The following is a 137,937-nucleotide window of genomic DNA, read 5'->3' on the forward strand; positions in this document are numbered from 1 at the left end:
GAAGGGCAGCCGTCATGGTGGTGGTACTCGGTGAAGACACTCACAGCCAGGACTCACAAGGGAGGAGGCAGCAGGGCTGGGCCCAGAGTCCAAGACCCTGGGCCCCCCTCTTAAGGTTCCAACACTCCCAACAGTTGCAGGTGGGGACCCCCCTCCACACATGGGCCCTGGCGCCACTGCAGACCCAGTCTGCAGCGGGCACACAGGAAGGGCGTCATGCGGCAGCAGACCTGGGTGGTGCCAGCCTCAGGAGGTCTGGAGGGAACATGGTGCGGCCCTCAGCCCCCAGAGCTGAGCTCCACATAGGCAGCGTCCACACAGGGCAGGAGCACGGACCCTCCAGGGGAGGAGGGACAGGTGTGGCATCTGGAGAGCCTGCCTGTGGGGTGCTGCTGGGGCCCCACCGCACGCGGGACCCCTCATCCGCCTGCCGAGGTGCAGCACCACCAGCCTGCATCTCACCTGCCCGCAGGACCTGGGCGGCCAGCCCCTGCTAGCCTGAGGTCACCGTGGATCAGGAGGAGCGGGGCTCCACGGGACCAGCCTCCTCGACCTGCCTACTTCGTGCCACCCAGTTTTCTGCTACAGGCTCCACCACCAGTTGGCATATGAATCCCACTCGGGGCACTCGTAGACCTCAGATAATGCCACCTCCACCCTGGCAGATGTGGGCAACGGCACCTCACGGCACGTGTACAGCGTGTCCATAAGCCCACACTGGGCCGGGCACGGTGGCACACTCCTGTGATCCCAGAGGCTCGGGAGGCTGAGGCAGAAGGATGGCAAGTTCAAAGCCAGCCTCAGCAACTTAGCAAGCCCTGTCTCTAAATAAAAAGCCCAAAGTGCTGGCTCAGGGGTTAAGTGCCTCTGGTTCCATCCCCAGTATCAAAAAATGTCCACGCTGGGCAGGGCCGGAATGCCAGCCCACAGCCTGCTCAGCATCAGGAAGAACCTTCAGCCACAGACTCTGGCCTCAGGGAGCATGCTGAGATCACGCGGAGTCCCGCAGCCCCAGTACCTGCACAGCGATCGTAGCTGGGGGTGGGCGGCTGCAGGCGCCATGGGAGCTTGTGCCCCTGTGATGGCAGGGGGGACGGACATGGCCCGAGGTGCACTGGGGCAGGAAGCCCATGACAGCAGAAAGAACAGAGACCGCCTGAGGTGCACTGGGGCAGGAGGCCACGGGATGGCAGAGGGGAGACTGGGCCATGGGCCTGTGGGCCTGGGCACACAGGGGCTATGGTGGCCACAGGGCTCAGGGTGGCCATGGGGCTGAGGTTGGCCACAGGGCTGGGGGTGGCCACAGGACTGGGCATGGGCACAGGGCTAGAGATAGGCACTGGGCTGGGAGTGGCCACAGGCTGGGGATGGGCACAAGGCTGGGGGTGGCCACAGGGTGGAGGTGGCCACAGCACAGGTGCTCCCAGGAGCAGCCCTGTGACACCTCGGCCTCAGATCTGCAGCCCAACAAAGCACTCCCATTCTTTAAGCCACCGGTTTGTAGGAACTGGCCCCTGAACAACTGGGGTCAGGGAACCCAACACTGCAGAATCAAAATCTGCATGAAACTATTAAAAATGTGTCCAATGTTTTTATTAAGAAGGGCTTGTAGTTTGATCACAGTTTTTGAAAAATCCAAGTCATAAATTTTAATACAAATTTAAAATGAAGTCCTTAAAAATCTCAACTTGATAGGAAACATTTAAAAGCAAAGGTGGATAGAGAAGACCCAGGCTTTTCAATACCCAAAGAGGCAGCTTGAGGTAGAACTGGCAGGACCGCAAGCCCAGAGCTGTCCGGACAATGCAGACCATCCTGCCCGGCCCTCTCCAGCCCTCTCTGGCCCTCTCCTTCCTCTCCTGGCCTCTCCCACCTAGCTCTTGCAGCTGAGCTTCTGAGCTCACCCTGTTGTGGTGGGTGGCCTGGCAGAGACCCACGCACAGCGGCGGAGCAGCCAGAAGCTCAGTGGGTGGACAGCCAGACGCTGTTGCCTCTGCCATCCCAGAGGAGGGTGTCTGAGGGGCAGTAGAGGTTGTGTAGCACTGAGGGTCTGCTGTCCTTAGGTCTCCTCGTCCTCGGTCACCTCTCCAGGCTGCTCTTGGCACACTGCTGCAGCTCAGCCTGGTGAGAAAGTGACGGGCTGCAGTGCTCAGCTGTCTAGGGTCTCCCCTGCACTTCCCCCACAGCTTTTCAATGTAAGTACCAACGGCCTGCGGTCGGCCAGAAGCCTTGGCCATCAGCACACTCTGTACCTCACTAAGAGACGTGGGGAGCTTGCGAGGTGCCTGACCCTGGGGTGCAACTTGCTGGAGGTGAATCGCTCACCTGAGCAGGTGCGTGCCACCCAGCACTTGAAGGGACACGCCAAGACACAGGCTCACACGCTGCAGGAGGCGGCTGGGATTACACAGGCGCACACCGTGCCACACCAATGCTGTGTGGCTGCGGTCAGTGTCCCCTTCACGTCCCTCTCACGAGTTCCATGACCCGCGCTCTGAGGGAGGCCTGTGCTGACCGGTCGTCCACCTGCGAGTCACATACTCACGCACCTTCTCTCTAGTTCTCGACACGCAGGGCTCTGTGGTCTTCTGGGAGCATTTCAAAGTGTCCACATCCCCAGGCACACCCGATGTTCAGCAGAGTTCGACCCTGCTGTTCAAGGTGCACCTGTGCTTCGTCCCCTGGCCACGGGAGCCACAGGCGGTAGGCTCTCCAGGTATCAGAAAGCAGGTCACCTGGACGGGGACTCTGGCCCCAGGGACCCTCCTGTCTGGACATCTTCCTTGTCCATCCACCCTTTCCAGACTCCACCTCCAGCCCAGCCTCCACTGCGCATCACCTTTGGACATCTGCTCTGACCCCAGCTTCTAGGTCCTGGCCCCTGGTCAGGCCTCCCTAGCAGGTGTCACACAGGAGACTGCTTGTCCTGCTCCAAGTGTGGGACCTCACTGGCTTCTGGGGGTGTCTGGCAGGTGCCTGGTCCCTGGCAGGTAGTGGAGCAGGTTTTCAGACAGGTGAATGAGTGGGCAGCTGGATGGACGGAGGACCTCCCCACGTCTGCCTTCTGGCCCAAACCCAGTGCCTGGCAGCACTAAGGGCGCGGAGCTGCGTTTGGCACTTGTTCCTGAGGGAATGGTGGCTCTTTCACGTTAGTGAGACGAGCTAATACCGGACATCCGAGGGTTCTCGTCCCAGCGTCAGAAGCCACCATCCTGGGCCCGCCACCTGGGCCCACTCTGCCGCCCGGCAGGGCTCCAGCCGCGGTGCCCACTCTGCTCTTCACCGTCGGATTTGTGCTCTCCACTGAGTGACCTTTAGACACGCAGTCTGGGAGGTAAAGCCCAGCAAAGCCAGCGCTCCTCTGAGAGAAGCGTTTTAATAAAGGCTCCGCAGCAGCGAGAAGCCTGCTTTAAAGGGTAAACGGATTCCTCGTGTTTGGCTTTTTCTGTTTTTTCACTCCACGGTCCTCCTTTGATCTCTGTGGATTCGTCCGACCAGACCAAAGGGCACCGCAGCTACCTGGTCCTGATTTACAATTACAGGAGGGGAAAGTGCCCCTTTTCTGAGCCCCGGCTGGTGGGCCAGGCCTGCGCTCCTGCTCCCTTCCTCCCGGCATGTGCCAGGCACAGGCAGAGCTAGCCCAGCACTGCCACCCGCGACCAGCAGCCCCCGTGGTGGCCAGGGAAGCTCGTGCCCTCCCACCCCACCCCCTCTAGCACCAGGGTGCCTGACTCGGAGAGCTGCCAAGGCAGAAGCAGAGCCGACGGCCCCGCCTGGCCTCCCCGACCTCCCTGAGCCCAGTCCTTCACCACTGGCCAGGGAACGGGGCTGAGGAGGTGGCGCCCAGGCTGCTCCACCCGCTCTGCGTGTCCAGCTACAGCAGGCCAGTGTCATGTGTCCACTCAAGAGCAAGGTGTGTGGGGTGGACTGAAGGGACACCGAGTGCCCCGTCTCTGCCAGGGGAACCAGCGCACACCAGCTGGGTGTGGCCAGGTAACAGAGCCCAAGGCAGACCACAGCATGAGGACCAGCGAGGTGCACCGTCCAGAGTGGTGCTGCTGGCCTCACCACCCTGCTGTGCACCACGGAGGGCAAGCTGCGCACGTGGCACTTCTGGTTCCTCCTCTTCCCCTCTGAGAAGCTAGGAATGTAGACATCGATGTCTGGAGTCTAGCCTCCACCCGAGGAGTCAGGGTTCCGTAGCAAGAGCAGCATCAGAGACGTCCCCACAGGGGACATGTGACCACTCATCGGAGGCTCCCAGGAACCTGCTTAGAGGCCAGCAGGGGGTGAGTGGAGCCAGCCTGGGGGTGCAGCTCTGCATCCCAGCTGCCTCACAGGGACCGCAGCCCAGGAGCCTGGGAGCCCCCTGCATGTCATCCACATGGGGTCCTGCAGGGGGCAACGGAGCTGGTCCAGACAGCCCCCACAGGACAACAAATGTCACCACTGTGACTCGTCCCACAAGGACCACCCCAGGAGGCAGGCCCAACTCAGCACGGGAGCCTGGCTGTTCCAGTGGCCTCCGCCCACCACTGGGAGGTCAGGCCACCTTCCAAGGACCACCTGTGGGCGGTGCTGGGCTGGGCGGCAGCATCAGGACCACTGGCCGGCATCACCTGCTTGTACCTTCACTTGGCAGAGCCCCTAGGAAGCAGAGAGGCCCATTCAGGCTTGCCTCTGAGATCCGGGGATCACAGAGTGGCTCTCGAATCCCCAGCCCAGGCCGTGAGTGTCCACAGCCTGAGGACAGAGGGCGGCCTGCTCCTGCTCTGCCTGCCTTCCCAAAGGGCTTCAAGGAATCAAGGAAGCCAGTGCTGGAGGAGCCCCACACTGTGCCCCTCCCCCTGGAGATGTCACCTGGCGGGTCACCAGCCCTCGGAGAGTCGGAGAGTCGGAGGCCAGTGGACAGATGGTGTGCCACAAGAGTCCTACACTCTATTTGCCCCCAGGCTTTGCTCTCCTGAGGGCATGCAGGAGATCCCACTCAGGTAACTGAACTTAGGGCCCAGCTGGGGTCCGCCTGCGAGGCTGAGCATATCACTGGAGTCTGGATGTCTTCCTCTCCCAGAGCTGGGCTCCTTTCTCCTGGGAGCTCTTTGCCAATGGGTGCGGGCCCCTGGACAGGACGCCCACCTGCTGGCCCTTGGACGGTGTGCGCTCACACAGCGTCGGAGGCAGAAATTCCACTCTCATCTGTGCCCTTGCCTCTGGGGACCGTGGGCCACGCCACCGCCGCCACCCCCGCAGGTCAGGTTAAGCCCAAGGCACACTCTGAGCCAAAGGATGAGGACGCTGGCCTGAAGCCTGGTGTGAAGCGCGGCAGCCACCTGCGCGCCCTCCACAGGGGAAACCATAACCTTCCAAAGGTCTCTTGTCCCACGAGAGCTGACGTCCAAGGCTTGGAGGAAGAGAGGCAGTGCCAGCGCTCCAGGTGGCGCGGACCTCTCGGATGCCCGGGCTTCTCTCGCACTTGTTCTGCCCTGGCTTCATCCACCCCATCGGGGGTTCTAGGGGCAGCAGGCAGGAGGGCAAGGGCAGGACTCAGTAGGGCGGCCTGGGAAGGACCTGCTCTGCCCCTTCCCGGGCAAGGCTCCCAGCCCTCATGCCTCAGTTTATCCTTCTGTCCTGGGAGCTGGCGCCAAGCTCGGGCAGCTGTAGAAAGGACTGGCAAGTGCTTAGACGTGAGCCTGCACCACGTGACACTGGTGCAGCTTGGTCTTGCGTTCTGGCCTGTGTTCTGAGCAACCGGACACAGCTCCCTATTCTGGAAGTGAGATCAGGACACTCTCCGATTTAGGGCTGCACAACTGCCCTCCAAGGAAATGGAAAGGGCGCTGATCCCGTCCACGTGGCCCTCATGACCACCCCGGCCCCACTCCTCGACACCATCACCCTGGGCTGGGTCCCACCACATGCACCACGATGGCTCCCTAGTGACAGGGGCTGGTGTGTCCTGGTGCCCGGGGCCAGGTGTGCCAGCAGCAGGAATGACCTCTCTACCCAAGCTCTGCCCCTGAGAGCCCCAGCACAGGGAGGTGCAGCCTGTGGTCCTGCACCACCAAGTGCAGAGGAGGGCAGCTCGCCCCGGCCCACCCCTGCCCAGCCCCTGTTCCTAGCTGGGCATGCCCTGCATGGCTCTCCCACTTCCCCTGCACCAGGATTCCACCCCACCCGAACCCTCTGCCTTAACTGGATACTCCTTGCTGGGCTGGCTGGAGTGACACGGGGACACAGCCCCACACCTGCCCAGGGCACACTCACACTGAGAATGTGTGGCCAGCCAAGAAGGCACCTGTCCCCTCCCCCTCCCAGTGAGGGTCTCCCTCGCAGCAGGAGTGAGGGTTCAGGGGTGAGAGGGCCAGAGGAGCGACAGGACAATGGGGTCCTCGCCTGGCCTTGGGGAGCACGTGCTGGTGCATCTGGCTCGCTCAGGCCTTGGTGCTCCTCGAGGGGAACATGGGATGTATCACACACCCCCAAGTCAGAAAATGGCTAAAATCAACCAGGTTGGGAGGAGCCCCAAGATGGAATCTGGCAGCAACAAGTGAAGTTTACTGAGGGTGTGGGGAAGAGAGCCTGGCACACAGGGAGGGGTGCTCCGGGCAGACCCGGAGGGGAGGGGGCCGTGCGTGAGGGTGTGGGGAAGACAGCCTGGCACACAGGGTGGGGTGCTCCGGGCAGACCCGGAGGGGAGGGGGCTGTGCAGATGCTGCCTTGTTAGTAAGTCTGTTTTGTACGGAGACCTGAGTTAGCAAACACGAAATTACTTTGTGTCTATTCAACAACCAAGCAAGCAAACAAACAGATTATGGGTAATCAGAACCAGCTACATAATTGCAAGACCCAGTGCAAAATGAGAATGCAGGCCCCTAAGGAGGCAGACCCCACTCAGAGCTCATCAAGGGCTCGGAGCCCAGCGGGGACAAGTCCTTCCAGGTGTGAGGCGTCCAGTGGGAGGAGCCAGAGGGTGGGAGGCAGCCCAGACCCTGGGTGGTGTGGGCAGTGCAGTGGTCACTGGTTAGGGAGGGGCCACAAGGCACAGACTGTCACTGCCCACATACTGGACCATCCCTGGGGGGCTGGTGCTCGGCCCGCAGCCTGAGCACACCCAGGGCGTGAGTTCTAATACCAGAGGCCTCAGGACTCCTGCACAGAGCCGAAGAAGTGACCATGGGCTGCAGCACCCTGCACCTCACGGGCAAGGCAGGCCCCCAGGGTTGTGCAGAAAGGACACAAAGCCAATCTGCAGGCCTGGGATGCCAGACCCAAGTCCCTGGGGGTGGGGGTGGGGGTGGGGGCCAAAGTGAATATCAACAGCAATGGGCTATGACCCACCTAATGCCCACAGGTTCACAGCAGGCAGATGAGTAAATGGGGAGAAGGGAATTCTGGTCCTCTCAGAATTTCAGGGACCAACCCAAAGGGAGGAGTGGGGACTGAGCCCAGTCCTTTGGCACAGAGCACATGAACAGCAGCTCCGCCAGAATCATCAAGGGCCACTAACGTTAGCAGGCAAAACTGATGAGAAGTGGAACATCGCTTAGTCTCACAGTCCCTCCCCAGGAAACGGAAAAGCAAGAGCAGCTACAGGGAGCAGCTGTGGACACCCCTCACGGGGCTGCGTGGCTGCACAGGCCCACACCCAAGACCTCCTGGAAGACACCCTGTGGAGCGCCCAGCCTGGATTCCGTGGGTCCCACCCCAAGGCAGGTCCAGATCTGGCCACAAGGAAGCAGCAGACAAGCCCAAGCTGAGCAGAAGAGTGCTCTCCCTGGATGCATTGGGGCCCGTCCTGTCCTCGTGGAAGCCACCAGGGACATGGGAATGCACCGTGAGGTCCTGAGTTGGAGGCTGGATGGGAGACACTTAAACAAGGCCTGCAGAGAACTGTGGCCCCACACCAGCACCCACATCCTTGTTTCGGGCACTACTCTGGCTACAGAAGACACTGACTTCCAGGGACCCTGCGGGACGTGCTGGAATTCTCTGTCACAACTGCAAATGTTTTCATAAGCCTGAAATCATTTTAAAGTGAATAGTTAAAAAAGAGTAGTAGATAGCACTAAAAAATAACAAGTTCATGGCATTTGCAGGGAAATGGATGGCATTAGAGCAGATTATGCTAAGAGGAGTTAGCCAATCCCAAAAAACAAATGCCGAATGTCTTCTCTGATATAAGGGGGTGACTCAAAATGGGGTAGGGAGGAAGAGCATGGGAAGAAAATTACCTCTAGATAGGGAAGAGGGTGGGAGGGAAAGGGAGGGAGATGGGGAATTGCATGGGTGGTGGAAGGAGATCCTCATCGTGGTACAAAATACATGTATGAAGATGTGAATTTGGTGTCAACATATCTTGTATACAGAGATATGAAAAATTGTGGTATAAAGGTGTATTAAGAAATGTAATGCAAATAATAATAAAAAATAATAATAATAATAGAGATCATGTAAAAATAAATAAATAAATAGAAAAAAAAAGAGTAGAAGAATTAACACGAGAGATCCCCTTTTGTCCTTAGAGTAGATCTGGCCAGGGGTACAGTGTACCCTCTTCCCTCAGTGTGGTCACATCCTGGCTGCTTCCCCCCAGTATGGGAGAACCTCAAAGTCGCCTTGTCTGGAAATAAGGTCTTTGTAGACACACCAGTTAGGATGAGGTCATGCTGGACGGTAGTGGGCCCCAAATCCAGGGACTGATGTCCTCATGGAGGTGCAGCAGCCCTGGGAGGAGGGAAGGCCACTGGGGTGGGAATGTGCTCTGGGCCCAGGAGGGGCAGGGCTCACGCCTACACACACAGCAGCAGGGGGCTCTTCCCAAGGCTCTCCCTTCCCGGGAGGGGGTCAGCTGGGGAGCTTGAACATTCTCATCTCCCTGCCTGCCCCATGTGCTGTTTGTCTTTGACTTGATCATTGCAAATTTGTTCATGCAAACATTCACTCTTTTTGCAAAAATGGATGTTATATTTTAGAACAATTTTATGTTCACAGCAAAATTGAGCAGAAAGTACAGCGATTACCCAGGTACTCCCTGTCCCCACCCCACAGGCCCGGCTCCCCGAATGTCAACATCCCCACCTGATGGTTTCATGTGTCACAGCTGGTGACACACATCGACACATCATAATCACCCGAAGCCTTAGTCTACATCAGGGTCTCCTCTGGGTACTGCATATTCTGCGAGTTCAGAAAACGTTTACTGACAGATTCCCACAGCCACATATGGTGGTTTTCTAAAAAGACAGAGAGGGCTGGGGTGGAGCTCAGTGTGGAGTCCTTACCCAGCATGCACAGGCGCTGGGTTCAATCCCCAGCAGCACGGAGAAAGAAGAGACCAGAGGACACACACGTGTTCCTGTGTCTCACTGTGTGACACCCTGAGCTGCTTGGGACTCACCAGCAAGAAGGCTGCCACCAGTTCTGGGCCCTGGCCCTGGAGCAGAACCATGGACACTCTTAGCCGTGGGAGACAGCCAGCAGAGCTCTGCGCTCAGCAATGGGCACAGAGTGTCAGGACTTCTGGTGGCTCCATGTGCCTGCCTTCTCCCCTGAGGGACGTCTCGGCCACTTCCACAGGTGGGCAGTTGTGAATTCCAGCTGCTTTTGCACATGCCTTGGGTTGACTGCCAACTGCCCGGGAAGAGCTCACTTGGTTGGTGGGGAGCCCTGCCCATCCCCCAGCCCGCGGCATGCTCTTGTTCTGGGTCCCGCCATGTTGGCAGTGTGTGGTCTCTGGCTGCTCGACTTTGAGTTCTGACAACAGGTGATGCAGAACATATTTGGGGTCTGCTGTCTGCCACCGTGTATCCTTTGGGGAAGTGTCTACTAGGTCTCTTGCCCACATCTGATCAGGTGACTTACTTTCTTACATTGAGTTTTTTTAATATTATTTTTTATAACTTTATTTTATTTTTATATGGTGTTGAGGATCAAACCCAGCACCTCGCACATGCCAGGCAGGTGCTCTACCACTGAGCCACAACCTCAACCCCTTACATTGAGTTTTAACAGTGCTTTATACCAGGCCTGGCAGCACATGCTCATGATCCCAGCCATGGGGAGGTTGAGGCAGGAGGATCCTGTGCTCGAGGACAGCCTAGGCAGTGCAGACTCCATCTTGGAGAGAGTTCTTTTTGTATTCTGCACAGCATTCCTTGATCTGATGTGCCCGTCCAGCCCTGGTTTGTCTTCTTGTTCTCTTGGTAATGGCTTGAGGACCAGAAATGTTCAATCTTAAAGCCTGTCTGATTGTCCCAGGAACATCTCATCTGTGCCTCTGATGTTGTACACAAAGGGTCACCTCCATGCCCAGGCATCCAGGGCTTCCTTGGTCATCTCCCAGGAGTGTCGCGGGTTCCATTGCCTGTTCGGGACTCTGGTCTGCACTACGCTTGCTCTTGAGTAAGGTGTGAGGTCTGCATCTGGTTTGTTTCTGCGCATGGACATCCAGCTGTCCAGACCCGCCCTCCCCCACCACATGCCTTTGCTCAGCGTCCCAAGTGGATTCTATTCGTGTAGGCTCATCCCAGCGCCCTACCTGCTCTGTGGGCGTGTGTGCCTGCTCCCTGCCAATGCACCTGGCCCTGGTCACGCAGCTGCAACACAGGTGCTGAGCTGGCCAAGGTGGGTCAGTGCCAGCTCCTCCCCCTGCACATGGGTCCTTGGGGTAAGCCTGACATTGAGCAGGAGCTCAGTTGCACCTTCTCGAAGGCCTGTCTGATTGTCCCAGGAACATTATCATTAAAGGGGCACCTCTTCCCCCTCTGCACACTTGGAATCTCCTGCACACATGACCACACCTATGGACTTCCTGTTCTCTTCCACTGCTCACTGGATCCACAACATGGAATTCAAATCTCTGCAATCACAGAAGGAGTCTCACAGGCCCCTACAAAGTGGCCTCAGTCTCTCTCCTGGTGCTGTGCCATTCTGCAGGAGCCAGGGCGGGGGTGGGCTGCGGATGTGCCCTCTGTGCTGAAGGAGAGTGAGCCCGGAGCTCTCATGGGACCCGTTCACACCTGAGGAGCGGCCCATCCGCTCCCAGCCCTAACCCGGAGGCTCATGGATGGAATCGACGGACCACTTATCCTCCACCGCTGATATTAGCCAGACCCAGGCTTCTCTTTGAAATCATTATTTCAGATTTGTCATGGACACAGTGTCACCAAGGCCAAAGCTTGTCTCCTTAAAAAGATCACTGACTCCCTAAAACAGAGTTTAGTTCACCTCTGCCTGGCATTTGGGTTCCACCAAAGCTTTGATCCCCCCTGGTTCTCGGGTAGAGGCCTAACCATCTGCGTGGAGTGGAGACCAGAGTCATTTCCCCCTGGGCGTGGGTCCCCAGCTCCTGGAAGTGCGTCTTCCTCTGGTTTCAAGAGAAGCTCCTGAGAGCCAACCCGGAGTTGCCTGGGGTACCCTGGTTGGCGGCTCCCCTCGAGTGGCCTGTGCCACACACCATCTCAGTGCTGGGCATGACTGTTTCTCATCTGCGACACTCAACGCCCTGCCATTTAGAACAAGCTCTCCCGACGTCCCCTTAGCCCACAGGTGGAATGCAAAGCAACATTAACAACTTGTAAAAATCATTTCAAAAATCAATCCCAGGGCCTGTCAGGGAAGGACGGTGATTACTGCTACGGTACATGTATCGACTTTGACACCAAAATGGACGGCATCTAGTGACTTTCACCCCAAAGCACCTTGCTGGAGGAGGTGATGTCACCTCCCAGACGCCAGAGGCCCTGGCAGCCACAAAATGGACAGCCTGGCGAGTGAGCCCACAGCCATGCAGGGACAAGAGCCAACAACAGGTGTTCCAAGCAAAGCCACAGCCCACGCCACTGACCCCCAACAACACTGTGGTCACAGTCCTGGGAGAGTCTGAGTGCAGGAGAGTCGTGCACGTGCTTGTGTGCATGTGTGTGTAGGTATGCCTATGAGCATGTGTGTGTGCATGTGTGCACGCATGTGTGTGTGCACATGCCTGCTTGTGTGCATGCATGTGTGTGCATGGGTGTGCCTGTGCATATGTGTGTGCGCATGTGCATACATGTACATGTGTGTGTGTGTGTGCACATGTGTGAGTGCAGGTCGGAAAAGGCCAGGCTCAGGCAGGACCTTGGAGAGGTGGGGCAGGACAGGAGGCCTGTGGATCCGCGTGTGGTCTGCATCAGCCTCCGACAGCACTCACAGGTCAACCTGGTCACCAGGACCACAGGACACCAGCATCTTCCAGTTCCCAAGGGGCCTTCCAGCAAAGGTCCTACCCTGGGGACAGGAGTGTGTTGACACAGGGTGGAACAGCAGGTGAACATGAGCCAGGGAGCAGTGGTCACCAGGCTGCCGGGACCTGCTTCTGAAGAGACCATGGCCTGCGAAGGTCTCTGCAAGGCCAGTTCCTTCCTTCTCTCTAAATCTCACTCTGCAGAGCCCAGCTTCCTGGCAGGTCCTGCCCACTGGCTTTCTGGCCCCAGCCCGCCCCTGCTCCACCCCTGCCTCCCTGCGCCGGGGCCTGACAGCAGAACAACAGACCTCCCACCTCCCGCTGCCCAGGCCCTGCCCCTCCTCACTGTGCCACGGGGCGCTGAGCAGGTGTCCACACCACTGGACGCCCCTCAGCCCCTCAGGGGACTCACAGCTGAGCCTTTCTGCAGACTCAGGCCTGGCCTGCTCTTCTCCCACTATTCCTCCCACCCTGTGGCCTGGGAACACGCACACCCACGGGGACCACGGTGCTGGCCGCTCAGTTCATGCCCTCTCCCCGGAGCTCCCACCCTCCACCCACAGTGGCTCCACCTGCACCAGCCCTCTTCCCCCAGCATCCAAATCCCCCTTCCACACGCTGGTTGTCCAGCGCTCCTGGGCCTCTGGTCCAGTTGTCCCCTCCCACACCAGCCATAGCGGGCTGCCTCCACACCATGGAAGGACGCCACAGAGAGCTCCTGCTCCTCCTGGGGCCCCAGCCCTGTCCTTCTCACTACTCTGGACTCTTGGCCAGGCCCTAGGTCCACCTTGCACCCTCTGCTGTGGTCCTACCTGGCCACCCCAGTCCTGCTGAGACTGGGTGCACCCCCTATCTGCTGGCACCCAGGACCCCAGCGTGCCCAGGACACTGAGCATGGGTGTCTTTTGACGTCACCCTGACCTGCCACCACCTGGTGGTCAGCTGTCCTGTGATGTCCTGACACTCCACACCTTCCTGTCCCCAGGGGCCTTCCACACGCCCTGGGCCCACAGTCCTCCTGCTGGGCTCTCAGGCTTGCCTACAGCTGCCCCACACACACCATCATCCTCTCCTCTCCACCAGACCCCAGCAGCGTCCCCAGCAGCCTGTTCCATCCCCGTCTTGGGTGTGCGGCCCTCCCTGCCTGTGGCACTGCCTCACTGCTGCACCTCCGCCTCCTCGGAGTCGGCCTGCAACCCCCCGCTCAGGGTGACCCTCTCCTACCAGGGCCGGCAGGAGCACGGGGCCTGGGTCAGTTCAGTGGGGGCTTCTGGGCCCTGGAGGTCGGTGATGGTCACATCTGGAAGCCTTGCCAGGGTGTGGCCGCATCACACCTCCATGCCCAGCTCCCAGAAGGGCCACTGCATTGGCGGTCATGGCCTGAGCGCCACGCAGCTCAAGTGGGGAGAGTCTGAGAGGAAGGAGGACAAACTCAGCACCCTCAGAAAGAAGGGGAGGAACTGGAGCAAAACTCGAGAACAAACTAGCAGGAAGCAGCGGCCATGGGCAAAGGGCAGGCAGCCTCCTCTCCCCCAGCCGAGGACACATCAGAGAAGCCTGAGGGCTGAGGACATGCTGTGCGTAGCTGGACCTCAGGCCCTCGGGGCACCTCCAGCTGCAGGTGTCCACAACGAAGAAGGCCTTTGCAGGCCACGGAGGACGGCAGTGACATGCAGCCCGAGGACTCTCTGGGGCACAAGAAGCTGCTGTGGAGTCTCCAGGACACTGCTGATGGGGTGCAGAGAAACACTTAAAATCTCCAGAAATGAGAGAAAGAAAATGTACACTAAGTGGAGGAAGGCAGAATAACGCTGCATGTAGAATAAGATCAACAGTTCTATCATTATACTATTATATTCCATCATAATACTATTTTATATTCTATCATAATACTATTATATTCCATCATAACACTATTACCATCATTTTGGTACTGGGGACTGAACCCAGGGGCACTACCCACTGAGCACATCCCAGCCCTTTTTACTTTTTGTTTTGAAACCGGGTCTTGCTAAGTTGCTCAGAGTCTCACTAAGGCTGGTTTTGCTGAGGCTGGTTTTGAACTCGTGGTCCCCCTGCCTCAGCCTCCCAAGGCACTGAGATTGCAGGTGTGCGCCACAGCACCTGGCTCCCTCAGTTACAATTATATCCAAGGTCTTAAAGCTAGAAACCTTACTGCAGGCGGGAGACGGGGGTGGGGATACAGAACTTGGACCTTCAGCAAAGCACTCTGTGTCCCTGCTGTTCAGGGGACAGTGGCCCAGGCACCTCCAGAGAACCCCGGGTGTGGTGTGCTTGGGAAGGATGGCTACAGGCCCTAGTGGCCCTGGGGAACAGGTGACGATGTCAGCTTCTGTGGAGGAGGAGCTACATCTGTGCCAGGTGTGGTATTTACAGGCCCCAGAGTCAAGTTTGGGGACTGTCATTCAATTACCAGGAGGAAGGTGGGGAGAGGCCCTCGCCCCCTGCTGCTCTCCAGGGACACTCTCAACGACAGGGTCATCTTGTAGTTGCTATGTAATACTCTTCTAAGGAAAGAAATTCTGGGAAATGGTATGGAAATCCAGCAGGCCCTCCTGGGCATGCATCCAAGGAAATGAGATTGTGTGGAAGAAAAGTCTGTACTCCATGCTCCCTGCCACCAAGAGACAAAGGCCACCAAGGGGCCAGCAGCAGGTGGGTGGGAAAAGAAGACATGCTGCATATGCAAATGGAATTACTATTCAGCCATAAAAAGCGAAATCCTGGGCTAGAGTTATAGCTCAGCGGTAGAGTGCTCGCCTCGCATGTGGAGGGCATTGGGTTTGATCCTCAGCACCACATTAAAAAGACAGAATAAAGATATAAAAAAATGAGATCCTGTCATTTGTGAAATCACGGATGGAACTGAATATCATAGGTTAAGTCCAATAAGCAGACACGGAAAGACAGGCCCCCTGTGACCTCATTCCTGTGGAATCCCGAGGTCAGTCTCCCAGCAATCAGGAGTAGAAGTCAGGAATAGAGGGCGGTCACCAGAGGTGGGCTGCTGCGCAGGAGGGTGACAGCAGGCAGCACACTGTGACTTCACAAAGCTGAAAGAAAGCACCGGATGTTTCCAGCACAAAGAACAGTGTTTACAGACGTGAGAGGAGTCTACCTGACTGAACCCCACCCACAGCGTACACTGGACACATCACAAGGTGTCCACAGATAGGTGCAATCTTCATTTTATTATGTGTCAGTTCATGGTGATCACTCCTCCTGTGCTGGGGCTTGAACCCGGGGCTTGTGCGTGAGCTCTATCACTGAGCTGCATCCCCAGTTCTTTGTATTTTGAGACTGAATTGCAAAGGCTGGCCTTGAAATCCTCCTGCCTCAGCCTCCAAGAATCAAGGATTACAGGTGTGTGCCACTGCACCCAGCTTTAAAATTTTTAATTAAAAAAAAAAAAAACCTGAATTTTAGAATCATACAAATTTTCCATCCACCTTTACATGGTCCTTTTTAAAATGTGAATAGGGGACTTTAGCCGGTGCTTGAGGTCAGTGGAGGCACTGCCCTGGTGCTCCCGGATGGCAGCAGCCCGAGCGTCCTGCTCTCTCAGGACAGCGGCTGGGGAAGGCTGGCCAGCTGCTGCTGCGCTCCCCGGTCCCAGGGTGTGCTGGTGCATGAGGAAGGCTGGGGCTGGCGGGGGGCTGGTCTCTCGCAGGACACTGGTCCTCCCTGCTGTTGGGCCGAGGGAGCGGGGGGGAAGGCCCAGACCCGCTGGCCCTCGCCAGCCTGGCCCGCCACTGGCACACCACGAGGAGACCACGGACAACATGCCCATGAGACAAACCCAAAGGAGCCCAAAGGCCGTCTGTATCAGAGAGAGCTGAAAGGCGCTTCCCTCAGGATACAGTCCTGCCACCTCTGGCCACAGAGGGACACTGTTGGGAAATGTCCCTGGACCTAAGAACCAGAACACTTTGTAGTGAAAGTCTGGAGAGGGGAACACCTTCATGAAGATGTAGATGGAACCTACATTCGCTGTAGGTGAGAGGGCAGGGTTCCACGCCTTAGGAGCAAGTCGGGGTAGGACCGTCACCCTCAGGAGAAGGCCACCACTCCCGGCAGGACCCACGAGGTCCAGAGGTTCCACCCAGCTCTGAGTCGGGGTCTCACCTCACATTCGGGCATGTGGAGTAGTCTCCTGTTGGTTAACTGATTGACCTCCCCGTCCCACACCCCCATCCTCGCCCTGTGACTGGACCTAGGACATTTCGGAATACTCCCCTTATCAACAGGGCATCACAGAGCTCCATGGAGCAGTGGCAGGAAGCCACGTGTGCACAAGGCTCGTGCCCATTCTGTGGCCCTGCCGACCCCATGCATCGCCAGCTCAGCCTGGTCAGCTGTTGGTGCCCTGAGCTTCTGGGCAGGTGAGGACAATGTTAACACTCCCTGCTTCTCTGTCTGCCTTCAGGGGACATGGGTCCGGCCCATCTCCTGAACTGGGTCCCCTGCCCCTGGAGGCCAAGACCGGAGACACCTGCTGGGTCCTTCTGTGTGTCCCTGTGGGACCCATTCCTGTGCTCCTGGGGCGGGGCTCAAACCCCTCCTGAGACTTAAGACCTGTGGAGGGCTCAGGTGCCCATGAGGTTCAGGTCCTGAGTCCTTGGAATGGCAAGGGGCACAGGACAGATGGCTTCCCATGTCCCCTGCCCAGCTCTCTTGCACACTTTCAGGGGGTGGCCCGTGGGCAGCTCAGCAGTGTCATAGCCACAGCCCAGACCCAGGAGTCCCGCCTGTTTCCTCATCAGCATAAAGGCATAACCATTGCCCCTAAACTGGGGGCCCTGTGGGCACTGAGTTGAACTGTGGTATGAACAGGCCTCAGGATGGGGCTACCACGTGGTGATTCGTCTTCCTAAGCCACCTAAGGCCGTTTTCTCACCAGGGTCTCTGGGGTGCCGCATGCTGGGACAGTCTGTGACTTGGGGCGTGCGTCAGGAAGGTAGGTGCTGTTGGCACCCATGCAGTGCCTGAGGAGCCCATGGCGCTCTCCCATGGCTGGGGCTCGAGAGGCAGATCCAGAGAGGTCACCATCGTGCCCCATCAAGGGGCAATCACAGCAGCAGTAGACAAGCCGGACACAGGAGGGCTTCCACAAGCACTGGATCCGCAGCAACGCAGCCTTGTAGGGAGGAGAGCAGCTATTTCCATGAGCCTGTCAAAGCTGTTTAGCTCCCCATTGCTCCAGAGAAGAGAATCTGTTATTTGTTCAAAATTAGGCTTCTTGAGGTAACTACAAAACCCCCGATACCAATTCATACTAAAGCTCTACAGGAGGCTGGCCTGGCTCTTTGTAAGACAATAACAGGGCTTGTGTGCTCCAGAGCTGAAACCCGCAATCTCCTTGGTTTTCCTCCTGGGGAGCTGGACCATCACTGGGGTGACAGCATCCATGCTGCATTCACTGCTGACCCAGTGGGGTGGGAAGTCTATCTGATGCCTGAGAGCCACCTCCCACCCCAGAGCCAACCACATCCAGCCTCCCTCTCCGCACCAGCCCCTGGTTAGGAACATGACAGCTGCTGCTGCCCTGCAGCGCTGGTGGGCTGTGGACCACCCACAGGGCCCGGCTGCAGAGGTCAGAGGTGGAGAAGCCCCGAGCTCCAGATCTGCAAAGGCATGTTTAAACACCACCAAAGGCGGGTTCACGTGCTGCTTCATGCGTAAGGCCATGGTCTTCAGAATGCACATGCCAGAAAACCCAAAGCCTGGGCGAACACACGGCAGCACCCCACACGCCCTCCCCTGGGGAGCCAGGTGTGGTCCCCGGCCTGTCAGGCCAGAGCAGGCTCCTGGCAGCCCCTTCCAACCGGTGCTGCAGACTCCCTCCCCTGCCCAAGGCCTTGGCCCAGGGACTTCACAGAGAGACCAGAGGTCTTGGAGTCTGCACTTCCCCAGGCATCCTGAGTTACCAGTGAGCCACTGTCAGGGTTCACAATGAATGAGGACAACAAGGTCCAGCTATTTCACCTGTCTTCTGGAACGTTCTGTCCATTTCATGTACTAAGCCTCCTTTGCCTAAGGCTCCTCAAGTGATGGAGTTGATAAAGCATTTAAAAAGTCAATCATTATCTATTAACATGTCCATGAGCATGAATGTCCCGCTCTCACAGGCCTGGAGATTTAGAAGCCGTGCCAGAAATGTGGCCAGCCTTGTCTCCATGGGTGGCTGGAGCTGGGCCACTGTCAGCTCACAAGGCTGAAGCCAGTGCTGGGAACAGGGACAAATAATTCCCACTGCCTGGGAGGCACAGCTACCTTGCCTTTAATTGCCCCCAGGGAGCCTGGCTGGCAGTGGGACGAGGGAGGCCAACTGAGTCTAGGACAGACTTCCAGGAATTGAGAAGCTGCCATGCAGGGGAGGAGACCCAGAGGTGAGAGGGGACTTAAGGAGCTCTGCTGGGTGACAAACAGCAGCTCCCCATGCTCTCCAAGGGACTTGTCCAGATTCACGTTTCCAGTCCCTTTTCTTTCTAATGTTGCCACATGCTGTTGCAGCGAGCAGCAGCCCAGGCTTGTGGAGGGGAGTCTCTGAACTGGTTCAAGTGCCCTTCCCCCAAGTGGACCTAAACAGGGCAGGCAGTGGTGGAAATATCAGCTCGACCCTCTGCAGCAGATCTGACTGTCTGCTCGGCTGCACAGGTCCCTCTTCTCTCCACTATCTCCATCACCAAGGCAAATATCTTCTGCCACAGGCCACCATGGATGACCCGAGGGGAACACTGACCGAGGTGGCACCAATCTGATTCCAGCTCTGAGAACAGGCCTGGAACCTAGCAGGAAAACAAGGCATCTGAAGACCAGGGAGAAATGAAACCACACCTCAGAGTTCCTGGGGCTTTGCAGCCCCAGCCCTGGCAGCTCCCCGGCCCTTGGATTAGGTCAGACCCCAACCCCACAACCTGCTATCCCCACATCCAGCTGTTGCAACCGATCATCGCATCACATGCAGACCTCAAGGCCCAAGACATCACCCACGGGTTGCCTGCAGCAGAGTCATGGCTGATGGGGGTCAGAGTTGGGGCACATCTTTACCCATAAGGGCCCCCACTTACCCCTAGGGAGCAGGCAGGATGCCTTACAGGCAAAAGGTGGCCTGCAGACATTAGCATGGCCACCTTGCTTGTGAGCCTGCTCAGGATGGATGTACATGGGTACTAAGAGTCTGCAGTTTTTTAACAGGTCTGCTGAGCAGTGAGGCTGATTAAGGGAAGGACGGGGACCCAAAGTTCAGCTAGACACCATGACAACACTGATGCAAACATCACAGCTCTGTAGGGTTTGGTAACCTGGAACTGCCCCTGCCCTCAGCCTTCCATAGCAATCCTTCTCCCACCCACTCAGAGCGCCATCAAGCCTTGGAGAATGGGAGCCCCAGCTTCCCTCTCCTAGGGGACCTCGGCTGACCACTGCTCTGGGCCTGCCAGCCGGCTCTAGCTGTTTCACTCTAGGAATTCTGTGTTTGCCTATCTCCATGCTGGGTTTGTGTTATAAACCTAGAAACCACGAAGGAGGTTAAAACGAAGCACAGTTTATTTGGGTGCACAACAGATTTGCAAATTGGGACAACAAAGATCAGCTAGACACTAAGCCACCCTCTGCGGAGCGTAAGCAGGATCCAGGCTTCATCACAAAAAGAAGCCATGCCTTGCGGAATATGAACAGGAACGAGGTAAATCCAGAGGTTGGAGATTGATTTAAAAAAAAAAAAAACACAAAAAAACAGGATGCTATAAATTCTGCAAGTCTGTTAGAGGTCAAGAGGCCACCGGGCCACTCTAGTTTTTCTCAATTGCAAAGTATCATTAGATTCTGGAAAAGCGTTCTCCTTGGAGCCTCTGCCCGCGACACTAGGTCTGTGTGGCCAACTGCCTGTCAGAAGAGCCCCCACGGCTCAGAAGGGATCTCTGCTCTTCTTCAGGCCACACTGCAGCCATTCTTATTTTCGTCCCCAACATCGTTAACCGCCGCCCGCACTCAACAACTCGGGCGACTGACCTCGGTCCCCTGTCTGTCTGGGGCCTGGGGACCGAACCCGGGGCGCTCTACCACTGAGACACCTCCTGGCCCTTTTTATTTCGAGACAGGGTCTAAGTTGCCAGGCTGGCCTTGAACTTGGGATCCTCCTGCCTCAGCCTCCCGAGTCGCTGGGCTCCCAGGCGTGACCTCCGCGCCGGGCTCGCTCTTAACTTCCTGAAGGAATCTCGGACGCAGAGAAGGTGCGCGAGGTCAGCAGCAGCCTCCTGTGTGGCCTCCTTCCAGTGTCCTCGCGCCACGCTCTGCACGTCGTGAGGGTCAGCTTGAAAGCCTGGCCCCAGGTCCCCGCCTCGGCCGCCGTCCCCGTCCCCCAGGCCGTAGTCCGAGGACCCGACGGCCGAACAGTCCCGGACCCGCGCACCAGCAAGGGCCTGGACTCCCGGGCATGCCGGGAGGCCGGCGCAGGTGAGTGACGTCCCCGACGCGCCCCCGACGTGCGGACGCGCGTGCGTGCGCCGGCAGCGGCCGAGTCCCCGCTCCCAGGGGGCCGCGCGCGCGTCCACTTCCGGCAGCGGCGCAGAGCCCGGAAGCGGCGGCCGGCGAATCCTGCGGCGCCAGGTGTGGGCGGCGGGAGTATGCGGGGCGGCCGGAGGCCCGCGCGCGGCGCGTTCTTTCCCCCGCGATAGTGGCGGCGGCGCGCGGCGGCTCTCGCGTGAGCGGCAGCCGGCTGCAGGGACAGCGGGGCGGCGCGCTCGGGCCGCGGGCGGCGGCGCCATGTGGAGCGGCCGCAGCTCCTTCACCAGCCTGGTGGTGGGCGTGTTCGTGGTGTACGTAGTGCACACCTGCTGGGTCATGTACGGCATCGTCTACACCCGCCCGTGCGCCGGCGACGCCAACTGCATCCAGCCCTACCTGGCGCGGCGGCCCAAGCTGCAGGTGAGCCGGACCGGGCGGGGCCCCTCCGGATTGTCCCAGTGCCCCGCCGGGGTGGGGCCCAGGCTCCAGGCCCTGTCTCCTGGTATCACAGCCCGGTGTCCTGGTGGAGCCCCATTGAGAGCCGGAGTGGAGCTCCTTCCTGGCCTGTCCTTCCGGGGTCTCCATGTGCCGCCCCCTGGTCGCTGGTGCCGGTGCCTGCTGTCCTGCAGTGGTGCTTCTGGTGTCACCCCACTCAGACACCCTGTGGGTCTCCTAGCCTGTGGGTCTCCAGCCACTCTTGGGCATTGACGTTATTTTCTTTACAAAGACACGTTCTGCACTTGCACCCTGACCAGGCAGGAGTTCTGTCTTCTAGGAGGTAACCTGTCAGATTGCCTGCTCTCCGCAGCTCAGTTATGTTTTTTGCCAAGGGCCCTACAGACTGACTTTCTTGTCACTCTTTTCCAGCTGAGTGTTTACACCACCACAAGGTCCAGCCTTGGTGCAGAAAACAATGTGGACCTCGTCTTGAATGTGGAAGACTTTGATGTGGAGTCCAAGTTTGAAAGGTGTGTGGCACAGATGCTGCAGGGGTTGGTGTTGCGTGCATAATGAGACTAACTCAGAAACACAGTCTTGCTGGTATCTTCAAAACTATGGAACACATGTAAACATTCAAACCAAAAGTAGCAGATGGAGCTTATCCCATGTCTAATGCAGTGAGCAGCAGTCAGGGGAGTCTCCAGAGGAGCAGGTGTCCACCTAGTGGAAGTAGGGAAAAGAGACAGGGTGGAGGAAAGAGCTGTACAGGAATCTAAGTGACCCTAAGTCAGTGAAACTGTCCACCTATACAGAGGAGCTTTTTAAATTTAACATGCAGTCTAGCAATTGATACATAGTACAGATGTAAAAGTCCAACTTTTATGTTGTAACTTTTAAAATGATTTGCTCCTAAGATTCTGCCGTTCTTGTCTGCACCGCCTAGAAGGTAATGGATGTTTTCTAACCAGCCAGCGTCATCAGATAGCTGGAGGGTTTCGTGTGAAGAAGACCATCATAGGTCAGGCCCACATGCTGTCACCTGTATGTAGCCCACCACCTCAGGCGAGTTACAGACCTCCCTGAGCCTTGTGAAGCAGAGGCAGGAAGTGCCAGCTCCTTCACCTTCAGTTGGAGCTGCCCACTTTTTAAAATACTCAGGTCATGTCTGTGTTGGGTTTAGTTTCACAGATATGGACACTGCCATTGTGCCTGTTATCAAAAGGCAGGTAGTGAGGGTTTTAATTTCTGAGCTTGGCAAAAGGAGAAGAGTCTGAAACGGACTCCCATCGCCGCCTCTGAGCTTTGCTCAGGAGTGTGCATTCACCTGAAATGTCCCTGTGGAGGAGGGGCCTAAAGCCCAGCCCACTGACAGGAAAGCCACTCAGAGATGTCCTGGTAGTGATCTTTTGTTGACATGGTAGCAAGGCATCCTCTGTTCCTGTGTTTCTTCTAATAACAGGAATTACTTAGAACTTTGGCCCCAAGATTTGTAAAAGAAACCAGGAAGCTCTATTGTGATAAGTAGTATGTGTGGGTTTCATGGAGTCCAATGTGGTGTTTGAGCTGTGATATGCAGGTGAAGAGCTGGGCACCTGGGCCAAGGCCAGGGAAGCACACCGCCAGTGAGATCTCCATCTGGCTTGAGAGTCAGAGCTGGTAAGAGGCCTGAAAGTCTGTCTTATGGCTAATCTCTTCTTCAAAAAATGCAGCAAAACCAAATAACTACCCACATGAAATATTTCTGAGCTTTCCTTATAGTGCCAAAGAAGCACTTCTAGATTTGTGGTTATTGTACTTGGTTTGTGAGACTGGGCCTGGACTTTGCCTCTGTGACTCTGGAGTCATGTTATCTTAGAGGGCTGTAGAAATCAGCTGGTCTGTTGCCAGGCCCGGTACCAGTTGCCACCTGGCCTCTCAAGTGAGTTACTGTCCTTTCTGAGCCTCATGAAATGGAGGTAGAGAGTACCAGCTCATTCACCTTCAGTAGTAGCCACCCACACTTTGCAAAATGCTCAGGACACATCTGCATTCAGGGCTCAGTTAAGTCAGGAGCAGGTGAGTTTCGTTTTCAGTAGTTCTGAAACAAAATTAGTTGATGTGAAACACATTATCTCTAAAGGCATCTTGAGTAGGCTCCATGTGAGTGTAAACACAGCAACACACAGATTTGAAATGACCGTTTGTTTTGTTCCAGGACAGTTAATGTTTCTGTACCAAAGAAAACAAGAAATAATGGGACACTGTATGCCTATATTTTCCTGCATCACGCTGGGATTCTGCCTTGGCATGACGGGAAGCAGGTCCACCTGGTCAGTCCTCTGACTACATACATGATCCCCAAACCAGAAGAAGTCAACCTGCTCACTGGGGAGTCAGCTGCACAGGTGAGGGTCTTCACAAATGACTGACAGCAAGCCTGTGCCTCCTGCTCAGTGTGTGTGCGCCTGAGTCTGCAGAGCAGCTTCCATCTAGAGCCGTGGTGACTGTTGGAAAGTAAAGCACTATAAGTAAATGGTCTTTCATCTGAATCGTTTCCCTGGGTTTTCAGATACATTTTACATCAAACTGAGGACATGCAGTGGAAGTGATCCCTAATATTCTTTACTCAGAGTCCCTCTTAGGCCATGGGCCCCCTGTGTCCCCTCCCACTGGAGGTTTGGGAGGCCATCTTTCAGAGCTTGCCTATACCTCTGTCTTCAGGAGTCACCATTTACGGTTCTATTCAAATTGTGCTGCTTATGGGACCAGACATATATGTTAAGCTTATAATTCAAAACTATAGAAAAAGTACAGGCACAAGTTACATTTTTTCACCTGTAGAAAGCCATATATGCCAAGAAAAACTGGATATCACCCACCTGATGACTGATAAGGCCATGGATACAGCAAGGGAAGTGTGACACACAGGCTCCTGTTGAGTAGAGGAGAGACGACTCACAAAACAAGAAAGACAGCATCTGTTAGGAAACGGCTATGGGGGTGTCCCGGCGCAGAGAGGCGGAGCATCTCAGGGTGAAGGGCAAGGTTCGAAAGCCCTTCCTGCTTTGTTCTTGACCTTATATGCAGAACCTTCATGTCCTCCTCATGGGGTTGGTGGCCCTCTTGGGGCATCTTAGGGAGTCTATGAGCCATGGGTATGGAGTGGCCTTGGGAATTCTATAGCGAATGCTGAATGAATGTAGGCTGTTACAACTTGGAAGACCATTTTCAACGTAAAATATTATGGGTCAACTATTGTTTGGAAGAAAATAAGATGAATTTATGCTTCGTGAATTTATTAGCTGGGTCTGAGATAAAGTTACGATGTTCCCATGGCTCAGTTTCCTTCTGAGTATATTTAGAGTAGTTGCTGATCCTCAGCACATCTTCAGACAGCTCCTGTTGGCTTGGCAGCTTCTCCTTCGCAATGTCCTTGAAGCCCACAGGGCCATGTTAGCTGCAGACCTACACTGCAACTGGGTCTGCCCCCACAGGATCTGTCCCATCAGGATTGTAGGAGTGGCCCCCGCTTAGCCTGAGGACCCCAAAGGTGGAGTCACTGGGATCCTTGACTGCATGACCATTGGGAAGGAGGGAGGGTGTGGTCAGAGCAGTCCATGGTCCCCAGGCCCCCCACTGGGTTCTCCTTCCGATTGTGCCAGTCTGGACAACTACTCTTGGGGTGGAGACACTGACTACCCAGCTGCCCTGGGCCTGCCTCAGCCTGGCCTCTGTTTCTCTCATTTTAGCAACAGATCGAATCCGAGAGGAAGCCGTCAAGTGCCCTGGACGAGCCTGTCTCTCACTGGAGACCCAGGCTGACGCTGAACGTGATGGTGGATGACTTTGTCTTTGACGGCTCCTCCCTGCCTGCTGATGTGCACCGGTACATGAAGATGTAAGTGTTGTGTGGGACCTGGTGAGGGAAATTGCTGCTGGACAGACCGTAAGCTGGGACCCCCGCAACGGGGAGTGGGCTGCCCCTGTCCCTGTGCAGTGTCATCGATGCTGCCTTCCACCCCTAGCTCCTTGCCCAGCTCTTGGAGGTCACTTGATCAGTATTGCCCAAAAGGATGGGGCGAGGGCAGATCCCAGCTGGCTCACTCTGCCGTTGCCCTCTGCAGAGGTATCCGTGGGTAGAGATGGGAAGCAGCAGTGAGGGCCAACTGCCCTGTGTCCCTGGCTTTATGCACTTGTGCACCTGCTGGCCGGGAGTTGCACAGGCTTTGTAACTCAGCTAGTTCAAACTTATTAAAAATTCACCTGCGGCTGTGACTTGGGTGTCGCTCGCTTTGGTCAGCTAGCTCTCACTTGCACTGGGGGCCACAGGGGGCGTCTGAGGGGCTGAGCTGTGTGGGTCCACTGTTCTCATAAGTAATGGCCCTACGGTAGTCATAGGGCTTTTATGCTCTTCAAGACTTGTCTTATTTTTGAACACGTCATTTGTGTACCTGGTTCGCAGAGAGGGTCGCCTGACGCAAAGCCCCTGCAGCCGTCAGCCTCCCCACGTGGCAGCCCAGCACAGATGTAGGTCGTCTCCTTCCAGGTCCCCTAGCACACAGGTGTCATCTTTCTCCTTCTGCCTCATGGGTTCACTGTGTCATCACACCAAGTGGTCCTTGGCCTGTGTGTGTGACTGTCCCCATTAGTTCCCACCATTAGTGGCCTCGTGGGGCTTACCACGTGGCTGTCACTATCATCCTACCCCCTTAGCATCTGCTTCTGTTTGAAAAAGCTGTATCTTGGAGTTTCAGTGAGGGTACATTCAAGGCCAGTGCTGGGTCGGGGACCTCAGGGAGCCTGGTCCCCAGGGTGCAGATACCCACACTGACCAGGACACCCTCCACCACCAGGGTCCAGCTGGGAAAGACCGTGCACTACCTCCCCATCCTGTTCATCGACCAGCTGAGCAACCGGGTGAAGGATCTGATGGTGAGCCCTGCTCTCTTCTTGCCTTGCAGCTGCTGTTCATGATCCACCAGGGAACCAGGCAAGACCTGGGACCCGGGTCCAGAGCATGTGCTGGGGTGAAGCACTCGGGACCTGGCTTGCTGGTGGCTGGCACTGGGTCCCCTGGGCATCCTGGCTCACTGGTGAGGCCTTTTGTTAAGGGTTTAGGTGGTAGCACTCAGAAGTCTGTTTGAAAAGCTGTGTGTCTGTTCATCACATGAGTCCTGGTTTCATTCAGAAGCATCTGCCAGACTCCCCTCCCCAGGGCTGGTCGTGCAGCCTGGCCAGAGGAGTGTCCACCTGGGAGGAAGCCACTACTACTGTGGTGGCTGTGGGCAAGACTGAGATGCCCTTGGAGGTGGAGAAATGGCTGCTGGTGGGCCTGGTGCCCGTCATAACAGGCAGTAAGGGCACTCTTCTCTTCTCCCAAAGATAACAGGTTTGTTTTGAGAATGGGAAAAAAAACATAGCCAACCTTTGGTGATAGGGGAATGGCTGCTCCCTCCATCCAAGGCTGCCCGCACCTCTAACAGTCCTGCCACCAGGAGCCGCGCGCCATAGTCCTGATTCACAGTGAAGTTACTCAGGGTTAGAACATGGGGCTGGGATTGTGAGTGAGCTGCCCTGCCTGCCTCTCCTGGGGCTGTAGCCATTGCTCGTGAGCCCTAGATAGGAGCCAGAGCCGGTTGCCACGCAAGCCTTCAGTAACTCTGGAGTGAGCCCTTCCCCTGCACAGATGAGGATGCTGAGGCTTGCAAAGTGGGTGGCTTGCCACAGTGTGTCCTGCCCCCGCCTGGATTCTGCTGCTAGCTGCAGCTCAAGATGTCAGGCCCTCTGTATGGCTTTGCTCAGACCCTAAGGTCCCAAGGCGCAGTGTCCTCTGCTCCCTGGGGTGCTGACTGCCTCCATGACATGAAGGCTGGGGCTGGGGGGCAGATGTGCCAGCAAGCAGATCTGATTGGTTCCCATCCCACCTTCCCCAGACTTGGTTTCTGCTGAAACACAGACAGTACTTTGTAAAGCATGAGGGCAGCCTGTGGTCACCTGTCATGGCCCAGTGGTGCTGGCTCCTCAGAGGCCCTTGGGAAGCAATGCCTGGTGACTGCATTGCTACAGGCGAGGCCCTCGTGTCTGTTCACAGGTCCATCTAGGTAGAGGACCAACATCTGCAGCACACTCATGTTGTAATGATTGGTCATATTGCAGTAGTCCCGTGTTACGTGTTGTGGGAAAGGTCCTGTTGGGACAGGAGAACGGGTGTGCAAGCAGCTGGTCTCCACCGCAGCACCCTCTCATGTCATTTTCTGCATCTCACATGAGCCACTTCTCAAAGGAATGACATCCTGGGAGGGCAGCTAAGCCTGTGGGGTGCTGCAGCCCATGGCATCCCTGGGACAGGCCTGGTAGCTTGAGGGAGCTAGAGGCTTGCCACACGCTTGCAGAAGGTGCCTGTGCTCTGAAATGCCCAGCTTCTGGCTGCTGCGCCAGGGTGCACAGGTGTGGGCAGGTGCATCAGATAGTGTGGTGCTTGTGTGCATGTGGTCACAGCTGTGCATGCTGCAGGTATGGGTCAAGTGCTTCATTTCCTATAGCTTCCACCATCCCACACAGCCAAAGTCTAGGCTTAGAGTTTCCCTGTACATCTTGGGCTCTTTTAGGACAGGGCTAAGGCCCCTTGGGTGGTGCTCATGCCTGTTCTGCAGCTCAGCTTCGAGCCTAGTGGGCTCCTGATAGATGCTAGTGGTGAATCCCATCCAAGGCATTGGAGCTTGTGTGGCTCAGAAAGACAGGAAGTGCATGTGGAATGGGTGGGCCGTGCCAGGAGGCTCTCAGGACTCCTGGGGATGTGGATAGGAGCACGCCTGGGGCTTAGGGTGTGGAGAGAACAGGAGCATTGCATTTGGGAGGAGCTGTGAGCAGGCAGCCTGGCAGGCATCTGTGCTGCCTTAGGACAGGCCTGGGAAAGACTCCTATGTGCACTAAAGGCCCAGGACAAGGAGCAAGCTCTGGAGCAGGTGCTCCTGCAGGACCTGCTGCAGCTAATGAGATGTAAGAGGTGGCCCAGAGTCCCCATGTGTCACGGCCCTAGCTGTGCGGGGACTGGAGGTAAGGATTGTCAGGGGTGTCAGCTGTGGTGAAGGTGTGCACAACTCAGGTGCTCCTGGAGGCTCACAGCAATGCCCTTGGTCACAGTCGGGTGGGTGCTCATCTGTGGACCTCTCGGTGGCAGGTCATAAACCGCTCCACCACGGAGCTGCCACTCACTGTGTCCTATGACAAGATCTCGCTGGGGCGGCTACGCTTCTGGATCCACATGCAAGATGCCGTCTATTCCCTGCAACAGTTCGGTGGGTGCCTGTGGGTCCTGGGCTGGCTGGGCCGGGCTGGGGTGTTTGGTGGTGGGAGCCCTGCTTTGGCTCCGTGTATCCATGGAGGATTTGTGGGCATCCTGCAGCTGCCCCAGTGCAGCGCTGCCTCACCCTTCCTGGTGTGGCTCACTCTGTGTCCTTGCTGCCAGAACTGGCCAGCACCTCCTCACCATGTTGAAAGTGACCTGGGTTGTTCAGGACCCAGTGTTTTGAGTGCCATTGTTCCAGAGGCACTCGCACTGCCAAGGTGGGGTTGTGTGAGCACAGAGCTGCCTTAGTGGCTGGGGGGGGGGGGTGCGCTGGCATCACGGTGCGTTTCTTCCCTACAGGGTTTTCAGAGAAGGACGCTGATGAGGTGAAGGGGATTTTTGTAGACACCAACTTGTATTTTTTGGCCTTGACCTTCTTTGTTGCCGCATTTCATGTGAGTCGTCACCTGGTGCTTGTTGGGGAGTGACAGAGAAGGCGGGGTGCTCATGGGCAGTGCCCAGCCCATGGCCACCTCTTACGTCAGCCAGCAGTCAGCATGCCCGAGTGTTGGTGTCCCGATGGCCTCTCTCAAACTCAGGAAGTGTATGTTGTCCGCAGCCTGAGGGATGCTGGGCATTAGCTGCTTTGGAGACATTTTGCAAAAGAAATGCCAAAATGCTTTGAGCAGTGCCTGTATTAGTAGGGTTAGTTAGGGACCTTGTAAAGTAGCATTTTTCACCACATAGTCGTGTGTGATGATTTTCAGGTTTAAAAGTTCGTTCTGTGCCTGTAGTCGGGTTTTGTACAGGGAGTCTGAGAGCTGCCAGAAAGCCATGCCACGGGGCAGTCACAGTTGGGATAGAGGACAAGGAGGTACCTCTGAGTGCCAGCCAGGCCAGAACTTCTAAGTCAAGATGAGAAAGTAAATGTCACTTTTATTAAAGAGTCAGTGGCTGAGAACAAGCTGGTGTTTTCTGCACAGACCAGGAGCCACTTTCCTGGGTAATGGTGGTGGCCCAGAACAGCAAGGACTCCAGCTGGCCTCACCCCTTGGGCACCCCAGACTTCAGCATAGGAGAGAGGCACCACAATGCCTAGACATGCTCCCCGCCATTTGACTCAGACCCATGTTTGGCGAATGCTGTGGTGAAGCCCCCTTCCAGGTTCCTTGGCTCGGGCACATGGAGCCAGTGTGGGTGGTTTCTGCAGGGCACAGGCGTGTCTTGTTCAGCCCGAAGCTTGGGCCCAGGGTTCTACAGTACAGGGGCTGAAGGGGCAACTCGGTGCGGGTGACTCTTGTCTGTTCTTTACAGCTGCTCTTTGATTTCCTGGCATTTAAAAATGACATCAGTTTCTGGAAGAAAAAGAAGAGTATGATTGGAATGTCCACCAAAGCAGGTAGGCCAGGAGCGGGTCTACCTGCTCACAGGCACACTCTGCTCCCATGAGGCCTGCAGCTCACGCCCATGACGGTGCTTGCCTGGTTGACTGAGATGCCTCTTAGATCAGGCAGCCCAAACCCTGGCAGTGTCTCAGTGGTCATTGAGCATCTAGGAAACCTGGGAATACCACAGAAGAGAGGGCCACTGAGGCCACAGGCAGGGAGCTGGTCTGATCTTGGGCTGGTGGAGGACGAGTCTCCTGGACTTCTGGTTGCTTCTGGGTGTGGGTATGGGGCCAGAACCTTACACCCCTACCTTGGTGAGCAGCATCATCTCTGACCTTCCAGGAGAGGCCGTGGCTGGCCAGTCCCAGTTGGTTAGGAGTTGGGTGTGGCTGCCGGAATCAGACTAAAGCGAGTCTCTCAAACATAAAAAGCAAGTTTTTTCTTTTTTCCAAACATAAAAGGTAGGGTTTTTCCGCATGAGTACCCGGATAGCCCTACACAGTCACCGAATCTCCTGGGAAGGAGGGGCCTGCTGTTGAGCCCAGAGTGGCTGTGGCCCTGTCCATGGTGTCTGCAGCCCTTCAGGTCACCAGGCACCCACAGAAGGCAGAACAAGCTAGAGTTGTTTTCATAGCACAACTCATGAAGGAGAAAATACAGCTTTGTCAGAGAAACAGACTTGTCACAGAAAGCAGAGAGTGAAGTGGGGTGCAAGAGAGAGTGAGCATCCCAGTCCTGGGCTCTGGTCTCGCACCCTGTCACATTCACACCTGTGCCTGCGGATGTCACTCACACGTGCACCTAGCTGGGTGTAGTTCTGTGGCCTCCAGTAAATTTTTTTTTTACCTTTCTTTTATTTATTTTCGTGTGGTGCTGAAGATCAAACCCAGAGCCTCACACGTGCGAGGCAAGTGCTCTGCCACTGAGCCACAGTCCCAGCCCCTCTAGAAATCTTTTTAGAATGTTTCCCAGAATGGAGTAATTGTGCACTGTTGGTTTTCTTTCTGTGAGTCACGGGTGTGCGGCACACGTGTTGCTGGGGTGGAGCCTAGGGCCTCCTGCACCCTGGGCAGGAGCTTGGCTGCCAAGCTACCTGGACGAGGGGGGCATTCAAAGCTGTGTGGGCGGGTGGGTGACAAGCGGGGTCTGTGCCAGTGGGCTTGGCACTGCCTTACTGTAGCTACCGTGTCCCCAGTACTGTGGCGCTGCTTCAGCACCGTGGTCATCTTCCTGTTCCTGCTGGACGAGCAGACAAGCCTGCTGGTGCTGGTCCCAGCAGGCCTCGGGGCCGCCATCGAGGTGAGTCTGGCACCGCTCGGCTCTGGGCGGACGCTGGGGCTTGTGGGAGGCCCACAGACTTCAGTGTATGGTCAGGCGCCTGATTCTGACCCACAAGGCTCCCCAAGGACCCGCACACCTGCCCTGAGGACTGGCGGGCTCGCCCAAGCAGGCTGTGTGTTGTAGAAATGCCTGGGTGTGGGGGCAGTCCGGCGAAATGCAGGGAAGGCCGTCTCTGGCACAGACTTGTGCAGTGGCGTCCGCCAGGCAGGACTGTGTCGGCATACTTGATGAGCTGCAAGACATTCATGTGGCCCCAAGGAGTTTGAGGTTTGGCTGGGATTTGAGACAGGATGGCCATGTGGAGAGTAGCTCAAGTGTGGGTCACCTGTGGTTTAGCCCTGTTGGTCAGCAGAGGAGCTCTGTGGGAAGGGGCTGTGAAAAAGTTGCTGGGCTGGGCACAGGGAGAAGACCCAGGTGGCCCTGTTTTGAGAAGCCAGGCCATCAGAGTCGGCAGCCCCCTGTGGGCCTGGCTCATGTGGCTGCAGATACTTGCTGAAGGGTCATAGCCTCCAAGACACCAGAGCTTCACGGGCAGTGACCACCCCATCACGTGTGGAAGCCCACCCCGACATGCTGGGCCTGACCTCAGTAAGTGATGTTGGCCCAGGTTGTAGTAAGGGTGTCCAGGAGGGAATGTGTCCAGGGAGGTCCAAGGACAGGCTCAAGTGGCATCTTTCTTAGTCGGCTTCGCAGTGGCTGCAGGTCCACCTGGCAGACGGCCCCTGAGTACAGATGCAGACCCCGTGAGAGGTGGAGGGAGGGGGAGCTGCAGGCGGGCAGAGGTGGGGTGGGCTGAGAAGCTGCACCCTGAGCGCCAGGTCCCATCCCGTCGCGTTCCCGCACATTGGCTCTGGCATCTCAGAATTGTGAATGGGCAGCATCTCGTTTTCTCCCCACAGCTTTGGAAAGTGAAGAAGGCCCTGAAGATGACGGTGGCCTGGAGAGGCTTGAGGCCTGAGTTCCAGGTGAGATCCCCAGCTAGCTGGCTGCCCCAAATCGCCTCCTCTGCTTCCTCCCTGCCCCTCACGCTCAGCAGGCTGGCCTCTGTGGGTTACGTGCCCATCAGAGCTCAGCTCTCGGAAGACAGGTTGTCGTGGGGTGGGCACTCAGACCCCAGCTGATGGCCTCCTGGGCAGGGCTCAGGTTGGCTTCTGCATGAGTTGCTATTTTTCTTCCCTAAAGATTCCTTGGTCAGGAAACTTAGTGTCAGCCTCGCTAAAAGCAGGGCCACACCTCCATCCCTGAGCAAGCCTGCAGGAAGGGACATGCTGGTCTGCAGGGCTCAAATGCTCTTGTGTTCCCGGTTGTCATGCATTCCCATGCTGCCCAGACCCAGGCCAGATATTGACCAGTCTCCTGGGGACGTGGTGCGTGAGTGAAGTCTGTGCTGATGGCACTGTGCTCTGTGGTGGACCTTGACCGCCTTGGCCCTCAGAAATCACATGGCCCTGCTCCAGGCTGAGACGGGCTGATGTCTCCCATGTAGCCCAGTGGCTTCTCCACCTTCCCTGGCTAGAGTGTCAGTGAACTCAGCAGCTCTGGGAGTGGGAAGCAGCCCAAGAAGCTCCAAAGGTGGCCTGCACAGTCCGGGCCAGCCATGCATGCAGTCCCAGTCCTGTCCCCATCAGCCTGGACTGGGGTCTGTTGTGGTGCTGTTGAGGCTCACTGGCTGGATTGAGGGTGTGCCGTGGCCATGAGACCGTTCACGGCTCCATTCTGGCCTGTGCCAGACGTCCTTGCTGAGTCAGGTAATGTGTTGTATTTGACTTTCAACAGTTTGGCACCTACAGTGACTCTGAGAGGAAGACCGAGGAATACGATACGCAGGTAAGCCCGAGGGCTCGGCAGGGCATTCGAATGCCTGGCAGACAGTCTGTAACCCTGGGCACTGGGGCCCTCATGAACTGACCTGTGGGGAGTGGTCTCCTGGGAGGGTCTGCATTTCTAACCGGGGAAGGAGGGCCTCACAGGAACTGCCCAGCTCCCAGCCCTTGCAGGTACCTTCCCACCTGTGCAGCTGGGAAGGTCATCCACGGGATTGTCCCACTAGCAGCTCGTTTCTGCATGGCTGCTGGGGAGCTGGAGGTGGCAGATCTAACGGGCATTTCTGCACAGAAACGGTTTTAGTTTTCTGTTTTAATATTCACCAGCATACGTTTCAATTTTTATAGAGGTTATAAGAGCTCAGTTCAGAAAAATACACTTGGTGACAAGACTGTGTCACGTCGCCAGCAGCCTCAGCGGGGCTCTCAGGAGTCTGGACTCCTTCCTTGTGCTCACAGTCCTCCGTGGGTCTGTGCGTTGGTCCTGCATCAGAACCAGGAGGCTCTGCTCAGGACCGCTTGGGGTCACAGGTCCTGTGGTATTGGCAGAGGCATGGTAACGCGTACCCACCTTTGCCAATCAGTGGAGCCCCTGCCCTAAAGTTGTGGTGACATGTCCACAGAGGCATCTGAGGCATGGCTTGGTCACTGGGAGTTTCCTTTGTCCCTTACAGGCCATGAAGTACCTGTCATACCTGCTCTACCCCCTCTGCATTGGGGGCGCCGTCTACTCACTCCTGAACATCAAGTACAAAAGGTGGGGTGCTGTATTTCCCTGCCAGGCAACCTGCACTCAGTCCTGGGCTGAGAGCCACGTGCCTGGTGGCAAGCTTCCTGTCCATCCCCAGTGCTGGGCCAGTCGGCTCTGGCCTCCTCGCCTCTGTAATGTGGGGATGTCAGGACCCGCCCCCCCGCCCCAGGGTCCTGAGTGCTCATGGGGAGCGGGTCCTAGAAATGCAGGCACAGCCTGGGCTGCAAGGCTGAGGCGTCCCTGGCTCCTGCACCCCAGGCAGTGGGCACAGCTGTACCTTCCAGCCCAGGAAGTGAGGCATTCCCTGCCATAGCAGCGCTGTTGAGGGCAGAGGTGGGAGGGTTTGGGAGTTCCCCAAACCAGTCACACAGCTGCTTTGCTGGACGTGAGCTTGCAGAGGGGCTGGGCCAAGTGGGGTGGGACCATGGCGAGACGCTGGCCAGGGACGGTGTGTGCAGGCCCTGGAAGTCTTGTAGGAATGGGATATGCAGAGTGGCCTCTCCTAACCTGAGCCTGCATTTGGGTGAAGAGGGTTTTGTTTGCAGAGACCCTTTGGTCTGACCAGGCTCCTAGGAAGGGTTAGGATTTGATGAGGAGCACGTAGGGAGCGCTTGGCCTCCCTGGGTCAGCAGGGCCTGGTACTGCCTCTTGAACCACCCCACTTACCACAGATGCCCACACGCGTTTTGGTATTTACGAGAGGGTTGTCAAGGAAAGTGTTTTTTTGTCAAGTTACCACACTTTCCGTGGCGCCGATCACGATCCTTCCTTTCTCTTGCAGTTGGTATTCTTGGCTAATCAACAGCTTCGTGAATGGTGAGTTCCTGTTTCCCATTCCAATAACAATATTTATAGCAGGTGCTACTTTTCTTGCTCCTGTCTGTGACCCAGTGTGACAGGCACCACATCTGTTCAGGCAACTCTGCAGCGGCCAGTGCTCTGCTGTGCCTAAGTTGGGCGTCACGGCTCCCCTGGACTTGCAACCTCAAGCAGATGGCCTGTTATCCCTTCTGTGTGGAAATGAGAAAGCAGGTGTCCAGAGCACCAACACCATGCAGCCCGTGTGCTGCGCCAAGCTCAGGGGTGGTCCTCCTGTCTCGGGGGCTGCCTTGTGCATCCTGCCTGCCCCCGACCAGCCCTGGTTGCAGCTGGGATTCCTTGCAGGGCACTTTGCCTGCCATGCTCCCAGGTTGTAGGCCCCACGGGGCCTTGTCCTCATAGCCCCCAGACACCCCAGCACCTGCATTTGCTTGGTCCCTGTGGGCAGAATTTCAGGGCCACCAGTCCAGAGCATCTTGCTTGGCTTTTGGCGAGTTTGCCAGCCAGCAGGTGCGTATCTGTCACCTGGCTGACAGGCTGTCTGGGCACAGTGGGCAGAAGGGGTGCGGACCCTCTGAGCTCAGCTCTGTTCCCACAGGCGTCTACGCTTTCGGCTTCCTCTTCATGCTGCCCCAGCTCTTTGTGAACTACAAGGTGAGGCCTGCCTGCATCCTCTACGTAGGTCTGTCTTCTGCTGCCCCTGACTGACCTTGGTCGTCTCTCTGTTGCAGATGAAGTCTGTGGCGCATCTTCCCTGGAAGGCCTTCACCTACAAGGCAAGTGCTGCGTCTGCACCCCTCAGCGTGTGTGGACAGGGCCTACCTGCCCCAGGTGCTTGGCTGCTGTCCTGCCCATAGGCTATGTCAAGAAGTCGCCTTTATGAGCCACCCGTAACTGAGGACCGCAGCTCTCGCTGTCCTGGGAAGGGGAGCTTTGTTGAGTGAAAGGCTGTGCTCCGTCTCGGCAGCATTGTTAGAACAGGTGGACGTCGCCCGCAGCCTTCTGGGCAGCCTGCGGGGGCTCCGGGAGCAGGGTGGGTGGAGCTGGGTGACCAAGTCAGATCCCAAGAAGGGCCGGCTCCAGAGGGTGTGCTCCATGTCCAGCAGTCTTGGGTTCCAGGTGTGGAGAGCCAGGGGGTGGGGCACACAGGTTCCTGGGCTCTAGGCTGCAGCGTGGTTGCACTGGATGGTTTCTGCCTCTGAGTGTGCCACAAGCGTCACAGCGACAGTCCTGAGTCTGCTGTGGGCACTTGACTGGCAGGGCACAAGAAGTGATGGGATTCCAGCCCTGGTGTCAGCCTCTCCCCCGTCTGGCCCTACAGGCTTTCAACACCTTCATCGATGACGTCTTTGCCTTCATCATCACCATGCCCACGTCCCACCGGCTGGCCTGCTTCAGGGACGACGTGGTGTTCCTGGTGTACCTCTACCAGCGGTGGTGAGTGAGCCGGCACTGCAGGCCTCTCCTGGCTGGAGGCCCTTGTGCCTTTGCAGGAGGGGTTGCAGGTCATTTTCCTGCTCGCCTGTGCTAGGGCTCCAGTGCCAGTGATGGTCAAGACCAGGGATCGCTCCCCCTCTTCATCTTGAGGGTGTAGCAGCCCTGGGTTCTGTCCTGAGTGTCTGTTTGGCACCCCTTGAAGCATCTTGTCCTGATTTGCATGTGAAGCCAAGCACAGCGATGGCGCCTCCCACCAGGGCTCATCCTGGTCCCGTGGCTGGGGTTGTAGCTCAGCGCTTGCCTAGCATGTGTGAGGCACTGGGTTTGATGCTCAGCACCACACAAAGAGAGAGAAATGAAGGTACTGTGTCCATCTACAATTAAGGAAAAAAAACTTAAATTTAAAAAAAAATTTTTTTTTTTAATGAAGTGTTTGATAGACAGAGAACAGGGGTCTCCAGCTTCGGGGAGGCTTTGGGCTGCTGGGCCATGTACCTGCAGGTAATGGGGCTTTGGCTCTCTTGAAGCACTCCTCCTGGGCACTGGCCACACACAGAAGCACCAGCCACCAGGGCCTAAGACTAAATCACACTGATGACCCAGTTGGCCCAGGACAACTTCTGGACACTGAGATGCAGATGCTCACCCCTGGCCCCCCCATCCTGGGCACCTGGCCTCTGTGCAGACGCTGCCCCTGCCCCTGCCCCTGCCCCGCCCAGGATCTGGGGTTCCCTGGGGCAGCTTTGCCTCTGCAGAGGCTGTGCCGTGGACCTCCACAGAGATCAGTGACGACACAGGCTGTATCTTCCCCTCCCTGGGCACTGGGCAAGGAAGGGGCTTCTCTGGGACAGTTTGCTCTGCAGTGACGCCGCCAGGCTTCCCCAGCCCTCCAGGCTTCCCCAGCCCTGCAGGTTCCTGCTCCAGCCCCTCCTCAGGGTGTGCACGCCTGGGTGTCTGGGAGAGTGCAGCATGCAGCCCACCACCACCGAGCTGCCCTGCGGCTCCCTGTGGGCACCACCCACCACTGGTTCCTCACAGCTGGAGGTGGAGCGCTGTGAGCCCAGACGCAGACGCAGTGGGGACTTTCTCCTCCGCCAGCAGGGCCCTTGGGTGACTGCCGGGTCCACGTACACTGCCCCAGGAGCCGCTGACCCCTCCCCCTTTCCCTTGAGCCCTCAGGAAAACCCGCAGACTGAGTTCAGTCAGTACCGGGCTCAGGGGAAGTGGGTCAGTTACAGCGGGAACGTGTGGTGGTCTTCACACTGCGTGTTAGGTCGCCAGCACTGTGTCCTCCCTGCCTGTCTTCACCCTAACCAGGACAGTGCTGTCAACGTCCCCAGGGTTTGGGATCAGAGGAAGTGACCACTTGCAGGGTGTGTAGAGCTGGACTGGAGCGCTCGCTGCTGGCCTTTTGCTGTATATGTAGTTTCCACAGGTCACTACAGGGCGGTCTCTGGCCTGTCCTGCTCCAGGACTACCATCCTCTTCTGGTCAGCTGGGCTCTTTGGTGACATGGAAGTACTTCAGCGAAGGGTGGAGGCAGCCCAATGCCCAGGCAGTAGGCCCCTGGTGACTCTGCTTCCTGGCTGCCGAGGCAAGGCAGCTCGCTGGAGAGCAGTGCCAGAGGCCTGTGCTTTGAGGGCAGAGCAGTGCCTGGGCTCCCTGGCAAGTGCCCGCTCTCTGTTATTGCAGGCTTTATCCTGTGGATAAGAGCAGAATGAACGAGTTCGGAGAGTCCTATGAAGAGCAGCCCCAGCGGAAACCCCACGCAGACTGAGCCCCGGCCTGGGCCCTGAGGCTGCCACACGAGACAGGACGTGGCCACCAGTGGGTGTCCTGGAAGCTGGGACTTTCTAGATATGCCTTCTGCATTGCCAAATCCCTCTGAACGTCTCCAGCATCTTCTAAGCTCCACTTCCATCTGGAAGGGGCCAGAAGCACTAACTGCGTCCCCCCCGACAAGAACAGGTGCCACACACGGTCGCAGCAGCCAGCACTGGTGGCCACATGGCAGCCGTCGGCACAGGAGAGTCCCCAGGCAGGGAGGGTAGCGATCCCGTCCCAGTTGTTTCTAGGTTCTCCTGTGTGAATTCACCTGCATCTGGGGACTCACTCCTCTGGACTCTGGACCAAACGGCTCCTTTTTCCCTTTTGTTTAAAATTTGATTGTTTAAAGCTTAATGTATGTATGTTTCTATTTTAAAATAAATTTCTCTGGCTGTGACGATTTTCTTGACCAGGATCAACATGGAAAGCATTTCAGATACTTAAGTTTGACTCTGTCTCAGAACTGACTCGAGGTAGATGTATTTATGCTTCGGAAGGAGGCAGCGCCTCCGGCGGCCTTGGACTCAGGAGTTTCGTAGGTGAGGGTCCTGCGGTCCGTCTAGAAGTGTCCTGGCGGGTGTGCTTAAGCCGTGGGAGCTCAGCCGCAGCTCCATCCTGGACCGTGGCCTGCAGCTGTCCCTGTGGGCGAGCTGCCAGCGCTCACAGGCTCAGCCCCCCGAGGCCTGCTCTGAGTAGGGCACCTGTGGGTCCCCCTCACCCAGGCAAAGGTAGATGCTCACCAGGAATCCGCAGGTGGCGACGAGGTGTTGGAAACCTCCCCGGCTGGCTTGAAGGAAGTGCAGCTTGGTTTTCAGGGGTCTCTCTTCCTGTCAGTGCCAATGTGAATGCACAGTCTCTTAAATCAGCGCGCTCCCTGGGGAGCCGCCCCCTGGGGCTTTATGGGTGGCCCCAGCACAGCTGCACAAGGCACCTGGAGTTGGGGAATTGTGAGACCTAAGGTGGGTGGGAGGGAGGCAAGGGGAAGAGCCCCCTGGGAGAGGGCTGGGCAGGAGCCTGCACCACAGGCAGGCCAGAGCTCCTGTGGGGTGGTGGCACCAGGAATGTGTTGGCAGCCACCGGGGCTCCAGCACCCTCCACCACACACCCAGGCTCTGCCACCCCAGGGACTCTTCCATGCCTGTGGATTTCAGAGACCCCTGGGGCAGAGGGCGTGCTTCCTAGGCCAGGGCAACCAGCACACAGTGGGGGTGGGGGGCATCAGGATCACTGTGAGCAGAAGAGCCAGCTTGGCCTGAGGACCACCATGCTGGTCGTCCCATCACTGCTTGCCTGTGGGGACGTCCCCAGGGCTCTGCCTGTGGCCAGCCCCCACAGGAGTGGTGTGTGGAACTGCCTCTTGCCTCTGACCTCTGGTGCTCCCGGAAGCAGACAGGGTTGTCGGAGGTTGTCCCCATCTTGGCAAGGGCAGGACCACACCCCGACTTCAGCCCCATGCCAGGCTTAGTTGGCATCGCTGCAGGGCGGCTCTTTGCCATGCTGTCAGTCCTGCACTGCACCAAGAGCCCGTCCGGCCGCTCTCGGGGGGGGCACTACGGGCCCTGGGGTGTGGTGTGGGCAGGGGCTGGGGTGCCGCTTTCCCTCCTTCAAGCAGGTCTGTGTGGAAAGGTTTAGAGAAGGGGACAGAGGTCCTTGGGCTTCAAGATGCGGCTTGCACGCTGCTGGCTTCCGCCTGTGTGCCGGAGCTGACTGTCCTTGGACAGTTAGTAATGATCATGGTTGTCACAAACACCCCGCTGGCACCTTGGGAGGCTGGTTCGAATCCCTCAGATATGATGTCTGACCCCTCTGCTGGAGTTTGGTGCCCTGTGCCCACATTTGGCTATTTCACCAGTTTCTGCACCGGCTGGGACATGTGCCGGGACTGGTGCTCTCAGGAAAGAAGCTCTCTGAACAGTCAGCCGTGGAGAGCATGGGCCCCTTGACAGCTGTGTCTGTAGATAGGCAGCCTCGTGGAGACGGACCAGGGCCACAGGGCAGGTGGGTTCTGAATGTTCATGGAACATGATGTTCTCTGACCACCCTTGCACTGTCTCCTAGCTGAGCTTTCGGGGACACTTCGTATCTGAACCGTAACAGAGTCCCATTGAGCCTGTCAGGGACTCGCTCTGAGAAACATCATCAGGCCAGTGTCACGCAGACATCATGGAGTGCACCGACTAAGATGGCTATGGTGGCACAGGTGAGGTGATCCATGGACCACCAGTACAGTGGTGACCAAACCGTGGTGGCGGCGGTCTGCGAGACGATGTGATGTAAACAGAAGGCAGGCGGGGATGGGCCAGAGCAGTGTGCTCTAAACCTTGAGCAGCTTGTCAAGTAAGACAAAGCAGGGAGCTCCGTCATCATGGCAACATTGGAAATGAGAGGGGATCACCAACACACCCAACCATGCAACGGGGTGACCCTGGAACATCCTAATTCATGTTCCACACCAGAGAGGTCTGGTGTGAGGTCTGGAGGGTACACGGACACATCCAAGATGCCCCCACACGCCTCACCCAGCACAGGGACTGAGCCTCAGAACCAGGGGTGCAGCTCCATCTGGACCTGTCCACAGACTGCCTCGTGATGCTGGCCAGAGCACTGAGAGTCACACTCCTGTTCCCCGCATGGCAGCCAAGCCAAGCTGAGGGTGGGTTCCGCTCTGAGCAGACAGCAGGCTCCCTGTGCAGCCAGCCACCAGGCCAGGAGGGGCAGAGCACAGCACCACGCTGCCCTGCGAGCTGGGTCAGAGCTGAGCACAAACAGTGCCACGGTGTTTGTGTTGCACGAGCGTCCTCACAGTGGAGATTCTAAGTCTAGACCCTGGAAAGAAAGATCTCCACTTTAAAACCTCAGCAAGAAGCAAAACAGACCTTTCTGTGACCGCTGTTGCTGGTCTGCTCTGGGACCTGGCGTGATGACCCTGTTGCTGGTCTGTTCTGGGACGTGGTGTGATGGTCACTGTTGCTGAGATGCTCTGGGACCTGGTGTGATGACCACTGTTGATGAGCTGCTCTGGGACCTGGTGTGATGGTCACTGTTGCTGAGATGCTCTGGGACGTGGTGTGATGGCCACTGTTGATGAGCTGCTCTGGGACCTGGTGTGATGACCACTGTTGCTGGTCTGCTCTGGGACGTGGTGTGATGACCCTGTTGCTGGTCTGTTCTGGGACGTGGTGTGATGGTTGCTGTTGCTGAGATGCTCTGGGACGTGGTGTGATGGCCACTGTTGATGAGTGCTCTGGGACCTGGTGTGATGACCACTGTTGATGAGCTGCTCTGGGACCTGGTGTGATGGCCACTGTTGATGAGCTGCTCTGGGACCTGGTGTGATGGTCACTGTTGCTGGTCTGCTCTGGGACCTGGTGTGATGACCCTGTTGCTGGTCTGCTCTGGGACGTGGTGTGATGGCCGCTGTTGCTGGTCTGCTCTGGGACGTGGTGTGATGGCCGCTGTTACTGGTCTGCTCTGGGACGTGGTGTGATGGCCGCTGTTGATGAGTGCTCTGGGACGTGGTGTGATGGCCGCTGTTACTGGTCTGCTCTGGGACGTGGTGTGATGGCCGCTGTTACTGGTCTGCTCTGGGACGTGGTGTGATGGTCACTGTTGCTGAGATGCTCTGGGACGTGGTGTGATGAACCTGTTGCTGGTCTGCTCTGGGACGTGGTGTGATGGTTGCTGTTGCTGAGATGCTCTGGGACGTGGTGTGATGGCCACTGTTGATGAGTGCTCTGGGACCTGGTGTGATGGTCACTGTTGCTGAGATGCTCTGGGACGTGGTGTGATGGCCGCTGTTACTGGTCTGCTCTGGGACGTGGTGTGATGGCCACTGTTGATGAGTGCTCTGGGACCTGGTGTGATGGTCACTGTTGCTGGTCTGCTCTGGGACCTGGTGTGATGACCACTGTTGATGAGCTGCTCTGGGACATGGTGTGATGGTCACTGTTGCTGGTCTGCTCTGGGACGTGGTGTGATGACCCTGTGGCTGAGCTGCTGGGGACGTGGTGTGATGGCCCCTGTGGCTGAGCTCCTGGGGACGTGGTGTGATGACCCTGTGGCTGAGCTCCTGGGGACGTGGTGTGATGACCCTGTGGCTGAGCTCCTGGGGACGTGGTGTGATGACCCTGTGGCTGAGATCCTGGGGACGTGGTGTGATGGCCCCTGTGGCTGAGCTCCTGGGGACCTGGTGTGATGGCCCCTGTGGCTGAGCTGCTGGGGACGTGGTGTGATGACCCTGTGGCTGAGCTCCTGGGGACGTGGTGTGATGACCCTGTGGCTGAGCTCCTGGGGACGTGGTGTGATGGCCCTGTGGCTGAGCTGCTGGGGACGTGGTGTGATGACCCTGTGGCTGAGCTCCTGGGGACCTGGTGTGATGGCCCCTGTGGCTGAGCTGCTGGGGACGTGGTGTGATGACCCTGTGGCTGAGCTCCTGGGGACGTGGTGTGATGGCCCCTGTGGCTGAGCTCCTGGGGACCTGGTGTGATGGCCCTGTGGCTGAGCTCCTGGGGACGTGGTGTGATGGCCCCTGTGGCTGAGCTCCTGGGGACGTGGTGTGATGGCCCCTGTGGCTGAGCTCCTGGGGACGTGGTGTGATGGCCCCTGTGGCTGAGCTCCTGGGGACCTGGTGTGATGGCCCCTGTGGCTGAGCTGCTGGGGACGTGGTGTGATGACCCTGTGGCTGAGCTCCTGGGGACGTGGTGTGATGACCCTGTGGCTGAGCTCCTGGGGACGTGGTGTGATGGCCCCTGTGGCTGAGCTCCTGGGGACGTGGTGTGATGGCCCCTGTGGCTGAGCTCCTGGGGACGTGGTGTGATGGCCCCTGTGGCTGAGCTCCTGGGGACGTGGTGTGATGGCCCCTGTGGCTGAGCTCCTGGGGCCGTGGTGTGATGGCCCCTGTGGCTGAGCTCCTGGGGACGTGGTGTGATGGCCCCTGTGGCTGAGCTCCTGGGGACGTGGTGTGATGGCCCCTGTGGCTGAGCTCCTGGGGACGTGGTGTGATGGCCCCTGTGGCTGAGCTCCTGGGGACGTGGTGTGATGGCCGCTGTGGCTGAGCTCCTGGGGACGTGGTGTGATGGCCCCTGTGGCTGAGCTCCTGGGGACGTGGTGTGATGGCCGCTGTGGCTGAGCTCCTGGGGACGTGGTGTGATGGCCCCTGTGGCTGAGCTCCTGGGGACGTGGTGTGATGACCCTGTGGCTGAGCTCCTGGGGACGTGGTGTGATGGCCCCTGTGGCTGAGATCCTGGGGACGTGGAGTGATGGTCCTGTGGCTGAGCTCCTGGGGACGTGGTGTGATGACCCTGTGGCTGAGCTCCTGGGGACCTGGTGTGATGGCCGCTGTGGCTGAGCTCCTGGGGACGTGGTGTGATGACCCCTGTGGCTGAGCTGCTGGGGACGTGGTGTGATGGACGCTGTGGCTGAGCTCCTGGGGACGTGGTGTGATGGCCCCTGTGGCTGAGCTCCTGGGGACGTGGTGTGATGGCCCCTGTGGCTGAGCTCCTGGGGACGTGGTGTGATGGTTGCTGTGGCTGAGGTCCTGGGGACGTGGTGTGATGACCCTGTGGCTGAGCTCCTGGGGACGTGGTGTGATGGCCGCTGTGGCTGAGCTCCTGGGGACCTGGTGTGATGACCCTGTGGCTGAGCTCCTGGGAACCTGGTGTGATGACCCTGTGGCTGAGCTGCTGGGGACGTGGTGTGATGACCCTGTGGCTGAGCTCCTGGGGACGTGGTGTGATGACCCTGTGGCTGAGCTCCTGGGGACGTGGTGTGATGGCCCCTGTGGCTGAGCTCCTGGGGACCTTGTGTGATGACCCTGTGGCTGAGCTCCTGGGGACCTGGTGTGATGACCCTGTGGTTGAGCTCCTGGGGACGTGGTGTGATGACCCTGTGGCTGAGCTGCTGGGGACGTGGTGTGATGACCCTGTGGCTGAGCTGCTGGGGACATGGTGTGATGGCCCCTGTGGCTGAGCTCCTGGGGACCTGGTGTGATGACCCTGTGGCTGAGCTCCTGGGGACGTGGTGTGATGGCCCCTGTGGCTGAGCTCCTGGGGACCTTGTGTGATGACCCTGTGGCTGAGCTCCTGGGGACGTGGTGTGATGGCCCCTGTGGCTGAGCTCCTGGGGACGTGGTGTGATGACCCTGTGGCTGAGCTGCTGGGGACGTGGTGTGATGACCCTGTGGCTGAGCTGCTGGGGACGTGGTGTGATGGCCCCTGTGGCTGAGCTCCTGGGGACGTGGTGTGATGGCCGCTGTGGCTGAGCTCCTGGGGACGTGGTGTGATGACCCCTGTGGCTGAGCTCCTGGGGACGTGGTGTGATGGCCGCTGTGGCTGAGCTCCTGGGGATGTGGTGTGATGACCCTGTGGCTGAGCTGCTGGGGACCTGGTGTGATGACCCTGTGGCTGAGCTCCTGGGGACGTGGTGTGATGGCCCTGTGGCTGAGCTCCTGGGGACGTGGTGTGATGGCCCCTGTGGCTGAGCTCCTGGGGACGTGGTGTGATGGCCGCTGTGGCTGAGCTCCTGGGGATGTGGTGTGATGACCCCTGTGTCTGAGCTCCTGGGGACGTGGTGTGATGACCCTGTGGCTGAGATCCTGGGGACGTGGTGTGATGGCCGCTGTGGCTTAGCTCCTGGGGACCTGGTGTGATGACCCTGTGGCTGAGCTCCTGGGGACGTGGTGTGATGGCCCCTGTGGCTGAGCTCCTGGGGACGTGGTGTGATGGCCGCTGTGGCTGAGATCCTGGGGACGTGGTGTGATGGCCCTGTGGCTGAGCTCCTGGGGACGTGGTGTGATGACCCTGTGGCTGAGCTGCTGGGGACGTGGTGTGATGGCCCTGTGGCTGAGCTCCTGGGGACGTGGTGTGATGGCCACGGTGGCTGAGATCCTGGGGACGTGGTGTTATGGCCCCTGTGGCTGAGCTCCTGGGGACGTGGTGTGATGGCCCCTGTGGCTGAGCTCCTGGGGACGTGGTGTGATGGCCCCTGTGGCTGAGCTCCTGGGGACGTGGAGTGATGGCCCTGTGGCTGAGCTCCTGGGGACGTGGTGTGATGGCCCCTGTGGCTGAGCTCCTGGGGACGTGGTGTGATGGCCGCTGTGGCTGAGCTCCTGGGGACATGGTGTGATGGCCCCTGTGGCTGAGCTGCTGGGGACGTGGTGTGATGGCCCCTGTGGCTGAGATCCTGGGGACGTGGTGTGATGGCCCCTGTGGCTGAGCTCCTGGGGACGTGGTGTGATGGCCCCTGTGGCTGAGCTCCTGGGGACGTGGTGTGATGGCCGCTGTGGCTGAGCTCCTGGGGACGTGGTGTGATGGCCGCTGTGGCTGAGCTCCTGGGGACGTGGTGTGATGGCCGCTGTGGCTGAGCTCCTGGGGACGTGGTGTGATGGCCGCTGTGGCTGAGCTCCTGGGGACGTGGTGTGATGGCCGCGGTGGCTGAGATCCTGGGGACGTGGTGTGATGACCCTGTGGCTGAGCTGCTGGGGACGTGGTGTGATGGCCCTGTGGCTGAGCTCCTGGGGACGTGGTGCGATGGCCGCGGTGGCTGAGATCCTGGGGACGTGGTGTGATGACCCTGTGGCTGAGCTCCTGGGGACGTGGTGTGATGGCCGCTGTGGCTGAGATCCTGGGGACGTGGTGTGATGACCCTGTGACTGAGATCCTGGGGACGTGGAGTGATGGCCGCGGTGGCTGAGATCCTGGGGACGTGGTGTGATGACCCTGTGGCTGAGCTCCTGGGGACGTGGTGTGATGACCCTGTGGCTGAGCTCCTGGGGACGTGGTGTGATGGCCCCTGTGGCTGAGCTCCTGGGGACGTGGTGTGATGGCCCCTGTGGCTGAGCTCCTGGGGACGTGGAGTGATGGCCCTGTGGCTGAGCTCCTGGGGACGTGGTGTGATGGCCCCTGTGGCTGAGCTGCTGGGGACGTGGTGTGATGACCCTGTGGCTGAGCTCCTGGGGACGTGGTGTGATGGCCCCTGTGGCTGAGCTCCTGGGGACGTGGTGTGATGGCCCCTGTGGCTGAGATCCTGGGGACGTGGTGTGATGACCCTGTGGCTGAGCTCCTGGGGACGTGGTGTGATGACCCTGTGGCTGAGCTCCTGGGGACGTTGTGTGATGGCCCCTGTGGCTGAGCTCCTGGGGACGTGGAGTGATGGCCCTGTGGCTGAGCTCCTGGGGACGTGGTGTGATGACCCTGTGGCTGAGCTCCTGGGGACGTGGTGTGATGACCCTGTTGCTGGTCTGCTCTGGGATGTGGTGTGATGGCCCCTGTGGCTGAGCTGCTGGGGACGTGGTGTGATGACCCAGTGGCTGAGCTGCTGGGGACGTGGAAAGCGTCCCTCCTCTGTGTTCTTTCAGTCTCTCCAATCTCACGGGCCTGTTGGGGGCAGGACCCTCCAGCAACACCTGTCCTTTCTGCAGGTTCTTCCCCTCTGCTTTGTCTCCCTTTCCTCCCAGGTTTTTCTCTTTTTTTCTTTTCTTTCTTTTTGGCTCTTTTTACTTTTCTTTTTTCTCTTTTTATTTTTATTCCTTCTCCCAATTCCATTTAGTATAATGTCATTAATACCAACACCTCGTCTTCTCAGCCCATTCTGTACTCCACCCTCTCGTTGGTGGGCGAGTGGCAGCAGGCATTAGTGATGGCTTCTGAGGAGGTGTGCATCTGTTTTGCTCTTACACGACCACTGTTCGCTGCCACTCTCCTCTCAGAGCGGCACAGTGGTGGAACTTAGCGCTTTGATTGGGCTAATCAGATGTGTTGAAGCTGATACACCCCAGCTCCAGGCTCAATGAAAGACCCTCACATAAAAAAGAAAGGACTGCATCATGCAGATGTGAAAATATAGGACCTCAGAAAACACAAGGAGACAGGCCAATAGCTGCCTCCCAGAGTTCACCACCCCTGGGAACTGAATCCATAATATCAGAGTGGGTGAAATCCCAAGACCCAAAGAGTTGACTGTGACATGATTAATTAATTAAAGGAAGATCTAAAAAATGGACTACGGCAGAAAATGAAGATTATGAAACAGCATCTCAATAAGGAGGCGTTCTGAAAAAGAACCCCACAGAAATCTCAGAAATGAAAGACTCAATAAGTCAAATAAAATGTTCAGTTTGAAAGTCTCTCCAATAGATCAGGTGAGGCAGAAATCAGAACCCCAGAACGTGAAGACACGGTGACAGCCTTGGATATCAGACAATATTAAATAAAAAATTGTAAACTGGGAGCAGAATATGCAAGAATCCAGACAACATTAAGAGACCAAATTTGAGATTCGTTGGCATTGAGGAAAGAATAGAGACAGAGGCCATTGGCACTGATGACCTGTTCAGTGGAAACAACGGCAGAAAATATTCCAAATCTTGGAAATAAATGAGCGTCCAGATACCAGGGACATTTAGAACCCCAAATAAACAACACAAAAAAGGGCCTTTCCACAGCTGCTGTCCCCTCACAGGGGTCCCAACAAGTAGCTTCCAGGGGCAGTGGGACCTCAACTGGGCAGGTTCTTGGCTTGTACCAAGAAAAAATTTCAGAACATGTTGAAAACAAGGCACAAGGAAGGATTCATTAAAGGGCAGCCATGCTAGGTATATAAACCCGGAGGCAGGGTACCCGCCAGCCCGGAGAGTGGTGCCGCCAGGGTGCGCGCTCACTGCTCGCAGGTAGGGCCTTCCTGTGAAGAAGAATGCCTGTTCTCAGGCTGGCTTTAGTGACAATGAGACCCCAGGCATTTGCTGTTTTGGGTCCAGACGATTCTTCTTGGTCAGGCACAACAGCAGTGATGTAAGTCTTTGAATCTGCTGACATTTATTTATTTATTTTTAATGTTTTTTAGTTGTCGATTGACAACTTTTATTTATTTACATGTGGTGCTGAGAATTGAACCCAGGGCTTCACACATTGCTAGGCCAGCGCTGTCAGCCCCAGCCCCGGCCCTCTGCTGACATTTAAATTGATTGTGGTTTTGTTCTAATCTGTTACAAGAATATGCTGGAGACTGTGTTCATCTAAATAAAGAGGCAAGTATGGCTGGTCTTGCTCATAGATCCAGGGCCCCATTCAGTAAGGGTCTCTTTTTCTCTTTTCCTGAGCGTCCATCTATCTTAATGTTATAATCAAAATACCAAATATACAGAATATAGGTAGAATTTTAAAACCTCCGGAGAAATTTCAGGTCACATAGAGGTAAATCAATTAGAATAACAACTGATTTCTCAACAGAAAACCTAAAATTCAGGAAGCCTTGGAATGATGCAAATTTGAGCCCTGAAAGAATATAATTGTCAATTATTGCTATATCCATGAAAATTATCCTTCAAAATCAAATAAGAAATAAAAACCTTCAAAAATAAGCAAAGTATTCAAGGATTCAGTCAGATGTGGTGGTGCTCACCTGTAATCCCAGCACGGGAGGCTGAGACAGGAGGATCCAGAGTTCAAAGCCAGCCTCAACAACAGTTGCTCTAAGCAACTCAGTGAGACCCTGTCTCTAACAAAAAATACAAAATTGGGCTGGGGATGTGGCTTAGTGGTTGAGTGCCCCTGAGTTCAATCCCTGGTTAAACCCCCCCCCCAAAAAAAAGGACTCATGATTACTAAGAGCACTGTGGAAGATACCTAAAGCAGATAAAAACAGAGGTCAAGAAAGAATGAGTCCTATTAGGAGAGTAGTTAAGCAAATAAGAATTAGGATGAAATTAAATGTTAGCAATAAATCACAATGGCAGGAGATAGTAAATACCCCTCTATGATGACACTAAAGGTAAATATTCTCAATTCACGAATTAAAAGACATAGGCTAGTTGATTGGGTTAAGAAACAAGACCAAACTCTATTTCCTGTAAGAAACACACCTCACCAGCAAAGACATCCTCAAACTGAAAGTGAAAGGACTGAACAAGACATTCTCTTCTAATGGGATCTGACAGAAAGCAGAGTAGCTATTCTCATATACAAGACATTAGATTTCAAGCCAAAAGTGATCAAGAGACAAAGAAGGTAACTACATGTTTCTTAAGGTGAGACTGCAATAAATCACCAAGTGGATCTTAAAGCAAGAGATGGAAACATTATTCACCAGTTGGTGGTCCGGATCCACCGGCTGGCAGGCCAAAGGGCAGGCTGCAAGTCTACACCCTTCGACCCCCTCCCGGGGTTCAAATACACCTTTTATAGTCCCAAACCATATTAAAGCCTAAGTGGCTGTTGCTATGACCAAATGTTATGAGATCTGAAATCATAAGTAGAAAAGGAAGTGGGCCAACACATCCCTAGTTGAGTATAGGTTAAAGAATGGTTACTAAAGTCTAGATAATCAATCTCTGACAGGGTACATCGTCCAAGAAAAATGGGAACCAAAGAGAAAAGCACTTTTATGTTATATAACATGCTATGCTAAGCAACAGTTGATGGGTGCAGAGGTGGGCTTTCCATGGGAGAAGCATTTCTTATATGACGTGGATTCTTAGGGCAAAACGGAGTCTGTTTGGTCACTGCCCATACAGCCTGGCCCATAACACAATGGTAAAGGGAACATGCCCAAAAGAAGACATAATGATAGTAAAGGTTTACGCCCCAAATGTCAGTACATGTGATTTCATGCAACAAACCCTATTCCACATCAAGGCTCAGTTACATCCAAATATAATATACTGAGTGATTTTGACACACCCCTTTCAACAGTAGTGGTCATGCAGACATAAAATGAGCAGACACTTCAAACCTAAAACATACTACAAATTAAATGGACTTAAAAGATATCAAAGGAACATTTCATCCAACAACAATTAAATATTCTTTCTTCTTAGATGCTCATGGAACTTTCTCCAAATGGAGCACATTATAGGCTACAAAGCAAGTTTTAGCAAATACAAAAAAGAGTTGATATAATTCCTTCATATTATCAGATCATCTCAACATCAAGAAAAACTATAAAACAGAGGATATTGTACATTACACTTTGGAACTATGAATGGATCATCAAAGGAATCGGGGAAGAATTTTTAAACTCTTTGTAATCAAACAAAAATAGAAGTATAGCAAACTAGAATCTCTGGAAACCCATGAAGGTGATTCCAAAAAGAAGTTTAGCTATGAGTGCCTACATTAAAAAGTTCAGAAAGATCCAAATAACCTAATGATGCACCCCAATATCTTATAAAAAGTTGTAGAAGGAAGGAAATAATTAAGATCAGACCCAAAATTAATAAAATATAAGATTTTTAGAAGTACAAAATAACACCATTTGTGTTCAATGTGTCAAAATGCATTCTACTGTCATGTATAACTAATTAGAACAAAATAAAACAAAAAAAGTACAAAGGATCAGCATAACAAATTGTCTCTTGGAAGAGATAAACAAATTTGATAAACCTTTAGCCAAAGTAAGGAAAAGAAAGAAAGAAAAAGACCCAAATTAATAAAATTGGAGATAAAAAAGGAGATATCACAACAGACATTACAGAAATCCAGAGGATCATCGTACTTTCTGAAAATGTATTCCAATAAATTGAAAAATCTTTAAGAAAATCTAAACTTCTAGGCACATACAACCTACCAATATTTAACGAAGATGATAATAGAAGACCTAAACAGAGTAGCAACAAACAATGAAATTGACACAGAAATAAAAGCCTTCAACAAAGAAAATCCCAGGACCAGATGGATTCTCAACTGAGTTCTACAGCACTTTAAAGAAGAACTCTTTCCAACGTTCCTCAAACCATTCCATGAAATAGAGAACACTTCAAAATTCATTCTATAAAGCCAGTTTGACCCTAATACCAAGACTGGAAAAGGACACATCCAGGAAAGAACACTATAGACCAATATCCCTGAAGAACATAGATTTAAAAATGCTTGATAAAATGTTAATAAATAACATTCCACAGCACATCAGAACATTACTCATCATGATCGAGTTGGTTTCATTCCAGGGATGCAAGGATGTTCAACATTCACAAGTCAATAAGTAAGATACATCACCTAAGAAGAAACAGGACAAAAACCATATGATCATCTCAATAGGTGCAGGAAAAAACTTTGACAAAATCCAGCACCCAGTTATGTTAAAAAAAAAAAAAAAACTAAAGAAACTGGGGATAGATGAAACTTACTTCCACATCACAGAAGTCGTAAACGATGAACCCAAACCAACATCATTCTGAATGAGGAAAAACTAAAATCAGGAACAAGACAAGGATGTCCACTCTCACCACTCCTATTTAATTGCAGTGCTTGAAACTATAGCCACAGCATTTAGGCAAGAGGAGGAAATAAAGGGATTCAGATAGAAAAAGAAGTCAGACCAGCATCGTTTTCAGATGGTATGATCCTATACTTATAAGATCCAAAAGTTCCACCACAAGATGTCTAGAGCTAATAACAAATTCAGAAAAGTAGGATAAAGAAAATCAATGCACATGGGCTCAGTGGCACAGCACTTGCCTAGCATGTGTGAGGCACTGGGTTTGTTTCTCAGCACCATGTATAAATAAACAAATAAAAAGGGTTCATCAGCGTCTAAAAATTAAAAAAAAAAAAGAAAATCAACACATATTCAAAAATCAATAGCTTTTTAATATACTGATAATGAATCCACTGAAAGAAATAAGGAAAAATACTCCAATAACCCCCCAAAACCCCACCTAGGAATTAATCTGACCAAGGAAGAAAGAAAATTCAGAACACTGAAAAAATAAATAAAAGAAGACATTTAGAAGATGAAAAGATCTCCCATGTTCTTGGGTAGTCACAGACAATATTGTTAAAAGTAAAAGTATTATCAAAAGTAACCTATGGAATCAATGTGATTCCCCATCAAAATCCCAACAGCCTTTAAATTCACATGGGAGTATAGAAGACCCAGAAGAGTCAAAGTAAATCTGAGCAAAAATAGGCAGCTGGTGGCATCCCAATGCCTGACTTCACATTATAATACAGAGCTACAGCAACAGGAGCGAGTGGGCCAGGCGTGGTGGCTCACCGTCATCCCAGCAGCCAGGGAGGCTGAGACAGGAGGGTTGAAGTTCAAAGCCAGCCTCGGCAACAGTGAGGTGCTAAGCAGTGAGACCCTGTCTCCAAATAAAACACAAAAAATGGGGGTGGGGATGTGGCTCAGTGGCCTAGTGCCCCTGAGTTCAACACCCCTTCCCCCCCAAAAAAGAATGAATGGCATTGGCATGAAAACAGACGAGAAGACCAATGGAGGAGGACGGAAGGCACAGACACAGCCATCTGGTCCTGGCCTGAGACGCCAAAAACACACAGTAGAGGGGAAAAAGCCTTTAACACATGGTGCTGGGAAAACTGGTCGTCCATACATAGAAGACTGAAAGCAGATCTGTAGCTCTCACACTGCATGAAAATCAGCCCCAAATAGATCAAAGACCTAGGAATCAGACCAGAGACTGTGTAACTCCTAGAAGAAACCCTGTGGTCAATACTCCAGCACACATCAGACTTCCTCAGTAAAGCCCTTACAACGCAGGAAATAATACTAAGAATTAATAGTGGGGTGGCATCAAATTAAAAAGCTTTTGTATAGCAAAGGAAACAACAGTCAAAGAGAGAGCCTATAGAATGGGAGAAGATCTTTCCCAACTACTCTTCTGACAAAAGATTAATGTCCAGAGTATATAAAGTACTTTAAAAACTGAACACCAAAAAGAGGCCCAAATAATCCGATCAATAAATGGGCAAATGAACTAAGCAGACATTTCTCAAAAGAAGTACAATTGGCCATCAAATATAAATATATTTATACTATATATATTTATATTTTTATTTGTATATGTTGAACATCTTTAGCAATCAGAGAAATGCAAATCAAAACTACACTGAGGTTTCATCTCATTCCAGCTAGAACAACAGCCATCAAGAACACAGGTAACGTTACACGCTGGAGAGGACGTGGGGGGGAGTAACACTTTCACACTCCTGGTGGGATCGTAAATCAGTTCAACTACTGTGGAAGTCAATATGGGGGTTCCTTGGAAAAAAGACTAGAAAAAAGACTAGAAATTGAGCCCCCTATGACCCAGGTATACGACTCTTTGGTATTTACCATGAAGAATCAAAGTCATTGTGCTGTAGCCGCACATGCACAGCCATGTGTACAGCTGCATGATGCACAACAGCCAACTGTGGGGCCAGCCAGGCATCTGTCAGTGGGTATGGATAAGGAAAGTATGGTACACAGACACAGTGGAGTTTATGGAGATATAAAGAACAAAATCACGTCATTTGCAGGAAAATGAATGGAACTAGAGAGCGCCATGTTAAACACAACAGTCCTGACTCAGGAAAGTCCAGAAGTCAGGGGTCGGTATGTTCGCTCTCATACGTAGAGGTCACCGTGGGAAAGAGACCACCTGTGACAATGGGAGGGAGGCCCGTGGAGTAGAGGACAGGGAGGACGAGAGAGGAGGGGAGTTAAATTGATCACGTACAGATGTCACAAAGAGTGTCACTATTATGTATAATATTATGCACCAATACATTTTTTTTTAAAAAACACCCAACCCAAGGGAAGGCAGAGAGAGATCAAAAGAGAAACCCAAAACTGTCAGGACAAACAGAAAACAAGCAGCACTGTGGAGACTAGGCCAACGGCACCAATGACCACATTAAATGTCAGTGTCCTAGGCAGGGCTGCCAGACCTAGTGAATAAGCAAGACCAAACATGCTGCCTACGAGCAACCCATTTTATTTATTTCTTTCTTTATTTTTTCTTATGGGGGTTGGACCCAGGGGCACTCTACCACTGAGTTACATACACCCCCAGCTCTTTTTACTTTGACATTCACTAAGTTAGTGAGGCTGGCCTCAAACCTGTGATCCTCCTGCCTCAGCCCCCAGGGCACTGTGATGTACCAACGTGCCCAGCTAAGAAAGCCATTTTAAGTACAAAGACATAATATGTGAAAAATAGAAAGTGGAAAAGTGATACACAATGTTAACAACTCAAGAATGCTGGGGTGACTATCTTAATATCAGGAAAATAGATTGGGGAGAGAGAATATTCCCAGTGAGTAAATTAAATCTTTTCATAGATGTAGAATCAGCTCTTACAGGAGATGGGACGGTCCTCATGTTTTGTGCCCAGAGAGGAGGTCCAGTCCACAGCAAGCAAGATCTGACAGAAGCACAGGGGCCGCAGTCAGGTCCGCAAGCTCAGGAGGGGCACGCAGAGCGTCTGCGAGGACAGAGAGGCCTGAAGAATGCTTCACCCTGCTGGCCTGGTGAAGGGGACAGACCCGCCACCCCCAGCCGCAAAGTAGTATTATGGGCCATCAAACAATTTAAATTTAAATATCATACTTTGAAATTATGGGTCAATGAAGAATTCAGAAGGGTATTAGAAAGTACTTTCAACTGAGGTGAAAGCCTAAAATATCCAAATGTATGATATCTGTGTGGTCAGCTGAAGAGCAGCAGCATCAGCGGGAAGATCATCAGCCTGATGCCTCCGGCAGAATCAGAAGGCTTGGCTGGGCGCGGCACAGGCCTGCAAGCCTGACTGGGGGAGGCTGAGGCAGGAGGATCTCAAATTCAAGGCCAGCTGGGCGACTGAGGGCTGGGGGCGTGATGCAGCTGCAGAACAAGAGGCTTGGAAAGCCAGAGAAAATGTCTGGATTTTGTTTTAGGGGCAGTGAAGGGCCCCGCAGGTCTTAAGTAGGATGTGAAGAGTTCTTTATAACTTTTCAACAGATGCTTCCTGGAAAACGGGGCTCATAAGAATTGGAGTTAACACCTACTGCAAAAAAACCAGCAAGAGATGACAGTGGCCAAGTGTGGCACGGGACCCCTGGAGCGTGGCTGGGATCGCTCATCCTGAGCAGGGGCCCAGCTGACTTTAGGAAGTCTTTAGGGAAGGCAGGTGCCTTCCTTAAAAAGACAGAAGCCAAGCACTTGCTGGGGACTCTTCTCAGGCAGACCAGAGGCCAACAGCTCTGTGGTCGGCTGCCTCCTCCCCTCCTGCTTCCTGCTGTTTCCAGTCAGAACCAGCACCCCCCAGGGTCCACTGGTTGCCACCAAGAAGACCCTCTTCCTCCAGACACCTGATGCCTGGAGGGGTCTGTGCCTTGTTCGAGAGCTTTTGGGTGGCAGGCAGCACCACGTTCACAGAGGGGTGATTAAGAGGCTTAATTTCATAAGCAAATGCAACCTTTCCACATCCGAGAGGATGCTTTAATCTTACTGTTTTCTTAAATTTCATCAAACAACGTCCAAGGGTGCAATGAATCCAAAGATGTAAAACAGGAGCTGAGCCATGTTTGCCAAGGCCCAGGGATTAAACAACCGCATTCAGAGGGATTTTTGCCATAAGTACTTCTTATTGGTTTTTACGAGATGGTTTAAGGTGCAAGAGAAAGCAAACAGAGAGACGGAAGTGGCGTCAGGAGGGATTAACGTGGAAGGCCACAAAGCAGGGCAGATTAAAGGCCCAGCTGTTAAGAAAACAGACAACATGGCTTTCTGGGAAGCCACCAAGCTGTGCCAGGCAGTCTCCTGGAGAGTTGGGGACAGAGTTCCCAAGCTGTCCTGGCAGGTGGCCCTCGAGGTTCTCAGGGCCTAGGGACACATGCTGCTTCCCACCTGGGTGGCCACACTGTGGGACACTTCCATGTCTCCACTTCTTTCCCCCAGGGAGTTGCTGGCTTCTGTCTCTTGTTGTCCCTGGGGGACCACTGAGTTGGGGCCTCCCCCAACAGCGCTGGCTCCACCTTGACACCCCCAGGACCTCCTCCTAACCCTGGCCAGAGACACGCGGGAACTGCTCGGGTAGTATAGGAATGATGGGAAGTTTTCCCGTGAGGCATGTACCCTTCCTCTGTTGTGGCGCACACACAGGACGAAGGGACAGGCTCTGCCCTGCCAGGCACTTCTGACTCTGACCCAGGGTCCCCCTGTGCGGCTCCTGGAAGCCTGCCGTTCTCAGGCACAACAGCTGGGGCTGCTCCCCTGTCAGAGGGGCCAGGGTGAGAACAGTGGCCCCTGCCAAGTGCAGATGGAAACACAGGACCCTCGCTCACGCTGGTGGGAGGCTGCAGCCCTCTGCCAAGCCAAGGGCAGCTTCTCAGAACACACTCCTCAATCCAGAAGCCAAGCCTGGGCTTCATTCATCCCAGGGCCACGGAAATCCACGTGATCCTGCTCAGTTATGTGGAAAATCCTGCCCATGGGTGTCTAGAGCAGTTTTATTTATGTCCTTGACAAACTGGTCAGTCCCCACCTGGTGCCATCAGCAGGACAAGGCAATGAGCTGCTGATGTACACCACCCATGAGGGGTCTCAAGGCATCCAGGGTAGACCACGCCAGGCTCAAAAGGCCTCAGTGGAATGGCTCCTTTATGTCACCTTGCCAAGATAAGACTCAACCCCAAGGCAGGGAGTGGCCTTGAGGGGTCCGGCTGGAGGCAGTTGGGAGGGGTGACGGGCACATTCCCTTAGAGGAACTACGTGGGTAACTGTGCACGCATTTGTGCAGGCTCCACTGAGTACAGATTTCACTGTGAGGGGCAGCCTTCAAGGCAGGAGGAAGAGCCTTTTCCTTCTGAGAGACTGTCTCTGCCATGCCCCCAAATTCCCATGTCCTGATCGCTAACCTGTGACTGCCACCAGACCCGGTACCAGGGAGCTTGCAGAGGGGACTATACTGAGGGTTTTGGGGTAGAGAGGTCATCCTGGATTATCTGGGTGAGTCCTGCACAGTGGGCAGAGGACAGAGGGTAAGAAGGCCAGGTGGTGGTGGACACAGAGGTGGCAGAGTCTGGAAGACACTACTGACCTGCGCGCAGAGGGAAGTCCAGGAACGTGGCGCCCCCAGCACATTCTGGCAAAGGCCAGAAGGGATTCTCCCTGGAGCCTCCCAGGGACCAGCCCCACCACCCTCAATGTGAACCCAGGAGGGCCGACTTCAGCCTCGGGCTTCCAGGGTTGAAATAGGTGCGTGACATCTTAAAGCATTTTATGGTGACATGCTACCCCAGCAGTAGGAAACCCACATACTGTGAATCTGTTATCATTTCAAAACAAGAGTTTTGAAAAGCAGGCCAGTTCAGGGTGAAGGCCTGCCCCCAAGCAGGCGGGCAGGGCAGGAGGGAGGTCTCCTCCCAGCCCCGCCAGGCTCTCCCTGCAGCCCATTTTCCTCTACACTGCCCTATGATCAGACTGCGTGCACACGTCCTGTACGCTGCCCACGGTCAAGCTGGCCCAGGGCCGGGAGCTGCGCAGCCTTCTGCACCTGTTCCCAGCGCCCTCCAAGCTCTCCTGCCGCGGCATGGTGCAGTGTGTCCAGACGTGCTCCTCTCCCTCCCCAGGGCGGCCGAGAGCCTGGGAACAGAGGACCAGCTCTGCAGCCCCGTGGCAGGAGCACAGGAGGCCACCCACTTGCCCCCAACACACCATCTACCTGAACTTCTGCCTGGGTGCAAGGCACTCATGGAAGTCAAGGGCAGTTTGTGCCCCTTCACCCAGAATTACCCTCCTTCAGGGTTTTCTGAAATCCCTCACGGACTGGGGAATAAGTCTTTTCTTGACACATTTGCAGTTTCTTTGAGCAACCTGGAATCAGTGGATCCCATGAATGTCCCCTCCCCATATCTGGGGGCCCCAGGCTGAAGTCCCTGAGTGGCTGGCCAACCCTCTCCCCAAGAGGAGCCTGTCATGATCTTCTATGCATGTGACTGACACCCTCTCAAGGCAGCAGCATGTGGGGCCACCCTGGGTGGCTGTGGAAGGCACAGTCGGTCCCTCTCATTTGCCAGGAAGCCACACTTTATCATTCATCTACTGTTCCTGGTAGGTCTGGGACTGCCACCGTGAACCGCCGCCCGTCCTGGTGTTGTTTTAGCCAACAATTCCTTTTCTGAACACTTCTCATGTGTTACAATGTGACAATTTCAGACCATCCCTGCCTGGAGAGACAGATGAACTCTCCACAGTCTAGACAAAGGACTCCAGACATTCGCTGCCATTGCCAGCTGACTTTCAAGTCATGCAGCCGTCAAGCCAGTGTACTTTTCTGCCTCAGGGTCTTCAATTTTTTTTTTCTTGGTAATGCTGGGGCTCAAACCCAGGCTTCTTCCATGCTAGGCAAGGGTTCTATGCTGAGCTACATCCCCAGCCCTGTTTTATTCATATTTTGAAATTAATTATGTTTTCTATGCTGGTTTCCCTGGTGAACCAGAGTAATTTCGTTGTTGGGAAGAGTTTCTCAAACAAATCCCAAATTCCCTGGTAGGAGAACTGAGCAATTCTCAAACAACCCTTAAAAGTATGTAAAGCCCCCAGTCTGGGATTTCTAGAGCAGCAACCTGTAATCCGGAGAGCAGAGGATAAATATGAAGAGCCTGCCCTCCAGGGAGGGCACAAGGCTGTTCAAATGTCACGTACACGAATAGAAGCCATCTCCCCGCCAGGTGTCTCGAGGAGAGAAAGGTTACATTTGTTAGCGTTTTGGCGTTTCCAAAGTCAGGTACAGCGTGTCTCCACAAAGCCCCAGAGGCCCGCAGGTTTCCCAATTCCCAGCGATTCAAACTTGACAGCCCCCAGCACTGGCAAGGCGACTCCCCTGAGCAAAGCGCCAGGGCGGCGGGTCTTCTGGCTCTTTCTGGGCTGTCCCAGGCAAGAGCCAAGTCCCTTGGCCTGCGGCTCTAGCATCCTCCCGTGTGCATGGGATGGGTCCAGCGGCAGGGACCCAGGTGAGGGAGCTCGGGCAGGAACGCAGGCTTCATCTGCCCCCTTCCCTTGGTAGTGGATGGTAACAAGGGACTGATTTGGGGTGCGTGCTTACAGTCAGGACCACAACAGAATCCTGAAAACCTGCAAAGAGGAATTCCCGCTGGAGTTAAGGAGGAGTCTAAGAGGAGGAACTGCCATCTGCCAGGAGTTCTGGCAGGCAACATGGGTGCCCCAGGACCAGCCTGCGTCCTGGGTCCCTCTGAAACCCCTGAAGGGCCCCGTCTCCACCCTTCAGCGAGACACAGCGGCCAGCCCCCTTCGCTTGGGACACGCTGCCCGGCTCCTTCCGCACCCCTCCTGTCCGGACTCCAGGGCAGCCCATCTGGGGTCATGGCCCATCCGAGACAAATAGGGGCGCAGAAGCACCTGTACCTTGGCACCACACGTATCGCCTCTCCCACTGCTGGCCCTGTGCTACCCTTGCAGCCGCACTTGCGCCTGGGCAGGGTGCGGCGGTGGGCACACCTATGTGGGGCGCACAAGCAACAGACCACCTCGGGGCGCGGCGGGGGGAAAGGCAAGGCTCCGCCCCTTCCTCTTTCAGCCCGCCTCCTCCGTGCGGACCCCGCCCCTTCCTCCGTGCGGGCCCGCCCCCGCCCGGTCTTTCCCAGCGGCGCGCGCGCACGGTTTCCCGCACGTGGGGGCCCGGCCAAAACCTCCTGGGCGATGCCGCTCGCGCCCCGGTGCCGGGCGGTGCGCGCCTTGCTGCGCAGACACTACCGCGAGGTGCTGCCGCTGGCGGCCTTCGCGCGCCGCCTGGGGCCCGAGGGTCGGCGGCTCGTGCGGCGAGGAGACCCGGCGGCTTTCTGCGCTCTCGTGGCCCAGTGCCTGGTGTGTGTGCCCTGGGACGCGCAGCCGCCTCCCGCCGCCCCCTCCTTCCGCCAGGTGGGACGCCCTGGGGATCCGGGAGGGTGGGGACGGGGGAAGAGGCGGGACTCGGGGCAGCGCGAGTCCGGGGCACCTCTGTCCTCAGCGACTCAGGACCTTCTCCCCTGCAGGTGTCCTGCTTGAAGGAGTTGGTGGCCAGGGTCGTACAGAGGCTCTGCGAGCGCGGCGTGAGGAATGTGCTGGCCTTTGGCTTCGCGCTGCTGGACGGGGCCCGTGGCGGGCCACCTATGGCCTTCACGACCAGCGTTCGAAGCTATTTGCCTAATACCGTGACGGAGACTCTGCGCGGCAGCGGCGCGTGGGGGATGCTCCTCCATCGCCTGGGCGACGACGTGCTGGTCCATCTGCTGGCCCGCTGCGCTCTCTACCTGCTGGTGCCTCCCAATTGTGCCTACCAGGTGTGTGGGCCGCCTCTCTATGAACTCTCCGCTACCGCCAAGGCCCAGCCCACAGTGCCCCGGACCCGCTGGCCCACAGGGCAGGCAGGCCAGACAGGCCGCCGATCCACAGGCCCAGTCCAGAACAGCAGCAACCAGGAGGCCTGGGGATCCCTGGGCTGGCCAGCCCGAGGTGCAAAGCGGCACCTAGACAACGCAGGCAGAAGTCCGCCTTTGGCCAAGAAGCCCAGGTGCAGCCTGGGCCTGGAGCAGGCCTGTGGGCCAACTCCTGGAAAACCCTGTGGGGTGACATCCTGCCCAGCCGCAGCTGAAGCCACATCATTGGAAGCTAAGTCCAGAGCCCAGCACTCCTCCCGCCTAGGTTGCAAGCGGGAGACCAGTCTCCCATCCACACTGTGGCCACCACAGCCCCAACCACAGGTGGAGGTCAAGCGCTTCCTCTATTCCTATTCTCGGGGCAAGGAGCAGCTGCACCCCTCCTTCCCTCTCAGCTCCCTGCGGCCCAGCCTGAGTGGGGCCCAGAGGCTTGTGGAGACCGTCTTTCTAGGACCAGTGCCCCGACAGCTGGGTGTGCCTGGCAGGACACACCGCCTGTCCCCACGCTACGCACAGATGCGACCCCTGTTCCGGGAACTGCTTGCCAACCATGCACAGTGCCCTTACCTTGCTCTTCTGAGGATGCACTGTCCACTTCAGGCTGCGGCCACCCAGGTGGTCCGTGCCTGTGCCTCAGGGAGGCCAGCTGAGGCTCCTGAGGGGTCTGCAGACCCGGGCCACCTGGTAGAGCTGCTCGACCAGCACAGCAGCCCCTGGCAGGTATATGCATTCCTACGGGCCTGTCTCTGCAGGCTGGTCCCCGCCGGCCTCTGGGGCTCCAGGCACAACCAGCGCCGCTTCTTGAGGAACGTGAAGAGGTTCATCTCTCTGGGAAAGCACGCCAGGCTGTCACGGCGGGAGCTGACGTGGAAGATGAAGGTGCGGGACTGTGCTTGGCTGCGCAGGAGCCCAGGTGAGGAGGGGCCGCCCTCCCGGCCAGCACTGGCCAGCCCTGCAGCACGTGCAGTAGGGCTTAGGGGAGTGGCCCAGTTGAGGGCAGGGGCCCTGGGTCCCCATGCAGGTGCCAGGTTCCTTGACCTGTGGCTGTCAGGGAGCTCCAGCTGATCTCTGCCTCTGAGTGCCCTCTCTCCAGTTTGCAGGGACCTAAGAGACTCCTGTCCACTTTCATCGGGGCACTGGGATGACACAGTGAACAGATAGGGCAGGTGTGCGTTGCAGTGGGTTCTGGCAACAGGGGAGGGTCCCGGAGGTCATAGCTTTCTTGAGGCTGGCAGGTTATGCTGAATCCTCTCTTGACCTCAGAGCTCGTCACTGAGAATGGTGCCTTACCTGATAGTAACTGGGATGGGAGAAGGTGTCCAGGTCACCGGTGTGCAGGTGTGTAGGTTTTTTGTGTTTTTTGGAGGGTACCAGGGATCGAACTCAGGGGCACTCGATTACTGAGCCACATCTCCGGCCCTATTTTGTGTTTTATTTAGAGCCAGGGTCTCATTGAGTTGGTTAGTACCTCGCCATTGCTGAGGCTGGCTTTGAATTTGTGATCCCCCTGCCTCAGCCTTCTGAGATACTGGATTACAGGCCGGTGCCACCACACCCAGCAGGTGTGTAGGTTTTTTTCTTTTTCTTTTTTTTTTTTTTGTAGGTTTTTAAATATTTTTTTACTTGTCAATAGACGTTCATTTTACTTATTTATATGTGGGCCTCACATGTGCTAGGCCAGCGCTCTCCCTCTGAGCCACAACCCCAGCCCAGGTGTGCAGTTGTAATGGTGTGTATGCTGGGACCGGGCGGGGTGGGGGAGAGAGGCCAGGAAGAAGACCTGAATAGCCTGCCAGCCCCTCACCCAAGCCCTCCTCTCTGCCCGTTGCTGAGGCCTCCATCACCTTTGTCCACCGGGCCTGCCTGTCCACTTCCCTGGCTGCCAGGCCCTGTGGCCCCCTTGAACCCTCTGCCCTCATAGGCTGTGTTTTCTGCAGCCCTGAGGACCAGACTGCAGGGATGCCGTATCCGCTGCCCATTATGGCTGGAGACCTGCCCAGAGGGTTCCCTGTGGCCTGCTGGGAGTGAGGCGCCTTGGCCCCCACTTGTCCAGATCTCTCCCAAGCCGCCCCTGCTCTGGCCCCTTGGGTGGGGCCGCCCTTGCTCCTTGTTCTGGGCATGTGCTGCGTCTCGCCTAGGCCGAGCCCTGCCTGCCCTCCGTCTTAGGCCGGCTGCACGGTCCCTTTCCCAGTTTTCCACAGAACCTGGCTGGTCCTCTCTGTTGGGGCTTTGTTTTGAGTTTGATTTCTCCCTGATGTTTGGGTCTTCCTCCTGCTTCTTTTAGGGGTCCGTGTTAGTTTTCTAACTTCTTAGGGGGATTCTTCACGGTGTTTCCCTCCGAGTACCGCCTTAGCTGTGCCTGTTTTTTGATGTGTAGTCATTTAGGTGCAACCGTTTTGGGGGGTATTTTCTAACTTCTATGATTTCTTTGACCAGTGAGCTATTTAGGCAGATTTTTTATTTTCCCAATGAACGGGGTCTGTTTTAATCAGCCTTTTCACTGCTGTGACCGGAACGATTTCAGAGGAGGAAAAGTTTATTTGGTGCTCACTGTCTCTGAGGTCTCAGTCCACAGACGGTCAGCTCCAAGGTGAGGCAGGACACATGGTGGAAGGGTGTGGAGGAGGAGCACAGCTCAGGACATGGCACCAGGAAGTAGAGAGACTGAGCTGTGCTCACCAGGGACAGAACGTAAGGCATGCGCCCAGGGACCCACTCCTGCAGCCACGCTTGCCTGCTGCAGTTACCTCCCAGTGGGTCCCTGTCGGGATCCACACTGACGAGGAGACACCTCTCAACCTGATGGCTTCCCCCTGAACTTTCTGTGCTATCCCACCCAGGAGCTTTTGGGGGACACCTCAGACCCCGACCCCAGGAGATCTGGAAGGGCCTTTTGTCATTTCCAGCTGATCTATGTGACAGCTGTGGTCTGAGGTTGATGTTTTGGCACCCAGAGTATGGGCAGCGAGCGTGGTCATCTCTGTGCCCTGTGTGGTCTTGCTGACTGCTGCGTGGGGGGGCACCGCGGTCTCGCTCTAGTGTGGCTGTGCTGCACCCTCCTTGCCCTGGAGTCTGCAGGCCGTGTTCGGGTGTGGTCTCTGGTGAGGGTGTCATTGCAGGACAGTGACGTGAGGAGTGCTCGCCCTGCTGTCTCTTTCCCGTTCTCCGGCACGGCTGCGCTGGGCTGGCTTTTTTTTTAGTATTTTTTTAGTTATACATGGACTCGATATCTTTATCTTGTTTTCTAGTTTTCACGTGGTGTGAGGATCCAACCCAGTGCCCCACCTGTGCGAGGCAAGCGCTGCACGCTGAGCCACGACCCAGCCCCGGGCTGGCTTTCGTCAGTGCTTTCCCGTCGGGTCCTTTCTCCTCCACTAGGTATCTTACTTTTGGGGCAGTGCTGGGGGTTGGACTCAGGGGCACTTGGCCAGGGAGCCACACCCCGCCTTTCTTGGGTGTTTTATTTGGAGAAGGGCCTGGCTGAGCTGCGTAGCGCCTTGCCGTTGCTGAGCTGCCTTTGAGCTCGCCGTGGGCCTGGATCTCCACTAGTCTGTATCTTCACCTTTTCAGATTCTAGTCGCTGGGTCCGTCTCTTCAGGAGCAGGGAGGTGGGTTTATCTCCCGTCCCTCCTGACAGTTGTCACTTAACTGGACAGCTGGACAGCCTGTTGTGTTTGTTGGTGAAAGAAAGTGAGAAATCGAGAGACCATGGGGGGGGTGAAGGACGGAGACCAGGCAGAGGTCCACCCTGACAGTCAAGGCCACCTCCCTGTAGGAGAGAGGCCCCGAGATGTCCGGGGCTCAGCTTTTGTGGGTAGGGCTTGGGGTGCGAGCTGTGGCGCTGTGGGACAGGCTGGGGGTGCTTCGTCAGAGCCAGGCGGGTGGGATAGCGTGGGATGGGCTGGGGTTAGGGTGCCCTGGGGTGGGTCACTGGTGGGGTGGGGGTGGGTACGAGGAAGCCCAGGAGAGCGGAACTTCCGAGGTGGCTGTTAACAGATAAGGTGGCTGCTCGGATGATAGATCAAGACCCTGGGGCTGGCTCCTGGGGACACTCGAATGTGCTTTTCTGCCTTTCATTTTCTTTCGTGTGCAGTGGCCCTGGTTCCTCACCATCCTCGGGGCTGTTGGTGCCTTTCCTGGCGGTGTGGATCCTCAGGATGCAGAGTTTATCCCGACTCCCATCAGGAGGGGCCTTGGCGGGTTCAGCCCGACCCCCACCCGCCAAGTGCTCTGCCTGGGCTGCTTTGCCAGGGACCCACTGCCCTCCTCCTCTTTGTCCCGTGCCGGCTGCTTTGCCAGGGACCCACTGCCCTCCTCCTCTTTGTCCCGTGCCGTCTTGTCCCGGCCTGCCTTCTGGGTTCCTGCTGCTTCTCTGTGGCGCCTTTCCTGTCCACTGTTGGTGGTCAGCCCGCCTCTGTCTGGCCTCTGAAGTTGCCTGTGGCTGCTTCTGACATGCGCAGAATAGAACGCAGAGGGGCCAGGGCGCCCCGGGCTCACTGTGCGTGTTGGGGCCTGGGGTCAGAGTCCCTTGGCTGTGCCGCCTGCAAACCCACCTCAGGGTTCTGGATCTTGCTTCCCAGTGACGGGTTTGGAATCGTGTGGACCAGTGTGGGGACCGAGAGCGCACGCCTTCTCCGCTCTGCTCACACACAGAGGAGGAAGCTGCCTGAGCCACAGGTGTGGCTTTAAGCTCTCCAGCAGCCACGCTCAGGGAGCAGAGAGCACGTCTACCCGAGCCCAGTGTGTCCCCTTCAGTTGCTCTCAGTGCCATCCGTGGGCATCACGGGATGGGTGCCATTCCTGGTGGACTGTGGCTGCCACGTGGGCCTGGGGTGCAGCTGTGGGTTGTGGGGACGGGGTGGGGTTCAGCAGCCCCCTTGTTGCAGGTACCCACTGTGTGCCTGCAGCGGAGCACCGTCTGAGGGCAGAGATCCTGGCCAAGTTCCTGTTCTGGCTGGTGGACGCCTACGTGGTGGGGCTGCTGAGGTCCTTCTTCTATGTCACAGAGACCACGTTCCAGAAGAACAGGCTCCTCTTCTACCGCCAGAGCACCTGGCGCAGGCTGCAGAGCGCGGGGGTCAGGTATCGTCTGTGCTCTGTTTGTCGATGTCGGCATGAACGGAGGTGCTGATCCCAGCTTGTGTGAGGCACCTGCAAGCTTGTCCACTCACAGAGTCCTGTGGTCTGGGTGGGGCCCATTGTCCTGGCCCGTGGGGCCCTGGACTGCGCACCAGCTGCCTGGGTCCAACCATCATAGCAACCCTGCTGCGGAGAAGAGTGGTGGACGGGAGAGCGTGGACAGACTGCTGCCTGTGGGTCGGACTCTCTAAGGCACACTGCTGCTCCCTGCCCGCCCCTTGGGAAGTGTCTGGGAGGGGCTCCTTGGGGGACCGCTGGCTGGCTTGGCCTCTGAGCATCTGGATTCTGTGCCGGCTGCATTTCCCATCCAGGTCCGCAGGGCTGCGGCAGGCAGAGCTGCCTGTGCAGGGCGAGGGATGGGGGCTGCAGGGCTCCCGACTGTGTTGTTGGCTCTTCCAAGGCCGCCATAGTGGTGGGCACTATTAGCACCCACGTCTGCACGCTCAGACCCCGTGGGACTCTTGGCACCCACGCCCAGCCCGGGGTGTCAGCAGGGAGCAGCAGCAGGCTGCAGAGATGCTTGGCCAGCTGGGGGCAGCGAGGTGGTGCTGGATGTTGGCTGTGTTGGGACCTCTTGGGCTGACCGTGGGGCTGGGGTCAAGCACCTGCTCTTGAGGGGTCCGTGGTCAGCGTGGTCGCCATGGCCCTGCACAGCCCTGCAGCGTGAGCCGGGGTCGAGTGTCCTGGCAGCGCGCCTGCTGTGTGGGGTCCTGTGGCTCCAGGAGGCTGTGTTGCAGGCAACTCCTGGAGCGCGTGCAGCTGCGGCAGCTGTCGGAAGCCGAGGTCAGGCAGCACCAGGACGCCCGGCCCGCCCTGCCCACGTCCAGACTCCGCTTCGTCCCTAAGCCCAACGGGCTGCGGCCCATCGTGAGCGTGGACTGCGTCGTGGGTGCCAGAGCGCTCCGCAGGGAGAAGAAGGTAACCCTGCCTCGCCTCGCCAAGCCCGTGGTCAGTGCGAACTTAGACGAGGGCCCCAGTGTGTGGTGAGCCACCGTGGGCAGAGTGAGGTGGACAAGGGCCATCGTTCCCAGGTCTGGGAAGTCAGTGTGGGCAGGTCTGGGCGGATGGGACACCGGCTCGAGGGCCTCTGGGCAGCTGCTCAGGGCACGAGACACTCAGGCTCTCTAGGTGCCCGTGGAATCCTCGCGTGGGCAGCAGTGCTGTGCTTCCCGTGTGGGGAGCAGGAGGGGCAGCCAGCCAGACCCCAGGACAGCAGGCCCTCCCCACAGCTCCTGACCCTGCGGCTCCTGCCCTCCCCTCCCCTGACCCTGTGCCTCCTGACCTCCCTGACTGTGGCTCCTGGCCTCCCCTCACTTTGTGGGTCAGGAACTGGTTTGGTCTGTGTGAGTGACGATGGTCCCAAGCCTGACCCCAGCTCTGGCGGCCCTCCAGAGCGTGGTGGGTCATGTACCCCTTGCTGTGGTAGGTGGGGTGGGCCAGGTGGCAGGATCAGGTGAGGTTGGCCATGAAGCCAGGAGCAGCTGCTCGGATGCCCCTGGGTCCTCTCAGATCCCCACTCTGCTCTGGGCTCCTCACAGACTGCTGGACCCTGTGCCTTCCCGACACCATGCCCTCTGTGTCCCAGGCCCAGCAATTCACTGTGCACATTAAGACCTTGTTCAGCGTGCTTAATTATGAGCGGGCCCAGCGACCTGGCCTCCTGGGGGCCTCTGTGCTGGGCATGGACGACATCTACAGGGTCTGGAGGGACTTCGTGCTGCGTGTGCGGGCTCAGGACCCGGCGCCCCGGCTGTACTTTGTCAAGGTGGGCACCTGCCCCGCCCACCACACCCACTGTCGTTCAGATCCACCTGGGTGCTGGGGTCTGTGCAGAGCATGGATGCCCGGACACCCCGTCAGCCCGGCCCATTGTTGGGAGTGGTAGCCTACCTCACCCCCATAACTGGGCCCTAGAGGTGTGTCCTCTGATTCTCTTGGGAGATGGGAACCTGAGTGCCTGTCTCCTGGGGACACCAACTCGGGACAGAGCTTTGAGCCTGTGTGGGCTCCCTGGACTCAGCACCCCAAGTCCTGGGTCCCACTCTTGGGAGCATCCCACCAGATGTTGGTTCCTCTTCAAAGAAGGAGCTGAACCTGGCTCAGACCCCTGGGCTTGGGAGCCCTGTGCCGTGTTCATGAGTCCTGTGGCCCAAAGGGACAGGGGCAGGCTGGCTCTCTGGGGTCCTCAGTCTGGGGTCTTGGGGAATGCAGGCCTGGCCTCCCTGGGGTGGAGGGTCTTAGAGGATGCAGGCTGGCCTCCCTCCTGAACGTAGCTGGGCCTCTGACCAGAGTTGGGTGGTCATGGTGTGTCTCCAGCCTTCCTGTGCCCACTCCCTGCAGGGGGCGCTGTGGGTGGTTTGGGCCCAGGCTCTGCGCAGGGCCTGCAGGGGCCCCTGGGCCTGTGGGGCTGAGGCTCTGAGGGCTCGTGTGTATCCTGCAGGCAGATGTGACTGGGGCGTACGACACCATCCCCCAGGACCGACTCGTGGAGGTGATCGCCAGCATCATCAGGCCCCCGGAGAACACGTACTGCGTCCGCCGCTACGCCGTGGTGCAGAGAGCCGCCCACGGGCGCGTCCGCAAGTCTTTCAGGACACACGTAAGGCCGCTGCGGGGTGTCCCTGCTGAGCATGCTCAGCACCCAGGCCTGTCGGCACCGGTATCTGGTGTGCTTGCTGTGCTGTGGGTGAGCTGGTGCACGTCCGTAGCACGTGTGTCTGTGGCCAGAGCACGCGGGGCACCTGCCTGCCTCCTCTGGGTGCCGGGTGGGGCTTCCTTTGCCTGGAGCACCTCTGGCACTGCCCTCACGCTCACGGGTAGATTTGGTGATAGGCATCCAGGGTCCTTTCCTCCAGCCACTGGCGGGCCTGGACAGATGGGGGACTGGGCTTGGAGAGGCGCACGCTGCTTCCCTTGCTTTGCCGTTGAGACAAGACAGGCAAGTGTTGGCCAATCTTCCGTGCACACTCCTGGACCCCATGTGGGGGGACTTCCGTGTCACGGTGCCTGGGAGCCCAAGGCACTACAGTGATGATCTGTCACGTGGGCTCTGTCAGAAAGTGGTTTTGGGCACCTGGCCTCCAGCTCCCAGTGTGCCCGAGACTGGCCCAGCAAGCTGCGTGTCTTTGTGTGGGCAGCAGTCTGGGCACACGCTGATGGGGGCATCCCTTCTGCTGTGGGTGGGCGTCTGGGTGGCTTCTTGCTGGACTGTTGTGGGCAGCACTGCTGTGGATGCCTGTGGCGCTTGGCTGGACAGAGCTTTCTGGGTGGGAGAGTTCCAGAGGAGAGATTGCTGGCGCATCGTCCAGTTGTACTGATGTTGTCATGGGTTTCCTGATGGCCACGTGCTGCTGCTGCAGGCATGCAGAGCTGTCGTGAGGGTCACGTCCAGTGTGTCTTGGCGCCGGAACCGAGCTCCCTGTCTGGCCGGCTGGGGGTCTTCTGCATGGGGCACCTGCCAGACCTGCTCTGCTTCTGCTGGGGCCGGCCCTTGCTCTGCAGTGCATTCTGGGAGCCACTCCCCCAGGTGTATGCATCCCATTGTCACCTCCAGGAGGCTGTTGGCGGGTGGCTTTTAGTTCTCACAAAGTCCCCTTCGTGGCTGAGACTGTTCTGCAGAGAATGTGCCTACATTCTGGGCAGCTGCTGTTTCCACCCTCTTCTGTACCCGGGTCTGGTGCCGCTGATTTTTGTGCGTGGTTGGGGCAGGTCAGGGGCATGTGCCCCACGCGGAGGCACAGTCACCACAGCACCTAAGTGTTGGGCATCTCCCTCTGGGTCCACTGTTGCCCGTCCCCCCTCATCCTGTGCCTGCTGTGGAGCAGGGCCTTCGGGGCGTGAGTGCAGCGGGCGCTGCCTCGGGCGCTGCCTCGGGCCCTGCGGGAGCGGCGCCCTCGCCTCCGGCCTCCCGCCTTACCTGCTCCCGCCTTACCTGCTCCCGCCTTACCTGCGCGCCTCGCCAGCTCCGGTTCTGCCTCTTTGCAGAGAGCGTCTTTTGCTGGGTTGTTCCAGAGCGCTCCCTCTGCTGGCTTGCCTTCTGCTTCCTGGGCGTGTGTGGACTTTGGCCGTGAGCCTGAGGCTGTAGCTGCCCTCCAGGAGCTTGGTGGCACCATTGGTTGTCATCTCTCTCCTTTTTTTTTTTTTTTTTGTTTTAAAGAGAGAGAGAATTTTTTTCTTAGTATTTATTTTTATGTGGTGCCGAGGATCGAACCCAGTGCCCCGCGCGTGCCAGCCGAGCACGTTACTGCTTGAGCCACATCCCCAGCCCATCTCTCTCCCCTTCTTGACGATGACCTGTGGGTGGCTTAGCGGCTGTTGGTTGGGGCAGCGTGAGGATCTCCAGGTGTGCATCTCTCTAGGTTGCCCTGGCTGCAGCCACTGCTGTGACCTCCTGGGGGCGCTGTGGTCCAAGGCCACGGCTCGCTTCCGGACTCCTCCTGGCTGAGCCTCCTGTGGGGCATCAGGAGCCCTGTGCTCCTGCCTGGGGACATGGGTCTTGGTGGCCACTGAGATGAGAAGCAAGAGGTGTGCAGACAGGAGACGGAGCCATGCCCTCCTGCTCTAGGCCCTTGCGTGTGCTGTGCTCTCTCCGCACCCCGTGGAGATGTCGGGTGCTTCTTGGGCCTGGGTGGGGGGGTGGCCTGAGGCTGGCTGCAGCGTGGCCCCGCTATTTCTGCAGCTCCCGCCCTGCACCTTCCCTCCCTCCCCACAGACAGAAGCCTCCTGGTGGACACCCAGCTCTCTGGGTGTCAGGCCTGGTCCTGGGGCCTTGGCTTGGCAGCATCCAGCGGCAGGAACGCTGGCCCCTCACGCCCCCCGTCCCAGGTCCCCCCCTCTGGGACCTGCAGCCCTACATGCTCCCCTCACGCCCGCCCCCCGTCCCAGGTCTCCCCCCCTCTGGGACCTGCAGCCCTACATGCTCCCCTCACGCCCTCCCCTGTCCCAGTTCCCCCCCTCTGGGACCTGCAGCCCTACATGCTCCCCTCACGCCCTCCCCTGTCCCAGGTCCCCCCCCCTGGGACCTGCAGCCCTACATGCTCCCCTCACGTCCCCCGTCCCAGGTCCCCCCTCTGGGACCTGCAGCCCTGCATGCTCCCCTCACGCCCTCCCCTGTCCCAGGTCCCCCCCTCTGGGACCTGCAGCCCTACATGCTCCCCTCACGTCCTCCCCCGTCCCAGGTCCCCCCCTCTGGGACCTGCAGCCCTACATGCTCCCCTCACGCCCTCCCCTGTCCCAGGTCCCCCCCCCCGGGACCTGCAGCCCTACATGCTCCCCTCACGTCCCCCGTCCCAGGTCCCCCCTCTGGGACCTGCAGCCCTGCATGCTCCCCTCACGTCCTCCCCTGTCCCAGGTCCCCCCCTCTGGGACCTGCAGCCCTACATGCTCCCCTCACGTCCTCCCCTGTCCCAGGTCCCCCCCTCTGGGACCTGCAGCCCTGCATGCTCCCCTCACGTCCTCCCCTGTCCCAGGTCCCCCCCTCTGGGACCTGCAGCCCTACATGCTCCCCTCACGTCCTCCCCTGTCCCAGGTCCCCCCCTCTGGGACCTGCAGCCCTACATGCTCCCCTCACGTCCTCCCCGTCCCAGGTCCCCACCCTCTGGGACCTGCAGCCCTACATGCTCCCCTCACGTCCTCCCCGTCCCAGGTCCCCACCCTCTGGGACCTGCAGCCCTACATGCTCCCCTCACGTCCTCCCCTGTCCCAGGTCTCCACCCTCTCGGACCTGCAGCCCTACATGCGCCAGTTCGTGGAGCACCTGCAGGACAGGAGTGCGCTGAAGGACGCCGTCGTCATTGAGCAGGTCCCTGAGCCTGGTGGGCATCTGCATGGGCTTCCCAGTGCTGGGTGGGCCACTCGGCTTACCCTATGGTGGGGACGAGGCCACGGCTACTAGGCACAGCTACAGAGCCCCCTCTTCGCTGGCCATGCCAGGCCTGGGCCTCTGTCTTGGGCCACGTGTCCTCTTCCCACCTGGCCAGGCCCCCCTGCTCTCAGTTGCTGTATCTGAGACTTGGCAGAAGTGTCTGCCCCCTCAGCTTTGACCTCAAGGCCGCAGGGAGAAGCCCCTTTCTTTGGAGGACAGTCAGGGTTTGTCCTGTGACCCACCCACCTTGGCTTGACCCTTGGTCTTGGGCTGAGACCCCCAGGCCTCCAATAGTACAGGATTGGCTCGTGTAGTTCTTTGCTCTTTACAGAATCTTCTAGTGCTTCCTTAGTCTTGGGGGACAGTGGCACCCACTCTGAGGCCCCTGGGTGAGTTTCCTTGGCTTTCCAGGGAGTCATATGGGCTAGGTCCAGTGTCTCAGGGGCCAAAACAGGCAACACTCACTGTCCAGCAAAGTCTGCAGACACCAGCAGCCTGCGGCAGATTCTGTCCCAGCAGCAGATGGGCCCTGGCCCTGGCCCAGCCCAACTTCACGAAAACCTGACCCCGCTAGGGAGCCCCGTTCCTGCCCCAGCCACACGTGCATTCTGACGGCCATCGCCCGCGCCTGTCTGCTTGTTTTCCAGAGCTGCTCTCTGAACGAGACCAGCACCCACCTGTTTGACTTCTTCCTGAGGTTTGTACGCAGCAGTGTGGTGAGGATCGGCAGCAGGTGAGCGCAGCCGGCCGCCCACCCGCGGTCTTGATGGGTCCAGCAGCTGCACCCAGGGGGCGTGTGGGTGGAGCAGCCTGTTCAGATGGGCTCGCCTGTGCACTGGGGCCGTGGGCCTGGGGTTCGCGAGCCCGTGTCTGGCGGGGCAGAGCACCAAACCTCCACGGCGTTTAGTGCCTCCAACAGAGCTCCCTGGCCTCGTGCCTCCCATGGCGGAGGAGCAGACCGGCCTCTGCAGCTTGGAGCTCCTCTCTGGGGACTGGGGGGTGGAGGTACTCGGCTCCTCCTGGGGGCCTGAGCTGGTGGCAAGAGCAGGACTGGCCCCAGGCAGCCGTGGGAGAGCCAGGCACAGAAGTGGCAAGTAGAGCAGAATCCAGGGCACACGTGGGTGGTCCGCGGTCAGGCTGTCTCATTCCCACGCTGGGCACACGTTCTGGATGTTTTTAGTGAGGAGCACAGTAGTTATCACGTAAGGATCAGTGCTGCCACTTATCTTACTGTGAGTGCTTCCAGTATTGGTTACGAGGTAATTACAAATGTAGAGTATGGAGGGCTGGAGTTGAGGCTCAGTGGTAGAGCGTTTGCCTAGCATGCGTGAGGCACTGGGTTCAATCCCCGGCACCACATAAAAACAAAAAAACAAAGGTGTAGTGTCCATCTACAACTAAAAAAAAAGAAAGAAACGTGGAGTATGCTTCTAGGGAGAGCACAAATTGCAAGTGTGTAGCATGCTGAATTGTTTTCTAATGTATGTGTATATTTCAGCTGTTGATGGACCTTTATCTTATTCGTTCATTTATATGTGGTACTGGGAATGGAACCCAGAGCCCCGCACGTGCTAGGAAGTGCTCTGCCACTGAGCCCCAGCCCCAGCCCTGCATGCAACATTTGGACAGCCCCTGGTTTCGGCCTGGTGCCTGTGCTCAGGTGGCCTGTCTAGCAGGAGCACCTGCCGTTTCCCAGCAGTGGCCCAGGGCCACCTCTTCAGTGGACTCAGAGCCCCGCCCAGCTGGCCCACCCGGCTCGCAGGCCTCCTCAAGGGTCTCCTGCCCTGCAACAGAACCCAGGCACCCTGCGCCCTTGTTTGGCTGCACTCGTGAGAGAAGGCTGGCTGTGGCCACCGCACGGAGTGCGGTGTGTGTCCAGGGTGGACACACTGTTCTGGGAGAGGGGTCCCAGATGAGCAGTCCCTTTGGTTCAAGAGTCAGGCGGAAGCTCAGAGGTAGAGTGCTTAGCCCTGGGCTCAGTCCCTGGCACCCAAGAAGTAACCCCTGCGGAACGCTCTCAGCTGTGGCTGCCTGGACATAGTTTTAAAGTTAACAAAGTCACAGTGAGTCAGAGGGCACAGTCACTGCCATCCCAGTCCACAGCAAAAGATGGGAACCGCCGCGTGTGGCATAGGACCTCGCAAACTGGCACTTCACGGGGTGTGCAGGCCAAGCGGCCCACACCATGGTGCGGGTGGGGCACGTGGGGGTGGTACGTGTAAGTCTGTGTGCCATGTGCCTGTGTGTGTCCACGTGTGCAGCGTGTGTGTAGCCATGTTCCCGTGTGCACGCATGTCTGCACGTGGTATATCTGTGCACACGTGCGTGTCACGTCTGTGTGCACGTGTGGCATGTGTGTGTGCTGGATACGAGCATGAAGCCTGCCTTGGCCCATCTGCCTCCTCCCTGCGTCCCCCAGGTGCTACGTGCGATGCCGGGGGATCCCCCAGGGCTCCGTGCTGTCCACCCTGCTCTGCAGCCTGTGCTACGGGGACATGGAGAACAAGCTGTTTGCCGGGGTGCAGCAGGACGGGTATGGCTCTCCTCTGAGTACAGGCCTCTCTTCTCACTTGGTCTTCGCTGGACCTCACAGTCGCCTAGTCTTAGAGAACCAGACAGGTCCTGCCGTGAGCTTCACATGGAGTCACCACGGAGGCTGCACACAGCCTAGAGAGAGCTGGCGAGTCCAGTCTGTGATGGGTGACGGGTGCTCAGTGTGCCTCCAGCAGCTCAGCAAGGGGCAGTCGGCCCCAGGACCCTCCCGTCCATTGGTGGTCCCCGGGGCCTTGGGGCTGGGGCTGGCAGAGCCAGGGAGCTCGTCCCCCCAGCACTTTCCGTCTGGGTGGCAGAGCCCTTGGAGCGTGGCTGTGTCCAGCTTTGCCCCAGCAGCACTGGGGACGGGTCCAGAGACACTGGTGTAGCACTCCTGAGGGTCGGGGTGTCCCGGGCGAGTCGGCCCCCAGGGCTCTGGTCAACAGGTGACTCCAGGAAAGCAGCAGCATGTGCTGGGAGGCGTGGGGAGGTGGCAGGGGCCTCACCTGCGCTCTCTGCCAGCTCACGGCCGGGGTCACGTCTCCAGGTTTCTAGAACACAGATCTGAATGTAGGTCCCGCTGACGGCACACTGCTGGGCCTCCACCGAGGCCTGGGGGACCCTGAGCTGGGGCTCACAGCTCTCCCTGTGGCTGAGAACTGCCGTCCAGGCACAGGGCCCACCAGGCTCCAGGGACTGAGAATCGGGCTGTGCCTGATGGAAGGCCAGGCTCGCCCCTGTCCAGCGTGGATCCCATGGACCTGGGCTGTGGCGTGTGCCTGCTCCAGCAGGTCATCGCAGAGGCCGCTTGTTAGGAGGAAGCTGCCTCTCGTCCGTGTGGATGCACGTTTAAAACGGTTGCCACGACTCCCTGGGGCGTGTGGGTCAGGCCCTGCCTGTCTCTTGGTTTCAGGGTGCTTCTGCGACTGGTGGACGACTTCCTGCTGGTCACGCCTCACCTGGCCCAGGCCAGAGCCTTCCTCAGGTGGGTCCTCACGTGGTCCCACTGGCTGATGTGATTCGTTTAATCCAGGAGGGGTCTGTGTGCCTGGAGCCTGGGTTATCCCGGGGCCTGGTGACGTCCCATGGACACCGCCAACCGGCGCCTGGCTGTGTAGCCAAGCCGGGAATGCAGGCGGGCACCAAGAGCTTGGCTCCCGGGCAGCGCCGAGCCTCATGAGTCGCGCACACAGCAAACGTGATGGTACTCAGAAAGCCTCAGATGCAGCAGGAGGTGGCACCTGGCACGCCCAGAGCCACCTGCAGGGGACTGCCACCTCCCGAGTGTGCCATGAACCCAGGCTGCATTGCAGCCCTGAGTGGGAGGCCCTGGGCTTGCATCTGTGAGTCGTCCTTCCTGACCAGACGGCGAGGAAGAGGCCAGAGTGTGGACTTAGCGCAGTAGCCATCTGAGGCCAGGGCCCAGCGCTTGGGGAACGGTCTTTTCCTCTGACACGTCCCTGGTTCCACGTGAATGGGCACAGTGTGCCATTTCAGTTTGTTTTTGTGGGCAGACCAGGGCCATTGGCACATCCCAGGGTTGGCCTTGAAGCTGAGTCTCGTGGCCCCTGTGGGAATCGGGCTGCCACAGTGAGTCCCCACGGGTGCCTCGTCTGCTGCTTGTCTCTGGGCCCCTGGGGGAGGCTTGCGGGAGGCAGAGGCTGCCGCCGGGCTGTGGTGGGTACACACTGCACGCCGTCGAGTCCTGAGTTGGCCCTCAGCGCTGCCAGGGCTGGCGCTGTCCAGCAGTGTCCTTGAGCCAGAGGGCCCCAGATGTCCAGTTCACTAAGTTAGGTGAGAGGACCCTGCAGGTTCACAGCGCTCAGGAGCCATACAAGCAGTGGCCACCAGGGGTAGAGGGACACTGTTTCCCTTGTGTGGTTTGGGAGGATGGCTCTGCCCCAGGGCCCTGGTCAGGGAAGGAAACCTGGCTCCTACTGGGAGACGGGATTGCAGGGTGGGCTCCCCCTCCCAGGACAGGCCACTCAGTAGGGGGAGGCTCCACGGTAGACGGAGGCCTGGCCCTGTGGGTGTGTGAGATGAGCCCTGGCAGAGGGTCATGGGGCCCTGCCTCCCGCTGAGCCCTGGCATCCTGTTCTGAGCCAGTTCGAGGCACAGACACTGGTCTGTCCCGCCTAGGACACAGGACTGGAGCTGGAGGGTGGGGACACCTTGGACCAGGCTGGCTCTCGCAGGCCCCAGGACGCTTGGGGTTCAGGGAGCAGCAGCCCCATCCTGTGGCCGACACTGCCCTCTGGCTCAGGGCCCTGGTCCAGGGTGTCCCCGAGTATGGCTGCAAGATAAACCTGCAGAAGACAGTGGTGAACTTCCCCGTGGAGAGCGAGGCCCCCAACGGCGCTGCCCCGCTGCAGCTGCCCGCTCACTGCCTGTTCCCCTGGTGCGGCCTGCTGCTGGACTCGCAGACCCTGGAGGTGTTCTGTGACTACTCCAGGTGAGTGGCCCTGGCAGGTGAGGAGTTAGCGCGTCAGAGTAGGCGGCACTGAGGGCCGGTCCAGTCCTGTTGGCAGGACAGGTATCTGGGGACCAAGATGTTAGAAGCTGGTGCCCTTCAGCCCAGGGGTGGACAGAGGTGCATCTTCCCGTGGGTGCACAAGCACTGGGCACAGGAGCTGTTTACTGGGCCAGTTTGGCAGAAGGACACTGTAGATTCAGGGCACCAGTGTGTCCCCAGCCTGAACCAGCCTGCAGGTCCTGGCTGCACTCGAGTGTCTAGGGGGACACAAGCTTCAGCCCACCCATGGCCTTCTGGTTGCCAGGAGTTCCGGGTGACTGGGCTTGGGTCAGCAGGGCTCTCGCCTGGTGGGTGTCTGGAGACACGGGTGCCGTCTCACCAGAGCTCACAGTGCCGCCTCGGGCCCACACGGTCGCCGTGGACTCAGGACAGACAGGGACAGACATCTGGGCCATCTCTTAGGAGTAAAGATGCAGAAATCCCGAGGTTGCAGTGGAGGGCGGTGCGACTGTTCCTGCCCTGGCAATTCTGGCCACCCTGGGCCTCGCGGTCCGGAGCCGAGCTCCGTCTGCAGTAGAGCTCTTTGGTGAGACGGTGGTTTTCTCTTTCTTGAGAACTGACTGGAGGGAGAGAATGACTTCCACCTTCACCTTGCAGCATACACTGCAAGGTGCAGGTAGAGGGTGTCCAGCGTGAGAAGCATGGACGCAGGAGTGAGCTGACCCCAAGGGAGCGCAGCAGGGCGTCCCCAGGGAACCTGAGAGCGCAGCACCCTCACGTCCTCCCTGACCAGCCTCTGCCTGTGCTGCTGTCCCTTGCTCACTTGGCCCACGAGGAAGGGTGACACGGCACACCCTTGGTCACCACCTGGCCCCAAGCCCTCGCTCTGCCCAGTCCTCACAGCCCTAATGCCAGCCCTGGGGTGAACTGGAAGAGGCTGTGTTGGGAGCAGCTGGGAGGTTGGGACGTTTTCCCATCCGCCTGCAAGTCTGTGCGGAGGAGATGGCCAGAGACTCAGGTGGCCTCTCTCGGCCGTTTCTGAATGCTGAGGTGCCGTGCCTTGCCAGGACAGGTCACCCTTCAACCTGTCAGTGGCTTGGGAGGGACTGTGGGCCCCAGAAAGAAGCCTCGTTCTGCCACTGGCCTCAGGCGACACCTGGTGATGTGGAAGACCACTTCCAGCATCAGAGTCCAGAAGCCGGTGTCAGCAGACACGTCCTGGCGTGCAAACTGTGTGTCACGCAGAGACAGCCAGGGGCAGGAGGGCACTCTTCCTGTGTCCTGCGCACATCCCATCCTGGGGCTGTGCCTGGCAAGGGTGTCAGTCGGACACCACTGGCAGGCGCTGTCACCGGGCTGCCAGTCTCTGCCGGGGCTTCAGGCAGAGGGCTGTGCCACACAGGCAGGAGCTACGCCTGCCATGCTCCACAACGGGGCTGCGCAGGGGCGGCTGCCGGTGAGCTCTGTCAGTCGTGTCGCTGACGAGTGGACATCTGAGGTGATCCCAGGCTGGGGTACAGTCGTGCTGTCGGCCAGGTCCTGGCAGGAGCAGGCCGTGCAGGGCCTGGTTCGAGTGGCATGAGCCATGAGCCAGCCGGTTCTCAGAGCATGCTGCGTGCTCTGTGCCCAGCCCATCGGGGTCCTCGTGCCGGGCAGCTGTGCCTCAGGCGAGATGTGGCAGGGCTGGGGGAGGAGGCACAGGGCTCTGGGTCACAGCAGCTGTTGGGGGAACACACACCTGACACCCCTTTATGTCACAGCTATGCTCAGACCTCGGTCAGGGCCAGTCTCACCTTCCATCGCGGCTCCAAGGTGGGGCGGAACCTGCGTCGCAAGCTCCTGGCCGTCTTGCGGCTGAAGTGCCACGGCCTCTTTCTGGACCTGCAGGTGAGCAGGACACATGCCCAGAGCCCCAGCACCAGGCCTTTACGGGTGGCCAGTCTTGTAGTTCTGTGTGTGCAAGTGTGTACGTGCATGTATGAGTGCACGTGTGTGCACGTGAATACACGTCTGCATTTCTCCTTATGTATACATGTGTACCCATGTGCAGGTGTGTATGTGACTGCACACGAGCACGTGTGTGTGTGTGTGTGAGAGCAGCATGTGTGCACGTGTGCATGTCGAGTGCTGCATGTCCCGCCAGGTGCTCCTGCCCCTGCTTGTCCCTTCACAGTGACCCTGGGAGGGCCTGGCTGGACTTAACTGGCGGGGGGGGCTTCTCGCCCCAGTGTCCCCCGCCTTACTGTGTCTGACTAATGGGGATGGAGTAGAGGGTTGCCGTCCAGGGCCCTTGCTGACTGTCCTGCTCTCGGGGACTCCAGGTGAACAGCCTCCAGACGGTGTGCGTGAACATTTACAAGATCTTCCTGCTGCAGGCCTACAGGTGGGTCGTGGGTCCACACTGCCAGCAGCGAAGGCGCAGGGCTAGCAGTGCCCACTTGGTGCTTGTCCTGCAGGGGCAACAGGGGCTCTGCCCTGCTGGGGCTGTGGGAACCCAGGGGGCAAGTGGATCTGCAGCAGGAGCCACCCAGCACGGCCTCACGTTCTCTCCAGTCATGGACGCACTTCCGCCATTGCTGGACATTTGCAGGCCCACACAGCCTGGCGTCCACCGAGCTGGGCAGGGGAGTGTCAGTGGAAGGTACCCAGCATGCAAAGGCCACAGACAGTGTGGATTTGGGGACCCAGGGGGCAGAGCACTGAGCTCGCAGCCAATGAGCATCGCCACCTGCACCCCAGGAGGGTGTGGCGGAGGACGCCGACTTGTGCTCAGGCCTCCAGAGCTTCTGGAGCCTCCCTGCCTGTGGCTGTGGCTGGTCCTGAGAACTGAGGGTGGGTGGGTGGTGATGTCACCGAGAGCTCAGTCCTTGTCCCCAGTGCCAATTTAGTAACGAGGACAGAGTTTTGAGGAAAAGGGCAAAGTCGTATTGCTTTGCTGGCCAAGGAGATCGGGCCCCCGGTTCAGAGGCTGCTCTGCCCCGTCAGGGAACAGGGTTTCAGAGGTGACTCCAGGCTGTGTTCCCGGAGCACTGACCCCGGGGGCGGGGGTCAGAATGGGTTGCTGATTTGGGAGATTTCTTGGATATTCTGGGCCATCCCCAAAGTCTGATGTTCTTGTGGTGGGTGTGTGCTTGAGGACTGTAGCTCAGGTGACTGGATACCTGGGCCTGTGTGGGGAGGAAGGGTCACTATGTCCCTGAGACTAGGGAGAGGAGAGGAAGAAACAGTCTCAGCACAGAGAGCAAGGGCTGCCTTCAGAGCCTGGAGGGGACAGTGGCGTCCAGTCCCGGGGACAGCGTCTCCACCATGGGTGGGGCCTCACTCCTTGACCCTGACACCAAGTCATTTGTTGCCTGGCCCAGCACAGCAGGCACCCAGCAAGGGACTGTGTGACAACTCAGGCAGGAAAACTTGTGCCCACGTGGCTACGCTGAAGGGTTCATCACACGGTGTGCGTGCAGGTGACCCCCAGGCCTGCCCTCCTCCCCCCAGGTTCCACGCGTGTGTGCTCCAGCTCCCGTTCAGCCAGCAGGTTCGGAAGAACCCCCGGTTCTTCCTGCGCCTCGTCTCTGACACGGCTTCCTGCTGCTACTCCATCCTGAGAGCCAGGAACTCAGGTGCAGGGCCGGGACCGCACGCCTGGGCAGGGCTGCCCGAGGGGGGTGTGGGCTGGGGCTCCACCACAGCTGTCAGCCTCCCCTTGCTCCCCCAGGGGTGTCGCTGGGGGCCAGGGGCGCTGCCGGCCCGTTTCCCTTCGAAGCAGCACAGTGGCTCTGCCACCAAGCCTTCCTGGCCAAGCTGGCTTGTCACTGTGCCACCTACAAGTGTCTCCTGGGGCCGCTCAGAACAGGTAGGTGTGGGACGAGTGAGGCCCAGTCCTCGGAGACCACTGCCCTCCCTGCTCCCGGGCCTCAGTGAGGTCCTCAGCTCAGGTGGTGGCAGACGACCCCCTCCTGCCCTGGCTCTGCCCCCTCGTCAGCCGCTCTGGGCCTTTCGTCTGGCCCAAGACGTAGGGCCGCTGACCCTTGGTTGAGGCCCCTGCCCTGGTGCTGGGCAGGGCTCAGCTTAGATGTGCCTCCTATCCTAGGGCTGGGCTGGAGGACACGCTGACCTCTTCTGGACGGGGTCTGAGTTCTGTCCCTCATTTTTCTGCAGCCCAAACACAGCTGTGTCAGAAGCTCCCTGAGGCCACCTTGGCGGCCCTCAAGGCCGCAGCTGACCCAGCCCTGACCACAGACTTCAAGACCATCCTGGACTGACCCTGCCTCCTCACTGCCTGGGCACTGTGGGCTCCGGCAGCCCACACCTGGATCTGTGTCACTGGAGGGGCCAGCCCACCTGAGGCTGCAGTTCTCCGGGGAGCCCCATGTCCATGTGGCAGGTGGGCTGTGACCCTGGGCCTGCTCTCTGTGGACGGTCAGCCCCTCCCTGGTGTGCTCTAGGAAGCAGAGCCCACCCACTGAGACCCTCTGGTGACCTGGGGCTCCTTTGGCCTCTGACCTCCCAGAGGCGGCAGGAGGGGCCCAGTGTGGGCAGTAGGACGTCCAGGTGGTTGAGCAGAGCTGCCCTGGCCCGCTGTGCTGGGAGCCCGGGGCTGTCCGGGGGCCCTGGTGCTCCTGCTCCTTGCTGGCCACACCCACCCTGGAGCATCTCCATCACCCTGGCCACAGCCAAGGTCCACTCCTGATGAGCTGAGGCCCCTGAGTGCCTCACCACACTGCCCACACCTCTCTTGTCCCCTGGGGCCTGAGTGTCTGCCACAACATGCACACCCTGGCTGGAGTGGAGACTCAGGGGACCCCGTGCCCTGCCCAGCCAGACTGTTCCTGGGTGGGGGTCCCCACAGGTGTGCCCACGCTGGCCATGGAGAGAACACCCTCTGGATCTTTGAGTCTTAAAGTCTCGTGTGTGTGTCGTGATGTGCACTGCATAAGCACCACTGCATACTGTAGCATGCACGGGTGGGATTCCCTGGAGCAGGGTCCCCCCAGGCCAACATGGCAGACCCCTGGGGCAGGTGTGGCTCATCGGAGCTGGACGGAGGCCCTTCCAGGAAGCTGAAGGGAGGGTCAGGGAACAGGTGGGGCAGCTGCAGAGGGCACCGTGGGAGGAGCAGCCCCACCGTGGGCGCCAGGCTGCCCGTGGAGGGCCACGTGGCCTCAGGAAGCTGTGAGCAGCCCCAGGGTTCCAGGACATCCCCAATGGGACCGCAGGGCGTGTACCGCAAAGGGGCTTCCATGTGATGCCTTGAGCCCTCTGGGGTTTGGCCTGTTACCACTGCCACCACAAGCACAAAGCGCCAATTGCAGGGCCAAGTGAGGCTAACAGCTCTAAGGGGAGAGGTACCAGTCGGCCTCTTCAGGTCCAGCCTTGGTGGAAGCTGTCTCACATGCATCCTGTAGACCTGTTTGTGGAGCCAGCGAGGTTCAGAATGGAGAAGGAATAAGGAGCTGGAGGAATGACTGGGCAGCCAACCGGGGGACTGCAAGGCCAAGGCTTGCTGCCCTGCCTTGCCTGCCGTCACCCTAGGTGCTGGCTCCCTGCAGGGCTCTGGGTGCTCCCCTATGAAGGACACTGTGGAGCTGGGGTGGGTGGGGATTCAAAGCTTGGTGGGCTTCAGGTCCCCCCAGAGCTTGTGGTGGGCAGAATAGGGAACCTGGGTGCCTGTGTCCACTCTCCAGAGCAGAGCGTGGGAGTCCGGGTTGCAGGTGGGACAAAGGGTCTCAGCAGCTGACCTTACACCAAGGAGGTTGTCCTGGGCTGGTGGCCCTGTCATCACAAGGGTTCCTGGGAGGGGAAAGGGAGGCTGACCTGTGTGTTGGCCTGGCCTGGCCAGTGCCCTGGTTTGGGCGGAGGAGACCCCTTGGGCTTCTGCCCCAGAGCTGTGACAGTACCTGTGTGGTCAGTTGCTGTGCCTCAGGGACTGGTCAAGTCAGCAAACAGAAGCCACACGGGCCTGTTCCTGAAGGTGTCTGACCCCACCTGGCGGCTTTGTGGCAGGTCCCACACCCGCAGCTCTGGGCAGGGCACCCTGCCCTTCCTGTGTGCCAGTTGGCTGAGAGTCACCAAGGGCTGCGGGTGCCGACCTGGGGCTGGGGTGGGGGAGCAGCGGGGGCCCCTCAGCCACACCCAGGTGTGCAGAACCGGGTCTGTCCCTGAGTGGTGGCCTCAGCCGGGGGTGTGGCGGGGGAGCAGGAACAGGGCCTGGTGGGGCCCACTTCTGCTCAGATTAGGCACCAGGCCCCTTCCTGGACTTGGGCTCCCTGCCTGGGCCGTGGATCTGCTGTCCCAGGCCCGTCCTTCGTGGGACGGGACTGTTTCCCTTCATCTGGGGAGTGCATCTGGCAGAACCACTTGACCCCAAAGGCTGGGGAGTCACCTCCCCACATGTGACCCTAGCTGGGCCAAAGGGGAGTATGGGGAGGGTACCTGTGGCTAGCCAGAGTCCTGGGACATGTCCTTCTGAGCTGATGGACCGGCAGTTGAGGGGACATGTCCATCTCTGAACTGACCAGCCAGTGTGTAGCCACTTAAGCTCCAAGTCATCACTGCCGCTCCAAAGGAGCAAGTCCTCTGGGAGGACAGGTCCTCATTCTGGACTCTCTGCTGGGTGGACCCCATCGGTCCCCACCTGGCCTGTCTCCAGGAGCCAGCCTGGGTGCTTGCAATAGACAGGACCTTGCACAGGGGTGCATCCATGCAGGGTCAGACCATTCGGCCCTGCTCCCTAGAGTCTGAGCCTGTCCATCCCTCCATGGATGCTGCTCAGCCTCCTCCTGCTCTCAGGGCATCAGCAGTGACCTTGAACAAGTGGTGTATTTGGAGGGGTGGACATGCCTCTGCCATGTTTTAGACCACCTGTCTGTCCAACAGTGATCCACCAGTTGGATCCCCTCCTGTCCATCTTTCTTTCTACCCAGTAGTATCCACAGCTGCTTTGAGCATGTGAATAGGATGGAACTTTCTAGGTGTGCTGTCCCCACCCCACCCCACCCCTTCCTCTCAGTGGCTGGACAGGGGCACAAGTCCTGCCATTTCCAGCACCACTGTGAAGTGTCTCCTCACTGGGTGGCACTCCTGCTGTTCCTGTGAAGTTCTACACCCAGAGTCACTTGGGCTGGGGAGCAGGTCCTGCTCGGCACCCAGTGTTCCGAAGTGTGGCATGAACATAAAACACGTCCCTGGAGGTGGCTTGCCGACAGCCACCATTTGTGTTGTCTAGGGTCAATGGTGGGATCTTCAGGCCCCGTGTGGGTGGGGAGAGCACACTGCCCCTCCTCACCATCCTGTGGTCAGCTGCAGCCCCCTCCTCCTGCTGCCACCCTCCAAGCTCAACCAGCCTCCCCTGCAGTCTAGACCCCAGGGAAGGGCCATCTCACCCAGAACATGGACCCCAAAGACTTGCATAGCCCTGGAGAGGCCCTACCCAGGGAAGACGCCCAAGAGCAGAACTCAACGGGGAGGGTCCAGTGGAGCCTGAAACCCACCTTTGGGCTTAGCCACTTCTGAGGACCAATGAAGGCATTTAGTATGAGTTCATCTTCTGCCAGGTGCGACGGGGAGAGGACAATGTGCTGAGTTTCGGTGGAGCCCTGGATGGAGGGGCCAGAGCAGGACCTACCCGGTCTGTGGGCACAGATGGGCTCCCTGTAGCCAGTGCCATGTTGGACACACAGCTGCCCAGCAGGGGGCAGCACTGGGTGTGCCTTTGCTCTGGGGTCCAAACTGGCCATGGGCAAGGAATGCACAGACCACCCTGAATCTGTGTTGGCTAGGGTTTCAGCACCATGGACAGCGCTGCCTGGCCAGGCACCAAGGAGAGAGGTGCTGCCCAGGTAAGAAGCTACAGGTGCACATGGCCCCTCTCCAGGCCCCACACTTCAGACGTCCCAGGCTCTGCCCGAAGGGAAGAGGCAGCAAGAGAGGAGCAGGAGTTGGGTGAGACGCGCCCTGCCGTGGCTCAGCATGAGGCCAGCTGTGGCCAAGGCCGTTCAGAGGCTCCGCAGGGGCCGCGCCAGGCAGGTGGCTGGGTTGGGTCCTGAGATGGGACAGTTGACTGTCCCTCTCCCTTCTAGTACCTTCTTAGACAAAAGCAGGCACTTGGGGCCACAGCACCGTGCAGGCTTCCTCAGCAGTGGCCCAGGGCTCCTGCGCTGCCCGTGCCAGCAGCCATGTCTGCCCCTCAGATCCCTTGAGCGGTGCTCTCCCCGGCTGCTCTGGGTGAGGAGAGGGCACTTCCCTCCCTGCCGGAGCACGCTGGCCCCTGGGGACAGCGAATGGCCACAGAGACTGCAACCCTGTGGGACCTGGGTTGGAGGAGCAGCCTCACGTGGATGGCCAGGACCCAGGGATCAGACACTGTGGCTGCCTGGACCCACGCGTTCCGGGACGTCTGAAACCCTTTGCAGGCAGCGTGGACACGGTGGAAGCCGGGAAGCAACGATCGCGTGTCTCGTGGCAGCAGGCGTGTAATGAGGCTGGGTCTGAGGCTACAGGCCGGCAGTCCCTGCTCCCATCCGCCCTGGCCCATCCCTCAGCAGCCCCTGCCCTCCTCTGGCTTCATGCTGGTGTCTGGTTGTGTGTCCTTCAGCCTCCGCCTGTGCTGGGCCAGCAGCTTGGCCAGTGCGACAGCTGGGACCCACAGCAGGGGCAGGAAAGACAGGAGCATGCAGACGACGCGCACCCAGCCTGGGTAGAGCTTCTCCTCCCGAGAGGGGAACTGCTCCTGTCAGGAGGAGAGCATGCTCAGCAGGGCGCCCGGGGCAGAGGCTGCGTCCCCCGGCCACAGGCACCTGGGGCTGAGCCAGCCGTCAGCCCCCGGAACTATTGTGGCTGCTTCACCTCGTCCCTTCCCGAGACAAAGGAGCAGGTGCACACACATTCTAGGTTGAGTGAAAGTGGAAGAGCCGCTCGGCCAGGCCCCGGCTGCCCAGGAGGAGCCCCTCCTGCAGTGGGACCATGGAGTGGCTGGGCCCGTGAACCCAGCCGCCTCCTGTGTGAGATGGCAGCACTAGCCACCAGCTTTGGGGCTTTGAGGGGCAGGGTGTGTCCAGAGGGACCACGCACACCGGTTCCTCAGCAAAGGCCACTCTGCTGGCCCTTGCCATCCTGGGGCCCCGTTCTGAGACTGGGGAGAGGACTGGTAGGTGTGCAGCTCAGCCTGCTGGGCACCCTTCTCAGGAGAACAGGACTTGCCCGAGAGGCACTGGTCCCCGAGGCTGCGGAAAGCCTGGGGCTGTGTGGACGGCACAAGGCCAGCTCAGGACGCCCTTGGCACCACTTCCTTTATTGCAGACCACCAGTGGGCAGTTTCCTCTTCTTGTCCCCCCACCCAAGGGAAGTATGGCATGAGTCGGTGTCCTAAGGGGGCACCTGTGATGGCCTGGGTTGCGGCTGGGGTCCACACTATACTGACCAAAGCCTTTGCCCCAGGCTGCCCCCTGGAGTCAGCTTTGCTCTACCCAGGACCCTGTGCCCCAGTGGCCACAGGCTCACAGCAAGGCCACCTGCTCACATCTCCAGCCTCCTGGATGCCAGCAGTGGCCAGGCTGCAAGGACAGGAATGTCCCCATGTGGGTCGTCTGGGTCCTGATGGCACTCTAGGGTCCAGGCAAAGGACCTACGTGTTGGGGGCTCCAGGCCTTGTAGCTGGGTGGTGTCTGGGCCAGGAGGACGATGTAGGCCAGTAGGATGCCCAGCAGCAGCATGGGGCTCACTGCCCACCACGACAGCCTCCAGTAGAGGCTGGGCCGCCGCCCAGTCATCCACTCAATGTCATCACAGAACCTGCGTGAGACACTCAGGCTCCTGGAGGGCCCGTGGGCAGTCCACCCTCAGAGGCAGGAGCTTGGGGACCCACCCGGCATTTCCACAGGCTGCCCAGAGCCAAGCCCGCTGGGATCTGGCGAGGAGACGTGGAGTGGGCCTGTGCTGCCAGCCCCCCGCCTGTCCCACCGGGGGGCTGCCAGGGCATTCCCTGGGGGTCAGCTCACCGCCTCATTCCATAAACATAGATGACCCCAACGACCTCCAAGAAGGCAAAGATGATCAGGTTCAGGGAGGCCGCGAAGTTGTCGAAGATCTCCAGCCAGTAGCTGCCAGACTGCAGCGTGAAGCAGGTAGCCAACAGGAAGCTGGCCAAGCAGGCCAGTCCTGGGGACAGACATGGCGCAGGCCACTCCAGCATCTGACAGGAGACTCCAGGTCCTTGCCCTGTCTCTCCCTGTGCTGCAAGGACCTCAGGGCCAGGGTGGAGGAAGCCCACCCTCCTCCACTGAGGCCCCACCTGGCATGGAGCAGCCTGGCTGTCGTCCCCCAAGTTGGAACACAGCCCCCCCCAAGCTCTGCATGCGAGAGGGGCATCTGGACATCAGGTGGAGTAGACAGTGGATTGGAGGCTGGAATGTGGGGACAGGCCCTCCAGGTGGCTGAGCCACCCACTCACCAGTCAGGGCCTCCTTGGGAACCCCTTTGGGCAAGACCCCCACGTCCAGCAGTGGCGTGATGATCCCTTCCATGTTCCCGAACATGGAGGACAGGCCCAGGGTGAAGAGCATGCCAAAGAAGAGCACAGCCCAGCCCGGTGCCCCCGGCATGTGCAGGACGGCCTCCGTGAAGACGATGAAGGCCAGGCCTGGGCCCGAGGCACTCTGCAACACAGGGCACACCGTGGACACCGGGCACGATCCCCATGCACCACACGTCCCTCTCAGTGAATTCCGAGGGGAGGAGGGACCTTCCCTTTAGGAAGCCAGCAGGTGAGCGCACCAGGCTTTGGGGTTGGGCGCCATGAGGCGCTGCCGAGGTCCTGCCTCCTGACTGCTCATCCCAGCCTGGTGCCCCGGGTCCCAGGCATCCACTGGCTTCCGTGACCACGCTCTGGCCTCCCCCTGGAGGGCCCAGGCCCCGCCATGCCTGCTTCCTCAGTGGAGCCTGGTCTCCTGACCTGCTGGGCAGGTTCCCAGGCAGGCATGGACGGGCCCTTCCATCTGGGCCTGTGGGGATGTTCACAGCCGTCTGCGGCAAGGCCTCCGGTCCTCTGTGGAGGGCCTGCCCGTGGTACCTTGTCCAGGAAGTCCTTCAGGCAGCAGGCCTTCAGCGGGAGCCGGGCCACCCTGTCTGGCTGTGTGGTGTTCAGGCGCATGAGGACAGCCGGGTAGTCGTCCCTGGGGATGCTCTGCTCTGGGAAGTCGAACTCGTTGATGAGGCTGAGGATGTTGCTACAGGACAGAAGGGGGTGGTCAGTGGGGCTGGGCCATCAGTCCTGGCCAGCGAACATCCAGAGGAACAGAGCCCGTGGCAGCTTCCCAGCAAGGGCTCTGTCCCTCTTGGCTGCCTGTGGGATCTCGTGGAGGCTGTGTCAGGGCCAGCACTTGGTGGTCACTCCACAGACAAGGGGGAGGCTGCTCCCAGCCTCTGGGCCTGGAGGGGCCACTCTTCTGTGAGTGCAGGTGAGGTGGGGCTTCCGAGGAGGTGAGGTGGCACCGAGTGCAGCATTCTGGGAGGGCTCAGCCTCCTGTGGTGTTCTGGGGGGACCCTGGCCCGTCTAGCCCCTCTCTCCAGCACAGTTCCCCGGGGGAGCAGCACTCAAGGGCCAACCAAGTCTGCCCACCCCCAGCTCTTGGGCCTGCAGGGCAGCTCATCGGCTCCAGGGAGGGGCAGCTGTGAGTGGTGGGTCCTCCTGGTCGTGCTTTGTGGTGGCTATTTGCAGATATTCGAGGAGTGACACCGTGCACCTGCAGGCTCCTGTCGAGGTGGGTGAGTCTGGGCTTCTGTGCACACAGGGCTCCTCTGGCGTCTGCTGAGCAGCATGTCACTTGCTTTGGTTGGCAGTCTCGCTGCATGAAGTGGCCCAGGACAGAGCTGAGGGTTCTTTTGCCGTGTGCAGCACAGCGCAGCCTGCCTTGCTGAGAAGGCTCTGGGCTGGCGCTGCCGGCTGGGGCTCCGCACCAGTCGCCACTGCTGTGCGTAGACAGGTATCTGAACGCAGGCACGGTGGGCAGGTGGTGGCTGATGGAGGAAGTGTGGACTGCAGGTCACCCGCTCTCCCAAGGACATGGGCCCTGCATTCCGTGACCCGGTGTTGTGAGACTGCAGACACAGCACGGTGCCTACTGAGACTCGGCCCAACCCCAGCCGCGTGTGCCGGTCGCTGGATGCCGTCTTGACTTTTCACGCAAAGAAGCCGGAAGCGCCACGGCTCGGTCCTCGTGGGGCTCGCGCTGTTCTTTCTGTGATCTGCACACGCTGCTCAGCCGCCCCGGGAGCTGGGGGCGCAGGCTGCACATGGTGCACCCCTCTGTGCTGACGCTGGTGGTTAGAGCCAGGCATCCCCCTGCGGCACCAAGGATGTCCCTGTGGTCCCTTCTCTGGGGCGTCCTGGCAGTGTCCCTGGCCTGCACATACCAAGACTCCCCTCCTTGACCCAGAAAGTATGGTGACCAAGGATGTCTCCAGACCCTGCTGTTGTCCCCATGTGGGCAGAGTGGCCCCTATGGAAGGGGAGCTGGTCCACCTGCCCAGATTCCGGGGGTGACGCGCTGGAAGCCTGTGGAGTAGCTGCAGCTGGAACCACAGCGGGCCACCCCTGTGACACAGTCCTGCCAAAGCCATGCCATCCCGGCCACACAGGCGTCCCAGCCTGGTGCCCCAGGTCCCAGGCATCCAGTGTCCTGCATGAGTGACCACAGCAGGACCCACCCTCAGTCTAGACAGCGTGGTGCCCAAGATGTCAGCAGGGCTGCCCTCCCAGGGCTCTGGTGGAGAAGACTGCCCGCTTCTCCCAGCATCTGGTGGCCCCTCAGTGTCTGCCCTCCTCTGTGCCATTTCCTCTGTGTGTTTTTAAGGACACTGTCCTTTTAAGGACCTGTCACTGGGGCCCACCCTACTCCAGGATGACCTCACCTCAATCCAAGCCTTAGTTTCTTCTGCAAAAACTCTTTTCCAAAGCAGGTCACGTTCTGAGGTCATGGGTGGGCATGAAATCTTAGGCGCTGTCCCCCCGCCCCCACAGGGAGAACGCACCCACCCGCTGCTCTTCTCCAGGGAGCAGATTCCAGGGCAAGCCCACAAAGTCAGAGGGCACCTGTGCTCACCTGTCCAGGCACTGCCAGTAGTCATTGGTTGCCTTAAAGCCCATGACCGAGAAGATGGTGATGGACGCGTACAAGGAGGTCAGGCTGTTGACCAGGGCGATGGTCACAGCGTCCTTCTTGCAGTTGTTCCTGGGCACAAGCACACACCTGCCACAGGGCTCTGTGGGCCATGACAGACTACCCTCCTCAGCCCCACTCTGCACCTGAGGTCCAGGTGTCCTGTGCTCCCAGTACAAGAGGCCACGGCCAGCAGGGGCTGCAGGCCAGTAGTTTGGGACTGTGCCTAGAGACTGGCACACATGTGCCCTGGGAATACATCCAGTAAATGTCCACAGCCTCTGGTACAGCCCTGCATCCTGCCCAGCCCCCTCCTGCCCAGCCCCCTCCTGCCCAGGCCCCCTCCTGCCCTGTCCCCCTCCTGCCCTGCCCCCCTCCTGCCCAGCCCCCCTCCTGCCCTGTCCCCCTCCTGCCCTGTCCCCCTCCTGCCCTGCCCCCCTCCTGCCCTGTCCCCCTCCTGCCCTGCCCCCCTCCTGCCCTCCACCCCTCCTGCCCTGTCCCCCTCCTGCCCTGCCCCCCTCCTGCCCTGCCCCCCTCCTGCCCTCCACCCCTCCTGCCCTGTCCCCCTCCTGCCCTGCCCGCCTCCTGCCCTCCACCCCTCCTGCCCTGTCCCCCTCCTGCCCTGTCCCCCTCCTGCCCTGCCCCCCTCCTGCCCTGCCCCCCTCCTGCCCTCCACCCCTCCTGCCCTGTCCCCCTCCTGCCCTGCCTGCCCCCTGTGTCACTGCAGTGTGTCCTGGCTACTCGTGTCCAGGAGCTGTGTCCAGGAGCTGCAGTGGTAGTGCCCTGTGCAAACCTGGACTCTCAGAGCTCTGCCTCCTGGGACCAGCTGTGGCCTGTTTGGGTGACTACTGAGGTTGACACATGCTGTATCTATGCCTCTGTGGTCCCCGAGTCCTAGGGATCTAGGTCAGCATCATGCCCGTCATGAAAGAAATGTGAAAGTCGTCCAAGCACAGCGGGTCGCCCGTGCCAGCCTAGCAGCAACAGCGGGAGGCTGGGGCTCTGGCCCGCGATGCTGCTCTGACCGTGTCAGAAGACTCTGCCGAGCCCAGTGCTGCGGAGGCCGCGGCCGTAGGCCAGAAGGACTTCTGCCAGGACGGCTGCCGCTACCTTCGCCTCAGACAGACCCCACCTGCTGACAGACCCTCGTGGCTTAGATCACTGTGACCCAACGCCTCGAGTCATCTCCCTGGTTCTCCGAGCACACCCAGGTTGGCCACGGCACACGTGTCCCTGGACCAGTGCTCATTTCCAAGTGAGTACCACGTCCTTGGTGCAACTCGGATGGCTTTCTCGACTGGCACCACTTAGAACCCTGCCCCTGGCCTGATGACCTGAGTTCTCTTCCTGGTGCAGATGACCCTGCTCTTCAGGGTGCCGGCCTGACCCAGCAGCCCTCAGGGGATGCCCTGCATCCCCCCCAGGGACGGCTCAGAGGCCTCGAGAGCCGCTACCCAGAAAGGGGTCCCCATGTCAAGTGCTCGGGAGGTGGGACCTTGGTGTGTCTCCACAGCATGCCGGCTCAGCACCCGGGCTGCGGAAGAGGCCACACCCAAGCTAGCCACCTACCTGGGCGGGTTGTAACTGGCCAAGGCAATGTGTCCTCCAAAGGCCAGGGACAAAGAGAAGAAGATCTGGGTGGCCGCATCCAGCCACACCCGAGGGTTCCGGAGAGTTTGCATCTGGAATGAGTCAGGTGGCCTCCTCAGGCAGCAGGCAGACCACACCTCGGCCCACCACTGCTGCAGAGCCTCGCGGGGCTCTCACGGGGCTCCCACGGGGCACTCTCACCGCATGTGGGGCCAGCAGAGATACCAAAAACTGGGGACCATGCAGGAGCTGGTGGGCTTAGAGGGGAGACGGAACATGGCCAGTGCCGGCCACTCTGTGAGGTGGCTGGCCAGCCTGCAGCTCTGCTGGCCCTTATAGGCCCTCGCAGCGCAGGTGTCCAGGAGCAATCTCCGCGCACTCCCAGACCTGGTGGTTTGGGGGGACTTGAAGGACCCTGGGTGGAGCCACCTGCACTCAGTGCCCTGCTTCTCTGCTGCCAGGACACCTGGTCCCGGCCAGCTCTCCCGGAACCTCCTGTAGCCTTCTGCCCAGGTGTCCTAGAGACGCCAAAGCCTCCTGGTCCCACCAGTGAACTCATGCCTACTGTCTCTTGGTCCTCCAAAGCCCCTTTCCTGAGGCCCAGCAGCCCCCTCCCACCTTCGTGGCTCCCTGCCCTGGCTGGCCTGGCTTCTGACCCCTGGACTGCCCAGGGCCCCTGTGTGTCTCCCGGGTGCTCACACCTGCGAGGAAGGGCTGCGACCCTGGCCTGCGCCCTGGAGCCAGGGCTCACTTACGTCGGGTGTGAACAGGTACATCAAGCCTTCTACGGCCCCAGGAAGGGTCAAGCCCCGGATGAGGAAGATGGTCAGGACCAGGTAAGGGAACAAGGCTGTGAAGTAGATGGCCTGGAGGGAGAGCAGAAGTCAGACGTGGCCCGTCACAGCAGGTGAGCAAGAAGCACCGGGGCCAGTGTCCTCTGTGTCTGGCCAGCAGTGGGCAGTCCAGGGATGGTGCGCCAGGGGCTTTGAACAGTCAGGCCCACTGTCATGCCCCTCTGGGTTCTTCCGAGGTGCATTGACCTCCGGGACCAGCAGGACAGGGGCTGGGAGGAGCCTGGCCATGCCCCGTCCTGGGCCTCCCCATCTCTCCTGGACACCCTCCTTTCTGACCTGTGTCTCCCCCCCGGCCTCTCCAGTCTCCCTCCCTGCCAGGTGTCAGGCTCTCGGCCCCTGCTCTGCTGCCAGCTCCCTCTTTCTCCCATCCCCTTCACCCTGATGACCCCACTGACCGCAGGGCAGGGCAGGCTCTCCTCCCCATGCAGGCCAGACCCCATTCTCAGCTGGGTGTGGGCAAGACTGCTCCCTTGGTGACCACCTGGGAAGATCTAAACGTGCATGCTGCTCCTCACTGCCCCCAGCCAGCCCTGCAGACTTTGGCAACCACCCAGGGTGCCTCTCCAGGGACATTTGGAACTTCGTCTCTGGTCTAGCGGAATCACTCCAGTCCTCTCGAGAGCAGAATGCCCATGGGAGAGGACACACAGCTTCAGCAGGGGGCTGAGGGCATACACAGGGCTAGGGCACATAGTTCCTGCAGCCCAAGGGTTGCAGGCATGGCCAGGGGTGCACAGACTCTGCCATCCCCTGAAAAGGACCTGTGTGTGCACAGATGGGACTAAGTGATGCCTCAGAGCAGAAATGTGGGGAGCCCTCGCTGGTGAGCAGAGACCCTGGCTCCAGGGGTCCTCACTGCCCCTGGGGAAGCCTTGTGGGTGGAAACCAGTGCAGTGTTCCTGTTATCTAAGTCCCTCAGAGACAGCCGCCTGCCTAAGGCAGGACACACCGCAGTGCACTTGCCATTAGCAGCCTATCAGCAGAATGCGCAATGGTAGCACAGTCACATTCCACTTGTCCTTCTGGGGGACAGAAGGACAAGTGAAATGTGCTGCAGTTCTCAAGCATACTGCATGGTCACCACTCGAAGACGGGCCACCTGCTACGGCAGCCACTGCAGCAGCTGACCACCCCTTGAGGACGCAGATGGAGCATGAAAGTACTGGGAGAAGCAGAAACAGGATCAAAGACAGAGGAGTACAAGAGGAGGAATGGCTAGGCACCGTGGGCACGCCTGTGATCCCAGCAACTTGGGAGGCTGAGGCAGGAGGATCTCAAGTTCAAGGACAGCCTCAGCAATGTGGGACTCTCAGTAATTTAGCAAGTCCCTGTCTCAAAATAAAAAATAGAAAGGACTGGGGATGTGGCTCAGTGGTTAAAGTGCCACTGGGTTCAATCCCCAGTACCAAAAAACAAACCAAAGCCTAACTAATGATGGGGCAAAACAGCTTGTCATGGTCACATTAACTGCAAATGTCTCAGCACCTCATGTGAAAAGCAGGGACGGTCCAATCAGATGACGAGTGAGACCCGTAAAGGGCTGTCTACAAGGACAGCACTGTCAGTGCGGGGACTCGGATGGAAAGATCCTCCACGCACACGTGGCCAGAAGGTCGCCGGGATGGGGTGGCTGCCGTGTGTTCAGAGCAGAGGGCTCCTGGGTGCGGAGGGCGTCTCACAGTGGCCCAGGCCGCGGGCCCCACATCAGCTGCGGGTGCAGCAGGCAGGGGCCTGCCAGGGCACTTACCTTCCCTGTGGTCTCGATGCCCCTGATGACACACAGATACAAAACTGCCCAGCAGGCGGCCGAGCACATGACCAGGCGCCACTGCATCGTGCCACTGTCCTCGATGTCGGCCGTGATGTTGAGCGTCTGCCGGTACCAGAAGTAGCTCACGGGGCTGCTGCCCTGGCACTCCCCCACCCACCCTGGAACAGGAGGGGGCAGGTCAGGGCCCGTCCAGGTGCTGCTGGGCTCCTGGCCCCCCTGTAGGCCCACGGGCCTCTCTGTCCTCTCCTCGGGGCCACAGTGGAGATCAGAAGCAGCTGTGCCAGGCCCACGCCTCCCGTGAGTGAACTGGGCCCCGGTCGCCAGAGGCCAGCAATGGAAGACGAGAGCCAGGCTTCACAGTGGCCCGTGAGTGTGCTGGCTGGGCACAGACCTGCTTCCCACCTCTGTCCACCTGGCACTGGCACTGGCCCCCCAGCCCCCGGCCGTGGCCCTCACCTGTTCTGTTGAGGTCTGGCGGGCAGCTGCTCCAGGGCAGCGGGTGCTGGAAGGAGTTGAGGAAGTACCAGAGAACCCACACCAGGACCGTGTTGTAGTACAGGCTGACCAGCAGGTTCACCGTGAAGCAGCCCAGCCCTGCGGGTGGGCAGCACGCCAAGCCAGGGAGAAGAAACAGACCCCGTGAGACCCCCGCACCACGCTTCCGTGCCCTTCCGGAACAAGCGCGCTCTGCATCGGGTTGCCTCTGCCCCCGGGAGGGCCTGGCCCCGAGCAGCAGGGCGGGGTCTGGGGGAGGTGTGCGCACCTACTCCGCCGAGGTAGGGGCAGATGGCCGTCCACACCCCGATGCTGCCCCTCCGCAGGCGCTGGCCGATGGCAAGCTCGATGTGGAAGAGGGGGATGCCCTCGAATACCAGGGCAATGAAGTAGGGGATGAGGAAGGCCCCTGGGGAGACACAGGCTGTCACCCACTGCCCCTTGGGCAGTGAGTGTGTGTCGGGGGTCAGGGAGAGCCACGTGCCGTCCTCTTGAAGTGGGGAGGGACCCCAAGTGCTGGGGGCACCCCAGAGGTGCTGCGTGGTTGCTAGACTCATGCTGCCTTGGGCTCAGTGAGTGGTGCGGAGGGCTGAGGGCTGTCCAGTCACGCTGGGCTCAGGTGCCCCATGGCTCTCCTGGGTCTGGAGTGGTCTCCCAGGGCCCCCCATGTGGCTCTCCTGGGTCTGGAGTGGTCTCCCTGGGCACCCCACATGGCTCTCCTAGGTCTGGAGTGGTCTCCCAGGGCCACACCCCCGTGGCTCTCCTGGGTCTGGAGTGGTCTCCCAGGGCCACACCCCTGTGGCTCTCCTGGGTCTGGAGTGGTCTCCCAGGGCTACACCCCTGTGGCTCTCCTGGGTCTGGAGTGGTCTCCCAGGGCCACACCCCTGTGGCTCTCCTGGGTCTGGAGTGGTCTCCCAGGGCCACACCCCCCACATGGCTCTCCTGGGTCTGGAGTGGTCTCCCAGGGCCACATCCCCGTGGTTCTCCTGGGTCTGGAGTGGTCTCCCAGGGCCACACCCCCGTGGCTCTCCTGGGTCTGGAGTGGTCTCCCAGGGCCACACCCCCGTGGCTCTCCTGGGTATGGAGTGGTCTCCTAGGTCCCCCCATGTGGCTCTCCTGGGTCTGGAGTGGTCTCCCAGGGCCACACCCCCATGGCTCTCCTGGGTCTGGAGTGGTCTCCCAGGGCCACACCCCCATGGCTCTCCTGGGTCTGGAGTGGTCTCCCAGGGCCCCCCACATGGCTCTCCTGGGTCTGGAGTGGTCTCCCAGGGCCCCCCACGTGGCTCTCCTGGGTCTGGAGTGGTCTCCCAGGGCCCCCCACGTGGCTCTCCTGGGTCTGGAGTGGTCTCCCTGGGCCACACCCCTGTGGCTCTCCTGGGTCTGGAGTGGTCTCCCTGGGCCACACCCCCGTGGCTCTCCTGGGTCTGGAGTGGTCTCCCAGGGCCACACCCCCATGGCTCTCCTGGGTCTGGAGTGGTCTCCCATGGCCACATCCCCGTGGCTCTCCTGGGTCTGGAGTGGTCTCCCACGGCCACACCCCCTTGGCTCTCCTGGGTCTGGAGTGGTCTCCCAGGGCCACACCCCCGTGGCTCTCCTGGGTCTGGAGTGGTCTCCCAGGGCCACACCCCCGTGGCTCTCCTGGGTCTGGAGTAGTCTCCCAGGGCCACACCCCCGTGGCTCTCCTGGGTCTGGAGTGGTCTCCCAGGGCACCCCCGTGGCTCTCCTGGGTCTGGAGTGGTCTCCCAGGGCCACACCCCCATGGCTCTCCTGGGTCTGGAGTGGTCTCCCAGGGCCACATCCCCGTGGCTCTCCTGGGTCTGGAGTGGTCTCCCAGGGCCACACCCCCATGGCTCTCCTGGGTCTGGAGTGGTCTCCCAGGGCCACACCCCCGTGGCTCTCCTGGGTCTGGAGTGGTCTCCCAGGGCCACACCCCCGTGGCTCTCCTGGGTCTGGAGTGGTCTCCCAGGGCCACACCCCCGTGGCTCTCCTGGGTCTGGAGTGGTCTCCCAGGGCACCCCCGTGGCTCTCCTGGGTCTGGAGTGGTCTCTGCTCATGGAAGTCAGAGCATATGGCGACTCTGATCATCTCTTGAGCTTCCCTCAGGGGGGACCTGGGACTCTGACCATGGCCCCGGGTGGGCTGGGACTCATCTCTGTTGCTCGCATGTCGCCCTCATTTCCTGTCCAGGTGCTGTGAGGTGAACGCCCACAGAAGTGGGGGGATGAGGGCCCCTCAGGCCCCTGGGAGGGAGCACATGCCCTAAACCAATTCCCAGGCCAGAGGACGCAGCAGGCAGAGGCGGAGGCTAGCCTCTGCAGGATGGGCCAGCCGTGGACAGCAGAGCACAGCACCTCCCCCCAGCTGAGGGCGTGAAGCTGGGCTGAGCCCTCCCGGAGCCTACAGGGCCCGGCTCCAGCTGGACAGCTGGGCACTTTGACTCCCAGTTGAGCCTCCACCTGTGAGGCCTAGAACACACGGTTCTCCCAGAGTGGAGGGTCCTGTGCACCCCAGAGGCTGCTGGAGGATGGCGGCCTCTCAGCTCTGGTGGGCACGCTGGCGGGCAGCTGCTTCCTCTCTCCATTAACGGCCATGAAGACTCTCCCACGTGCTGACAGGCGTGTCCCCACCTGCACGTGTGGGTCCAGGGCCGATGGCAGGGAGCCTTCTGACCTCAGACTAGGCCCCCGGGGACGCCAGCCAGTGGCGATGGCCCTCCTCCGTGGCTCTGGAGTCTCATCAGCAACACGAATTAGGAAGCAGACCACGCAGGCTGGTCGCTGGGGAGCAGCCCGGCTGCCCAGGGCACCCGCAGCCGGGGAAGCCGTTCTGTCAGCTGCCCTGACACAGAACACAGGGAGAGCTGGGAAAGAGCATGGCTGAATTTGAACAAAGAAGGAGGGCTGACCAGCATGGTCAGGCCGCCAGACGTCCAGCGCCAGCCAGCTCTCCCAAGCCCTCGCGCTGGAGTGCAGCGTGTCCTGCAGAGGGGGAGGTGGCAGTGCCTTGCTGACCGCTGCCTACCCTGCATGAGGCGGCCCTGGGAGAAGTCCTCACGTCACAGGCCGCAGTGCCAGGGAAAGGCTCGTGGGCACCAACCACTGAGAGAGTGTCGGGAGAAAAGGAGGTTCTGTTGGCCTGGGGCTGCAGGACAAGCCAGCAAGACAGGCCAGATCTCACGGAGGGGACCCTGGGAGGCCAGTGTGAGCGCTGGACGAGGAGTAGGGGTGCTCGGCATTCCATGGGCTGGCCAAGACCTCCGCGGAGCCAGCCTTGTAGGCGGGCTCCAGGGACGCCAAGCCCAGCGGAAATGCTCCCACCACCCCACAGAAGGTCACTCAAGGCCAATGGAACTCAGTCTTTCGTGGAAACCGACAACCCAGCTGCAAAGCTCATACGCAAGGCTCGTAGCCAGTCAGTGTAGAGGGAGGTACGGGGCTTGCGCTGCCCGCGCCAGGGCACAGGTGCGTGAACCACAGTGATTGAACCAGAGTGATTTGGGGTGCAAGACTTCATGATGCTCAAGGGGGTCCAGTAGGTCCAGAGTCAGGTCCATGACAGACAAACAGGCAGTGCAGGGGGGTGACGGACAGCTTCCTCCAGATCCTACTGCATGGGGCTGGAGCAGCCAGCCCAGTCCACACCGTCCTTCTAGCTCCCTGGGGGGAACCTCAGTCCCTGACAGGTGCCAAATGGCTCCCTGGGCGTCGGATGCACCTGTGATTTAATGTGCTAAGGACAGGATGAAGCAGCTGGCCATGAAGGGCCCATGTGACGGGGTCACTGTAACTCTTCCCAGGGCCTTTGCCCTGTTCAGGTTCAGTGCTGCGTCTAGTCCTGTCTTTGAAGAGGAGCTCTCTAAAGCTGAGTGGTGGTGAAGGGAGAGAAATCGATACTCACTGTGGTAGTCATGAGTCTGTGTGAGTGCAAACACCACCTGTCTCCTTGTCACTGTGACTTGTTTTCAAAGGAGACCAAGAAGGGAGCATTGTCCCACATGGTGAAGCACCCGTGGGGATCCAAGTTACAGGGACACGGCCCTCTCGTGACACGGGCCTCTCGTGACACCTCGCCAAGCGATTGCGCATCCAGAAGCTGATGCTTGGGAAACTTCAACAGTGGGGAATTCCCCTCTTGCCCATCAGTGCACCCAGGTGCTCAGGCGGGGCCACCTGGGGCTCCGCGGCTCAGGAAGGCAAGTTCCCGAAGCTCCCGGAGCCACTGGAGCCATGGGTGTGGCTGCCGCCTTCCTGGCTGGTGTCCAGGGCTACGGCCCAGAGAGGGGCAGCAGAGGCCTGGGCTTTAGGGCCTAGAGCTTCCCAGAAGCCTCCCTGGGGCCTCTTCCATGGGAGGAGGTACAGGGCCAGGGTGCAGTCCCAGCAGACCCCATGGGGACCAGTGCCCTGGGCAGTCAAGACCCTTCTCCTTCCTCTGCTTGTCTGCATTTTCAAAACGCTCTGGCCCGTGTGCTCCTGCAACAGTCAGACCGTGAGCTTTAAAGGAGTGGCTCCGAGGGCAAGGCCAGGGCCAGCCCCAAACACCCTCCGCACCTCAGCTGTCCACCTTGCAGCCAGGAGGGCACTGGTCTGCCTCCAGCCAGAGACACCAGGCCCGTACGCTCTCAGCCCTGCCGCGCCTGGGCACCGGCCTCGGGCCGTGGACCCTGAGGGAGATCTCCTGCATTCCACTGGAGCGTTTCCTCTGCCGAAAGCCAGGAGCGCGAGGCTCAGGAGACCATCCTCGGCCCCGGGAGACGGCAGGTCCTGCAGTGGCTGCCGGAGCCCTGAGGGAAAGTGGGCCTGGCGTCCCAGCACAGCCTGGCATGACTCTCCCGTCACAGCTGGGGACGTCGGCGACCCCCCCGGTCAGCTGCCAAGGTCAGCGGTGCCTGGCCGCCCCCCCCTGCGCCCCACTGCGTAGGGCTGTGTGGCTGCTGCACCTCTGTGGCCACAGGAAGAGAGCAGATGATGGAGGAGCTGAGGGTGGCCAGGAGGCTCAGCTGTCTGACTGACAGGCTTCTGAGGTGTGGGTCTGATGGCCAAGGAAGTAACACTGTCAGGCCTGGTCAGCTGCACGCCCCTCCACCCCGGCTCTCAGGGGAGCCACTGTCTGGGGTGGCTCCTTGGCAAAGTGTACCTGGGACGAATCAGCCCGGGTCCACCTGGACACAGGTTGAGAGGACCAGGGGTTCTAGCTCTGTCGAGAACCGGCCGTGTTCGAGACTGAGAAGTGGCGTCACCTTGCCAGCACTGCGCCCTGACTCTGCCTGCAAGTGCTCGAGGTCCTCAGGCTCCGGCACCCACCCTCAGACTGGGGCCAAGTGACAGAGACCCCACACCAGCGGGAGGTGGACCGTCCCCCCCCCAGGGTGCATCTCAGGTCCCACAGGCTTACCTCCCCCGTGGGTCTGGCACAGGTACGGAAACCTCCATATGTTACCCAGCCCCACGGCAAACCCAATGCAGCTCAAGAGGTACTGGAACTTGCTGTCCCAGCGGGGCCTCTCGTCCTCACAGCTGTCTACCAGTGGACCTGGGCTTGGGGCCTGGGCCATGCTGCCAGTCTCCCAGGGTGCAGGTGCTGAGTGGGTGCCTCACTGGACACCAGCCCGGGCACAGCTGGCTGGAGCTCAGCTGGAACTTGGAGATGGAATCGTCCCTCCTCGGGGACGTTTGCCCATTTATTTCAAGGAGCCCAGTTAATTGGTAACTTGGGCTGGTTCCTAGTGACTGTGCCGGCCTGTCCCCATGGCCCGCATCCCCCAGCCCCATGAATGGCTTGGCCTGCTGCCAGCGTAGTGGCCTCTGCTCCGGGGACTGCAGGACTCCCACGCAGGGCACACTTGGTCTTTGGAAAGGATTCACTATGTGACTGTGGCTGTGCTTTTGAGGTAGGTGTAGACTCAGTTGGTGAGAGAGCACAGTGAGGACCCTGCACAGCTCTGCTTCCTGCACGTCACTTCTCCAGAGCTTGCCATGGGCAAGGACGTGGCGCCTGGGGTCTGGGAGGGCCACATGCACCACTGTCACCACGTGCTCATGCTCGGCCCTTGTGGCCCCCGTCCTGGCATTGCCTTCTCACCTAGGAAGCTCTGTGAGTGGCACCTGCAGAGCCTGGGGCCAGCTGTTCTGCCCACCATGACCGGGACTCTGCAGCTGGCGCGGTCTGCCCTGCGCTTGCTGAGCAGCGTGCCTGGTGGGGTGCGCCCACCGCAGCTTCAGGGCAGGGCATCTGTCCTGGGTGCAGCTGGTGATGCCCAGCTCTGGCCTGCGGGTGCAGCCTGTGCACCTCAGGACAGATGTCCAGGAGGGGCTGCGACTGGTGGCTGGTCACATCCGGTCTTGTTTCTTTTTCTTTTGCAGGGCTGGGGCGGGAACCAGGGCCTGGGCGCGTGGGCAAGGGCTCAGTCCTGGGCTGCGCTGGCCCACTTGTCTGAGTCACCAGGGTGGACGCTGGTGCCTGGCTCTGTGCTGTCCTGGGCTTGTCTTAGTCCCCAGCCCCAGCTGCACCTGCTGCAGACCCAGTGCAGAGCCCAGACCCTGGGTGTGGCCCACTGTCGACCAAGGACAGTGTCCTGGCGCCAGGTCAGGGAGGGCTGCCCCCCGTGGGCCAGCTGCTCTCTGGAGGCCAGGGCTCCCCGGCTCCTCCCCTCCTGTGCTAGCTGCCCCCCTTCTGCCCTCCGCAGCCGGCTGGGCAGCGTCAGTGCACAGGGGGTCGAGTCCTCTTCTCCACTGTAGCCACCTCCTGCCCGTGGGGTCCAACTCAAAGGAGCCCCATGGGGCTCTGCTTGGGCTCTGGGTTCCTCCCTCCCAGGGCAGGATCAGCCCTGGATCTGTGTTCCCGCTCCCCTGGACATGACCTCAGCCAGGCAGCCACAAGTCCAAATCCGAGCCCCAGGGCTCCCGTGTCCAGTCGACACAGTCTGGGACAGGGGGCATCTCCTGCGGTCCTCTTCTCCCTGGTGCTCCTCGGAAGATTCCCTGCCTCCCGCCTCCCCTCTCCTGCACCCTGCTTGTCCTGGCCAAGCCCCACCAGCCCTCCCGGGGCAGCAAGGGGTCCCCAGTGTCTGTCCAGCCCACTGGGCTACCAGGTCCCGCACCCCAGGGGCCACAGCAGAGAGGCTTCTTTCAGAATGAGCCCCGAACCATCCCCTGGGCCCAGAGGTGGGCCAGACTCGCTAGCTGCACCTGCAAGTGCTGTGACCCCCCTCGGCCTTGGCCACAGCCCAGCTCAAGCCTCCGTGTCTGACAGCAGCTCTTGAGCCAGGGGTATTAAACAGGCAGGCTTTATTCCACAACCCCACACAGAAGCCATCAGAGAGCTGCCCGGGAGACACCACGGATGTCCGAGACCCCACGGGGTCTCCTGGACAGGCACACGGGGGCCTCCAGGACACCGTGGGCAGTGTACTGGTGGGTATGGATCCATCAACAGCTTCCCAGTCGGAGGTTGTGGGGAGAGGGGAGGTGGGACCACTGGCCACCAGATGGGACCCTCCATCTTCTTGGGCTGAGCCTCCGGGGCATGTCACCAGGCCTGGGGCAGAGCCTGGGCCCCTGGGTCCCCCTGATTTGGTAGATTTCTGCAGATCACAGTCCCAGGTGGCCAGCTGGATGATGGAGAGTTCCTGGTAAGAGGACTTGGGTGTGGAGGGTCTCGTGGCTGGAGCTGGAGTCTGGTGGGGAGTGACGTGGAGTGTCTCTGAGCTGGAGGAACATGGTGCCAGGCCCCCCAGGACCTCCCACACTGGCCGTGAGAATCCTCAGGAAGTTTTTTCCATGGAAAACGGAGGCAACCTGCTTGCTGAAGCAAACATCCAAAGTGGGAAGTCCTCCGGCTGAGATGGGGGACAGGTCCAGGGATGACACCCCCACCACCGGGCAAACGCAGGCGCCGACCCCGGGCTCACCGAGCGACAGAGGGTGGACAAAGTGCCCAGGACTCTCAGAGTGCCCTCAACCACAGTGCTCAGGCCAAGTTACCCTTTGACCTTTCTCCTCCAGCGTCTGGCTAAAAATTCACGGGGTTAACGTCCCTTAGGAACACGCAAGGTGGCTCCTGCTGCGGTCAGGCCAGGCTGAGCTCTGCTGAGCTGCCCATCGAGCTGTGCAGCCAGCAGCAATCATTAAACGGTCGGTCCCCCCAGCCCATGCACTGCTGGGCTGACCCCGGCCAGACCCACAGCCTCGCCCACCCACGCCCCCTCACACTTCTCCTTGAAGAGCAAAAGGGCCCCCACCTTTCCCTCAGGGGCCGTTGGTCCAGGGCAGCCAGCAGTGTGGGGTGGGCAGCGGGGACCATTCCAAGGAGACCAGCCGGCAGCTCGCGCTCTGTCTCCCGCCTCGCGACAGAGGGAGCATAGCAACTGGGCCTCCCACGCCTGGGCCTTGGACTCTCCACAGGGCCGTGCAGGTCAGGCAAGTCCTGAGCCAGGTCTGCCCCAGGCCACAGTCCATGCCCCACCACCATGTCCACATGAGGGACAGTGCATAAGGTGGCCAGGCCTGAGAAGGGGCACGTGTCAGGAACATGTAAACACATACATTTTCACACATATGTGCAATAAGCACACGTATACAACAGGAATGTGCACAGGCACACACTTGTGAGTTGTGTACAGGTGTATACAATTCACATACACTTAGGTGCATATGTACAAATATCTGTGTGCACAATACAAGGCCCACATACACTCATATATACGTAACCCACACCATACAGACACATTTTACACCCAAACACACACACCTGCATATGCATGTGCACACATATCTGCACACACAATGTTCATGTTCACCTGCATGTGTGTGCACAACTTGTATCCACAGACATATACACACCTTCATGCACACACACATATGCTCACACATAAACATTTACACGTGTGTAAAACGTGCTTATGCACACATACAGGCATGCATACACTACCATGTGTGTACACACAAACATGCGCTTGGGTATATATACATGCACAACATACACGTATTCACACATATACTTACACACTCAGACACACACGTGTTTATATGCATTCTAACATACACACCACACACTTTGCACCTGTACAAGTGTGTACCCCTGCATGTATGCATGAACACACGTGGACAACACATATGTACACACCCATGCATTCAGGCACACACACACTGCAGCCCTGCCACCTCAAGGGTCCTGTGGCTCCTTTCCTCCCGACACTATCGGCTGCAGACCCTGGGCTGGGCCCACTCAGGACTTGAGTTCTCCGTTCACAGAGGCTGTGGACAGTGTGCTGACCAGCCCTTGCTGGTCACCTGGCCTCCGCCAATGGTTTCTGACGATCTTGTAGAAGGCAATGCAGGGAATGGTGAGGCACGGCACTCCAGCCACAATGGCCACCACGGCGTACACCCAGCCTGGGTAGGCCACCTTCTGGGACTGGGGAAACTTGTCCTGCAGGAGGGACACACAGGGTGAGCAACCCAGAAGGCAAAGGCACTCTGACCCCACCGTGCTCGCCTGCTGCTCGGGGGCAGGGGGACCCCCGCCTTCCTCCAGCACTGCCTCCCCCGGCCCATGGGGAACTTGGCAGCTGCCCCTGTTGCCGGCTGGGCACTCACGTAGCTAGGGTCCCAGACGTTGTACGTGAGCTCTTTGTTGACCTGGATCACGAAGTAGAAGAAGAAGATGACCAACATGATTATGGGGCTGACCACTCTCCACATGAGCTGCCAGAAGATGTTGGGCTTGTGGCCAATCATGAATTCGATGTCCCGGTTGAACCTGCAGCAGGGCAGGAGGGGTGACCTCCATGAGTCCACCAGGATGCAGTTTATCGAGGCCCCAGGCTGTCCAGTCCTGCTGCCTGGACGTTACATGTCCTGGAGGCCTGCATCCCTCAGCAAAGCTCCACCCCGTGTGCAGGCAAAGCTCTGCCTCTTGTCGGAGGAGACCCTGGCCAGCGGAGCCACCTGCCAGCCCGTGTGCCTAGAGGCCTCACTGCCTGGGATGCCATCACCAGCTCTGAGGCAGGCTGGCTGTCAGAGGTTCCTGTCCTCGCCACGTGCTGGTGACCACAGAGGGCCAGAGCTCCAGGGGAGCAGAGCAGGTGCAGCTGTGAGACTTGTCCCCTCCGCTCCTCCTGACACATGTACAGGGTCAGCCCTGAGGCTGGACAGTGCCCATCATGACCTGCCCTAAGGCTTGAAACTGTCCTATGCCCAGCTTTCTGCACAAAGGGTTTACTGTCCTTAGAAATCAGGATGGACAGGCGGAACGTAGGCGTGAGCCTGCCTGGGGTCTCTGAGACTTGGTCTCGGGCCCGCTAGGGGCCTTTGGAAGCCCAGCCCTGCAGCCCGTCCACCTGGCACCTGCCTCTCCTACCATCCACAGACCTGGAGGCAGCATAGATCAGTCTGCATGTCCTTCACAGCCACCAAGCTGGGGTGTGTGGCTAATTCCACAGGCTCTGCTTAAAACACCCTTGTGACTTTGAAACCCCCTGTGGCGACCTGGTCTTCCTCAGCCTGGCCCTGATGCCCTTGGCTGCTGCAGCCTGGTCCCCACGCAGGCTAACGAAGCCCTGTCCATGTACCCTGTGGACTGCTGTGTGTCATGATTCAGAACAGGTCTCCCAAAGCAGGAGCCCCAGCAGAGGGTGGCACTTGCTGAACTTGGCCACCCACAAGGGCCCTGCCTCCCGCAGTCCTGTGCAGCAGTGGGGGATGATGAAGAGAGGCAGGGCAGGTGTGCAGCCAAGGGCCTGTGGGTCCAGGGGGCCGCCCTGCCTGCCCGCCCTGCCTGTCTGTGTCGGGCTCTGGCTGGCTGCAAGAGCCTCCTCTGCCCTGAGAAGGCTGGAGTACTGCTCCCCACACACCAGGAGCGTCCCTGGCCGTGGACAGGGAGTGGTGTGCAGCCCCAGCTCCCTGCCCCAGGACACTGCTGAGGGCCAGGCTTGACTGAGCAGGAAGCTCCTACTGCTCTCAGATGCTGCCCCATCCTGTGATTTTGTGCCTGCCCTTGAGCCCCAGGGGCTATTTCAGGGTCCCCAATGGAGGGTCTTGCTCATGCAGTGTACCCAGGCTGAGCTGCGATTCCCTGGTGGCTGCTGCTGTGTTTTCTGTCCCAGCACTGTCACCACACATGGGTCCCCGCACTGCTGCTCAGCCCTGTTTGCACAGTGACGTCTAGTGTCATCGGGAGCTGGAGGGCTTGGACTGCTTCCAAATGGGAATCAAGGTGCCACCTCCGCCAAGCTAAGCCCCATGCTCCTGCCTCTCTCGGTCCATGCAGCAAGGCCAGGACCATGTGAGGCCTGCTCCCCTGAAGGCCATCGACACTCGGGCCACATGGCAGCAGAGGCCTGAGCCACGGCACCCCGTCTCCCCTGAGCCCAGCAGGAACTCTCCTGGACTGAGCTCATCTGTTAGATGCGGCTGTCCCCGGTGCACCACCTCCGGCCTACCTGTCCACGCCGTACACGTAGACAACAGCAAACATCTCACAGAAGGCGATGATCAGCAGGGGAATGGAGCCAGCGTAGCTGTCCATCAGGGACAGCCAGTACTGGCCGGAGTTCAGCGTGAAGACGAAGGCGATGAGGTACATGCCCAAGCAGATGACGCCTGAGGGACGGTGGGCGCAGAGCCATGGTCATGGGGCCGGACCCGCCAAGGAGGGTCTCCCCTGAGGGCGCCACCCCCTGGGTGCCCACACACCTGTGAGCAGCTCCTTGGGCCACTTTTTGGGGATAAGCCTGAGGTCCTGCAGGGGCACAACCACACCCTCCATGTTCCCGAACATGGAGGAGAGGCCCAGGCAGAAGAGCATGAGGAAGAAGAGCACCGACCACAGCGGGGACACTGGCATCCTGGTGATGGCCTCGGTGAAGACGATGAAGGCCAGGCCCGTGCCCTCCACACCCTGCACAGTGGCACATGGTCACAGGCCACACCAGGCACCTGGTGACCTGTGTTCCCCAGGCCCACGCCAAGCAAGGGCTGGGCACTCGGGGTCGTCTGGTGAAATGGGTCCATCTGTCTTCTGGGCCCAACTTGCCTTTTAAAAAGCTTAACTATGCGTTATGAACGGTGGGTGGGTCCCACCTCCCAGCAGCGGTCAGAACCCTATGTTGCCAGGATGACAGTCGTGGCCACTAGGGGCGTCTGCAGGGGGCTCTCCCGGTGCTGGGCTCAGAGGGCTGCAAACAGGCCCGTGAGCGAGTCACAGGCACACACCCTGATAGTGCTCTGAAGTCAGCGGGCAAGGCACAGGTGGGCCTTGCGGGTACGCGCCGAGGCCATGCCACTGTCCCGGAGGCCAGCTGTCCGGGCAGTGGAATCAGGAGAGAAACCTTGGCTCAACCAGGAGCCATCCTCTGGAAGTCAGTGGGACACCAGTGAGCCTCAGGACCCCTCTGTCCTAGCTAGCCACTAGCTCTGTGACTCCTGCTCCCAATGTGACCTTTTAACCAGTGGCCACAGCAATAGCTACAGTGCCAGGCCCTGAAAATGACCTGCTCCTCCAAAGCACAGGCTGGCTTCCAACTGGAAAACTGCAAGGTCAGACGCAGTCACCTTGGGCCACCAGATGGAGAGCAGTAGATTTCCCTAGGTGTTAAAATGTTGTTCACAAGCTCCATTACTAAGGTTTCCCCGGCTTCCTGACGGCTGAGGGTCAACCAGACAGAAGTGTGGTGCTGGCCGCCTGGTAACTCTCCATCTTTACAGAAGGAGCCTGCAGGGAGCCCTAGGTGTTCAAAGTCAGGGACTGGGGCTGGCACAGAGTGGGCTCCACGTGCCAGGAGGGGCTCTGAACCGCGTGGAGCCCCCCAGGACCCACCTCGGAGAGGAAGGAGTTCATGTCGCAGTTCTGGAAGCTCAGCTGCGCGTAGGCGACGGGGTCCGTGGCGTTGCACCAGCGCTGCATGTCTGCGAAGTTCTCCTGGGTCACGTTGCCCTCGGGCAGGTCGAACCCGTTGATGAGGGTCAGGATGTTCCTGCAGGAGAGAGGGGGCTGATGCGTGCCCCCATGGCCCCTGGGGGTGCGTGGGTGGAAGGGGTGGGCACAGCCCTGGAGTGGCCCACAGGGCCCTGTGGGAGCATGGGCGGTGGTGGGGATGCACTCACGTGCTGAAGCAGTCGTCGTAGCGCTCGGTGGCGCGGAAGCCGATGATGGAGTAGACCACGGTGGCCGCGTACACGGACGTGAAGCCGTTGATGATGGACACGATCACAGAGTCCATCTCACAGTTGTTGCTGTGGACGAGAGTGGTGCCTGCAGGCCCGGCATGGCTGGTGTGTGGGCGAGGATGCACCCGCCCAGAGTTGGGCAGTGTGGAGGCCCACCATGTCCAGTCCTGAGGCTGCGCCCTGCCCTGGGTAGGGAGCAGCTGAGCCCACTGTCCTCTGGTGTGTGGGCATTTCAGACTCAAGAGTGGCCCAAGGGCTGGGTCTCAGCCCCAAGCACAAGGCTGGTGGACCTCACTCTTGACCTTCTTACCACGTTAGGAGGCCACACACCTTCCCCCACGGGTGGCTCTGGACCCCCAAAGCCTGGGGACGCCTGGACGAGCTTCACCGCTGGGCCCAGAGATCTCTGTGCTCCAATCCCAGCCCAGCTCAGGCAGGGGACAGTCGGCTCAGAGGAAGGGCAGGCCCTGGGCCTCCACCCCAGCAGGCAAGGCCCACGTCCTCTGGAAATGGCAGGCCAGGGCCTCCCCTGCCCACACCTCCTTGCCTCAGACCCTAGTGTGATGGGTGGCTTGGTTTGGGTTGTAGGTTCTTAATTGGAATTTCGAGAGGGATTCACTTCACAGATGCCAGGACTGGGTGGACCCCAGGCCTGGGTGGACCCAGAGCTGGGTGGACCCCCTCCCAGGGGGGAAGGAGGAGCTGGAAGGCTCTGTCTGGGACTTGTCCTCTGAGCCCTGGGCCTCCGTGACATGATGGATGTCACCCATGGTGCAGCAGGGGAGGTCCCAGCAGGGGTCCCCCGCTGGAGTTGTAGTCTGTGGAGGGTCTGCAGGGTTCGTGCTGCCCCAGGTGGCTTGAGGGCCATAGAGCTGTGTAGTCCTGGCCCCAGAGGAGTGGGAGGTGTGGCCACCTGCGGCCTCAGCTTAGGGCCCCTAAGGACTGTGAACTTCCTCCCTGTCCTCACAACCGCAGTGACCTCACTCAGCCTCCGGCTGAGGCCTCCACACTGACTGTCCAGCCCCCTGGACCCCTGGGGTCTCTGCTTTTGCCTAAGGACTCCCAGTCGCTGTGACACCTGAAGGCTCGCCACTGAGCACGTGCTGACCCCCAGCAGACCGCACCAGCTCCCCTCCCTCCAGATGCTTCTGTCAAAGGCAGAGTGGCTGGGTGTGGTGGCCACTCCAGATCCTGAGGCAAGAGGACGGTAAGTTCAAGGTCAACCTGGGCAACTTAGAGAGGCCCTTTCAAACTAAATAAAAAGGGCTGGTGGCGTAGCTCAGTGGGTGATCACCCTGCGTTCAACCCCAGTACCAACGGTGGCATCCATAACCCAGTAATAAAGTAAAAAAGGGCTGTGGAGACCAGAGGCACACGTGGCCCCCAGGCAGCATGTGAGCCATCAGGGCTGCAGATGTGTCCACGGGGGGCACCGCCCTGCACCACTGGGAGGGCCCTGCGCAGAGGAACTGAGGGGCCTGGGCGCCTGCACGTCTGGCCGAGCGCAGAGCGGGCAGTGGCCAGGCGACGGGCAGAGCACTGCCCAGCAGTGCCGCCCCTAAGGGTCCACACCTGTGTGCTGGTGCTCACAGCAGCCAAGAAGTGGAAACAGCCCGATGTCCCGGCTAACCCGTGGACAGACAGGCAGGCTGTGCACTGTCCACCACCACCCAGTCAGCCAGGCCAGGAAGGAGGCGGGGTGCCCGCTTCACAGGGAGCTCCATGCAGCCCGAGCAGCACAGCCAGGCCAGAAAGCCACCAGGGCTGGCCCCAGGGACTTGGGAGTGACCGCTCGGGGGTCGGGTATCTCTGGTGAGCTGAGAACGTCTGGTCCTGGAGGGGCCGCTGCCCGCTGTGGGGTCCTCAGCGCTGAGCGGGGCACCGGCGTGAACTGTGTGGAGGTGAAGTGTCTGAAGCCGGTGGAGCTCCGCTTGGCTCCCCTGCGGCGGGCCTGTGTCCGCTTCCACCCACTCCCCACTGCTCCAGAGGGGGCTCTCTGAAGCCCGGGACCCGGCCCACGCGGTGACACTGAACACAGAGTCTTCGGTCGAGCTAAGGGCAACACTGCCCCACTCTACCTGCTCCATGGCTGCTACCTGGTGCCCCTCCTGCAGTGCCCGGAAGCCCTCTGTCCGTGCTGACCCTGGCCGCCTACCAGCCCTGCCTCCCCGATCACCATGCTCTCCTGTCAGTCCCTCCTTCCCAGAAGGCACCCCTGCCTGCCTGGCCTCTGTGCCACCTCTGTTCAACCTCGGCTGCCTGGCCAAGCCTGCAGGTCCACCTGCCCCCAGAAGGCCATCCTGCCCCGCCCCTGCTGCCTCCTTCCCGCCCCCACCTCCGCTCATCAGCACAGACACATTTGCTGATCGCTGGGCTCAACCATGGCCCACCAGGCTTCACCCAGGATGGCCCTGTCACACAGTAGGTGCTTGTCCCCCCAACCCACCATGAGTCACTGAGATGGCCCTAATGCACAGTAGGTGCTTGTCCCCCCACCCATCATGGGTCACTGAGATGGCCCTGTCACACAGTAAGTGCTTTTCCCCCCATCCACTGTGGGTCACTGAGATGGCCCTAATGCACAGTAGGTGCTTGTCCCCCCACCCACCATGAGTCACTGAGATCGTCCTAATGCACAGTAGGTGCTTGTCCCCCCACCCATCATGGGTCACTGAGATGGCCCTGTCACACAGTAAGTGCTTGTCCCCCCATCCACTGTGGGTCACTGAGATGGCCCTAATGCACAGTAGGTGCTTGTCCCCCCACCCACCATGAGTCACTGAGATGGTTCTAATGCACAGTAGGTGCTTGTCCCCCCACCCACCATGGGTCACTTAGACGGCCCTGTCACACAGTAGGTGCTTGTCCCCCCATCCACTGTGGGTCACTGAGATGGCCCTGTCACACAGTACGTGCTTGTCCCCCCACCCACTGTGGGTCACTGAGATGGCCCTGTGACACAATATGTGCTTGTCCCCCCGACCCACAGGTCAGCAAGGATGACCCCGATGCACAGTAGGTACTTGTCCCACTCACCCACCACAGTTCACTGAGGATGGCTCTGACACACAGTAGGTGCTTGTCTCCCCACCCAGTGAGGATCACTGGGGCAATCCACGGTAGGTGCTCCACAGCACCCCCTGTGTTTCTCCTGGGGACTGCCTGGCCTCTGAATCCTGGGCCCTCTCCTGGGGCTCTCAGGGAGGCTCTGCCTGCAGGATCCCACCAGGGTCTGGGGTGCCAAGGAGTGAGCAGGTACCGCGTGGGTGTGGAGGTGGGGACTGAGGAGAGGGAGCACACAGAGACCAAGCAGCGGAGCTCATTGGGGCCCGGCTCGAGGAACACCCGGGGCATTCCCTTCCAGGTGCCCAGCCAGTGGGCTGTGAAGGGGGCTGGGCTTTGCCAAGCACCTCTGTTCTCCCTTCTCATGCTCACAACAGAACTGCACTTGGTCAGCGGGAAACAGGCCCTCCGTGCCCGCTCTGCGGAACCCGCCTGCCCCACACTCACTGCACAGAGTTGTAGCTGGAGAAGGAGATGAGACCTCCAAAGGCCAGCGAGAAGGAGTAGAACACCTGGGCGCCCGCGTCCAGCCAGGTGGTGGGGTTGGCCAGCTCCGTGACCTGCTCCGACAGAGACCGCGGCTCACCCGCCAGGCCCAGAACAAAGGAGGGTGGCCGGGGAGGAGACCTGAGCCTCGCGGTGTGTCAGGGAGGGAGGCCGCCTGGGCTGGTGGTGACTGGTGGTCAGGATGGACGCTGTCCACCACAGGGAGCAGCTGGTTCCTCCCCTGACTGGGGCCACTATTCTACACAGAGGGGCAACCTCAAGCTAACCAGTGCCCCCACCCTGCACAGCCGCAGGAGGGCCTGCAGACAGGACTCCCGCTGGGCCCTCCTTGACCCTCCTAGACTTGGGACTGGCCAGGTTGCAGCTGGCCAGCAGGCCTGGGAGCTGGTCTTGAGGCCAGGAGGACACAGAGTCGGGGAGGGCCTGCCCCAGCATGGACCTCCCCAGAGGATCTGGAGAGGGTGGACAGCAGGAACTCACGTTGGGCGTGAACAGGAAGACGATGCCGTTGGTGGCACCCTTCAGCGTCAGGCCGCGGATGAGGAAGATGGTCAGCACAATGTAGGGCAGCGTGGAGGTGATGTAGACAGCCTGCATGGGCAGAGGGCACACGGGTCAGGCCGGGACGAGGGCAGGGCTGGCAGGCGGGAAGCCTTCCCAGCCGAGGATGGTGGCCCCTCTCCGTCTTCCGCTAGGCCTGGTGTCACTTAATGCTTCCACCCAGGGAGATGGGATAACTGCGTGCAGAGCGCAGCGCGGGGCTGGACCCTGGGCCTCGTGATGCTGGGCCAGCTCCACGCCGGGCTGTGCCTCAGCCTGCACGGGACGATTCAAGAGCCTGTCTTGAGAGCATCTTGGCCAACACGTGTGGCAAACCTGGGGCAGAGGCCTCCCCAGAGGACATTGGGACCAGGTGAGGTGGTCAGTGGCTCAGGTGTGGGCCCCGTTCCCGGAGGCAGCAGCCTGGACACACCCATACCTTCCCGGTGGTCTCAATGCCACGGATGGTGCACACGTACAGCACGCTCCAGGCACAGGTCAGGGAGAGCAGGACCCACCACTGGATGGAGCCCGAGTCGCTGATGGAGGTGGAGATGTTGAGGGTCTCTCGGTACCAGAAGTAGTCCACGGAGGAGCTCTTGGCACACTCCTCCACGTAGCCTGCGAGGGCAAGCCAGGCGCACACCTCAGGGCTGGGCCACCAGGGGGAGACACGTGGGAGAAGGGCCACCAAGGCCCCTCATGTGCCCGGAGGCATGAGCGTGTTGGGGACACGCGCCTGCCTGTGGCATGTGCTGCTTCTTGCTGCCCCAGCTCCTGGGGGCACACGCTCAGCAGGCAGGAGGTTGGGGTCTTGGATGCCCTGGCCAGGTCCACACCCGTGACTGCCCTGCTCTGGGGGCTCACAGAGCCACACCCAAGAGGGAAGGCTCCGGCCCAAGAGCAGCGGGGGTGCCGTAGGAGGACCTGAGCCTTTCCGACCCTGCAGGCCCCCGAGTGAGGGATCCTGGAAGGGCCAGGGTTGGGGAACACGCACAGGCACCCGTGGTGGAGACAGGGCGGGGCCACAGGTGCGAAGGAGTTGGTCCTCTGGGCATCCCACCAGGCCTGCCTGGAGCCTGGAGCCGCAGCAGTTCCCGGGTCCCTGTCCGTGGGCCCTGAAGGCTCTGGTTTCTAAGTGACCTGTGGCTCCCAGGCGCTGTTTCAACAACCAGGTCCGTAGCACCTGGGTGGCCATGCACGGAGCGTGGCCCTGTGCCTTCTAGGAGGTCCCGTCACTCCCACGGGGCCAGGTGGGGGGGCACTGGCTCCGGCCAGCCTCACCTGTGCCGTTCCCGTTGAGCGGGCAGTCGCTCCACGGCAGGGGCTCCTGGAAGGAGTTGAAGAAGTACCACATGACCAGGGCGATGATGGTGTTGTAGTACAGACCCACCATGAAGGACACAAACATGGAGGCGATGCCTGCAGGAAGGGGTGGCTGAGGCCGAGGGCAGCTGCCCGCGGAGGGCCTCCCGACAGGGCACTCAACAGCCTGAGGGGCAGGAGCAGTCCCCCAGGCCCACCCACACCAGGGGCAGGCGGGCAGGGAAGGCTGTCTGTCGAGCTCCTGGGGGAGTGCTCCAGTGCCTGGGACCACGGGGCAGGACCACAAGGGTGTCATGTGTGCACTTGGCTGAAGTGTGAGAGGGAACAGAATGTGTGTGAGAGGGAGTGGGGGGCCGACGGGTACAGGAGGGCTGGGGACAGATGGGGACAGGAGGGACGGGGGGCCGACGGGTACAGGAGGGCTGGGAGAGGCAAGGGCTGGGGGCAGGAGCTCTGGATTCCAGGGCAGGCTGTGGGTAGTGGTGCTGGTTGGGCCTCAGGCCTCAGGGCAGGCCCCACCTGGACTCAGAGTCCCTTTCCTAGTGGACCCTGACCCTTTCTCCCCAAGCTCAAGAATTTTTTGGTGCCTACCCATGTCCTGAGGTCCCAGTGAACTGTGGACCTCTTGGTGAGAACACGCTAGGGCCACCCCTGGGTCGGAGTTTGTAAATGAGTGACCACACCTGGGGCTGGGGTCAGTGCTGGGGGACTCCTCGCTGAGTATGTGGAAGTAGGCCGAGAGCAGGCAGCTAGTGCCCTCTGCTGGCCTACTCTGGGCAGGCAGGGGTCATTCTGCTGTCCTCTGCGTCTAGAGCCTCCTGGGGACCAGGAGCGTCCAGCGCTGACCCTGCCATCTACACTCTGGAGGCTCCAGCCGAGGGTTTCTGAAGGCCTCTGAGAGGGGTGACCCTGGGATCCCTCTCCGCCTGGGGACACTTGGAGGGCCGTGCTCCAGTCCCTGGCCCAGGAGGGGCCACACCAGACACGCACCGACGCCCTTGAGGGCCGGGTGGATGGAGCTCCACACGCCCACACTGCCCTTCCGCAGCCGCTGACCGATGGCGAACTCCAGGTAGAGCAGGGGCATGCCCTCCACCACCAGCAGGATGAGGAACGGGATCATGAAGGCTCCTGCAAGGGCAGAGCAGGCGTCAGGACGCAGGCCTGCAGGGGCCCTGGGGACGGGCCCAGGGACAGTGCTGCAGAGCTGCGTCCTGACTGTGAGACAGAGCACCAAGGGGGGTGGGCAGGGTGGACCTGAGCCGAGATGGAGCAGTGAGTCACGACCAGGGTCGGGTGGACGGCCTGCTCCAGAAGGGCCACTGGGAAGCAGGCATTCCCGCCCTCCCACACACCGACCGGCTCCACCTGTCCACCGGGGTGTGGTCGCCGGACCAGGCACGCCGCTGCCGCTGCGAACACCGAACACCTGTGCTGTGGGGGCTCCTAACCAGGGCCGTCGGCCCCCAGAGCTCTGCGAACAGGCCATCTGCCCCGAAGGCGCCCCGCTGCCAGCGCCTGCTGATGTCCAGCCTGCACCCGTGCTGCAAGTGGGCTTCCAGCAGCACCTGGGAGCTAGTGAAGGTGTCCAGGGAGCTGGGCAGAGGGGGTCACTGAACCGCTGGGGAGATGAGGACAGCGTGGGAAGAGTGTGGGAGGAGCAGCAGGCGCCAGCCTGGGCTACAGAGGCACTGGGTGTGCTCAGCAGGGTCTGTGAGGGGGCTCAGGGGCCCTGCAGTGGGCGTGGACCCTGTTGATTTTACCTGCTTGCCCCCGGGCCCAGTGAGAACAGGATGCAGCACCACCCTGGGGCTGGGGCTGAGCCGGCCTGCCCCTGAATCAGGATGCTACCCTCATTACCAAATTGTCCCCACCTGAGAGGAGAATGGAAAGCCTCCCCCCCCAACCTCCCCCCAGGGGCCCTCTCAGGCAGGGAGCATCTGCTGTGACAGGGAGCAGCTGGATTGTGCTTAGGACACTACTCACAGCCCAAGCACAGCCTCAGAGCCAAACACAATGCTGCCTGAGACCAGGTGTGGGCCAGCCCCGAGGCCACTTCCCTGAACGCTGGGCACCAGCATTGACCTGCGACTGTCCTGCCAGGTCCCCTGGCGTCATGTACAGCTAAAGAATGACAGATGTGAGCCACCCACCCTCAAAACCTGCCCTCCTTGGCCTGGTGTCCTAGGCACAGGTGACAAGACCCACCCCAGAAGGACACCCCAGATCCCAACATCTGGCCAGAACACCCCCTGGGAGCAGCCTGGGCCTTCTGGGCAGAGCCAGGCCCCTGTCAGGCAGGGACAGCATCCTCCAGACTGACACATGGACAGAGAGACAATGAGAGGCAGAGCAAGGCTTCCCTCGGTTCCAGTGAGGCCCTTGGGGGTCCCTGCTGCGGTCAGGCCCAGCGAGGGAACAGAGAGTGGTGGGGGCCCAGCTGCAGTGTGGTCAGCAGCGTCTTGGCATGGGGGCGCCTGGGGCTCCTGGGGGCCTGGCTCAGGACAACCCAGCCTAGGAAGCAAGCCCTTAGAACCTCTGGGAGGGCCAGGTGGGTCCTCGGCCCCTGGGGGTCTCCAGCAAGGCCTTTGAAATGTCCTTTGAAACCAAGCCAGGAGGGGCCCTTCTGTCCTCCTGCGCCTCCCATGGGTGCTGGCGCCCAGGAGGGAGGGGCTGTGGTGAGTCTCCTGCAGGACGGCTGTGTGGGTCCAAAGGTCCCGGGAGACCCGGCCTCCTGGTGCTGCCTGGAGCCCTCGGCTCACTGGAGCACACTCAGAAGCCAGGTGGCAGGACAGACAGACAGGGAAGTGCTGGGGATAGCGCTGCCTGGAGGGAGCCACACCCCCTTCTGCAGGGTAAGTGCTCCAGCTTGCTGAGCGGAGGACAGGATCCACAGAGGACAGGACCCACGGAGGACAGGACCCACGGAGGACAGGACCCACGGAGGAGAGGACCCACGGAGGTCAGGATCCACGGAGGACAGGACCCACGGAGGAGAGGACCCACGGAGGACAGGACCCACGGAGGACAGGACCCACGAGGACAGGACCCACGGAGGACAGGACCCAAGGAGGACAGGACCCACGAGGACAGGACCCACGGAGGACAGGACCCACGGAGGTCAGGACCCATGGAGGAGAGGACTCAGAGGACAGGACCCACGGAGGTCAGGGCCCACAGAGGAGAGGACCCACGGAGGAGAGGACCCACGGAGGTCACGATCCACAGAGGACAGGACCCACGAGTACAGGACCCACGAGTACAGGACCCACGGAGGAGAGGACCCACGGAGGACAGGACCCACGGAGGACAGGACCCACGAGGACAGGATCCACAGAGGAGAGGACCCACGGAGGTCAGGAACCACGAGGACAGGATCCACAGAGGACAGGACCCACGGAGGAGAGGACCCACGGAGGTCAGGACCCACGGAGGACAGGACCCACGGAGGACAGGACCCACGAGGACAGGATCCACGGAGGACAGGACCCACGGAGGACAGGACCCACGGAGGACAGGACCCACGAGGACAGGACCCACGGAGGTCAGGACCCATGGAGGAGAGGACTCAGAGGACAGGACCCACGGAGGTCAGGGCCCACGGAGGAGAGGACCCACAGGGACAGGACCCACAGAGCCAGCCATTGGAGGCAGCCCGTGGACTAGAGCGGGGCAGGCTGGGCTTGCTGGTGTGCAGAGCCAGGTACTCCCCTGCCCTCCTGCCAAAGCCTCACGTCCCCAGGAGCCTGCAGAGGGGACCCTGTGTCCCCTGGGTCCTTTCAGCTGTTTCCTTGAAGGCGGAATGCAGACAGAGCCTCACCTACAGGGCTTCTCTGCCAGCCCCTGCGTCCAGAGACAGCCAGGCTAGCTCCTTCAGGCCAGGTGCTGGGTTATTGGACCTGGTCAGCACAGGGCAGAGTAACCCAGGGGCACAGGTCTCATGGTGACCTGTGCTTACTATCTCTGCAGCTGTTGGAGAGCCTGGCTGTAAGGTGGCCTCCAAAGCCCGGGAGGTGACCAGGTGTCCCCACACAAGAGGACAGGGGCAGCTTGTCCAGGGACTAGGGGAGAAGGGCTTGCTGGTGTCCTCAGGACCACCCTAGACCCTGGGCTTCCCAGGACCTCTCTGCCTGCCTGGAGCCCAGGCCCTGCAGGGAAGCAGGTGCCCAGGACACTCTGCCCAGGGATCCCAGCCTGTGACAGAGCCTGCACAGCCCCTTCCCCATCTGTCCTCCAAGGGTCAGACCCCATGGTCCTCAGAGGGAAGTGTTAGGACCCAAAGCCCCGCAATCTCCAGGCTAACCCTAACCCCGAGGAGCTGGAGCCCTTCAGATTTCCCCCAAATCCCTGGGCTCACAGGAGGCCCTTTTGAGAGACCCTGAAACAAAGTGCTGTGGGTCAGCCTCAGACCCACCGATGCTCTCCCAGGTGGACACCGGTCAGCCCTGGCCTCCGTGGGCATCATGGTCTGTTCCCCCTGTGGCACCTGCATGGCCCCCTGCCTGTCCTCCCCTCTGCCCTGAGTGGAGAGGAGGTCCCAGGCCTGCGTATCTGCAGGCAGCTCTGGCTCCCTTTAGCACCAAGTGCTGCAGGGTCCTGGGGCGGGGAGGGGACTTTGGAGGAAGGCTGAGCTGAATTCTGGGAAGCCAGTGTGGAGAAGGGACCTGGGGACTGTCAGCACCTGGCCTGCTGGGAGGCCCCACCCTAGCCCCAGGGCACCCACCTGCCCCAAGTGGGACAGGCCGGCTGGACCAGAGACACCAGAGAGTTCACCTGCACAGCGCAGCCTGCGCAATTCGGAGGGCAAAGCTGACCCAGGAGTGCCACCCGCTGCTCCCTGGGCACTTCCCTCAGAGCCGTGAGGCTGCACGACCAGTCAGTGAGAGAGAACCTGAGCCACGCCTCATGGCACGCGGGGTACCCGCAGAGCCTGTTCCTGCAGTCAGGCGGGGCCTGCCCAGACTCCCGGGCCTTCAGGACTCCGAATTGTAATGGAGCCCAAGGCTGCCCACAAGAGGGGCAGCAGCCTCCCAGGGCTGGGGTCAGGGAACAGGCCATCAGGAGCATGACCTCCATGCTGGCCACTCGCCCCCTGAGCCTCCTGCAAGCAGCAGGAACCACCCGGAGCTGGACAAGGGGCCAGCCCAGCTCAGGCCCACACCAGGAGTGGGGAAAGGGGGCTGCCTGTGGAAGGCCAGGCCCTGGAGCGGCCCCGCCGAGGCTCGTGGGTTGAAGGCAGGGCCCCACTGTGGGCCTTCGGGCTGTGCCTCCAGAGCCCGGCTTGGAGTCCAGCAGCATGTGCCTCTGGTCACCCTCTCCCAGTCTATGGGGTCTTAGGGGCCCAGTACCCAAGCCTTCCATCCTCAGGGGAGGAGGCTCCACCTGGAGGAGCTGCCCGTCCCTGTCTCTAGCCGCTGCGAGACCGTCTTTGAACCCACAGCTACACTGGGCTGAACAGGTGGGTCTCCCCAGGAGACTAGGGGTGGGGACATCTTCAGGCCTCTCAGCTCTCTGAAGGGCGTACTGGGGTCCAGCAGGGATGGCCGTCTGTGACCTCCGGCATCTGGGTTGTTTGCTCCTGGCCTTGCAGTCTGTCTGGCCTCAGCCTTCACCTGGGCCTCAAGCCCCCCCCACCCGCCGGGCCCTGGCCACCCTACCTCCTCCGTGGCTCTGGCACAGGTAGGGGAAGCGCCACACGTTGCCGAGGCCCACGCAGAAGCCCACACAGGTGAGCATGTACTGGGTCTTGTTGTCCCACTGGGGCCGGGAGCTGGCCTCCTTCTTCTCGATGCTCTCCAGCTCATCCAGGGAAGGGATCCGGTCCTCCAGGCCCGGGTTGGGCAGCACGAGCCTCACCATGGTGGTCACCGAGCTGGGCCTGGCACGCGCAGGCACGACGGGAGCCAGAGGGCAAGTGGCGGTGGCTGGGAGCCCAGTGCTTTATAGGGAACCTTTGGCACCTCACCCGAGCACCTGGGTGGACGGAGGCGTCAGCAGATCAGCAGGGCGCGTCTCAGCTGCAGTTAATGCCTTATCTGCCCATCCCAGGGCCCTGGAGCCACCCCCTGCTGCAGACAGGAGGCCCCGGCTGGCCGCCCCTCCCCTGTGCAAACACAGACATCGTGGGGGGAGTGCAGCCCCAGGCCAGGGCCAGGCCTGCTCCCTGGGAAGAGGGGCCCGAGGCAAATAGATGGTATCTGCTGGCCCTGCCTGGCCCAGGAGGATACTGGTCCTCTGGGTCCTTGGAGCAGCTGCATCTCCTCCCTGCAGGAAGCTGGGCAGGTCTCCTCTCAGCCCCTTCCAAGTCAGGCTGTCCTCTGGACATTGCTGACCCCAGTCCAGGGGAGGCGGGGAAGCCCTGTGCCGGTACTGGACATTGCCTGTGGTGGGAGGGCTGTGTGGCTCGGGTCCCTCCCGGCGGAGCCCTGGGAGGGCGGCCCTGCCTGTGCGGCCCGCAGCCTCTTTCCTCCAGGGCACTGTGCGGCTGCATTGTGCCCGGGCAGTGCCGGGCCGCGGCACCCCTGCTCCCCGCTGGGGCGCCAAGGTACTGCGCCAGGGTTCATCTGTGCCAAGACTGGAGCGGAGTGGGGGTGGTGGCAGGAGCTCGGGTGGGGGACGCCTCCAAGATGGGCTCTGCCCATCTGGCCCCATGGCCCCTCTCCCCTCAGGAGCCACCTGGGCTCCAAGACCCCCACTGGGCCTCCCTGAGGTGACCCTGGTCCTCTCCCCAAGCCCATGTCCTGGCTACTTTATTTCTCCAGCAGCCAGCCCCGCTGCAGGAGGAGCCCCCAAGCCAGGCTCGGTCCCACCCTCCACCTGGCTCCATCTTGGGGCGAGGGCATCCCTTGGGGTCAGCAAGCTCAGGCTGGCCTTTGCCCATGTGGGGTGCTCAGAGGGTGGGGGCCAGAGACGAGGCTTGCCCCTGAGAGCATCTGGCTTCCAGGGTATCAGAGCCAAGGGAGGGCGGGGCTCTGGAAGAGGCTGCAGAGAGACAGAGACCGTCAGAGACAGGGAGGGGGAGACGGAGGGGCAGAGAGGTAGAGACAGAGACACAGGGAGGCAGAGACAGAGACAGAGACAGTCAGAGACAGGGAGGGGGAGACGGAGGGGCAGAGAGGTAGAGACAGAGACCCAGGGAGGCAGAGACAGAGACAGAGACAGTCAGAGACAGGGAGGGGGAGACGGAGGGGCAGAGAGGTAGAGGCAGAGACACAGGGAGGCAGAGACAGAGACAGGCAAAGAGACAGAGACAGTCAGAGACAGGGAGATGGAGGGGCAGAGAGGTAGAGACAGAGACACAGGGAGGTAGAGACAGAGACCGTCAGAGACAGGGAGGGGGAGACGGGGGGCAGAGAGGTAGAGACAGAGACACAGGGAGGCAGAGACAGAGACAGAGACAGTCAGAGACAGGGAGGGGGAGACGGAGGGGCAGAGAGGTAGAGACAGAGACACAGGGAGGCAGAGACAGAGACAGAGACAGTCAGAGACAGGGAGGGGGAGACGGAGGGGCAGAGAGGTAGAGACAGAGACACAGGGAGGCAGAGACAGAGACAGAGACAGTCAGAGACAGGGAGGGGGAGACGGAGGGGCAGAGAGGTAGAGACAGAGACACAGGGAGGTAGAGACAGAGACAGAGACAGTCAGAGACAGGGAGGGGGAGATGGAGGGGCAGAGAGGTAGAGACAGAGACACAGGGAGGCAGAAACAGAGACCGTCAGAGACAGGGAGGGGGAGACGGAGGGGCAGAGAGGTAGAAACAGAGACCCAGGGAGGCAGAGACAGAGACAGGCAAAGAGACAGAGACAGTCAGAGACAGGGAGATGGAGGGGCAGATAGGTAGAGACAGAGACACAGGGAGGCAGAGACAGAGACCGTCAGAGACAGGGAGGGGGAGACGGAGGGGCAGAGAGGTAGAAACAGAGACCCAGGGAGGCAGAGACAGAGACAGGCAAAGAGACAGAGACAGTCAGAGACAGGGAGATAGAGGGGCAGAGAGGTAGAGACAGAGACACAGGGAGGCAGAGACAGAGACAGAGACAGTCAGAGACAGGGAGGTGGAGATGGAGGGGCAGAGAGGTAGAGACAGAGACACAGGGAGGTAGAGACAGAGACACAGGGAGGCAGAGACAGAGACAGAGACAGTCAGAGACAGGGAGGTGGAGATGGAGGGGCAGAGAGGTAGAGACAGAGACACAGGGAGGCAGAGACAGAGACAGAGACAGTCAGAGACAGGGAGGGGGAGATGGAGGGGCAGAGAGGTAGAGACAGAGACACAGGGAGGCAGAGACAGAGGCAGAGACAGAGACAGAGACCGTCAGAGACAGGGAGGTGGAGATGGAGAGGCAGAGACAGAGACAGAGACAGGGAGGTGGAGATGGAGAGTCAGAGAGGTAGAGACAGAGACACAGGGAGGCAGAGACAGAGACAGTCAGAGACAGGGAGGTGGAGATGGAGAGGCAGAGAGGTAGAGACAGAGACACAGAAGGCAGAGACAGAGACAGGGAGGTGGAGACGGAGGGGCAGAGAGGTAGAGACAGAGACAGTCAGAGACATGGAGGGGGAGATAGAGGGGCAGAGAGATAGAGACAGAGTCACAGGGAGACAGAGACAGAGACAGGCAGAGAGACAGAGACCGTCAGAGACAGGGAGGTGGAGACGGAGGGGCAGAGAGGTAGAGATAGAGACACAGGAGGCAGAGACAGAGACACACAGCCAGAGACAGGGAGGTGGAGACAGAGAGTCAGAGAGGTAGAGATAGAGACACAGGAGGCAGAGACAGAGACAGGCAGAGAGACAGAGACAGTCAGAGATAGGGTGGTGGAGATGGAGAGGCAGAGAGGTAGAGACAGAGACACAGGAGGCACAGACAGAGACAGAGACAGAGTTACAGAGGCAGAGACAGAGACACTGAGAGGTAGACATAGAGACAGAGGCAGACAGAGATAGAGGTAGAGACAAACAGAGATAGAGAGACGGAGGCAGAGAGACAGAGATATAGAGGGATAGAGGTAGAGACAGAAGCAGTGACCGAGAGATACAGATATAGAAATAGACACAGAGCAATAGAGACACAGAGACAGAGAAATACATACAGAGATGTAGAGACAGGAACAGAGACACACAGAGATACAGAGAGACAGACAGAGACAGAGACAAATAAAGAAATGGAGACAGGTACAGAGACAAAGAGAAACATAGACACCCAGTAACAGACCCAGAAAGACAAAAGCAGATAAGAGACAGACAGAGACTGAGGGAGACGACAGAGATGGAGAGACGGGGAGGCAGGGCTGTGTGGGGATAGGAGGAGGTGAGGCCCGGCCCTGAGGGCCAGCCAGGAGAGCCCGGGCCCAGCTTTCCCTGAGTGTGGTGTGAGGCCCACAAGGGAAGGCCAGAATGGGGACAGTCTCTGTCCCCAAAGTCCCCATGGCACAGCCCTGGCCTGTGGTCCCTGGGGCTTTCTCTTCACCCACACCCTCCAGAAGGTCCTGCCAAAGCTGGACGTGGGCTGCTCTTAGTGCAGTGAGCCCCAGATCCTGTGTGTGCATTGCAAACACGCTAATGCCGCGTTTCCTGCGGAAGTCCCCGGAAATGGCTCTGGCAGAAAGCCCCGTGCAGGGTGAGCAGGCGGGGCCTCCCCATCAGGTTCTGGGGTGCTGCCCAAGGCTGTCAAGCCCTGGGCCACCTGTGGAGCTCCTTTTGGGCACCCTCGGGGCATGTCCAGATGGCCCAACTGTCCCCGACAGCAGGTTTCTATCAAGCTCACATGAAGTGTCCTATGGGCTGGGTGGCCTCCAGGGCAGCTGTGTCTCTGGATCCACAGAGTCTGTGCCTGCAGGTTAGGGGGACGGTGATGTCGGTTTTGCCCACATTTCACTGAACAGAGCGTCAGGCTCCCCCTGACCCTGTGGGGGGAGGGTGCAGTCTGCGGAGGCAGCGTGGGCGGGGCAGGGATGTGGTGGGCACCACGGTGGCCGGGCTGGACTAGGCCAGGTGTGAGGCTGCCTCACACCCAGGCTTTGGGCCTCTGGCTTTGCTCTGATCTGTGGACGGTCACGCCCTCCAGCCTCCTGGTAGAGGAAGTGGCCATCCAGCCGTCCATCTTCTGCATCTGCAGACAGCGTCCCCTCAGACTGTCATCCTGCCCTGTTTGTGGTTAGCACCTGAGTCTGTCAGTCACTGCAGGCTGAGCAGTGACCAGGCTAGCTGGTCGAGTCCTCCACAGGGGTGGTCTCTGGACATCGCTGGGCCCTGTGGTGGGTCCCAGTGGAGTCAGGCACCTGGACCTGCCAGGCCTTCAGGGGCAGCTGTGTGGCAGGCCACCTGGATGGCTCCAGTGGCCCACGGGTGCCCGGAGCCAGATGAAGGGGTGCGGGGCACCTGCTCCCTCTCCTGGGGCTTCTGCTCCTGTGTCCCTGCCTGCTCCATCAGGAGGAAAGGTGACACCCCTGGGTGGGTGGAACGCATGCTCTGCGGGAACGCTGAGAGAACGCGTGAGTGGACGCTGCAGGACACCAGGCTCAGCTCCTCGGCCACTGTGACGCGCAGGGGGCCCAGTGGACACCAGAGTGGAGCCAAGCATCTCCAACGGGATCGATGTCCCCAGGACTCCGCAGCCCTCTCATCCACCCTCCCCAAACGGGTGGCAGGGATAGACCACCGGCCAAGCCATGGGGGTCCCGCCGGGGCCTGCCACCGGGCCACAGCCCACTGGGCCCTGGCCCCCAGCCTCTGCCAGCAGGTCAGGATGATTGCCTGGGAGGCACTGGACAGCGTGGAAACACTGGGCCTGAGCAGCTCTGAACTGCAGTGGCCTGAGGGCTGCAGGGACCCCATCCTGTCCCTTTGTCCCTTGGGCATCACTGGGACACACAGAAGTAGCAGGTGGCATGAAGCCCAGCTGTGCTGTCACTGTCGTGGGTTTGGGAGGGTAGAGCCAGGAGCTGGCTAGGGACTGAGGTTGGGCATCCCCCGGGGACAGGACAGCAATCTGCAGGCCCTGGCGCTCCGCCCAGGAAGGCTGGGAGGAGGATCTCATCACCCTGAGAGCCCTCTCCCACCCGGCCTCGGGGCAGGCTGGCTCAGGGGATGGCCGTGGAGAACCCCATCCCGTGACAAGCTGCCGTTAACCTTTGTCTCCCGCGGCTGCTTGTTCAAGGAGACGCTGCACGTGAAGGCTGGGTTGCTGAGCAGCGGCAGCCTCAGAAGTCACGGGACGTCAGTGCCCCTGCTCCCCTGCCTGTTGACTCTGGGCTGGAGCTAAGCCCACAGGATTAGCCCCCGCCCCCAGGCCTCCTGGCCATGTTTGTGTCCCTCTGTCTTGGTCTCCCAGAGCCCAGTCTCTGCCGGGGAGATACCGAGGGCAGGGAGCAGGGCAGCTGTCGCCTGGCGTGGGTGTGCTCCCTGGGGGCGCAGGCCAGCCGGCCACTCTGGTCACGGGGACAGGGCTTTCCAGCACACCTGCCACAGCGGAGCCGGGCGTGTCCCCGCACTCCCACTCGGCCTGGTGGAGTCGCATTCCTGTCTGTGTGTCACTACTGCTGCCTGAAAGGGCACTTGTTGCCAACATGGGTCTCTGAGGAGAGGCCCAGACGACGCGGGGGCAGGACAGGGTGCAGCTGGCCCTGAGTGACGATGGCGGCTGAGCCTGGGAGCCACGCAGGCAGCCCGGGTGAGCAGAGCCACGGGCGCCCACATCCCCGTGGGCAGCCGGGGCGGGCCTTGCTCCCTGACCATAGATGCCCTGGCCCAGGGGCTGGGGGTGACCTGGGAGCCCACATCGTCCACTTCAGCTGACACTTGGGGAAAGAGGAGATGGACAATGTCCTCCTAGGTAAAGGGTGACAGGTAGTTTTGTTTTCAGATTAATAATGGTGAGCAGACGCAGCAGGACACACACCCCTATTCCTGGCCACTTGGGCGTCTGAGGCAGGAGGATCCCTTGAGCCCAGCTTGAGATCAGCCTGGACAACCCTGTCCCCCAGAATAAAACCAGTTGGGTGCAAAGGCACAGGTCTGTGACCCTGGCACATCGGAGGCTGCGTGGGAGGATGGCCAGTTCAAAGCCAGCCTCAGCAACTTGGCAAGAGCCCATCTCAAAGTGAAATAAAAATCGCTGGGGATGCAGCTGGTCAGGCAGCCCTGGGCTCAATCCCCAGTGACTAGTCAGTCAATAAGATTGAAAACGGCCGTGCTGATCATGTTCACAGCTGCTGTGAACAGGGAAGGGCCACATCTAATAACATGTCTGAAAAGTGCAGAACAGATACAAAGAGATGAGAGGAAAGGGCTCACGTCCGTGTCTGGGGCAGCGAAGACCAGGTCACTCAGCGTGTCCCAATGCCTGCACACACTATTACATGTGTACGAGACACGCATGTTCACAGCACACCGCTTCGCCTCTCTCCCTGGGCTGGCAAGGAGCCTGAGGCCCTGGCCCTGAGCACTGTCCACAGGAGCAGAGCGCCAGGTGGATGTCCTCTGCTCTTGGTGGCAGTGCGTTGTGCGTCTCAGCTGCCATGACACCTTTGCTCACTGGGACGGGGTTCTCCAGAAGTGCCCCCTGGACACAGGTGGCGAGCAGGCTGGGGCGGGGCTTCTCTGCAGCCCTTGCTGGATGGGTGGCGGGAGTCATCTCCTGGGCCCTGGTGGCCTCTTTGGTTTCCGGCTGGGGTGACATTCATAGGTCTTCTCCTGCACACAGCCCTGTCCTGGAGCGATTCCCAGGGACTGGGCATATACACTTTGTCCTTTGAGAACTTGGCCAGCACATGGGGGGCTGTGCCCAGGGCCGAACACGGGGCCTCTGTAGGGCCACTTAGGGCCAGGTGGGTGGGCAAGGACAGGCCCTGTGCAGTCAGATTGGGTGAGCCCTCTGCTGACCTCCAGGATGGCCCTCACCATGCAGTCCAGGTGGCCTCCAGGGCCCCTGGTGGTCAAATGCTGGTCTCCATGTCCTGCTGAGGATTGGCCCAACCCAGGGCCAGGCAGTGAGAAGGCTGCTTTCCTGGGGGGGGGCACCAGGAGACCAGCAGAGCTCAGGTCTGGTGCAGACGGGGAGGCTGGGCCCAGACTCAGGGTCCCGGAGCCGCCCGGTGAACCTGTGAAGTCTGCCAAGGTGGCAGAGCCAGGGCCATGCTCAGGGCTGGGGCTGGGCAGGGAGGCGTTGAGGGCAGTGCCCGGCTGCCCCAGCCTGGTGGAGGGATCCTCTTGTCTGTCCACCTGACCCCAGAGCCTTGGCAGAGCAGTGAGGCCGTGGAGCGGGGCCGGAAGGCCACCTGGAGAGACACCAAGGTCACAGCACGACCCCCATCCTAGCAATCGCTCTGTTCCTGCTTGGGCCTCTGTGGACACCGGTAAAATGGTCCTTGAGCAAGTGGTCCTGCATGACTGACCACCAGTCACATCGTCTTGGAGGACTCCTCCGGCCAGTGCTCTCCAGGAGGCGACCGTGCCCTGCCAAGTGTGCACAGGGAGAAGCCTGTGCAGGGGTGGGGCCTGGAGACCTGCAGCCCTTCATCCCACGGGCCTGTCCGGGGCAGGCTGCTCCCCAGATCCCTGGACCCCTGTTCCTGCCGACTTGGGCCCGTCTCCAAAGTCTCCTGGGACAACCTTCAGTCTCTTCTCCCCCAGCCTCGGTCACCGGGATCCACCCCGGTGCCTTTACCCTTCACCTCCCCACCCTCAAGGCACCAGCTCAGCTCCAAGATGCACGAAGCCCTTCCCCCAGCCCCTTCATGGCCCAGCCAGCCTGTCCCCACTCACAGCCTGCCCTGTTCTGGTTGGGAGCTCTGGGACTGTTCCCGGAGCTCAGGGCTCCCAGGAGCACGCACTCCTCTGCTCCCAGGTCCCCCGGCCCTGCCTCCATCCTGCCCAGGGACAAGCTGGCCCACCTCTTTCTGGTCTTCCTACGGCTGGCCCTGTGTCCTCCGTGGCCCAGTGGGTTGGGTGCAGGGTGTATAGTTTGACCTCTGCCCTGCCCTGCCCAGGGCCGCTGAGGGTTTTGCCTTCCTGCCCCTGCACGGGCATCCGGAGCCCTGCCTCTGTGCATCTGTGATGTGCCCTGACCTCAGAGTTGGCCCCGGGTAATTACAGAGCATTCCCAGGTAATTACAAGGTCTGAAGAGTGAACTCTCAGGAACAGGGCCTGGATTGCTGACTGAGCCCTGAGCGGCCCGTTCAAGACCATTGGTGTAGGCTGGGGTGTCGCTCAGTGGGGAGCAGCCAGCCTCTCAAGGCCTCTGAGGCTGAACCCAGCATTGGGGAAAAGGAAAAGGCGCGTGGCTTGGTCTCTTTTTGGGGGGCGGGGGTACCTGGATTGAACTCGGGGGCACTCGACCCCTGAGCCACATCCCAGCTCTATTTCGTATTTTATTTAGAGACAGAGTCTCACTGAGTTGCTTAGCCCCTCACTTTTGCTGAGGCTGGCTGTGAACTCCCCGTCCTCCTGCCTCAGCCTCCCGAGCTGCTGGGATGACAGGCGTGCCCCGCGGTGCCCGGATTGGCTTTTCCTCTTTGACAGGCAAAGTGAGGCCTGCAGCTGTGTGCCCCATGTTGAACCGAAGTGCCTGGGAGCCCACGGGCACATCTTGTTGCAGGAGTGAGGTCACAGCGCAGCTCTGAGGAGCCCCTGGGAGAAGGCACCCGGCCTCCCTGGCAGGCAGGAAGTGATGCCAAGCCCGTGAGCCCCCGTCCTGGCTCTGCTGGGACACGGCAGGCACTCCTCCGGGGCAGCGCTGAGCAAAGGCGGCTGCCCGAGCCCCCAGCTCAGCTGTTTCTGACCCGCTGCTCCTCCCGGCCTCCTTCCTCACAGGGTGCGGGGCTGCCCCAGGGCTCCCCCCAGGCCCACTTGGCGAGGTTTCCTCCTCTGTGTGAGGCTGCAGCCAGGAAGGGGGCTTGCTGCTGGGAGACCTGAGGACGAGGCGTTTGCAGGCAGCCTGCGGCAGTGCCTTCACCTGGTGGGGCTCTGACCCCCGCCAGCTCCCGGAAGAGAAGGCAGACAGCCCCCTCCCCCTGAGGCCACTCTCCACCTGCTCCGACCAGCCAAACGCCTAACGTGAACGTGAGCACCTGCCAAGCACCTCCTGTGAGCAGGTGTGGGTGCCTGAAGGCCTGTCCCACCCACCGGGAGAGGCACACCGAGGGAGGGGCACTCGGGTGTCCCCAGACATCGCAGCCTGCGGGGCAGCTGCAGTGAGAACTGGTGGAGAGAGAGGAGGAGCCTCCTGGGACAACGCCAGTGCTCCCCAGGCGCCAGCAGGACGCGCGAGTCAGGGACTGGTGGCCGGAGGCTGGAAAGACCACCTGTCCCCGGCCAGGAGGATGGAGGCTCAAGGCCCCGGGGCAGGGGCTATTCCATGCTGGGCCCTTCTGAGCAAGGGTGCTGGCAGCCTGGGAGGGCCTGCGAGGAGGCCCTGGCCCAGGGAGGGACTCAGGGGCTCCGTGGAGAGCACCTGAGACTGCTGGGCAGAGCCCCGAGTGGGAAACAGGCTCAAGGACGCGTGGCCCGAGGGGCTGGAGTGACGGCAGAAGGAGCTGGGCTGCTGAGCAGACCTGGCTTCCGGGGTTTGGCGTGGACGGTGCAGGTCGGGTGTGATCTTGGGGTTCCTGGCCAGGGTCCGGAGGACAAAGTCACAGTTGGGGAAGCCCGGGGGATGGGCAGGGGCAGCCCAAGGGGCAGCTGTGTGGTGAGTCAGGAGCCAGGAGCCAAATGGAGTTACTGACTGGCAGGTGCTAAGGTCGAGGGAGGATGGAGGAGGGGCTGGAGGTCAGAGTGGCAGGTGAGGTCCAGGGAGGAAGGAGGAGGGAGCAGGGTGGACTTCCCCAAGTCCATGGGGCTGGCAGGAAAGTCCTTCCTCGGCTTTCAGTGACCTCAGCCTCAGGGCTGTGTCTCTGGGGTAGGAGCCCCTGCCCCGCTCCCTGCAGGTGTGTGCTCCTCCGGGGGGTCGGCTCCAGCGGGGAGCCAGGCCCCGCCCCTCCCTCTGTCTGCCCCCCTCGGGCTCCCCATCCCCCCTCTTATCTTTCTCCCTCCCCTCCTCCCCTCCCATCCAGGGGCAGGCGTGGCCGCTGTCTCTGGGACCCTGCCTGAAGACAGGTCTCTAAACTGTCCCTTCTATCTTACTTGGCCCTGGGGCGAGGCCTGACCCCACCTGGACCCTTAGTCACTGTGGCCCAGAGCCTGGTCCTGCCCTCAGTGCTCCATCAGAAAAACCTTGGAGCAAGTGCCTGGGCCACTGCCAACCTCAGCATCAGCAGTGAGACTGCCCGCAGGGAGGGCGGGGCCCTTCAGCTCCTGGAAGATTCCAGCAGACTCCCCCAGGTCAAGGTGCAGAGCTGCCTCTTCTGAAGTGCTGAAAAGACAGAAAGGCCCTAGAGCCTCGCGGAGGGCCAGAGTGGGCGGGAAATCCAGGGCTCCTGGGTCGGTGGCCAAGGGAGGGTGCTCAGGGCTGGGCTGCTCTGGGCCCTGGGTGCTTCCTGGAAACCTTGAAAGTGGGGGAAAGCTCTTTTAGGATGGTTTTGCCGTGCCCAGGGGCCAGGCTGTGGCGCTCCTTGACCCAGGGGTGCCCACTCCGCATGTCCTGCAGGAACTACTCCTGAGCCCAGGAGAAATCCCACCAGATGAAGGGCCCAATGTGTGGCTGGGTGCATCTGCCTGGGTGAAGGCTGGGTGAAGGCTGGGTGGAGGCTGGGTGGAGGCTGGGTGGGTGGCTGGGTGCATCTGCCTGGGTGAAGGCTGGGTGAATGGCCGGGTGAAGGCTGGGTGAATGGCTGAGTGGCTGGGTGGGTGGCTGGGTGCATCTGCCTGGGTGAAGGCTGGGTGAAGGCTGGGTGGAGGCTGGGTGAAGGCTGGGTGCATCTGCCTGGCTGAGTGGCTAGGTGGGTGGATGGCTGGGTGGGTGGGTGGGTGGATGGATAGGTGGGTGGTTGATTTGGTCAATGGGTGGATGGATAGGTGGGTGGGTGAATCAATGGGTGGTATATGGATGAATGGATCAGTATGATGAAAGGGTGAACGGATGAAGGACGGGTGGAAGGATGAGTGGTGGGTGGTTGGATGAGTGGTTGCGTAGATGGGTAGATGGATGCATTGATGGGATGAATGGATGGGTGGGGGTGTGGCTGGTGGGGGTGTGGGTGGGGAGGCAGCAGAGCTGACAGGAGCACTCATCTGAGCTTGGAGGGGGCTCAGGCAGGGCTTGGCATCCCAGGTTTGGTTGGGGACCGTCACTCAAGCTGCTTGGGTCCAGCACTCTCCTGCTGATTCTACAGAGGGAAAAATCGCCATCCTTAGAAAAACTTTCCCTCATCATAAAGCAATACCGTTCAGTGTAGAAAATTCGGAAAGGGAAGAGGGGTAGGAGTGCTGGGCCATCAGAAGGCCGAGGACACAGTCCCCACGCTGAGCGCTTGGACTCAGGCCTTGCTCCCTGGGTCTGAGCGGCAGGGGTTGAGGCCCTGGGGGCTCCAGGGAGCATCTTCCAGCCCTCTCTCGGCCCTCAGACCAAGGGTGTGCTTCTGGGAGAGGGGACATGGGGACTCTGGGCACAATGGCTCCAGGCTCCTGGCTCCACAAGGCTGCCCCACAGGGCCGGTGCTGGGCAGAGTGGCCTCCGCACCCCTCCAGCCCTGAAGTTCCCAGAGTCCAGACCCTGGAGGCAGGAGTGGGGTGGGCAGTGGAGAGGGACACTGGAGACCTTTGGCCATCTCTGGAAGGGCGGGTGCCCTGAGCTGCGGGCTCCCTCTGCAGGGGGCGGGGGATGGGATTCAGTTTTCCAGAGTTCTGCTTGTTCCTGTCCAGAATGCCCAGTGTGCAGGACCGGAGGGGGACAGGGCTCTTTCCAGTTCTGCCCACTCCTCTGCCAGGCTGAGCCACGGACTGGTAGGTTTTCTCGTGGGCCAGGTGCTGCATCCCAGGACAGGCAGGAGGGCTGGGCCACCTGCCCAGACCAAGCAGGGACAGGAAGCTGCGGATGGCTTGGGGTGGCTTCCTGCCCCTCCTGCAGAATCGCGCCCCTCAGGACCGTGCCAGGGCTGCAGCTGCCCTGCTGTTCCTGCGTCCCCAGGCTGAGGCCCAGCTTCTACCTGGAAACCCCGGCCGGGGCCCCGTGGGCACGGGGCAGAGGGCCTTGTGAGGAGGCTGCGTGGAAAGGGGCCGTGAGGACAGGGCCTTAGCCGTTCTGATCACTGTAACAAGGCTCCACAGGCAGAGGCTCGAAGATCTGAAACCACGGTCCCCGTCCTAGCGGCCAGAGGCTGAAGATGGAGGCATCTGGTGAGGTGGCTGCGTCCCTGGCGCGTACCCACTGTTGGAGAAATCCCTCATCAGCACCTGCAACTTTCAGAAGGGCCCCAAGTCCCCAGAGCCCCTCCCTTGAGACCTCCTCCCCTGCTGAGTTCTAACACATCACCTCAAGGTGAGCAGCCAGACCTGGAGTCCTCAGCCGAGAACGGGGCCAGGTGGAGAGGGGCTGGGAGGAGCCACGGGAGAGGGCCACATGGACAGGGTGGAGAGGGCCACGGGGAGAGGGGCCGCGTGAAGAGGGGCTGCGTGGAGAGGGGCCACAGGAAGAGCCGCCACGTAGAGAGGGTGGAGAGGGGCCACAGGAGAGGGGGGAGAGGGGCCACGGGGAGAGGGGCCACGGGGAGAGGGGCCACAGGGAGAGGGGACCGGTGGAGAGGGGCCGGGCGGAGGACAGCACAGAACCAGGTGCATGTAGGAGGCCTTCTTGGATCTCCCAGGCCGTGGTGACCCCCACAGTCACGACGTGGGGTGCGTGGGTGCCATGGCCTGAGCTCTGGAGAAGTAGCAACCCCCTCTAACTGTGTGGTGGCAGGAAGGGGACGCAGGACTTGGCCCTGAAGTGGAGCGGGCAGCAGTGGCACCAGCCATGTGGGACCACACAGATCAGTGTGGCAGCCTCTGACCTCGGGGGCTTCGGGCCATCAGGCGGGCAGGGCCCTGGTCTTTCTGGCCCTAGAGCAGCTTGTTTCTTGAGGCTGCAGGACGGCAGGACAGCAGGCAGCTACAGCCCTGACCACTGCAGCAGGCCCAAGCCCTGGCCGCCTCCTTCCCTGATGGAGGAAGGGTGGCGTGGGGCTGGGAGCAAGCCTGCACTGAGGTGGCTGTTGGTGCCCAGTGACTGAGGTGGCTGCCCCCAGGGCGACCTTGTCCCGACAGGCTGCCAGCCTCCCTGTGGAATCCCCGAGTCCCCGTGGGCAGCAACAGTCCCGGGGGCGGGCACCTTGCTCCCAGGCCCCAGGTGGCCTCAGGTTCCGTGTGGCAGGCATGACGGAGCCCGGCAGTGAAGTGACCACAACACTGTCCACCTGCGCCCCAGGAGCCAATCCACACTGAGACAACTGCTCTCGGGACACCAGCTCCACTAGCTGGAAGAGGTGCTGGGCGCTGGGGCCGGACCCAGGCTGGCCTCCCCCGGGGCATAGCCCGGTCCCCTCCTGGGGTGGTCTAAGAGGTCCTTCCACTGAGCCGGCCTCGGAAACACCGTGGCTTTGGAAGGTCCCCGTGAGAACGGAGGTCTGCCGGTGAGGCCCAGGGGCTCCACAGGAGCCCGGCCAGGACAGGGCCAAGGCAGAACCCGGGAAAGGCGTGAGGTCGTGCTCCATGATGGGCCTGAGGGCTGTTCTGGAGCGTCAGCCTCTTACCCAGCAGAACCTCCAACCCTGCGGGGCCCAGCTTCCTTGGAGCGAGGTGAGACTGCTGCGAAGGTCAGGCCAAGGACTGAGCACAAGTGGCCCCTCAGCCTCCAGGAGTATTGACGACCGTCCTGCTGCTGGAAGTCGTGTGTGATGACTGGAGCCTAAGCAGCCATCTGGGGCCTAAGGACCAATCCCCGGGGCTGATGATGGGGCCTGTGTTCCTGGCACCGTGGAGCCCTAGGCCAGCTCGTGCCCCTCCTGCAGGCATCCTAAATGTGAGAGAAACCGCCCGGCGTCCAGTTTAAGGCACTAGGTGGAGGACAGGGAGGAGGGGTGAGGGCCCTATCACCACAGGCTGCACACTAGGACTGATTCAGGAAAGGCCGGCTGCCATGTCAGGAGCAGCCAGCAGAGGGTGCCAGCACAAAGGAAACCAAACACTAGGGTGGCCCAGGTCGCGGCTCCCAGGTGGACCCACAGACACTGGGAAGTCCTGCCACACATCACACCTTCACAGGGCCACTGGGGGCAAGGAGGTCAGACACTGTGGGAGTAGGGACGGGGCTACTTCCTCATTAGTAAAATCGAGCTGCCCATAAATGTCACTCTCTAAAGACCAGAAGCTCATGGTTGAGGATGGGCTCATGAACCAAGAAAAACCATGGGGCGGGCGAGGAGGGCACCACAGCTGCAGGACAGCTCCAGCGGGTCCAGCTCCCAGGTCACTGCAGCCACCCGGGCGCCCTCCAGGAGCATGACAGCTTGTCCCCTGCTGTCACCCCTCAGCTTGCAACCCTGGGACCCACGTCCCCAGGTCGTCCCCGAGGCCACGTGCTACCTGCTGCTGCCCTTGAGAGGGCCAGCTCACCAGCCTGACCCCAGGAACCACACTCACTCCTTCCACCGGCCGTGCACCCCGTCCCCAGGGAACAGGGAGCCAGGACCTGGCAGGGAGAGCTGTGAGCTACTGGGGTGGCTGGGAGACATCCTGGCTCTTCCTAGCCCCAGGGACAGTCGCCCCAAATCACCACAGGGACCCCAGCAGGTTAGCCAGGGGGCACTGCCAGTCACAAGGCCAGGAACCTGGGAGGAGGCCAGCAAGGCGTTCTGGATGGACACCACCCACCAGCTTGCTCCCACACCTCAGGCCCAGACAGATGCACAAGAGCAGGGCCACCCCATGACTAGGGCAGGACTGACCAGAGGGCTTCGGCAGGGGCAGAGGTCAGGAGGGCCACAGGGAGGACACAGTGGTGTGCAACGTTGGCCAGGGGCCCTGGTCAGCCTGCCCCTGGTCCAACAGAGGACAGGGTAGATAGGCAGAAGGGCTACGCACAGCAAAGGGTAGTGACCTAGGGCTCAGTGCTGTCCACTGACTCGAGGGCTGACGGCCAGCACTGATGGGAGGTGAAGCAACATGGGGAACGACAGGTCAGGTGGTGGAAGAGAGGCCAGCACAGGTAGCCAAAGGATCCCGCTAAGGCATGGCCAAAGTGGGGGTCGCAGGAAGGTGAAGAACATTGCCTCTAAAGGAGGGGGACGTCGAAACACCAAGTGCAGGGTGCAGACAGGGCAGAAGGATTCGCTAAGTGACTCCGTGGTGTGCACAAAAGCAGTCCTCAGGCTGTGCCTGCCCTAGTGACTCCATGGTGTGTAGGACAGCAGTCCTCAGGCTGTGCCTGCCCTAGTGACTCCATGGTGTGTAGGACAGCAGTCCTCAGGCTGTGCCTGCCCTAGTGACTCCATGGTGTGTAGGACAGCAGTCCTCAGGCTGTGCCTGCCCTAGTGACTCCATGGTGTGTAGAACAGCAGTCCTCAGGCTGTGCCTGCCCTAGTGACTCCATGGTGTGTAGAACAGCAGTCCTCAGGCTGTGCCTGCCCTAGTGACTCCATGGTGTGTAGGACAGCAGTCCTCAGGCTGTGCCTGCCCTAGTGACTCCATGGTGTGTAGGACAGCAGTCCTCAGGCTGTACCTGCCCTAGTGACTCCATGGTGTGTGGAACAGCAGTCCTCAGGCTGCACCTGCCCTAGTGACTCCATGGTGTGTGGAACAGCAGTCCTCAGGCTGTGCCTGCCCTAGTGACTCCATGGTGTGTAGGACAGCAGTCCTCAGGCTGCCCCTGCCCTAGTGACTCCATGGTGTGTAGGACAGCAGTCCTCAGGCTGTGCCTGCCCTGGTGACTCCATGGTGTGTAGAACAGCAGTCCTCAGGCTGTGCCTGCCCTAGTGACTCCATGGTGTGTAGAACAGCAGTCCTCAGGCTGTGCCTGCCCTAGTGACTCCATGGTGTGTGGAACAGCAGTCCTCAGGCTGTGCCTGCCCTAGTGACTCCATGGTGTGTAGGACAGCAGTCCTCAGGCTGCGCCTGCCCTAGTGACTCCATGGTGTGTAGGACAGCAGTCCTCAGGCTGTGCCTGCCCTAGTGACTCCATGGTGTGTAGAACAGCAGTCCTCAGGCTGTGCCTGCCCTAGTGACTCCATGGTGTGTAGGACAGCAGTCCTCAGGCTGTGCCTGCCCTAGTGACTCCATGGTGTGTAGGACAGCAGTCCTCAGGCTGCACCTGCCCTAGTGACTCCATGGTGTGTAGGACAGCAGTCCTCAGGCTGCGCCTGCCCTAGTGACTCCATGGTGTGTAGGACAGCAGTCCTCAGGCTGCACCTGCCCTAGTGACTCCATGGTGTGTGGAACAGCAGTCCTCAGGCTGTGCCTGCCCTGGTGACTCCATGGTGTGTAGCACAGCAGTCCTCAGGCTGTGCCTGCCCTAGTGACTCCATGGTGTGTAGGACAGCAGTCCTCAGGCTGTGCCTGCCCTAGTGACTCCATGGTGTGTAGGACAGCAGTCCTCAGGCTGTGCCTGCCCTAGTGACTCCATGGTGTGTAGGACAGCAGTCCTCAGGCTGTGCCTGCCCTAGTGACTCCATGGTGTGTGGAACAGCAGTCCTCAGGCTGTGCCTGCCCTAGTGACTCCATGGTGTGTAGGACAGCAGTCCTCAGGCTGTGCCTGCCCTAGTGACTCCATGGTGTGTAGGACAGCAGTCCTCAGGCTGCACCTGCCCTAGTGACTCCATGGTGTGTAGGACAGCAGCTCTCAGGCTGTGCCTGCCCTAGTGACTCCATGGTGTGTAGGACAGCAGTCCTCAGGCTGTGCCTGCCCTAGTGACTCCATGGTGTGTAGGACAGCAGTCCTCAGGCTGTGCCTGCCCTAGTGACTCCATGGTGTGTAGAACAGCAGTCCTCAGGCTGTGCCTGCCCTAGTGACTCCATGGTGTGTAGGACAGCAGTCCTCAGGCTGCCCCTGCCCTAGTGACTCCATGGTGTGTAGGACAGCAGTCCTCAGGCTGTGCCTGCCCTAGTGACTCCATGGTGTGTAGCACAGCAGTCCTCAGGCTGTGCCTGCCCTGGTGACTCCATGGTGTGTAGAACAGCAGTCCTCAGGCTGTGCCTGCCCTAGTGACTCCATGGTGTGTAGAACAGCAGTCCTCAGGCTGTGATGCCCTAGTGACTCTATGGTGTGTAGAACAGCAGTCCTCAGGCTGTGCCTGCCCTAGTGACTCCATGGTGTGTAGGACAGCAGTCCTCAGGCTGTGCCTGCCCTAGTGACTCCATGGTGTGTGGAACAGCAGTCCTCAGGCTGTGCCTGCCCTAGTGACTCCATGGTGTGTAGGACAGCAGTCCTCAGGCTGTGCCTGCCCTAGTGACTCCATGGTGTGTAGGACAGCAGTCCTCAGGCTGTGCCTGCCCTAGTGACTCCATGGTGTGTAGGACAGCAGCTCTCAGGCTGCGCCTGCCCTAGTGACTCCATGGTGTGTAGGACAGCAGTCCTCAGGCTGTGCCTGCCCTAGTGACTCCATGGTGTGTAGGACAGCAGTCCTCAGGCTGTGCCTGCCCTAGTGACTCCATGGTGTGTAGGACAGCAGTCCTCAGGCTGTGCCTGCCCTAGTGACTCCATGGTGTGTAGGACAGCAGTCCTCAGGCTGTGCCTTCCCTAGTGACTCCATGGTGTGTAGAACAGCAGTCCTCAGGCTGTGCCTGCCCTAGTGACTCCATGGTGTGTAGGACAGCAGTCCTCAGGCTGTGCCTGCCCTAGTGACTCCATGGTGTGTAGAACAGCAGTCCTCAGGCTGTGCCTGCCCTAGTGACTCCATGGTGTGTAGGACAGCAGTCCTCAGGCTGCGCCTGCCCTAGTGACTCCATGGTGTGTAGAACAGCAGTCCTCAGGCTGTGCCTGCCCTAGTGACTCCATGGTGTGTAGGACAGCAGTCCTCAGGCTGCGCCTGCCCTAGTGACTCCATGGTGTGTAGAACAGCAGTCCTCAGGCTGTGCCTGCCCTAGTGACTCCATGGTGTGTAGGACAGCAGTCCTCAGGCTGTGCCTGCCCTAGTGACTCCATGGTGTGTGGAACAGCAGTCCTCAGGCTGCCCTTGCCGTGAGTTACTCCATGGTGTGCAGAACAGCAGTCCTCAGGTTGTAGCTGCCCTCAGTGACTCTTCCTAACTTACTCCATTTTCAGTTTGAGTGCTGGTGGAAGGACTCCACACGTTGTGTTTACAAGTCAACAGCGTCCGTCTGCCTGGCACCACCATAACACACAAGCTGGTAAGTAAATTAATTGTGCTAATAAGAACGACTACCTGTGGACTTCCTGAATTAATTAGAAGCACAGGGATGCACATGTTGCTAAACCCATATGGGAAAGTACCACGCTGGTGAGCTCATGGAAGACACCAGACCCCCAATGCAGCCCCTCCCCTAAGGTGCACAAATGGAGGAGCACCCCGAGACTGGACACCGTGCATGCTGACCCCAGCACCTGGTCACTGTCATGAAATTTTCTGGGAAGTCACTTACAGTGATGACTCTCCAGATCTGTATTTGGGCTTCAGCACAGTGCAGTGTCTCCTGCCCAGGACGATCACGTGAGTCCCACTCCTTGGTGACATGTCAAGATGACACTCCACATTGACACTGAAACTGCCTTCCCAGGCCCTGGTCTAGAATAAGCTCCTGTGCTTTGACAGCTCCTGCCCTCACCCACGTCCCTGCTGGCCCTCACCTCCTCTGACCTCCTGCAGTGACTCTGCATTCCCACTTGCCATCTGCCTTTCTTCTCAGCTCAGCCTCCTGAGCCCTGTGGCCGCTGCACCCTGTCCAGCCTTTCCACAAGCTGTACGTATAACCCTGTGAAGCATCGAGTGGCCCTTGAGAATTCCTAACATTCTAAGTTAAGATTGGGATAAAAGAACCTGTGACTTCCCAGCTTATGACACCAGGTGACCCATGAGTACCCAGTGAACTGTCACTGCTGGACGTGGTGTCACCTAGGAATTCATCGTTGTTCCTCAACTCTGACGCTGTGGAGAGACACGGCTCATTCTGGCTCATGTCCGGCAGGGGCCCCACCTGCAGGGTCCTGGACTTCTCTCGCCTCCTCCCAACACCCAGCTGCTTTCACTCTCTTCTCAAATCACATGTGAAGTCTCCAGGACAATGACCCTCTGGCCTAGCTGAGGGGGCACATGGGCAGGGGTCCCAACCAGCCCTAGGCCCTTACTACTACTGGGATCTCCAGGGTGACCTCAGGAAGCACTTTGATTCTGACCCAGGGTCCCCTGTTCTCTGAAGTGGAGGGAAAGAGGCCAACCCAGGGGTCCTTGGGCAACTGCCAGTCCTGGATCTCCCCGGGGACACCCCCTTGCCCCCACTCTAGCTCATCCCTTGGGCTTGGCTCCACACTGGAGGGTGCCCCTGGCAGGGACTGCAGAGGTGTGTCCCCGAGAGCCTGGGGCCTGGTTGGCCGCCCTGCCGCTGGATCCAGTCCCCTCTTGCCAGACTTCTCT

General features: G+C 59.6%; 4 protein-coding genes across 4 annotated transcripts; 2 read left to right on the forward strand and 2 right to left on the reverse strand.

The window, feature by feature from the left end:
• The first annotated feature begins 20,809 nt into the window (after nt 1-20,809).
• Nucleotides 20,810-38,243, forward strand: Clptm1l (CLPTM1 like). The gene is made up of 17 exons (XM_027943876.3): nt 20,810-21,172; nt 21,620-21,720; nt 23,388-23,577; nt 24,922-25,070; nt 26,026-26,104; nt 28,353-28,470; nt 28,821-28,915; nt 29,775-29,859; nt 31,044-31,147; nt 32,089-32,154; nt 32,966-33,016; nt 33,687-33,769; nt 34,545-34,579; nt 35,181-35,236; nt 35,314-35,358; nt 35,904-36,019; nt 37,712-38,243. Exons 1-17 carry the CDS (start codon nt 21,011-21,013, stop codon nt 37,794-37,796), a joined length of 1,620 nt encoding a protein of 539 aa, XP_027799677.1. The 5' UTR covers nt 20,810-21,010; the 3' UTR covers nt 37,797-38,243.
• Nucleotides 38,244-59,260: 21,017 nt separating this feature from the next.
• Tert (telomerase reverse transcriptase) lies at nt 59,261-80,882 on the forward strand. The gene is made up of 16 exons (XM_027943919.2): nt 59,261-59,479; nt 59,593-60,889; nt 64,863-65,058; nt 65,853-66,033; nt 66,701-66,880; nt 67,556-67,714; nt 70,820-70,915; nt 71,626-71,711; nt 73,398-73,511; nt 74,424-74,495; nt 75,774-75,962; nt 77,744-77,870; nt 78,305-78,366; nt 79,476-79,600; nt 79,696-79,833; nt 80,139-80,882. The coding sequence occupies exons 1-16, from the start codon at nt 59,261-59,263 to the stop codon at nt 80,240-80,242; spliced, it is 3,345 nt and encodes a 1,114-aa protein (XP_027799720.2). The 3' UTR covers nt 80,243-80,882.
• Nucleotides 80,883-84,516: 3,634 nt separating this feature from the next.
• On the reverse strand, nt 84,517-99,395 carry Slc6a18 (solute carrier family 6 member 18). The gene is made up of 12 exons (XM_027943927.2): nt 99,236-99,395; nt 94,113-94,253; nt 93,806-93,943; nt 93,326-93,507; nt 91,480-91,590; nt 90,704-90,816; nt 89,078-89,206; nt 87,046-87,202; nt 86,428-86,632; nt 85,976-86,135; nt 85,607-85,769; nt 84,517-84,708 (listed from the first exon to the last, which is right to left on the reverse strand). Exons 1-12 carry the CDS (start codon nt 99,393-99,395, stop codon nt 84,517-84,519), a joined length of 1,851 nt encoding a protein of 616 aa, XP_027799728.2.
• A 3,671-nt stretch (nt 99,396-103,066) lies between these two features.
• On the reverse strand, nt 103,067-118,302 carry Slc6a19 (solute carrier family 6 member 19). The gene is made up of 12 exons (XM_027943910.2): nt 118,101-118,302; nt 113,434-113,574; nt 112,402-112,539; nt 111,557-111,738; nt 111,058-111,168; nt 110,518-110,630; nt 106,945-107,073; nt 106,658-106,814; nt 105,535-105,739; nt 105,282-105,441; nt 103,438-103,600; nt 103,067-103,270 (listed from the first exon to the last, which is right to left on the reverse strand). The coding sequence occupies exons 1-12, from the start codon at nt 118,300-118,302 to the stop codon at nt 103,067-103,069; spliced, it is 1,905 nt and encodes a 634-aa protein (XP_027799711.1).
• Between the last annotated feature and the right edge of the window lie 19,635 nt (nt 118,303-137,937).

Source organism: Marmota flaviventris, chromosome 5 (assembly GCF_047511675.1).
Source record: "Marmota flaviventris isolate mMarFla1 chromosome 5, mMarFla1.hap1, whole genome shotgun sequence".
Lineage (NCBI taxonomy): Eukaryota > Metazoa > Chordata > Mammalia > Rodentia > Sciuridae > Marmota > Marmota flaviventris.

Coding starts and splice junctions, on each gene's coding strand:
- Clptm1l (XM_027943876.3), top strand. CDS start 21,011: ATGTGGAGCGGCCGCAGCTCCTTCACCAGCCTGGTGGTGGGCGTGTTC. Junction 21,173..21,619: donor CGCGGCGGCCCAAGCTGCAG/GTGAGCCGGACC, acceptor ACTCTTTTCCAG/CTGAGTGTTTACACCACCAC. Junction 32,155..32,965: donor GCTTGAGGCCTGAGTTCCAG/GTGAGATCCCCA, acceptor GACTTTCAACAG/TTTGGCACCTACAGTGACTC.
- Tert (XM_027943919.2), top strand. CDS start 59,261: ATGCCGCTCGCGCCCCGGTGCCGGGCGGTGCGCGCCTTGCTGCGCAGA. Junction 60,890..64,862: donor TTGGCTGCGCAGGAGCCCAG/GTGAGGAGGGGC, acceptor CCCTTGTTGCAG/GTACCCACTGTGTGCCTGCA. Junction 66,034..66,700: donor CGCTCCGCAGGGAGAAGAAG/GTAACCCTGCCT, acceptor TCTGTGTCCCAG/GCCCAGCAATTCACTGTGCA.
- Slc6a18 (XM_027943927.2), bottom strand. CDS start 99,395: ATGGCCCAGGCCCCAAGCCCAGGTCCACTGGTAGACAGCTGTGAGGAC. Junction 93,944..94,112: donor CCCCTACCTCGGCGGAGTAG/GTGCGCACACCT, acceptor GCCCACCCGCAG/GGCTGGGCTGCTTCACGGTG. Junction 87,203..89,077: donor TACTGGCAGTGCCTGGACAG/GTGAGCACAGGT, acceptor TCTGTCCTGTAG/CAACATCCTCAGCCTCATCA.
- Slc6a19 (XM_027943910.2), bottom strand. CDS start 118,302: ATGGTGAGGCTCGTGCTGCCCAACCCGGGCCTGGAGGACCGGATCCCT. Junction 113,575..118,100: donor GTGCCAGAGCCACGGAGGAG/GTAGGGTGGCCA, acceptor CTGCCCTTGCAG/GAGCCTTCATGATCCCGTTC. Junction 110,631..111,057: donor TCTTCCTGTTCACGCCCAAC/GTGAGTTCCTGC, acceptor CTGTCGGAGCAG/GTCACGGAGCTGGCCAACCC.